The sequence below is a fragment of the Hypanus sabinus genome, chromosome 1, assembly GCF_030144855.1.
Source record: "Hypanus sabinus isolate sHypSab1 chromosome 1, sHypSab1.hap1, whole genome shotgun sequence".
In the NCBI taxonomy this organism is placed as follows: Eukaryota; Metazoa; Chordata; class Chondrichthyes; order Myliobatiformes; family Dasyatidae; genus Hypanus; species Hypanus sabinus.
This window is the reverse complement of record NC_082706.1, coordinates 113530409-113674587: the sequence shown is the minus strand read 5'-3', so window position 1 is coordinate 113674587 and position 144179 is coordinate 113530409. Positions and strand designations below refer to the sequence as shown.

The window sequence follows — 144179 nt, the reverse complement described above, 5'->3', positions numbered from 1 at the left end:
TCTAAAAAAACAAAAACTAATGGAGAAAAATAGCTTCCTTTTATTTAGGACACTATGCCGATTAGTGGGGACAGAAGACTGTTGCTGAAGTTTCTAACTAGCATCTGTTGCATGCACTTTTGTGACTGTTGGGTATTACACCTTGCTTAGACTGAACAGTATTTAAATAGCACCTGTTATGATTATGTTGTCACCACGGTTCGGAAATGGCCCTAGTGCACAGTGAGAAACACTGAAGCAGGTCAATAGATCATAGACTTTGATATGAACAGTGTTAAAAGGAAAATAAAACAATAAACGCTAGGCCAAACAGGGCCGTTAACTAAAACTCTCAAAGGAAAACAAAGCTACACTGCAGCTGCAAAGAATATCCAAACATTAAATGAATTCCACTAGTCTTCAGAGCTGGTTGATTTCAAAGTCCAATAACTCAGGGACAGCCAAATACAAAACAGCAGCAAAGCATTGCTATGCTCTGTCCAAGTCTTGACAAGCACTACGATGACAAGAATGGAGTTAAATACTGTAACGATTAAATAATAATTACCTGACACGTGCAAATTCACAAGCGCAATTGCCGTATCTACAGCGCTGCCGAACACGTGGTTGTGACATATGTATGTTCGAAAAGCAGTAATTATTGTCACTGATCCTGACTGCAGTTTACATACCACCAAAAGCCAATGTTAATCTCGCATTCAAGGTATTGAATGCTGTCATCGTCAAACAAGAAACAGCCCACCCCAATGTATTTCAAATCATAGTTAGGGACTTCAGTCAGACTTGTTCGAAGAAATCTCTGCCCAGTTATCATCACCATATAACCTGTAGCACCAGGGCACCTAACACACTCGATCACTGCTATACTGCAATTAGTGATGTCTAGAACGTATTTTGGGAAATCTGATAACTTGGTTGACCTCCTCCTCCCTGCATACAGGCAGAGGGCAAAGAGCAAAACTCCAGACATAAAGACAACAAACAGGTCATCGGGGAAGGCAGAAGGTCACCTACGGGATTGCATCGAGTTGGTAGACTGGGCTGAACTCAGAGGATCTGCATGAATATAATGCGGTTGTCATGGACTTTATAAAACAGTTGTGGGTGACTGTGTCCCCACAAAATCTTCCCCAAGCAGAAGTCCTGAATGAACCTAGTATCTGCAATCTGCTGAGGGCCAGATCAGTGGCATTCAGGTCTGGAATCTAAGTAAGATACAAGAGATCCATGTATATATGATCTTTGGAAAGACATTGCATGTGTAAAGTGGCAATTCCAGACCAAACGTGAGTCACTGGGGGTGTTCGACATCAATGGCAAAGCTTTACAAAGTGAAACCAAGTGACGTATTCTAGATGACAACAAGGATTCGCTCCCAGATGAACTCAATGTTTTATATGTTCACTTTGAATTTCAAAACATGGAGGAACCTTCACAATCTCCCACAGCCCCTGATGAGCCTGTGATCTCAGTGTCTGAGGCCAACATGAGAACACCCTTCAGGAGGGTGAAGCCACAGAAAGCATCCAGACCAGAGAGGGTACCTGGTTGAGTGCTGAAGACCCATGTTGATCAACTGGCCGGCATGTTCACTGAGATCTTTAACCACTTGCCTGGCAATCTGAGATGCCCACCTACTTCAAGCAGCTTTCAATTATACTGGTGCCTTAGAAGAACATGGTAACCTACCTCAATGACTGTCATCTAATAGCACTTACATCCCCTGTAATGAAGTGTTTTGAGAGGTTGCTGATGAAACATATCAACTCCTGCCTGAGAAACATCTTGGATCCACTCCGTTTTGCCTACCATCACAATAGGTCAACTGCAAATGCCACTTCATTGGCCCTTCACTCAACCCTGGAACATCAGGACAGAAAGGATGCAGACATCAGGATGCTCTTTATCAACAACAGCTCGGCATTCAACAATATCATCCCCTCAAAGCTGATCAATAAACTCCAAGACCTTAGCCTCAATATCCCCCTGTGCAATCGGATCCTCGATTTCCTCACTTGTAGACTCAGTTTGGATTGGCAACATCTCCTCCACAATCTCCATCAGCACAGGTGTGTGCTGAGCCCCTGCTCTACTCATTTTATATAAATGACTATGAGGTTAACCACAGCTCCAACATTTAAGTTTGTTGACGACATCATGGTTGTTGGTCGAGGCAAAGCTTGTGATGAATCAGCGTATCGGAGGGAGATTGAAAATCAAATGCTGAGTGGTGCCACAACAACAATTTCTCACTCAATGGCTGCAAGACCAAGGAGATTATTATTGAATTCAGGAGGAAGAAACTGGAGATCCTTGAGTTAGTCCTCATCGGGGGATCAGAGGTGAAGAGGGTCAGTAACTTTAAATACCTTGGTGTATTCATTTCAGAGGATCTGTCCTGGGCCCAGCATGTAAATGTAATTAAAGAAAGCATAGCAGTCCCTTTATTTCCTTAGGAGGTTGCAAATATTTGGCATGACATGTAAAACTTTGACAAACTTCTATAGATGTGTGCTGGACAGTATATTGACTGTTTGTATCACACCCAGGTACAAAAAAACCCATTCCTTTGAATGGAAAATCCTCCAGAAAGTAGTGGATATGCCCCAGTGCATCACAGGTAAAGCCCTCCCCATCACTGAGCACACCTGCTCAGATTGCCGTCACAGGAAAGCAGCGTCCATCATCATAGACCATTACTGCTGTAATGTGAACTAAGTCAACAGAGGGATGCAGCTTTAGTATATGTAGCCTTTTATTCGACAAAATGAGACACCCTTTGAAGGAAAGGGCCTGTTCAGCGCAATATTACGTGACATTTTATATGCAAAGATCAAAGGACAATTCTATATTTACAATGTATCTACATTGCTTCCTTTGAAATTATATAACTTTCACATCTCCTTTGCACCCATATTCCGATACCCCAAATGAATGTGAATCAGCAGTGTCTGATTTTTCAATTGCATGCTGTCCACAACTCTAGGAACCTATTGTCCAACTCTACATTTTAAAGTTAATCTACAATCCACATTCAGGTCTAAAGATTGGTTGCTAAAGTTAATAAGCATGGAGAGGTGAGACTGCCTTTTTATCACTGGTGAAATCACTCTGATACAGAGAGGGGAGACTGCCTTTATCTCACTGGGAGATCACTCAGATACAGAGGGGAAGACTGTTTATAATTGCTGGGGGTTCAATCTGCCTGGAGAGAAAAATTGCCCTTTTATTACTGGGGGATCACTGCATGGAGAGGGGAAACTGTTCTTTTACTGTTGGTGAGATCGCTCTGTTACAGAGAGCGGGAATATTGTCAGGTTTTCTGTGTTTTGGATGTGAACTTGGACTGTGGACTTTCCTCAGTCATTTTTTTGTCTTCTGTATTTTTCACCAGACATTTCTCATTTTTTCTTGTGTATGGGGAAAGGTAACTTGGTGGTCGATGTTACTGCTGGATTTTTATGGGGTTTTTTTGTGCAGGGAGGGAGGATTTGGGGGTTGATGATCAAGTTGTCTTTCTTTTATTCTTGGTATTGTGGCTATCTGGAGAAGAAGAATTACAGAGTTGTATACTTTGATAATAAATGGACCTTTTTCCAATATACCCTGAGTCCAAAATGTGCCTTAATGGTCCCCCATCTTGGCTCTCCTGGACAAAAATAAGTTTGTTCCAGGAAAGGCCAAACCTAAAGTCAGATCAAATAGGGTAGCAAAGTCACTCTATACTTCAGAGCACCTTCCTCAATTACTCTATGTACATCTACTCTATCATCCCCTTTACATGAATCATCCCTTGTAATAATTATCAGTGAGGCACAAATAATCTTTATTTGCCAACAAGTACCTTCATTGTCTCAACTAAAACAAACGTGTGAGTTTGCAAGCTAACCACCTGTGTGCACAGCTACTAGAATTCCCTGACTCTCCATGAATAGACAATGAAGTGAGTCTATGCTAGCCGGGCATTCCTCATGGTCCCCATCTCCATGTGTTCATGGGGATGGATGATCCGCGATGGTTGGTCTTCGGTTGCTGGAGAGTTATCAGAGCTCCTGACCCTTATAGTGTTCCTCATTAGTTGAACTGGTGAATCTCCAACCTGACCCGCCCGTGTCACCTTCTTACTGGTTCTAGTCCGGGGCTACAGACAACATTGTTTCATGGGTCTGCCCCCCAGGCTTGGGTATTTGTGTCTTTCAAGTCTGACTGGTCCAAACCAGACAGAGTCTAATGAGATTACAAATTGCTTCTTTGGTAGGTCTGGCACTTCTTGTCTGAGAATGGTCTCAGCTCATTACTGGAAGCTGTTTGTGTCCACGTTCAATTGTTCTGATTAGATTATCTCAGAGCAAGAATCATTTCAAAGTCCATGACAAAGGGGAGGGAGAACAAAGACAAATGGATTGTCTGCTTCCCCTGTACTTGATTCATTCAAGTCCAGTAATTTGTAGACTGTCGTTCCTACTGGCCAACATCTTCCTCCTCTTGATCTGAAGATATGTATCTGAGGATCATTATCCTCCTCTCATTCAGTTGACTGCCCATAGGGTTGCCATGGAACCCCAGTACATGTGCAAAACCTACATTCGATAAATAATACTAAGGTTAACATACTAACTTCTCCACTTTATACTGACAGTCATCTTTGCTATTTCATGAAAGCATTATTCTCTTTTTTCCATTATTTCAGCCTTGCGCCTTCTCAATTGATATACCCTAAGCAATACAATTATCAGGGTACATATAGCAGTATGTGATGTTATTGTCACCCATGGATGTACTTGAACATTTGTTCCCCAGTTCCAAAACTTACTTCAAAAGCCTGGGTCACTCAATATTTCACTTGCCTTACCCGTTTTAATTTTTTAGTGTGTTTAGTCCATTGGCCATTGATTACCTCCCTTTCCTCCTCTCCAACACATGTCCAGTCTGCAGTAAAGTGAGGAATTTTGTGGCTAGTCAGTAACAACATAGTCTCACACATCTCCATCAGTGCATTGGATCTTGAATTTCTTCATTACTATGTCTCCTGTTGGCTGAGGCAAAATTTGTTCTCCAATTGCCAGATGTAAAGTTGCATTTCAAATCTCTTTTATTCCCTTTCAAGGTTCTTTTGAAGACCTTGAAATGGAGTTACACGCTGACTTTGCGGGAATGGGACCCGGTCTCAGGGCCTCACCTCCGGCTGCTTTTTGATAAGCTAAGGATGTGATCTGGCAGACTAGTGTGCCTTCAGGGTGCCGGCCGGATCTTTGTGGCTCTGGAGACGGGCTGATTTGAGGCCATGCTGCCTCCTGATGTGTCGTAGGAGCACACGGAAGATAGAAAGCAGCGAGCTGACTGCTGGCTGTGTGCCCAGGGATCCAAGTTGTTTGGGCACAGAGCTTAGAAAAAGCAACACAACTGACATTTAACACCATAGATCAGTGAGCTGTTTTGTTATGTCCCCCCACTGACTGTGAAACGGGGTCACCTCTTCTTCCCTTATTAGGGAGAGAGAGAGCCTGTGGTATGTCAAACACTGGGTGAATGAATAGTCTTTGGGGTACTGCAAGACTGTGTCTTTATTAATGTTTTGCTGCACACTTGAGTGCTCAGTGGGGGGCACCAATGCTTTTTTTGCTGGTGGGGGAGGGAGTGGGTTATTGCTTTGCTGCTGCTTGTGTGTGGAAGAGGGAGCTGGGGGGGGGGGCTTTGGGGTTCTAACATTTAACTGTCATTCATTCTTTGGGGCACTCCTCTGTTTTCATGGATGTTTGCAAAGAAAAAGAATTTCAGGATGTAGATTGTATGCATTTCTCTGACATTAAATGTACCCATTGAAACTATTGAAACTATTGAAACATGCCCAATGGCAACATTATGACTTTCCAGAGGGTGCTGTTTCCATCCCTTGATATAAATTTTGGCCACTGTCATTAAATATATCACATAATAATGTGCATATTGTAAGAAGAACTAATTATTCACTGGCAAAATAGACAACAAAAAATTTTCACAAGTACTGAAACTACAATGTGTAAGCTCCTGCTTTGTCATTTCTTCTGGACAAGACCGGTGGTCTTCGCCTTGATGGCATCATGATAAATCTATCCCTTTCCCAAGACCATTCAAAACAACAACATGCCTTGGTGGGTTACTTAAGGATATCAATAGACAATAGATAATAGATGCAGAAGTAGACCATTCGGCCCCTCGAGTCTGCACCGCCATTCTGAGATCATGGCTGATCATTCACTATCAATACCCAGTCCCTGCCTTGTCCCCATATCCCTTGATTCCCCTATCCAACAGATATCTATCTAGCTCCTTCTTGAAAGCATCCAGAGAATTGGCCTCCACCGTCTTCCGAGACAGTGCATTCCACACCTCCACAACTCTCTGGGAGAAGAAGCTCTTCCTCAACTCTGTTTTAAATAACTGACCTCTTATTCTCAATCCATGCCCTCTGGTACTGGACTCTCCCAACATCTGGAACATATTTCCTGCCTCAATCCTATCAAATCCTTTAATTATCTTAAACATTTCAATCAGATCCCCTCTCAATCTCCTCAATTCCAGTGTGTACGAGCCCAATCTCTCCAATCTCTCTGCATAAGACAGCCCTGCCATCCCAGGAATCAACCTAGTGAATCTACGCTGCACTTCCTCAATTGCCAGAATGTCCTTCCTTAAACCTGGAGACCAAAACTGTACATAATATTCCAGGTGTGGTCTCACCAGGGCCCTGTACAAATGCAAAAGGACATCCTTGCTCTTGTATTCAATTCCCCTTGTAACAAAGGCCAACATTCCATTTGCGCTCTTCACTGCCTGTTGCACTTGCTCATTCATCTTCATTGACTGGTGAACTAGGACTCCTAGGTCTCTTTGCATTTCTCCCTTACCTAACTCTACACCGTTCAGACAATACTCTGCCCTCTTGTTCCTGCTTCCAAAGTGGATAACTTCACATTTATTCACATTGAATGACATCTGCCAAGTATCTGCCCACTCACCCAGCCTATCCAAGTCTCCCTGTATTCTCCTAATGTCCTCTTCGCATGTCACACTGCCACCCAGTTTAGTATTGTCAGCAAACTTGCTGATATAGTTTTCAATGCCCTCATCTAAATCATTGACATAAATCGTAAAGAGCTGTGATCCCAATACAGAGCCCTGTGGTACCCCACTAGTCACCTCCAGCCAGTCCAAGAAACACCCATTCACTGCTACCCTTTGCTTTCTATCTGCCAACCAGTTTTCTATCCATGTTGAAACCCTGCCCCCAATGCCATAAGCTCTGATTTTACTCACCAATCTCCTATGTGGCACCTTATCGAATGCCTTCTGAAAATCTAGGTATACAACATCCACTGGCTTACCCTCGTCTAACATCCTTGTTACACCATCAATGTATTCTCATGATATTACCAACACTGTGAACCCTTTTCAAAGGGTAGTTTGAATTATTTCCATGTTGGGGAATGTGAGATACTCAACCAACATAAAATCCTCCTTTACCATCATCACAGGTACCCAGTACTCATGGTTATTGTAAGGCTTCTAATATGACACAATGATGCCCTTTCTCCGACCCATTCTTTTAGCTGCTCATCTGTTTACCCAATTTGTGCATCAAGTTTTAATAAATTAGTGCCAATCCTAGTAAGCAACCAACTAACGTATGCAGCACAGATCTCAGATTTATGCACTTCCTTAGATACAAGGTCTATGTGGTCAATAATCAGATTTGTTGTATCTTGGAGGGGCCTCAGAAAATTTAACTGCTTCCAGTTACTGGGGATGCATCTCAACAATCGGATTAATCTGTACCTGATTTTGATAATTTTCTCCAGTAATATCCCATATTTTCTGCTGGAGACACTGTATTTGGTTTTCTGATTCTACTATATCTAGTGTGTTAACCGTTGCTACCCCTAATACATAACCTGCTCCCATTAATTCCAACAGTCTTTTTTTCCTATTTTTGACTTACTTAAGCTCACTCCTGCTTAATTGTCTCCCTAGAAGGATAGTAAATAATTGTTCATTGTAGGTGAGCACCATTTGGGCACTGATATTTCAGGTAGATTAAAATTTACCTGCACATGCTGGGACCCTGGTACCAAAGTGACAAATCCTCCTGTATCTTCTAACACTAATCCAACCCTGTATATATTGCACAGGGTCTCACTACATTTAGGCTCCAGTGTAGTTTCCATCACTGGATGGTGTGGGATTGTGGTTTTTCTAAAAGTTTTGAAAACTTGGAAAGGACCTCGGCCTTAACAAAGACTCTTCTCCATGTTCTTTAGTCCCTTCCCCATTCTACTCACCCCATGTACTATATTCTCCTTGGACAGTTTCTAATGATGGAAACAACCTTCAACAAATGCTTGTGGTGGCCATCCCAGACAATATACCTCTTATGTAGATCACTGCCCCACTAATATTTATGAGTGTGATCCCACAGAACTGTAATCTTAACATGGCCATCATTACCTAAAGGCTGCTCAATAATTGGACCTAAAGACTGACTTATGATTATCCCCTCTGGAATACTGTATAATGTCACCGCTAGAATTTTATTGCATAGGAACTACCTTTGTACCTTCTGGAATACCTAGGGTTTTTCATGCATGTCAAGCCATCTATCCCAGTATAATACAGTTTTAAGTTCTCTTTTCTCCTTTGTTAGTCCACGTTACCTATGTCTGTTGTGATTTGTTTTTATTTACTAAGTGTTCTCCAAGCAATAACTTCACTGTTGACACATTTGTCCACTGTAATGGCTCTGAAGCAAGACTGACCATGGCACCAGTCATGAATAAACCATTGCAACAAACTACATTACTCTCTTCATGTTGAATTAAACCTGTAACACATAAGAGTAATCACTGCTCTTATTTCCAGTTTAAACCTTAACTTATTTTAAGTCCATATGTTCTATTTGTTTTTCTAGACCATCCAATCTGGACTTCCAATTGTCTTCAGACTCAAGGCATCTATTTTTCCTCACCCAATTTTGTTCAGGATGGGAGAGACAAGCACTGGCATATTTTCCTTTTCTTTTGATTTTTTTTTTGCCAAAATTCCCCTGGTTCTCAGGATGAGGGAACTGAAAATCACCCACTTGCTAGGACCTGGTGCCATTTTTTTTGGAACAGTTGTTCCATTCTCAAGTCTCCCAAATCAGGGCTATCCTGTCCATCAATTGTTATGTACTGATAGTGTCAACATTCCTGTTTCTCCCCCACCAATTTTAGCTGCTTGATATGGTACCATCCTCTTTAATCTGGACAAGTCAGTACTTTATCCACTGAAGGACCTGCTTTGTCTATAATTTCCTAGGGCTCTGCAAACATTGGATTTAAAAATGAGGTGTTCTAATCATCACTCTATGTCCTGGGCTTAATTCTATGGGACTGACTTTGGAGTCAAAGTAGGCTTTACTATGTTGCTTCTTCTTTCCTATTTGGTGAGCTGCTGCACAATTGACCTCTTTCACTGTCTCTTATTAATTGTTGTTCCCACTTTGTTGACACAACCCCATTGATTTTTTTCTGACAAATCAAATCCTTACAACTCCTCCAATCTTCTCATGTTCCTTCTGGTCCTGAGTTTATAAGGGTGTAACATTGAAAGTGCTACTGTATTCCTTATTATCATCAGAGCATGAGGCCAAACTACCTGCCATGTTGTTCTATATTGCTGCACCATTTTTGCAATATATTTTTTAGTGTTCGATTCATCTTTCCACAACTCTACTAGACGGGAGTCTGTAGGGTATATGAAATCTCTGATTGATCCCTAAAAGTGCCATGATATCTTGCATTATCTGGGCTGTGTGTAATGGCTACCTACAAGACTCTAAGAGAGTTTGTTCCAGGCATTTGACTAACAGTCTTTAAAATACAGCTTCATCATTCGCATGCCTGTAGCCTTTTTCCCCACTGGCCGATTGCAGTTTGCTCACATTCTTTATCTTCACCTCTTCATTCTCTGCAAGCTTAAAGTCTGCAGTGGCTCAGTGGTAACTCCCTTTCCAGAGACACCGTCAAGGTAAATTATCAGGCTTACAGTCCCTCTCACTGATGCACAGGAGGGGTTGCAGTGGTCTCTATTTGAATGACTGCAAGGATCTCTTCCCGGTGGCACCCCATTCCAGACCATCCAGTCGATTGCTGGCCCAACCGCTGAAGGACACGATTCATTTGTATTCACTCCACATTGAGGCTGGGGTGACAGCTTTCAGATGCCCTGTACAATTGCTTCTCTTTCTCAGCCTGTCACGCCACCAGAGTTGTGGAACCTGATCTCTCTGCTGTAACTCAGATCCCTTCCTATCTGTTTTCCCCAATATTGTTTCTATTCTGATCTATACAACTAGTCTGACTTCAGCAAGCAGCCTTCATTCCAGAGTACCACTACCATGAGAGTTTAACATGCTATTCACGGTTTGCTGTCTCACTCTCTCGGTGTTCTCTGCCTGTGTGTTTGCTGTGGCCTGCTTCCATCAGCTGTGCTCAGAACTGATACAGCCAGCTGCTGTTCTTCACTTGGGTTTTCTGCAATGTTACTGTTCCCGGGTACACTTGATCTCCTGCTCTGTCTGTGACGGCGTCAAGAGGGTGGGTCATGGTTTAACCTGAATCCAGTGTTTCCACTGGCTGCCTCACCGGGACTGCACACCAACACAGGCGCCATTCATCCGGAGCACCACCTGAGGTTCTTTCCACTGGTGGGTGAACCTGTCCTTTCAACCAGCTCCCTCACCAGGACTTGGGAGGAATATCTCCTCTCCCTCTGGCTCTCTCTGATCTACAGTATGTCTCACTTGATCCCTCAATGTGCTCTCTGTTTACACTGATCCTCCACAACTTCACGTACAGTAATCTTACTAAATTGGCAGTTGCAGTTCCTTCCTGTGCACCTGTAATTTCTTTTGCTTCTTGTTCTTCCGCTGCTCTCCTCACACCGACGTCTGCCCGCTCCTTCCCTTTCTGCTCCTTACTATCCCCTTTCTGGTGAGTCTTTACTTTGATCACTGCTACACCCTCAGGCAGCTGCACTACTTCTAACAGCTCCCGACTGTGCTTGGACCCTCCCCTTGGACCCCCAGACATGATACCCACACATTGTCCCATCTCTCCTCCCTGCTCGGGGCTGCAGTCTCCCTGTGGGCCACGTTAGCTGCTTTGCAGATCACACATGCTCACGTGTTCACTATATTGTCCATGTTATTTCTCCTTTTCTTGAGTCGATGGTAGCACCTGCCCCACTCAGTGTGTCAGTCTCCAGGATAGTACATTCATTGTTTGGGCACACCCAAAAACCTCCAGGAAGCTGCAATCCCTCAATCTCAAGTAACTGGTGTTGACTTCTGTTCTCCCTCATTGTTTCACCTCTTCCACAGGTAATATAAATTGCTTCTCCAGTTATGGGCAAGGGTAGATCAGTTATGGATACTGAAGACTCTATCTCCACTAATGTTTACTGCAATATTTCCCACTCCCTAATAAACCTATTGTGTACATCAATGGATGACTACCAATAGTAATAGAGGATGGAATAAGCCGTTTGTCTGACCTCACTGACTCCATGATTTGGTCAGCAGCCAAACTGATCGAGGTCAAGCAACGTCAGGTCGAGAACCCAGATAACCCGAGCCAGCGCTTGACTTTGATTATGATCATCCATAAGAATTTCACCCCTGGTAAAAGTGAAGTGCACTGCCATGGATTCTGCCTGCTTTGATGAGTGATTTTCACTTTTCCCACTTTTTTTCTGGGCATTGTCTCCAACCAAGGCCTGAGAAGCTGTGCCTCTATCAAATCTCCTTTACCTTCTCATATCTATTCCAGCATTTTTGCTGCATACCTGAGCTGCTGGCACAAAAAGCAAGTTCTCTGTGACGTCACAGCAGTTACATTCACTAAAGCCATGTTATCACTTCTCTTCTCCCTCCTCTGGTCTATCTTACTGGCCCATGACACTAATCCAGAGTAGGTCATTCCCATCACTATCCCCAAATCTAAAACTTCCTGGTGGGCTGAGGTCAGGCCTTCCTTTGGCATTTTCAGGAAGATTGGGCCATCCCTCCCTGGATTATCCAACCCTGAATACTCCTCATACCCTTGATATTTACATTCTGCATAATCTATGGCAGATTCATCAGCTCTGTAAACTACTGACATTATCATTCCCGAGTTACTCTCAACTCCCCCCAGTCACTGCTTCACTTCCTCCTAAAAGAAGTGATATCTTGCTTCATTGTTGGAATTCCTGGTAGTTGCCCAGGTACCATCCTGCAACCTCAGGCACTTCACTTTTACCAACACATGAATAACTTCAGGATGCACCTGGTGAATTTCAATCATTTCCTTGATCTTGCGCCAGAGTTCTGCATTTCTGCAGGCAACTCCGAGGAAATGCTTTGCTTCTTCCCGGGGTGAAGGTTTTATGGATAATCATAATCAAAGTCAAGCGCTGGCTCGGGTCATCAGGGTTCTCGACCTGACGTTGCTTGAACTTGACTGGTGCCATCCAAACTGATCTATCTGGGTAAAATCTCTCCCTGAAATATCTCCATATTAATTCCCACATTACACAAAATATGAATGACAGGTACAAATTAAACTGCACCCTTCAAATCACTGAGAATGTTCTTTGTAATCTGCCACTTACATGTGCTTGAATTCATAATGTCTGTTCTATTCCTTTGCATCTAACTGTTACACCAAGGTTATAGATGTATTATTAAAACACGCACACTCTTGCAAATGTGTCTGCTAAAATACAATTTCTGGTGCAGGTAAATACACTGGTATCCCAAGCCATCAGTAACCACCCTTCATAACTGGTGGTCCCATCTCATCAAACTAACACACAAAAGTTTAGACTGGCATAAACACACACACACACACACACACACTACTTTTATATCTATCAGTTTAGCTCTACACAGTCTCTCTGATACCTTGTGATCCCACAGCCACCGACTTGAACAGGTCTGAGTGTGAATACTAATTTTAAAAATACTCACTCACTTAAACTGATGAAATCTCTGGCCCACTATAGGCCACACAAAGGTATCCTGGACAAGCCCCCAAATATTTTAATGTGAACAACATCACCAAAAAGATGCAGCTCTGGTAGATATAGTCTTTTATTTGACAAAATGAGACACTCTCTGAAGGAAAAGGCCTGTTCGGCCCAATATTACATGACATTATACATGCTAAAGATCAAAGGACAACTCTATATTTACAATCAACCTACAACACTTCCTTTGAATTACATATAATTTTTACACCTTCTTCTTCGCACCCACACTCCAGACTCCCAAAATTAATGTTATTCAGGATTGTCTGGTTTTCCAATTACTTGCTGTCCATGTTCTAGGAACTTATTGTCAAAGGCTGCATATTAAACTTAATCTATGACTTATGTTCAGATCGAAAGATTGTTAGTTGCTTAAGTTAATATTTTGCTCTATACCCTAAAACCAGAATATGTCCTAACACCTATGACCCAGACTATGCTCTCTTCTCACTGATGCCACTAGGAAAGTGGTACAGGAGCCTCAGGACCCACACTATCAAATTCAGGAACAATTATTACCCCTCAACCATCAGCTCTTGAACTGGGGGGGGGGGGGTTTAATAACTTCACTTGCCCCATAACTAACTGTTCCTATAATCTATGGACTCACTTTCTAGGACTGTTCATCTCAGATTCTCATTATTCATTGCTCGCTTATTTATCTATTTATCTATCTATCTATCTATCTATCTATTTATTTATTGTTTTTTCTCTTACATATTTGCACAGTTGTCCTTTCTGTACTGGCTGCTTCTTCATCCTTTCGAATGTTGTCTTTCATTGCTTCTATTGTGTATTCCCAAAAGAAAATGAACCTTGAGGTTGTATATGTACTTTGATAATAAATTTACTTTGAACTTTGATAGTTGGCAAGAAATAAGCAGTAACACAATGCAGAACTATTTTGTTCACTGCAGTTTCAAGCATTCAGGCTTGGAGATGTCAGAAACGCTGGGAGTGAAAATGAAACAATTTCACTACTTCAACAAGTTAGAAACTACGAAGAATTTGTTGGTATCAATGATCATCTTGATGCACCATCAATAACTCTCGGAGACGTGAGTCAAGGTAGGCTTTTATCAGCTGGAAGAAAGCACCGTCAGCAGCATCAGCAGCAAGAGACCACCACACAACATCCTGGAGACTGAGGGAGGAGCAATGCCTCCAATCCCCTTTATACAGGGGTCTGTGGGAGGAGCCACAGGAGCAGTTCGTGGGGGGGGGGGGGGGGAGTGTCCAGACAGGTATATGTAGATCACCACACGTCTTGAATGTTACAATGAAAATGAAAATTTGAAGGATGCATTTTTTGAAAGCAGTCCATTAACTGTACTAAGTGTCTAAAATGTTCTTTTACAGTCAATCAAAGAATGCAGCAGCAGAATAGTCAATAACTATTAGTAACTAATAGTTGTATGGTCCTGTCATGTTTTAATTTGTTCTGTATTTCATTTGAGTATACATTGTTACTCAGTTAAATGGTATTTGTGTTTTCTTTCATACATTTTAAACTATTTCCATAAGTGATTGCCTCAATTCAGTGAAATGGAGCAATCGCTCATTTGGGCCTAAATGTACTGATCCCAATGTGTTCCAATTAATCTGAATCCACAGTTTTCCAATTCTTTATCCAAAAGTATCTTCAAGGTAGTGGCTCTCCACCAGGACTGAATGGGAATTTGAGAATGGCATAACTGTTAGTCCTGGAAGTGACACCCACAAGCCACTAAAAAATAAGAATAAATGGATACAAGCTACAGGTACATGTTGTGGTTGGCTTGTCTGCTCTACTTTAGTGCTATTTACTTTTCAGGATTCCTTCAAAAATGGTCACTTGCTACTGGGAAGAAGTAGGATCTATTTTGCAGAAGGAAAGTGGTTTGTTTATTTCATCATTTAAACATTGGAGAATTCAGTGATTTAAAAGTGTTTTGTCAGAAAGCATCAGAATATTCTGAGGGAGAGAAAATCCAGTAGTTAGTTTGGGGATTGCCAGGTTGACAAGTTAATATTGGCAAATTCCATCATAAACTGGTGCTTTTTATGTTCTATATTGAAGGCAATGTAGAAGAATATAAAGACTAATCCAAAATACAAAATAAAATTTAGAACCTCTTGTAAAATATTGTGGATTAAGTGTGTACAAACCAGTAAACCAGCTGTGGTTGAGTAGGCAGCACCAATGCTTCTGTGCCTGAATATTCTCAGTTTAAGTGCCACTGGAAAAATGTAGTATGACACACTGATGCAGTGCTGAAAGTGTTGCCTTTTGTTATGTGAAACAGAGGTTCCAAGCATCCTCTTGATGGGGGTGGATGTAGTCCCATCGATTGAAGGGGAAAAAAGAATCTTGTTGTTTTGGCCCAGCCAACAATTCTCTCCCAATCTCCAAAAACAGTTTATCTGATCTCTACTACATTGCTGCAATGGGAACTTACTGTTTGCAAAATAGCTGCGAAATTACTTTAAAACGATCAACACTCCAAAGAACTTTATCAGTTATAAAGGATTTTGTCAAGTCCTTAAGGTCTTTTTATGTTGTCTGAGGTTGTTCTCACATGAAGCCACAGGGACTGGGAGATGTGGGAGACAGGATCACAAAAGAACAGTAATTCTCAAGATCTCAACTAAAAATGTCAATAATTCCTTCTTAACCGACCTCTTCCCCCACACGCAAAATATGATTGAAATGTGAGTTCTTCCAGCAGCTTGTTTGTTGTTCCAAGTTCCAGAATCTGCAGTTTTGCGTCTCAACTATGTAAAGCTACAGGTTAAAGAGTACTATTGTTCCTGTAAAACTAACTTTGTTACAGTATATAAAAATGTCAGTTTATAAAACCTGTGCTATCCAAACAGTGCATGTTAGTGTTTATAATTCCAGACTATCAAAATCCTAATGACCTTGCACAGATCCTACTTTTTAAAGTATGCATATCTACAATATTGGAAATTAACCCAATGGCTGAATGAACAGATTTTCCTCATTTGTTTTAAACCTCAGATTTAATTTTAGAATTACGTTTCTTTGTTCTAGATCCCTCCTTCAATAGAAAGTATATAAATCTATTACATTTACAACTTTGCACACATCTAGCAAATCAGCCATAATTATCCTGTTTTAATGCTCTACCCTCTCTATACTCACCACTTTGTGGCTAGACACAGCTTAAATGCCATCTACAAGTTTGCTGATGACCCCATTGTGGTTGGCAGAATCTCAGATGGGAATGAGGTGGCATTATAGAGGCGAGATATATTGGCTGTTTGATTGTTGTTACGCCGACAGCTTCGTACTTAACACCACCAAGACAAAGCAATTGATAGTAGATTTTAGGAAGGGGAAGTTGGGAGAACATGCACCTGCCTCACTGAGGGTTCAACAATGGAAAGGGTGAACAGCTTCAAGTTTCCGGGCATCTTGAGGGTCTATCATGGGCCCAGCATGTGGACGCAAGGTAAAGGCATGCCAGTGGCTCTACTTCGCCATAAGTTTGAGGTGATTTGGTACATCACCAAACATTTACAAATTTCTACAGATGCACCGGTGAGAGCATTCTGACTGGCTACATCACCTGATATGTAGGCTCCATTGTGTGGGATTGAAAGAGACATCAAAGGGTTGTACACTCAGTCAGTTCTAACACAAGCACAACCCTCCCCACCATCAAGGATTTATCCAAGAAGCCGTGTCTCAAGAAGGCAGCATCTGTCATTACCTGGGCATGCCCTCTTCTCATTATTACCAATTGGGGATGAGGTACAGGAGCCTGAAAACCCACACTCAACCTTTTAAGAACAGCTTCTTCTTTTCTGTCATTAGATTTCTGAAAGGTTCATGAGCACTCTGTCATATTTCCAAATACTGATGCAGAAAATCTTGAGGATCATACATAAATTGCTGGAGGAATTTAGTAGGTCATTCAATATCTATGGAGGGGAATAAACAGTTAATGTTTCAGGCCAGCAGCCTTCATCAGGACTGGACAGGAAGATGGAAGAAGCCCAAATAAGGTGGGGGAGGAAAAGGAGAACAAGCTGATACCAGGTGAGAGGGAAGGAGAGTGGGTGAGTTTCACTTAACACCTGCCAGTATGTCCTTCTCTTCCCCACACCTATTATTCTGGCTTCTTTACCCTTTCTCTTCAGTCTGGATGAAGGGTCTCAGCCCAAAATGTCAAACGTTTACTGCCCTTCATAGATGCTGCAGGACCTGTTGAATTCCTGTGGGTTGGGTTAAGAAACCACAAGGGTAAAAGAACCCTGATGGCAGTTATATACAGGCCTCCCAACAATGCCTGGGAGGTGGACCACAGATTACAACAGAAAATAGAAAAGGCGTGTCAAAAGGGCAAAGTCATGGAGATTTTAACATGCAGGTCGATTGGGAAAATTAGGGGCTAATAGATCTCAGGAGAGTGAGTTTGTTGAATGTCAGAGAGATGGCTTTTTAGAGCAGTTTGTTGTTGAGCTTACTTGGGGATCAGCTGTACTGGATTGGGTGTTATGTATGAACCAGAGGCTTTCAGGAAGCTTGAGGTAAAAGGACCCTTAGGAACCAGTGATCACAATATGATTGAAGTCAACTTGAAATTTGATAGGGAGAAAATAAAGTCTGACGTAGCAGTATTTCAGGTGGAGTAAGGGAAATTACAGTGGTATGAGAGAGTTGCTGGCCAAAGTAAATGGTAAGTTGCTGACAGGCATGTCAGCAAAGCAGAAATGGCATGCCTTTCTGAGGAAAATGAGGAAGGTGCAGGACATTTTTCTCCAAAAATGAAGAAATAAATGGCAAAATAGTACAACTGTGGCTGACAAGGGAAGTCAAAACCAATGTAAAAACAAGAGAGGGTATACAACAAAGCGAAAGTTAGTGGGAAGATAGAGATGGGAAGTTTTTAAAAACCTACAGAGAGCAACTAAAAGAATCATTAGAAGGGAAAAGATGAAATATGAAAGCAAGCCAGCAAATAGTATCAAAGTGGATAGAAAGCTTTTTCAAGTATGTAAAAATAAGAGATGAGAGTGGATATAGGACCACTAGAAAATGAGGCAGGAGAAACAATAATGGGGGACAAAACGAGTATTTTGCATCAGTCTTCACTGTGAAAGACACTAACAGTGTGCTTGATGTTGTTGTGTGTAAAGGAAGAGAAGTGGGTGCAGTGACTATTACAAGGGAGAAGGTGCTCAAAAAGCTGAAAGACCTAAGTCACTCCGACCAGATGAACTGTACCCTAGGATTCTGAAAGATGTAGTGTTAGAGATTGTGGCAGCATTAGAAATGATCTTTTAAAAATTATTGGGCTCTGACATGGTCCCAGAGGACTGGAAAATTGCAAATGTTACTCCACTCTTTAAGAAAGGAGGAAGGCAGCAGAAAGGAAATTATAGACCAGTTAGCCTGGCATCAGTGGTTGGGAAGATGTTAGTCAATTGTTAAGGATGAAGTGATGGAGTACTTGGTGACACAGGACAAGATTGGACAAAGTCAGCATGGTTTCCTTAAGGGAAAATCCTCCCTGACAAACCTATTGGAATTCTTTGAGATTAAAAATAGGATAGATAAAGGGGATGTTACATATTTAGACTTTCAGAGGGCCTTTGACAAGGTGCCACACATGACACTGCTTGCCAAGTTAAGAGCCGATGGTATTACAATACAGTTACTTACATGGTTAGAGCAAAGGCTGAGTTGGAAGAAGGCAGCGAGCGGGAATAAAAGGATCCTTTTCTGGTTGACTGCTGGTGACAGGGGTCAATGTTGGGACCACTTCTTTTTATGCTATATATCAATGATTTAGATGATGAAATAGATGGCTTTGTTGCCTAGTTTACAGAGGATATGAAGATTGGTGGAGAGGCAGGTAGTGTTGAGGAAACAGGATGCTGAAGGATTTAAGACAGATTAAGAGAATGGTCAAGAAAGTGGCAAATGAAATATGTTGGAAAATGCAGAGTCATGCACTTTGGTAGTAGAACTAAATGTATGGACTATTTTCTAAACGGGGAGAAAATCCAGAAATCTGAGATGCAAAGGGACCTTTGGGAGTCCTCGTGCAAAACACCCTAAAGGTTAACTTGCAGTTTGAGTCAGTGGTGAGGAAGGCAAATACAATGTTAACATTCATTTCAAGAGGTCTAGAATACTAGAGCAGGGATGTGATGCTGAGACCTCAGCTTGTGTATAGTTTTGGGCTCCTCATCTTAGAGATATGCTGGCATTGAAGAGGGTATAGAGGAGGTTCACAAGGATGATTCTAGGAATGAAAGGGTTTGTCATACAAGGAAAGTTTGATGTCTCTGGGTTGGTACTCACTGGAATTTAAAAGGATGGGGTGGGGGGGGATCTCATTGAAACCTTTCAAATGTTGAAAGGCCTAGAGAGTAGATGTGGAAAGGATGTTTCCCATGGTGGGAAAGAATCTAGAAGAGGGGACAGCCTCAGGATAGAAGGCGTCCATTCAAAACAGATGTGGAAAAAATTTCTTTAGCTAGAGGGTGGTGAATTTGTGGAATTTGTTGCCACATGCAGCTATGGAGGCCAGATCACTGAGTGTATTTAAGGCAGAGATTGATAGGTTCTTGATTGGAAATGGCATCAAAGGTTACGGGGAGAAGGCTGGGAAATGGGGTTGAGGAGGAGAAAAGGATCAGCCATGATTGAATGGCAGAGCAGACACCATGGGCCAAATGGCCTAATTCTGCTCCCATGTCTTATGGACCTGTTAAACAGGACCTTTATCCATCCAGATTGTGGAGAATACCCAAAATACTCTGCATGAGTGAGTGCTGGAAACAGTCAGTGACAGCATTTAAGTGTCTAGCAAGCACTTACAATATCAGCATAGAAGGCTATGGGCCAAGTGCTGGAAGGTGCATATGGTTGGCCACTAATCAGCATAGCTGTGGCAAGCAAAAATGGCTGTGCTCCATGACACTATGCAAAGGCATGCTCCCTGTAAAAGGGGTAGGGGGTAGAACCAATATCCTCCAAGACTACAGCTTTACTTGAATACAAATCCACTTCAGCACCAATCTATTGACATACTTCATGCTTCAATCATCTTGTTTTATAGTACTTTAATTTTGTTTTGAGCTATGCCATTGTTTGAAATGCAGCTGATTATTGTGGAATATCCTGGCCAAGATTTCTCCTGCTGTGATGTGAGGCATTTTAATTTAGCAGTTTTCTGGCAAGAGTGTTTTGGTTTGGGCTAATGAGAAGGAGCTATAATGTCCAACTTTGGCTGACACAACATTCCGATCAGGCTCATGGGATGTAGAGCAGTTTCTGGAGAGTTGGGTGGGGAGAGATTTCTGAAGGACGGTGGTCTGGTTTTAGAGTCATTTTGGTGGGAGCTGCAGCATGGGAGATAAGGGAATATGCCACAGAATGCCATAGGAAGTAGAATCCCTGTTGCGAGAAGTGCTTTGTACAGATTAATGGCCCCAAGGAGGAGGGGCAAATACTCCCAAGCTAGTTGTTCAAGATGGCCTTCAAGGGAAACTTGCATTGGTGTTTTCACGCAGACCGTGGGTCCAGTGTGTGGGTAAAGTGATACACCCCCAACTACTCCAGAAATAAGCTCCAATGATTTTTGTGCACATTGGACTGGTTTAACTGTAATGGGCCCTCTCAGTTTTATTTTCTGTTTTCCTGTAACTGTAAAGTCGGTAAATATACTTCTATAATTTTATGCTAGTGTAAGATCGGTCATTTCTGGGCCACCGATCACTGTATGTGGGCAGTATTAACACAGTATTCACTCATAATAAGGTTCCTGATTGGTTGAACCTCAAATCGTACCGACCCTAAACATATATAGCTTTTTAAAGGCAGCTTTCTCACCGCTGAGTATGTAGCTGTCAGCTAACAAGCCATATTGGTGTAAGAACCCCATTGAGAGGGTTACAGTTGTATATGATATTCCCCTGCAACGGCAGTGGTTGCATATTTTACATGTAACAGCTCAAGAATTTTGAATGCGACTGAGATATTAAGATGATGAGAATGAATTTATTTGTTCAGAAGGAAATCATTCCCTGTGTATACTCAAGAATGTGTTCCACAAAGACAAATGTAATTTTCATTTGGCTTATATACTCATTACCTCTAATCTTACTTCTTTCCACATTTCCTACCAAACGTGCACAATGCAAACTTATCAAAAAATTGTATTATATATAAACTTAACGAATACAAAATTAACAGAAACATTCACCGAAGTGTTTGAGTACAAATCTTTATAATGCAACATTTCTTTTAACTCCCTGAGGTACAGAGCAATTGCTTTGAGTTGAGAATTGTTTTAGAATTCAAAATCCTCCTCAGTCATATCAATAGCCCAGGCAAATTTCTCTCTCTGTGTCTTATTGTAGATCTTTTCAATGGGAATGTTCCATTTCTTGCACCTTCAAAAAACAGAAAATGGATTGGTAACCAAATTGTACAATTTTATGCTGGGAACTACTCAACTGCAATTTCATGAATCAGCAGGATACTAAAGATTACGTTGACCAAATCAGAAAAGATGAAACACAGTTTTTAGAAAGCATTATAGAGAGCAAAATAATAAAGGCTATTTGAAATTTGTAACTGCTATAAATTGAACAGTATCTGGAAAAACAAAAATTGAAGTCTTGAAGGGAAAAACTATTTGTGCCACCCAGTTAGCCCTTCAATATCTGAATTTGTTGGATGTGAATGAAGCAACATTGATATTCAAAAACTTCTTCTGCAGTAAACAGTCACTTAATATGCAACTCCCATGCTTTATTAATACTTTTTTCATAGAATGGATTATTCAGTAGATCAAATTCCATTCTTTCCCATTTCTCACTGCAATGGCTAAAACAATTTTGCATTTCAACATTAAAAAAAAAGTATTATTCTTGCTCACCAAGCCACTGTGATTCTAGGATCAAGATAGTTCAGTTTGGATGTGCCCAATGCAATCTGCTTGTTCTCCTCTCTGTCTGTTGCTTGAACCTCCAATTTTTTCAATTGTTCTTCTAACTTTTGGACAAGTTTCTTCTTCTTTTCAACCACACTACACAGAGAAGCTTCAAGTTAATTCATTTAGAAAAGCATTTCAAGAAGTTTATTTTTCCCCATTCTCACCCTTCCTGCATCCAACCAACCAAGACAACTGAACTTCAGTCAGTTGTCAAAATTTCACCGGTCTTTCCACTCTTTCCCTCTCAACCTCTTCCTCCATATTCTAGGTGCTTCTTTCTTCCTTACCAAATAATGCATTATTAACATGTCAATGCCTGAATATTATCAGAGCAATTGGCTACAGAGTGCAACATAATTCTGTCAGGTTCACTGTAGATTTTTCACAAGACGATAATGGTCTACAAACTGAAACAATATGATGGGAAAAGAAGGATAAGGTTAAAGCTAAAACTAGCTGTTTCATGGTATTACCAAGAAATACTGCTACAGCAGGAGGGTATCAGAAACCTGGATATCCTTCTTGGAATACCTGGCATGGCTAAAATTAATGCTAGCTAGGGAAGAATATTAAAGGTTATGCAACCATAGTTGACAGATTCAGAATAGCCATGAACCAATTGAATGGCAATTCAGTTGAGAGCTGAATGGCCTCTGCCTGTTCCTGGCCTATCAATGCAGGAGTCAGTTTGATATGAGCATCCTGTTAACATCAGAGTAAGCTGGGAGGAAAATCCTTTGAAACAAGAGTGCATTAATGCTGTAAAAGTGATTTCCTATCAGCTCAACAGAGAGAAAAAAAACATTTATACACATTTCATTGCTTCCTATTGAATAATTAATTTTAGTAAAAGATTGTTCAATGATTTTTCAGACTTACTGTTTAGATTTTTCATCTTTTTTCATTTTGCAATCCACCTTGGCATTTTTCAGATCTTTCTTAGCTGCATCAAGTTGCTCCATTTTTGCTTCAATCTGCCAACAGAAAAATGTGAATTTTAAATCACACCTGATTTATTCCTACCAAATTTACTGATTCCCAATCAAGTGATAAACCACAAAATTGTCACCCTTACTAATGAGATAAACCGTGGCATCCAATGTTAAAAAAGTAATCAATAAAATAACGATTAGATGGGTGATGAAGATAATATTTTCATCTGAGTAAGTGTGTGAAGGCAGAAAAAAAAAGACCATGTAAAGGTAATCAATAGGACTATGGAATGAAGAGGGAAGCTCCCATTTTTGTTAACATGGACACGATGAGTCAAATGAAATCCTTCTGTGTCATAAATTTCTGATTCTATAGCAGGCCCTCAAGTTACTTATCTGTGAGGTGAGTAAACCACCCCACTTCACTAACAAGACCTCAGTTAACGTTTAAAAATGAAGGGTTCTTTGAGTAGCAATAGAATTTATCTGACTGACTGAGTCGCCTGACACGGAGATGAACTGTCCCAGCAATCATGGTTGAAGCTGGAAAGGTTTCTATTGCAGCTTCACATCACAAGGCAAGTTTTATCTAGATAAACAGCACATCCTTCAGATCTCATTAAGCACTACACTGTGCAATGCACCTGAAAATATTTAATAGACAAAACTTAACCTTTTAATTTAACCCAACTTTGGTATTAGTTGAACTCATGTTTAACTTCCTTTCATAATTTGAAGTTAACATACATTTCTGAAATTAAGTTATACCTATAATGAAGTTAAAAGGCATTAATATTTTAAAATTTTCTTTCTTCTCTAATTGCAATGTCTGCAAATGCTGATCCTTGAAGTGGATAGATGACAACTTAATATTTTTCAGTGGGACAGGATATGCAGGGAAACTGAAAACTTGGGGAAATAATGAACAGGACAAATCAAACAAATCAATTTTTTTGAAGAGCCTTGATGGAATCATATTGACCATACACATATAGGATTGGTGATTACTGTAGGATTGATGGAGGCCAACTTAATTCAGTCTCAGGACGTGAATATTCTAAGAAAAGTTGGCAATTAATGCTTATCCCTCAGAAAGGTACCCTGACTGCCAGAACCCATCTGGTAAAGGCACTCTCATTACACTTTTAGGTTAGGGAGCAGGTGGATTTTAATCCCAGGATAATAGGAATGGTAATGTACTTCCAAGATACAATGGGGTGTGATGAAGGAAAATAATTTTAACTGAATTAATTTGAAACAATTCACTTTAATTAACAGAAGATCTGTCTCCACTTCTAAAATGATGGAGAATGTAAATAACAAACATGATGACAGAGCTTTTACAAATGGTAACTGAAAACACTGATGACATTTAAAATGTGACCCCAGTTAAGTTTATGTTAGCAAATTAAAAACATCCAGACAAGTTGTTAATTAGAAATCTTTCCTTGTAGTAAAAAGTCTGAATAGAACTTATAAAACAAAAAGAATGTTGGGAAATGTAGTGAAATTCTGTGGAAAATTGCTAGCTTACGATAATGGAATTTTCAGACAAGTTATCAGGAAAAGCTGGCAAGTCACATGGTGCCTATAGTTCTGTAGCGCAATATAAAATACTTCCAAAATAGACAAGTTGCCCACTAAAAAGGAATAGGTTCACTTGTGTAAAATGCTTGGTTGCATTCTTCTTAAAAAGCATTACACTGACTAATTGCTAGTCCAATCTACAACCCTAGCTCTGTAAATGCACATTTCAGTTTTATTTTCTGTTTTGGTTCTCAGGACATTGTACCTTGGCCTGCATGTTTTTCATGGTTTTCTCGAAGGTTTTCGGGGGTGCCCTCTGGTGGTTGCACAGAACGGCCACTGCTCTGTTAGCTCTGTTATAGGACAGGATTTTTTCTGCAACACTGTCTTCGGCTATAAAGAAAAATGTAAACAAACCAGGTCACTGAAAAAAATTGCATTACAGTGAATTCTACAAACTATTTCAGCTGCACAAGGATCCAGAAAACCCTTCAACACCAACTTTCAGTCACAAATGACAAATCATAGGAACAGTTATTCACGTAAACCTCTTATTGGCTAATTTATGTTAAACCCCATTAGATTCTTTATTCTTGACTTCTTGAATTCAACAATAATGCGATTTCTGACCTGAAAGCTTCGATTGCCCAGTGTTCATTATCAATTAGACTGTTCCAGATATGCATTCACTTTATGCAATTATGGGCTTCCTGATACAAATCTCAAATAATCTTATTTTAGGATTGACCCTCACAGCTACGTTGTTCTGGAGTGACCCACTTCAAAGTTTTTCTGTATCTGCACTACTTAAATTTTTAACATGCTAACTTGCTTCTGTACTCAAGTTTGCTCAGGAGCCTTCTTGGAAATGATATGACAATTGCTTGGGGCTAAACATGGTAACAGCTTTGTGGGCAGCAAACAAAACGGCTAATTATTTTATTAAACAAACATTTTCTGGACTACGATCACTGGAATCCACAGCTTTTGGGAGGTAGCTTTTGAAATGCAGGTATAACCAGGTGTTTTTGTTGGCAAACTGGTATGGCCGTGGCAGCCTTTGCTGGAGCAGACTTGACCAGATTGAAGCGGTGGAGCCTGGGTTCCAAGAGCAGACAGCAAACCGATGTTTAGCTGATTTAAGCACCAAGCCAGATAAAAAAGGTCAAGGTGTCATGGCCAAAGGATAAGGAGAAGCTGGTGTTCAGCTCTACTCTGAGGCTTTTCAGCGGTGAACTGACTCTGCAGCTGTGGCGGGCAGCCATCAGCACTCAACTGGCTCCATGGCTGCGGACTCATTTTCGGGTACACTGCTGTTCATGTTTAGTTATTTGTTGGGTTTTTTTTTTAAAGAGTTTGCACTTGTTCAGTTTTTTCACACATTGGCTGATGGTTTTTTACGTGGATTCTCTTGTGTTTCTTTGTTTTGTGGCTGCCTGCAAGACGACAAATCTCAAGGTTTTATATCGTATATACACACTTTGATAATAAATGTACTTTGAGCTATAAACTTTGAACTTTTGAATTGGGTTGAGTGAGTGTTCCTGCTCAAGGTACTTGCATTTCAATACCATTACTATAAGTATTTAAGGGAGTTTGGATTTCTTCTGTGGATGCTGAAGAACCTATTTCAATGCAATGCACAAATCAGAACTGCACCCATTTGTTTTTAGAATCAGGTTTCCAGTCTAATTAGATAAAATTTTGAACACTTTGGAGACCAAGAAACAGTTCAGAATCCCAAAGTATCCCTTGTCACACTCAATACAAAATAGTTGCAGACAAGCACCCACTGCCATAAAGCAAACATGCGCAAAGAGAATAGAAACATTTGTAATAGTAAACTGGGATCTTTATATCAGTTGAAGTCATGTTGAATATCTAAAGTGTAAAATAAATTTGATCAAAGAAAGAAAAAAATATAGGTGTTAAAAATCCAGCTAAAAACCTGAGTGGGTTTTAATTGCCAGCTAGTTTCTAAAACAAAACATTATTTTATTTAACTTAACCAGGAATTTCTTCTTTAAAAAACCTAAAAAATAGTAAAAATCAAAGGAACTAAGATACTGGAAAAATGAAATAAAATCTGAAAGTGCTGGAAACATTCAGCAGCACAAAAAGAAAATAAATGTTAAATGCTTCAGGTTAAAGAAAGGCTAACCTGAAACTCCAACTCTTTACAGATGCTACCAGAGCTACTAAATAAGAGCAACGTTTTCTGATGTCTAAACAATTAGTGCACCTATTTTTTTTGGTGAAAATCGAAACTGCAGACGTGGAAAATAACAAATAAAATCAAACTGCAGCTGTGATTTCCTCTTAATCGAGATACTGCCTGAATCTGCTGACTGCTTTGAACACTTTGTGCCTGACTCCATTTCTCATTAAAGGATTTACTCAATATTAAGTCATCGTATCTGCATATTTTGAACACATTTTGTATTTTTTATTCAATGAGAGAATAGCCACTTACGGTTTGTTAGTTCTGCCAATTGTTCTTGCAGTGTAATGGAGGCATTGCATGTCCGAAACACTTTGGCTGTGAGTCCCTCCATTAACTCTTGAAGATGCTTGTTCAAGTCTGAGGTCTATAGTAAAATAATAAAACAAATGTTTGTTTACATGCTCAGCTCCAGAGAAATACATTGCTTTCACTACAGTGAACAAAAGTTAGCAGAATTCAATACATACATTGATGTATTAAAACAGGTTTTCAGTAACAAGAACCTGAATTTAGATAAATCTGTACCAACAAGAACCACAAGAGAAACATACATTCAATCTGTCAAACAAGTCATCTGAAGGATCCTTATTGTCCATGAATAACTTTAGATTCTTGAACACCTATGGAAAGAATAAGTGATAGTTTACTCAAAATTAGTGTGTACTGCACAGAAATGTACAAATATAGGAACACCAAATAAAGAATCGGCATTTATATATAGTCTGTTTCATGGTGCAAGGTAATCTCAAACCACATTACCAGCAAATTGAGTCCTTCTGCTTTGTAGTTATTATTGTAATGGTGGGAATGTAGCAGCCAAATTGTGTAAAGTCCCTCAAATAACAAAAAAAAACAAATAATTTGTTTTGGTAAAAATTAATTGAAGATGAAATTGCACCAAGATTGTGGAGAGAACTTATTTGCCTTTCTTCAAATAATTCTCTGCATCCAAGGATACAGATGGAAGCTTAATTTAAAGCTTCATAAGTACTTCCCTATAGTACTCCTAAAGTATCAGCCTGGATAATATATTTAAATTCTTAGACTGGGCTTGAACCCACAATTAATTGGGACAAAAACAATATTCAATGATATCGTGAAGCTTGAGTAAATAAGCAAAGACAATGTTCATCATAATTCCGGATCAAAAAAAAGCACAGGTCTCAATTATAATCAACACTGAAAATACAAACGATAGACTAATGTATCACTAGGGTTTCAATAATATTCAATATTATTCAAATGGAATATTTTTATCCCATTTGAACTACACAAAAGTAGCCAAAGTTTGTTTTTGTTTGGGGTAACTTGAGGTTCACTGAGGTGTTGAGGAAGCCAATCAGTGTAATGACTCAGAAGTAATGAACTATAGAGACCTCAAAGACTGAAGATTTCAGCAGCGTAATAAAATTAACAAACCAAAAAGATCTGTGACACCAAAACATGACTTACTCAGTATGCAAGTAATGAACAATGGTCCATGCCTTCCAGGGTTTTGCCACGAGCTTTATTGACAGGGGACAGTGATGTACAATCAGGGTAGGTTGGCAGAAGTCCTTTGCCTTGTGGAAGTTGAATGTAAAATATATCTTGTATGCGTTAAGAAAGTGAGCTAACAATGGCATGATTTTGGACTCCAAATGCACGTGAACACAAACATTATCTGCATTTTGTGACTCAACTGCCTTGGTTCTGGAATATAGCCACTGTTAGTTATAATCTCCTTCTCCGAAAATAAGCTCTTGTCTGAAGCACTTATTGAAGATGGTGAGCAACACGGTTGAGAAATAGGGTTGGATATAATAGTTTATGCACTCATCCTTAACCAAACAATTAAACCGGGGTTCCTATCCTTTTTATATGACATGGAAAAATACCATTAAGTAAGGAGTCTGTGGACCCCAGGTCAGGAACTGATGGAATGTAGGTCTCAGCTATCGCGACTTCACAGCTTTTGCAATTTTAGTTTCGACATTCTATGATCACATCTTGCTCTAGTCCAAGGCAATTAATTTACAATTTGCTCTGGTAATAAGGCTAGATAATCTAGAGTTTTGCCTAAATGGCCTTTGAGATGATGCAGTACTAGGGATAAAACTTACAGAATCCTACAAGTATCAAATTGAGTTCACACTGGAGTAAATTGATGCAGTTGGCTAAAGCAGGGAGTAAGTAAGTAAGAACTTTTGCCTTGCAAAATCTGAGTTTTAACATACAAGGATTATTTTTCCATTCAATTATTCAATAAATTCTTTTAATTTATTATGAAAATATAAAATAGCTAGTTTGATACCAATAATTTGGTCATTCAGTATTAGGACAGAAAGTTGCAATGTAGAATGTGCTTTCAATTGTACCCAACAACAGGTTCACAACCTCAGCCATGTTACTCAGCATGGGTTCAGGATTTAAGCAGGTATATTAGCAAATTGCACAGATCAGAAAGGTTTTGTGTTTGAACCGTGGTTCAACTCAGATAATCATAAATACATAAATTAACAACTAGCACAGGCACCTTCACATTTTTGGACATCCTTAAAGGCTTCCTAATATTGAGATTTCCAGTAACATTACTGAGAATTCCTATGTGAAATTTAGCTAGTGTTTCACATTAGCCAAATAATTCCCAGACTGGTGTACCTAGTAGATATGCTAGGGCCCAGGTTTGATCCTCTGCTCCAGTGCTTTCTGTGTGGAGTCTGTAAGTTCTCCAGGGGTCCACATAGGACTTGGGAGGAAAGCACCTCACCTAGAGGAAACTAAAGATGAAGGATCTCGGCCTGAAACATCAACTGTTTACTCTTTTCCACAGATGCTGCCTGGCCTGCTAAGTTCTTCCAGCACTGTGCTTGTGTTCCTAAAGATGTGGCAGCTAGCAGGTTAATTGGTTGCTGTAAATCAGCAGTTATGTGTTGCTGAGTGGCAGAGTCTAGGGTCCGTGACTTTCTGATGCTCACAATGTCAGTCAAAACAAATTATGTCATTGGTAAAGAAACAGATTAATTTCATTCAAGATTCTCATTTTCAGTAACAGTAACAACTGGAAAATGACAACAGTTTCTCTCTCACATCAAGGCTATTTTAGCAACATTATTGCTGCTTTCTATTAAGCTCGATATAGATCACTATATCTGCACAATTTGCTGCTTTCACAAATGAATTTGTAGAAATGTTTGAAGAGTTCTTTTTCATTCTAAGCAGTGATTACTGAAATAACTGAATTACCAACATTAAAGCAGGCTAAGATGTTAGAGGTGTTTTGTCGTGTCTTTGCATTTCTGACTAGATGGAGTTGAAGACTATACCTTTTTCTCCACTGCTACCTTATTGTAGTATCGGATCGAGTCTTTTCCCAGGAAGTCAAATTCTACCACACATTGCTGTCCATCACAGTTATCATGCAAATTAATATGTTCAACACGGAGTGAGCAGCAACCAACTGTATCAGCAGTCTCCCCTTCTTCCTTCTCATTCCCAGCTCTCAAAGCCAACTGCAAAAGCACAGAAAAAATGTGCTAATTAAAGCCCAATTAAAAAAATACATACGTACTAGTCAATTGAACATCAGTTCTTATTACATTATTCTAATCACAAGAATGTGACAGTTTCCATAATGACTTGGCCAAAAATGTCTTCAGTTTTCATAAGAAGGGTCACATGCAAGACTTACGAGGGCCAAACAGCTTGTTTCAGAGTTTTGCTTATATAATGCTTGGGACCCATTTGAAGTTTTAAGCCAATAATTTGTAGATACCAAAGGAATCACCATAAATGCTTGATTTGCTGAGTTCCTCCAGCATTTTACATTGGAAACAATAACCAATACAGGAAAAGGGTCAAGGACATAATGATAGAGTTTGAGGTGCAAGGAAACAGATTAAAGTAGTGGGCCTTGATGGATGGATTACTAGCATGTAACACTGGATGTTAAGTATAGAAACAGGAAAATAATGCAGGATGCCTGCAGAAATGATGTACGTTGAAGTATTTCTGGACATTACAACATGGTCTTCAGCAGGAAGAATTTCCATAAGCCTAGCTGGTTCAAGCCTAATCAAATGAATCCTATGTCCTTACATGAAGAATGATTTAAACTAATTTGTCAGAGGAAGGTGGTCAGCAGCAAGTGCACACATGGAAAATAAAATTAAAAAAAACACTGAGACCAAAGCAGGAAAAATAAAATTGTGAATTTCCATAGCAAATATCAAGATGTTCCAATGCACTTTACAGTAAATGAAACACTTTGTGAAGCATGACGAAACAATTTATGGGGAAAAGTTGGCAACTAACATGCATACAGCATGAACCTACATAATGGAACAGTAATGGCAACATCATCATCTTTTAAAGCTTGCATCTTAAAGTTCAGGAATACCTCCTGTACCAATAGGATCTTCACCTGAAAATGCAAATGTAGTCTGAGTTTAAACTTATTGCTGTCATAGGTACATATACAGACAGTATACAGTAAATGCCATGAAAATTCAGCCTTTGTCTTGCAAATTAGTCTTGGTTAAAAATAAAGTAAGGTGTGAAGTTTCTTAGTATTAACTGAAAGGCAGCACCTCTGTCAAAAGTGTACCCTCTTAGAACCATATTAGAGGCTTGCTTTGGATCTTTTGCATGATTCTCTGGATCCACAACCTCCTAAATCAGAAAGACAAGAACATAGAGGGAAATGTAAAGTTATCCAGAATGCTGTACTGTGCATGAATTAATTAAAAAACAAGATTGAGAAGCAGCAAGCACAAGTTGCCAAATTGGGTTATGCTACAGTGACCAACAGAGATCAGGCTTACATACAAGCAGGAATACAAAATAAATGAAACACGTACAAAATGCTGGAGAAACTCAGCAGATCAGGCAGCATCTATGGAAATCAATAAACAGTCGACATTTTGGGCTGAGATCCTTCATGAAGATTGGAAAGGAAAGGGGAATAAAAAGGTGGGGAAAAGGGAAAGACGACAAGCTAGAAAGTCATAGATGAAGCCAGGTGGGTGGGGGTGGGGGAGGGGGAATGAAGTAAGAAGCTGAGTGGAAAAGGTAAAGTCTGGAAGAAGAAATCTGATGGGAGAGGAGAGTGGACTATGGGAGGAAGAAGAAAGGACATGAGGAGGAGGTGAGAGGTAGGTGAGGACAAGAGATAAGGGAATTGGGGAATAGAAGAGGGGAAGGGGAGGGAAAAAATTGCCAGAACGAGAAATCGATATTTATGCTATCAGGTTGGAGGCTACCTAGACAGAATATGAGATGTTACTCCTTCACCCTACGAGTGAGGCCATGAATCGACATATTGGAATGGAAATGGGGATAGGAATTAAAATGTTTGGTCATGAGGAAATTCTGCTTTATTACAGATGGGGCAGAGGTGCTCAACAGAGCAGATTCACAGGTGAATTGTTGCAGCAGCTATAAGGACTGATGAGGGAGAAGGTGAATAGGCAGGTGTGGCACTTATTCCACTTGCAAAGATAGGTGCCAGGAGGGAGATTAGTGGAGAGGGATGAATGAGCAAGAGAATCATGGAAGGAGCGATCCTGCAGATCGCGGAGACCTGGGGTGGGTGGCATGTGGGTGGAGGAGGTAAAGGATACCCTTGATGCTAGGGCTCCATTGAGGATGCCGGATGTTGTAGAGAATGATGGGTTGGACACAGAGGCTCAGGGGGTGGTGGGTGAGGACAAGAGCAACTCTATCCCTGTTAAGGTGGCAGGAAGATGGGGTGACCACAGATGTCCAGGAAATGTAGGAGATGTGGGTGTAGGCAGTTCAATGGTGGAGCAAGGCAAATCCTGTTCTTTGAAGGAGGACATCTGCTATGTCCTGGAAAGAAAAGCCTCATCCCAGGAACAGATGCAGCAGAGATAAAGGAACTGAGAAAAAGGAATAGCATTTTTACAGAAAACTTGGAGAGGTATAGTCAAGATAGCTGTGTGACTCTGTAGGTTTACAAAAAGATACTGGTAAATGGTTCATCTCTTGAGATGGAAACAGCATGAGAAAAGGGATACAGTACTTTTATTTTGTCTGAAATTAACACACAGAAAGTAGCTATTGGATTACTAGGTGTTTAGTATACACAAATGGTAAGAGGGACCTGGTGGAAGATCAATTGAAAAACTACAGAGAACGATAAATTGTTAGAATAGTAAGAATTTTAATTAATCTCATGGAGTCAAGTAGGAAAAAAATGTAAGGAAATTCTGATTGGTCACATTTTATTCGAAAACTTTCTGAATCAACAGGCTGCAATTTGTGGGAGTAATGACATGAACTTCAGGTTTTCTAGTGATGATTCAGTTATGTGTATTTCCCAAGTTTATATATGCAGTTAGTCATAGAAAAAAATAGCTCAAAATGAGGCCCTCATCTGTTCTCTGCTGAACCTTTTAAAATGTCTACTTCCTACGACCTGCTCTCCATACCCCTAATAATGCTTCAGATGATGGAAACGGTGGCTTTGTTGCCAAGTTTGCAGATTATAATGAAGACCGGTGAAAGAGCAGGTAGTGTTGAGGAAACAGGAAGGCTGCAGAAGGATGGGGTATATTTGGAGAACGGGCAAGAAAGTGGTAAATGAAATACAATGTTGGAAAATGCATGGTCAGGTACTTTGGTAGAAGAAATAAATGTGCGGCCTATTTTCCAAAAAATGGAAGAAAATCCAAAAATTTGATACGCAAAGGGATTGGGAGTCCTCGTGCGGAACACCCTGAAGGTTACTTTGCAGGTTGAGTCAGTGCTGAGGAAGGCAAATGCAATGTGAGCATTCATTTTAAGGGGTCTAGTATATATGTGCGGGGATGTGATGCTGAGGCTTTATAAGGCACTGGTGTGGCCTTACTTTGAGGTATTGTGAACACTTTTGAGCTCCTTATCTAAAAGATGTGCTGGCATTGGAGAGGATTCAGAGATAGTTCACAAGGATGATTCCTGGAATGAAAAGGTTATATGAGGATTGTTTAACAGCTCTGGGCCTCTGCTCTATGGAATTTAGAAGGATGATGGGGATCTCATTGAAACTTTTCAAATGTTGAAAGGCCTACACAGAGTTAAAGTGGAAAGGTTTCCTATGGTGGAGGAGTTTAGGACAGGAGGGCACAGCCTCAGGAAAGAGGGGCATCAATTTAAAACAGATGTGGAGAAATTACTAGAGCCAAGTGTTGAATTTGTGGAATTTATTATCACACGCAGCTGTGAAGGCCAGGTCACTGGGTCTATTTAAGGCAGGTTCTTGATCGGCCACGTCAAAGGTAACTGGGAGAAGGCTGAGGAAGGGAAAGAAGGATTAGCCATGATTGAAAGATGGAGCAGACTCAATGGATCAAATGGCCTAATTCTGCTCCTATGTCTGAAGGTCTAACATTCATGTACCTATCCAAAATCCTCCAAGCTCACATGCACCACTTGCACTGGCAGCTTGTTCCACACTCTCATGACCCTCTGAGTGAAGTAGTTTCTCCTCATGTTCCCATTAAACTTTTCACCTTTCCTATTTAATCCATGACATCTAGTTGTGGTCCCACCCGACCTCAGTGGAAAAAGCCTGTGTGGATTTACGCTATCCACACCCTTCATAATATTGAATTTTCTATGTTCCAAGAAATAAAGTCCTATCCTATTCAATCTTTTCCTCACAATTCAGATCCCCCAGTCCTGGAAATATCCTTGTAAATTTTCCCTGTACTTTTTCAACCTTATTTATTTCTTTTCTGTAGGTAGGTGTCCAAAACTGCACACAATACTCCAAATTAGATCTCAATGTCTTATACAACTTCAACATAATATCTTATCTCCTGTACTCAATACTTTGATTTATGAAGACCAATGTGCGAAAAGCTTTATGACTATTTACCTGTGATGCCACTTTCAATCAATTATGACTCTGTATTCCCAGGTCTTAGTTCTGCCACACTCCTCGGTGCCGTACCATTCACTGTGTAAGACCTAGCCTGGTTGGTCCTCTCAAAGTACAAAGCCTCACTTATCTGCATTAAATTCCATCTGCCATTTTTTCAGCTGGTCCAGATTCAACAGCAAACTCTGACAGTCTACCTTGCTGTTTACTACATCCCCAATTTTGGTGTCATTTGCAAATTTGCTGATCCAGTTGACCACATCATCTAGATCATTGATATAGATTTCAAACACCAGACCCAGCACTGATTCCTGAGGCACTTCACTAGTCACAGACCTCCAGTCAGAGAGGCAGCCTTCTACTACTACTCTCTGGCTTCTCCTGCAAGCCCAAGTGACTGAACCTTCTTGACCAACCTTCCATGCAGGACCATGTCAAATGCCTTGCTAAAGTTCACTTGGAGACCATTTACTGCCTTGCCTTCATCAACGTTCTTGGTAACTTCCTCAAAAAGCTCTACATGATTAGTTGGACACGGCCTACCATGCACAAAGCCATGCTGACCATCTCTAAGCAGTCCATGTCTATCCAAATACTTATATTACCGATCCCTTAGAATACCTTTCCCACTACTGATGTACAATCCAACCTCGCACCCGGGTTAGGTGGATGGGCATTAAAACTCTTCCGCACCTACTCCTCTCCAAATCGCTCAGTCCATCTCCGGCAGCAATACCACCAACTCCATCTGTGATCACAGCACGGCTCATCTGTGAGCCAGCGTCACCCCTACCCGCGATAATTCACGCCATTTTTCTTTAGAAAAGATGTTATATGTCTTTAGTTGAATTTTTTGCCTTCTGAACTACTGTAAGCTGTCTTAAACCGGAAGTTGTAAATACCCCTGCAACTTCTGCACTTGCTTCCCCCAGAGCCCGAGGGAACACACTGTCACACCCTGCGGGCTTATCTACTCTAATTTGCCTCAACACAGTAAATATCTCCTATGTAATCTGTACAGAGTCCATGAAGTCGATGCTGCTTTGCCTCACTTCTAGAGACTATGCCCATTTCCTGAAAAATACAGATGCAAAATTTAATATCTACCCCATTTATTTTGGCTCCACACTTGGATTACCAGTCTGATCTTCCAGAGGATCAATTTTGTCCCTTGCAATCCTTTTGCTCTTAACCCATCTATAGAATCCCTTTGGGTTCTCTTTCATCGTCTACTAGGGCAACATCATGCCTTTTTTTAGCCCCCGATTTCTTTTTTTAAATTGTTTTTTGCACTTTAGACTCCATAACCTCATTTGTTCCTCCCATTTATGCACCTCATGCCCCAATACCAATTGAAAACCAAGGCTCCCTAAAGCAAAAACCAAGGCATCTGCAGATTTCCTCGTGTTTGCTCTCTAAAATTGTTACCTTTACCTTTTATTCTGACAGGCCCATACAAAATTTCACTTTGAAGACCTCCCACTTACTAAGTAGGCCTTTGCCTGAAAACAGCCTGTCCAATCCACACTTGCCAGATCTTTTCTGATACTATCAATGTTGGTCTTTCTCCAATTTAGAATCTCAACCCAAGGACCTAACCTAATTTTTTCATATTTACTTTGAAACTAATGGCATAATGATCACTAGATGTAAAGTGTTCCCCTACACAAACTTTGTCACCTTCCCTCTCTCATTCCCTAACTGTAGATCCAGTATAGCATACTCTTTTGTTAGGACCTCTAGGTACTGATTAAGGAAAATTTCCTGAACACATTTGACAAACATTATCCCATCTAGTCCTTTTACAGAATGGGAGTCCCAGTCGATATGGAAAGTTAAAAATCACCTACTATAAGAACCTTGTTTCCTGCAACAGTCTGATCTTTCTAGAAATTTGTTTTTTTCTAAATTCTGCAGACTTCGGTGGTCTGTAATACAGCCCCATTAATGTGATCATCTTTATTCCTCAGTTCCCCCCATAATGCCTCACTAGATGAGTCCTCCAGTCTGTCCTGACTGAGCAATGCACTGACATATTCCCTGACTAGTAACATCACCCCTCCTCCTTTAATCTCTCCCACTCTGTCACGTCTAGAACAATGGAACCTCAAAATACTGAGCTGTCAGTCTTGCCCCTCCTTCAACCAAGACTTACTAATGGCTACAGCATCATAATTCCATGTATTGATCCACAACTGAGCTCACCTGCCTTTCCTAAGATACTTCTTGCATTGAAATACAGGCAGCTCAGGGTATTAGTTGCATCATGCTCAACCTTTTGATTCCTGACTTTGTCTGAAGTCTTAACAACATTTGACTCCACAACCACTCCACTATCTGCTCTGCCACTCTGGTTCCCATCCCCATGCAACTTGTTTATCAAAACCCATCTCCCCAACCCCATGCAGCACAAGCAAACCTTTCCCACCAGGGTATTTGTCCCTTTCCAGTTCAGGTGCAAACTGCCCCTTCCGTATAGGTTCCCACCTTCCCTGGAACAAAGCACAATGACCTAAAATTCTGATGATTTCACTCCTACACCAACACCTTAGTGACAAATTAAATTGTATAATTCCTGTTTCTGATGTCACTAGCACGTGGTATGAGTATCAATCCTGAGATCACAACCCTGGAGGTCCTGCCCTTTAACTTAATTCCCAACTTCCTGAACTCACTTTGCAGAACCTAGTCACTCTTCCTTCCTACGTCATTAGGACCTACATGGACTGCAACCTCTGGCTGTTCTCCCTCCCACCCCAGAATGCTGAGGATTCAATCTGAGATGCTCTGAACACCGGCACCCAGGAGGCAGCATACCATTCAGGAATTTTGTTCTCATCCATAGAACCTCCTTTCTCTTTCCCAAACTAACAAATCCCCTATCACCACAACTCAGCTCTTCGTCTCCCTACCCTTCTGAGTCACAGAGCCAGACACAGTGGCAAAGACCTGATGACTCTGATTTTCCTCTGCTAGGTTATCTTGCCCAACAGTATCCAAAATGGTATACTTGTTGATGGGAATGGCTCACAGTGGTACTCTACACTGGCAGTTTAACCACTTTCCGCTTCCTGTCACGCTGTTTCCTGTGTCTTGTAACTACCTCTCTATACATCCTGTCCATCACCCTCTCAGCCTCCAGAACAATCCAGAGTTCATGGAGCTTCAGCTCCAACTCATTAACATAGAGTTAATGCAAATGGATGCATTTTTTGTGGGTTTGGTCATTAGAGACACTAGAGGTCTCCAAGCCTTCCCACATCCCTCAAGAAGAGCATTCAACCATCCTGCCTGACATCTCTTCTGTTCTAACTGAGCAAATACAAAGGAGGAAGAACAAGAACCAAACAGTAGGAAAAACCTACCTACAGCTTTTTTGCCATCTCTCACTCAAGCCTCTCCATGCTGAAGCCTCAGAGCCTCAGCCTCAAAATTCCCACCAACATGTCCACTCCTCTTGCCCCTGCCTTAATTTAAATAATTCTTGCCAATCAATCCGAATTGCTGAATGGCCACTGCTCAAAACACCAAACTGCCGTGAGCTGATAATTTACGTAATCAATTGGCAAATCCGTGTGCTGTGTCTTCTCACACTTCCCAACTCCGATTGGCTGCTTGCTCAAGATACCAAAGTGCCGCGAGTTGATGCCTTATGCAGTGAATTGGCAAACCCAAGAGAGCTACGTCTTCTCATGCTTCAGATCTCTGAATGGACGCTGCTCAAAGCTTCTCATCCCTTTGAATGGATTTCTTGAATGAAATATAGTGAAACCACTAAACTGATGTGCATTTCTGCCACTTATGAACTAACCTTGTCAGCTTTGCTGGACAAAGAACAAGCTAAAAACCATCTTCAAAAAAATAAATTCCAGATACGCAAATCCTCTACTCTTTAAAAAGTTATGAAAATAAATAACATTGGTCCTCAGGTCCTAAAAGAGGGAAAGGCTGATATCAATATATCAATGTATGATAGTATCTGGATAAGGTAGATTGTGTGTGACCAGATGCATAAAGTTCTACCCTGTGCCTTGTTTGGCGCATCAGGCAGCAACCTTTCTGTTCCTTTAGCATTTGTCTGTTTTACGACACTGAACTGCCAGTTCGATGCTCAACCCAGCATGGATTGAAAGTGCACAAAGAGCCAGTTGGATTTGAACCTGGAACCTCTTGTTTCAAAGTCCCGAAACAATTATACCACTGGCACAGATGTGACAAAGTGCTTAAGGGACAAGTTACATCTAACATATGGGACTCTTAAGAAAGTAAGAGTTTAGGGCCAGCTTGTTCTGGAAAGATGAAATGAACCTTGGATAAGGGATATTGAAAGCTTGATCAGAAGGGCGAAAATAGCTTATGGCATGCAGAAACTGGAACCAAGCAAGTCTTTCAGGAATACTGAGGATGTAAGGAGGAGTTAAAGGAATTAGGAGGCAAAATGCAAACAATGAAATATCCTTGAGGAAAATTCAGAACTCAAAACACTTTATAAGTATATTAAGGGCAAGAACTATCCAACAGTAGTAATTTAACAATTGTGCCACTTGGTCCATTATACCTGCTCCATCATTTCATCATGGCTGATCCAATTTTCTTCTCAGCCCCAATCTCCTGCTTTCTCCCCACATCCCTTCATGCCCTGACAAATCAAGAATCTATCAACCTCTGTCTTTAATATGCATAAAGACTTGGCTTCCCCAGCTGTCTGTGGCAAAGAATTCCATAGATTCAACACTCTCTGGCTGAAGAAAATCCTCATCTCCATTCTAAAGGGACACCACTCTATTCTCAGGCTGTATTCTCTGGGAAAGATCCTTTCCACATTCACTCTACCAAGGCCTTTCACCATTCATTACATTTCAATGAGGTCACCCCTCATTCTCCTGAATTCTAGTGAATAAAGGTCCAGAGCCATCGAATACGCTTCATATGACAAGCCATTCAATCCTAGAATCAGTTTCATGAAACTCCTTTGAACTATCTTAAGTTTCTGTACATCCTTTCTAAGGTAAGGGGTGCCAAACGTGGCCACAATACTCCAAGTGAGGCCTCACCAGTGCTTTTTAAAGTTTCAATATTACATCCTTGCTTTTATATTCTAATCCTCTTGAACTGAATGCTAACATTGTATTTGCCTTCCTTACCAGACTCAACCTGCAAATTAACCTTTAGGGAACCCTGCATAAGGATTCCTAAGTCCCTTTGCACCTCAGTTTTTTGCATTTTCATTGCTTAGAGATCAGTAATTAGTGTATGAAACTATGGGATGTGAAATCCTACATGAATAAACCTTATTGATATTCACCAAGGACATGATGAAAGCAAGTTAGAGACAGGCATGTTGATAGTCAATGTTAAGGTGAACAGTAAAGCCTTTGATAAGATTTCACATGGTAGGCTGCTATGGAAAGAGACTGCATGGAATCCAGGGAGAGCTAGCTTACTGGATGCAGAATTGGCTTTATGGTAGAAAATGATGCGTACAGAATGATGGTGTAAAGTCAGAGCAACCATGAGCTGAAGGAACTCAGGACTGATGCAGGTTTTAACCTGAAACATCAACTTTTTTCCTCTCACAGATGCTGCATGATAGACTGAGCTCCTCCAGATTGTTGTTTCTTAATCCAGACTCCAGTAACTGTTGTCTCTCATGTCTTCACAGTGGAAGGCTGTTTTTCAGACTGGAGTCCCATGGTCCTAGTGATGTTCCCCAAGGTTCGGTGCTAGGTCCAAATCTATTTTTACAATTTTTGTTAAGTATACAGGAAGGTACTTTTGGTAATCATGTCCTCTCCCTCTACATGCCGAACTTTCTATAGGTTCCTAAAAGACAAATACTTTTTTCCCTGGCTATGCCTGCAACTGAATTATTCACATAACCATATAACAATTACAGCACAGAAACAGGCCATCTCGGACCTTCTAGTCCGTGCCAACGCTTGCACTCACCTAGTCCCACTGGCCCACACTCAGCCCATAACCCTCCTTTCCTTTCCTATCCATATACCTATCCAATTTTAATTTAAATGACAATACTGAACCTGCCTCTACGGGAAGCTAATTCCACACAGCTACCACTCTCTGAGTAAAGAAATTCCCCCTCGTGTTACCCTTAAACTTTTGCCCCCTAACTCTCAAATCATGTCCTCGTTTGAATCTCCCTTACTATCAATGGAAAAAGCCTATCCACGTCAACTCAATCTATCCCCTCATTATTTTAAATGGTCTGTGGAAATGTTAAAAAGGGAAAATGTCATGCATTGTTAATTTAACTTCAATGTGCTAAACAGAAATATAAATTACTATACTTTGTCAATAAAATAAAGTGCCACTGCTCTCTGTCGTGATTTCATTTCCCTTGATTTCCAATCTACACGATATTGACTTCGGATTGCATTAATTCTGCCCTTCAGGCACCGGGCAATTTCATATTTCTGCAGATCCTTTTCACCCTGTAGATTTCAATAGAAAACAATACAATGTCATTTGTGCTTATCAGTTATTTACTAGAGATAATACCTTTTCAACTGAGATCAAGATCCAGAGGCTTTCAGCATCTCAATAGCTAATGTGGAACTCAATACAGGTTTCCCCCTCTTTTTTGCTATTACAAAAGACCTACATTAGTAACCTGTTTTCACATTACAAACTGGATTTTCACTTTTACAAAAAATTTTCTCATAAATTAATGGTTCTTTGCTTTACATCATTTTGGCTTAAGAAAAGTTTCATAGGAATGCTCTACCTTTGTAAAGGGGTGTGGGGTGGGAACACCTGCATTCCATAAATTCTTGGTTCAACCTCATGTTTGTTTTGGGCTAATCTCAAAATTCTATAATCAGTCATTTTGCACTAAAAGCATGAAGGAACTGATAAAGGATCTTCAGGCTTGGGTTTGATGTCTCGGAGGGACCAGAAGTGGACTAGCTGAATTTCCATAGAAGGGGAGTATAATACAAAACTCACCTTTGAGCAAGTCAATCAGTCTCGTCCAGAGAAATTACTTGAATGAGACAGCTACTATCAACTATTCTTTCAACCTTTCAAACACTCAAAGCTGGTGTCAAGAAGAGCTATGAAATTGAAGGAGAAAAAAATGTGTGGGAGCAGAAAGGTGTTGGGGGAAATCAGCTTTCCTGATGACTCTGAAATACGCTCTATACAAAGGTTAGAGACACAGAGCATTGAGACAACCTCTTCTGCCCAACTAGTCAACCTCAATCAAGATGCTTTTCTAAGCCAGTCTCATTTGCCTGTGTTTGGGCTGTTTACTTCCAAACCCCTTCCTGCCTATGCAACTTGTCCAGGTGTCTTTAACATGTTGTTAGTGTACCTGCTTCTACCACTCCCTCTGGCAGCTCATTCTATATACTGACCATCTGCTGAGTGTAAAAATTGCCCCTCAGGTACCTATTACATCTCATTCTACTAACCATAAACTTATGTCCTCTAATTCTTGACTTTTCAAACCTGAGGACAAAAAGTACTGTCCAGGGTTGTCATTATTGAATACCGGACATAAAGATCATTTTGTCCAGGAGCTAGGCAACACTTGACACATTATATTCTTACAGCAGCAGAAATGAATGTCAGCATTTCTATTGCTGATACAGTTCAATCCACTTTCACAACATGTCTAACAAATTCATTGAAGTGCTAGCAATTTTCTTTTCCCCCCAAAGAAATTGTCTGATAGGTAAAATAGTGCTTAATGACTACAGGATTCTTTAAAGGTCTTAATTGATTGTTCATAATACATTATATCAAGTCAATTCCAGTCAAGTTTATTGTTAAATGCACAATGGAAAACTTGCATGCAGCAGCATTACTGGCACGTAATCTACAGATAACACCAAACAAATTATATAAGACAGTGAAGAGAGGAGAAAATTGTATAAAAGCAGCATCTTGACCCAAAAAACCAAAGGCACGTTCAGAGACCGGTCCACTGTTGTGTTAGAGTTGGTCCACAGTGCTCCACTGGTTTGTGCAGGGCAGTTCAAGAAATTGATGGTTTCTCAGCCTGGTGATATGGGACTTCAGGCTTCCATATGCATTGACTGATGCTAGCTACAGGAAGAGGGCCTAATGCCAATGGTAGGATCCTTGATGATTAATGCCACTTTTTTGAGGCAGCACCTCCTGCAGATGCTGTAACAGCTAACCCTGACTAACCCATCCATATCTCTAAATACTCATTTTTATACAAAGGATCAATAAAAGGTCATTAGGTGTAAGAATCCCAAATCAATATTTAAGACAATCTAATCGGATGGAGGTCGAGTCAAGGCATTTACAGGAGGTGCAGTCTCAAGAAGGAAGCAACTAACTTAATTCACCTTATAGTCACGTAATCTTGGATAAGCTTGAGTTTTAATAAAAGAAAGACAATTGGTTACTATAAACGTTGGCAAGTCTATTCCATAAAAGTTAATGTTATTCACTTATGACCAAGTTGTAGAAGGCATCAGGACAGAGCTGGTGGGTGCAGTTGTGGTGCAGTAGGGTCTAGAGTCTTGGTAGAGGGAGCACAAGTATGGGGAGAATGCAGGACATAATCAACTTTAGGGACTACAAAAGTTTTCCTACAAAATTGTACTTAGGGGCAGTGGGGTCTCAGCAAAATACTCTTCAGTATTGTCACGTTGTTTAGTGGGTTTGGTAGACAAATGGAACTATACTGGGTAGGATATCAGAAGAGTTTGGGAGTGGGGGATCTGAAATTCAACACTACTGTTGAATATGCATTTTGACTTGCATATTCTTAATGGACACTTTTAAAGGCTAGTTTATACTGTCAATGTTACTGTTTGTTACAAAAGCCTAAATTCTGTACCAAATCATTCCTGGGAAAGAGCAAATCTGGGGTTGAGAAGGAACAAGTTAAAATAAAGGATAGTGAAATAAATTTTGTAAAGGAATTGCCAAGAAATACACACCTTTAGTTTGGAACTTGGATTGAGCATGATATATTTATTAAGATTCTGGACATTTTCCACCCATGACGCCAACCAAGTTACTTTATTATCGAAACGCACTTCCTTCCAATGATGACCTCGTGGAGGTGTTGGGATCTTTGAATCACTGGATAAAATGTTTAATTTAGAAAAATAAAATTAACAAACAGGTAATATGTCTTAACAAAATAGATTACTCCAAATCAAAAACAGATCATAAATGATGAAATTGTGGTAGGAAAGCCTTAATTTAATGACTTAATCACTTCAAAGTGAATATCCACTGCAAAATTTAGCCTCACTTCCTTCAGAACGACAAGTAATTTAACTATACTTTCCTTTAAAACAATAGTATACTAAAGTGCTAATTCAAAAATACTAACTGAAATGCCGTATCAGACTTTATTTCCCTACTGGAAAACAGGTAGGGAAATTAATCATTACAGATCTGCATCTTTGCTTTTCCAACTGCCTACAAAGTACTTTGTGGTCTTTAACTGATTAAGGAGGGTACTTAAAGTTCAGGACCTCATACAGGGCAGAGAAATCATGGCCTACTTGACACCAATGATGCCTGCTATCAGTTACGCTTCAGAGACCTGGAAAGTCTGTAGAAGGCAGTTAGAAAGACATTGAAAAAATGCTGTCTGCAAAATCCCCCAAATTCCACATTTGGATAATAAAATCAATAACAGTTTTCACTATTAGGCCTCATACCTAGTACATTAAAATTAGTCCACTGATTGATTATTTGGAAACCGGAAACTAGTTCAATGGTGTTGTTTTGTCACACTCCTTTCAACTCATCTGGACACTGGTTCCTGCACTTCCTTCCCACATTGCTTGTTCATCAGAAAATTTATCATAATTCAGTGTGGCATTCAAAATAAATTAAATTATTGGAATTCTGTGTTGGGTAGCAATAAGGAATACCATCCAATAGTCCAGAACACCTGTTGGTTTGGCATCACAGTCCTGAGCGAGTTGGACAACAAAGGTGCATACATACATCAGGATGTTCTTTGTCAGCTACAGCACAGCATCATCAATAAGCTTTAAGATACCTCATTTGCAAGTGGATCCTCTGGTTCCTCACCCCAGTCAGTTCAGATTGGCAACAGCATCTCTCCACGATCTCCATCAGCACATGTGCATCACAACGCTTGTGATTAGCCCCTGCTCTGCTCACTATTCACTTATGACTGCGTGGCTAAGCTCAGCTCCAAACCATATTCAAGTTTACCGATACGTCACAGTCATAGGCTGAATCAAAGGGTGGTGATGCATTAACATACAAGAGGGAGATTGAAAATCTGGCTGAGTGGTGCCATAACAAAATCTTATTCAATGTCAGCAAGACCAAGGAGCTGATTATTGAATGTGGGAGAAGAAAACCAGAGGTCCATGAGCCAGTTCTCATTGGAGGATCAGAGGTAGAAAGGGACAGAAACTTTGAATTCCTTGGCATTATTATTTCAGAGGACCTGACCTAGGCCCAGCATAAAAACCATTACAAAGAAAACATATCAGCACCTCTGCTTCCTTAGGAGTCTGTAGAGATTCATAACGATTTTGATAAACTTCTATAGATATGTAATGGAGAGTTTATCAACTGGCTGCATTACAATCTGGTATGGAAACACCAATGCCCTTGAACAGCAAATCCCACAATAAGTAGTGGATATAGCCTAGTCCACTACAGGTAAAACCCTCCCAGCCACTGAGCACATCGAAATGAAATACTGTTGCCGGAAAGCAGCATCTATCATCAGGGACCCCCATTTCCAAGGATATGCTTCCTGCTTGTTGCTGCCAGCAGAAAGGTGGTACAGGAGCCCCAGGACTCACCACCAGGTTCAGCAACTTCAATGGTGATATTTGTCACACTCCCATTCAACTCATTAGAGTCCTGTTTCCACCCTTCAACTATTAGTCTCTTAAACCAAAGCAGGTAACTTCACTCGCCCAATCATTGAAATGCTCCCACAATCAACGGACTCACTTTCAAGGACTCTTCATCTCAGTTCTTGACATTATTTATCTATTACTTCTCTCTTTTTGTATTTGCAGTTTGTTGTCTTCTGCACGCTGGTTGAATGCTCAAATTGAGTGGTCTTCCATTGATTCTATTATGGTTATTATTCGTCGACTTATTGAGTGTGCCACAAGAAAATAAATCTCAGGGTTGTATGTGGTGACATACATGCACTTTGATAATTTTACTTCGAAATTATTATCTAAGTACATGGAGGCCCTAGCTGCACTCAGTTGGCTACACTGGTTAGACCATGTTGTCTACTTGCTCATTACTTGTATACTTGTAACTAACTATTCTGAGCTATCATGGGGAAGGATCATCAAGCAGGCACAGGAAAAATATTCAAGGATGTGCTCAAAAGAAGAAACTTGACATTCGCATCAACTTTTTGGTATTTCCTCACACAAATGGAGAAGGAATATCAGGAAGGTATGAAGAATGTTGAGGCAATGCACCAGAAACACAACTGCAATAGAAACATTTCACTGTTGGTCAGGAAGAATCACAATCTTCAAATCAGTAAAATTGAATGAATGAGCTAAGGAGTGTGGAAGTTTGTAAACTAAATGTATCTGTTCTTGCCATGCTTTCAAAGGAATTGAGGCAGCCACTTGAATGACTGTTCTTGCAGTCACCATTTTGTGAACGGATTCCTGAACAGTATTGGCTTGATTAAAGCAACTAGAAGTGGCCACAATGAGTTTCCGGTTAATAATTTGCTAAACTTGAGATCGTTTCCAAATAAGAAACCGTTCAGTTATGTACTGTGGAAGGACCACTATGTGACCCGAAGTACCTTGAGCATAGTGTTTGGCTGACCTGGCTAACTTGCTTTGAAATGGTTTGATTCAGAAAACAAAGTTATCTGGGGATGAGCATAATATTGCTTGTGGTCATGGGTTAGACACAGTAAAAAGCTGGCACAGGTCAGTCAGGCAAACCTGAGCCAATGAAATGAAAACACATCAGTATGATCTGATAGGAAAGAGGATGGAGGATTTTGGGAGTAGAATCAGTGAAAACTGGAGACCAACCATTGGGAGGGAAAATGGATGACCCCATGTTGGAAATGTGGAGATTATGTCAGGATCAAGCTTTTCCCCCAGGTTGTTAGACTTCTTAACGCTCTGTTGCCACTTAGCACAATGTACACTGTCTGAATGCCCTGCCACCTCCCCAACTTCCAACTCAGAAACACTCTATTCACACACTGATCACTTTTCATCTTCTTTTGCTGCAGTTTCACGTATTTATACCACCAACTGTTTTATTCCAATAGTGTGAGTAACATTATATTGTCTTACATAAACAGGCACTTCACACTTTATGTCAACATGTCAATCTTCAGGCTATGCCACAAAGAGACTTGTGCTATCTTGTGCCTGTACTGGATTGTAACTATGCGTTGTACGTACTGTGTTTTGCACCTTGGCCCCAGAGGAACAGAATAGACTCCTACTCCCCAGTATTACCTCTTCTATTCTTTGATTATTCAGGGTCAGAGAAACCTGGTGTGTGTGCATACAGATATAACAACAAGCACATAAATAATACAAAACTAGTTAGGTGAACCAATGAAGGTAGATTCTCTCTGTGCCTAACTGATCATTATTCTTGAAGATCGTTACCAGGAACATCGCAATACCTGCCTTTATCTGCAGTTCTCACACGGCCTCAGTAGCCACAAAACCAAAATGGAAACAAGCCATTCCTGATAAACACTGAATACCTAAAAAAGTAACCGAATCCAAAGCAATCTGTTTATCACCCAATCCAAATTTTCTTTGCAACACAAAAGAATGTAAACACAATTTTCTTCATTTAAGGTGCACTAGAATGTTTCCCTTTGTAAACATATTGTTAAACCACAAAGAATATGTGCTCATAAGGAAAAGTGCTTGGACTCATGGCTGAAAAAAGCAAGGTAGAAAGATGAAAAAAAAGAAAGGTATAAATTATATGGTAGCTTCTCTATCAAAAAAAATCTTATTTTTGGATTTATCATGTAATCCATTTACCTACTACAATTGATGATGACATCTTCAGGCATGATCCTTCTCTTCAGTTTTCCCATCTTCGGATGATCACCACGGCCACGAAAAAGCCCTGGTGGCTCGATTTTGAAGTTTGCGATTCTTTCCCGATGCCCATCCATTATACAGTAACCGTACTCCTCGATGATTGCATCTTGCTCCATCTTTAATTTCTGCAAGGAACAGCTGAATTTTCACCCGATAACTCATTGGTTTTCACTTATTTTATTAACTTCTTGTGCTGTTCCCATAAAAAGTTATCCACCCATTATATCTGGATACTATAAGAAAATGGCTGACATTTAAATTATTTTATCATTATAATTATTTTTTTTTTATTTTAATAATTATCTTACCACTAATATTTATCACGTTATCACATAATTAGTTTATTGCTAGCTTTAGTGATTGTTGTATTTATGTGGCCATAACCTTTAGTTTTACAGTTTAGCAAAACTTTCTTAGATTTGAAGATGACCACTATACATCTGCCCAAAGTGAATGTATCTGTGATTTGTGCCCATCACCTTTAATGAAATACCCTGCCTAAGAACTTTCTGAACACATTTACTCTAATTACCACTCAGCTTAGCATTGCTTATATATACAGATTGGAATTCAGATATTATACAAAAAATATTTTTCCAGATTTATATATAAAGGAACTAACATTGACTACTTCAGATCTGATATTATGGTAATGAGAAAGGGATGATTAAAAATCTGTTTCTTAGAGGGTCTTTGTGGATCAGTAATTACAACAGGAGTTAAAAAAAAACTGGAAATGATTTAGTTTTATCCAAAACTATCAGAATGAAGAAAACTATGAAGGGATATTTATCTAATGATACAGTATGTAGAAAGCCTTTCTGTCTTTCAAGCTACACCAACACAGCAATCACACAATCTCAATTAATGCTAACCTGATCATGGGGACAATTAACCTACACTGTACGTCTTTGGACTGTGGGAGGAAACTGGAGCACCTAGTGAAAACCCACACATTCCGTGGTGAAGGTGTACAGGGACTCCTTACAGAACGGTGCCAGAATTGAACTCTGCACTCTGGAAAGCCCCAAGCTGTAATAGTGTCGTGCTGTTACGCTACAGTGGTGCCCAAAATATATTAGAGGTATCAGCAAACAAAGCCAAAAATATCCTGCAGGAAAAGTGGCTCAGTCGTCGCCATCAAAATAAGTTAATTATAGTACTTTTTTTTTTACAAGGGAAAAGACAGCCTTTCCATAATAAAAAACTTGAACCATAAGCTTTGATTTTTCAGAATTCTGTGGACATTTTTCAAGGCATTGACAAATAAAACAATGAGATTATGGTAGCAGGAAACAAATGTCGACTAGGCAATAAATGTTCTAGATGTGAAACAAGGAAAGGAATAGCTAAAGTTAATAGGGGTTCTTTACCAGCCAAGGCAGCAGAAATTATATTGGCCAATAAAAGATACAAGCAGTAACCACAGAGAGATCTACAAGTATAGAATGAATGACCAAATAAATTAGTGCTAGTAATACAAACTAAACAAGAATTATTAGACAAAATTAGACTGCACAGTACTGGTGAGGAGTCTTAAGCCATGTTAGCATTCAGTTCGCGAGGACTAGAATATAAAAGCAAGGATGTAATACAGAGCCTTTGTAAGACATCGTCAGGCCACTTTTGGAGTATTGCGAGCAGCTCTGGGCCCTAAATCTAAGAAAGGATATGCTTGTATTGAAGAGGATCCAGAGGAAGCTTACAGGAATGAACAGGACATTTAATGGCGCAAGGCCTGTATTTACTGGAGTTTAGAAGAACAAGTTGAAACCTATTGCATATTGAAAGACCTAAATACAGCTGATGTGAAGATGTTTCCATTAATGGGAGAGTCTAGGACAAGAGGGTATAGCCTCAGAATAGATGGGCATACATTTAGAAGAGAGATGAGGAGGAACTTTTTCCAGAGGGTGCTGAATCTGTCAACTGTGGAATATACTTACAGCAGAGGTTCTTGAATAGTAAGGGTGTCAAAGGATATAGGGGGAAGGCAGGAGAATGGCATTGAGGGAGATAATAAATTAGCCGTGATCGAACGGCAGAGCAGACTTGATGAGCCAAATGGCTTAATTCTGCTCTTATGTCTCATATCAACATCAACTGTGTAATGATTAATGGATAGAATAAACAGGTCCTTGTTCATGATTGTCTGGAAATTAACATATTTGTACAGTAACAAATTAGGAAGGCAATTAACCCTTATTATAAAAGGATTCAAGTATAACTGATGAAAAAAACCTGCAGGTGCTGGAAATCTGAAAAATAAACAGAAAATATTATAAATATTAAGTAGATTAGGCAACATCTGTAGAAAGAGAAATGAGAGTTTATGTTTCAGGACTAAGAAACTCAGTAAACTCTGTTCTTTCCACAAAAGAAATGCTTTGCTCCAGTTATATAGATTGATGATTATACAGGATCTGGAATATTATGCACTGGTCTGGTCTCCTTACTTACTTGTGATGAAAGACATGCAAATTGACTGATGGGAGTAGTCAGGATTCATCATAAGACCAATTAATCAGATTAGGTTCAAATTCTCTCAGGTTAGAAGCATCTATTGTCTCATTGCAATGTACAAAATCTTAAAGAAGATGTGGAATATGTTTTCCTTTGCTAGGGTGAGTAGAACTGAAGATTTAATCTCAAAATAAAGAGCTGGTCATTCTTCCAGCGATGAGAAATTCCTTCACCTTGAGATTTGTGAAACTCTGGAATTTTCCGCTCTGTGGAGGCCTAGTCACTGAGTCTATCCAAAGAATACTGATAATATATTAAAGGAGTCAAGAGATGGGATTAGTGAAGCAAAATGCACTGACACAGAAGCCCAGCCATAATCTTAAATACAGTAGAGAAAGCACAGGGAGCCAAATAACACAAGGAAAAAGGTAGGCTACTTGGCCTCTCATGCTTGACTTTCCATTCAAGATTAAATAAAGTCCATATTCTCTTTACATCCTTAATAATTGATCTACTCCAAATGTGGTTCAGCTAATAATGATTTGGAGCAGGTTAAATACTTTGGATAGTCAAACTCTTCAAGGGCTTCCAGCCAGGTACAGATATTGATTATAACCAATGTTTGGATGACAAGTTCAGCCATCTTCACGCTGTTTGGGGGCGGGGGGGGGGGGGGGTTGAGAGAAGAGAGAAGATAGATGTCCTAAAAGAGGAAAACCACAATGGTCATGTCTCTGGCACCGAGTCTGGCTCTGCAGCTCCAAGAAGGGGTTGAGGGAGGAGAGAAGAGGCGAGCTGTAGTAATAGAAATCACATTGGTTAGGCACACAGAAAGGAGGTTCCGTGGACAAGAACAAGATTCCTGGATAGTATGTTGCTTCTTGACTACCAGGGTCAGGGACATCTCAGATCACGCCCACAGTATTCTTAAGTTGGGGGCAGTGGGGTTCATGTTTGTACCAATGACGTGGCTAGGATGGGTAATAAGGTCCTGCAAAGAGAGCTCAGGGAGTAAGGCAACACACACAAAGTGCTGGAGCATCTATAGAAAAGAGCACAGTCAATGTTTTGGGCTGAAATCCTTCTGCAGGACTCCACTACCTGTTCTGGCACTCTGGTTTCTGTCCCCCTGCAACTCCTCCCATCCCTCCCCCAACCTGTGCAGCACCAGCAAACCTTCCTGTTAGGATACCCCCCCCCCCCCCCCAGTGCAAACTGTCCACTCTGTATAGTTGCCACCTTCCCTGGAAGAGCCCAATAATCCAAAAATCTGGAGCCCTCCCTCCTGCATCACCTCCTTAGTCACATGTTAAAACTATATGACCTTCCCATTTCTAGCCTCACTAGAACGGGGCATGGGTAGCAATCATGAGATCACAACTCTGGAGGCCCAGTCCTTTCACTTTGTCCCTGTGGAGAAGGATATTGTTAAGCCTAAGTACAAGGTCAGGAATCAAAAGGTCAAGCATGGTGGAACTCAAGTTCTGAGCTACATATATTTCAATGCAAGGAATATTGTAGGAATATTGAGCTTAGGACATAGATCAGCAAATGGAATTATGACACTGTAGCCATTAGTGAGGGGCAGGACAGGCAACTCTCAACGTTCCAGAGTTCTATTGCTTTAGACATGATAGAGCGGGAGAGAATAAAGGGCGAGGGGCGGCATTAATAGACAGGGAAAATGTCACTTCAGTGCTCAGTCAGGGCAGATTGGAGAGCTCATTAGTTTCAAGGTAATTATGGACAGAAACAATCTAATTCTTGGGCTGAGATTCTAAATTGGTATAATAAAGGATATGGCAAGTTTGGATTGGGATCAGTTGTTTTCTAGTAAATGCATACTTGGTAAGTGGGAGGCCTTCTAAAGTGAAATTTTGAGAGTACACAGTTTGTATGTTCCTGTCAGAATCCTGTCAGGCAAGGATTAACAGGCTTAAGGAACCTTGGTTTGAGAGATGTTTAAGAAAGAGGAGGTGCACTGCAGGTAGGAACAAATGAGGTAGTTGGAGTATAAGAAATTGAAGAGAATACTTCAGGAAGTCAGCAGGACTGAAAGAAGACGTGAGGTTGCTCTAGCAGACAAGGTGAAGGAGAATCCCAAGGGTCTCACAGATACATTAAGAGCAAAAGGATAACAAGGGGCAGAATTGCTCCCCTGGAAGATCAGAGTGGAAATGTATTCATAGAGTTAAAAGAGATGGGAGAGATCTTACATGGATTTTTTGCATCTATATTTAGTCAGGGCACAGACACAGTCTATAGATGCGTGCAATGCAGCAGCGAGGTCATGGCTCCTGTACAGATTACAGAGGAGGCGTTTGCTGTCCTGTTCCAGTTGATGGGACTTAGCACATTAATGGTTCAGCACAGACTAGATGAGCCAAAGACTGTTTCTTGGCTGTAGTGTTCCATGTTTCTATAATTCCAGATATTCATTACCCTCCAGGAAAGGAAATTTTAATGCAAATCAGTTTAAATGACTGATTCTTTATCTTGTAATATGACATCCCCACAAGCATCTTATCATCTATCCTTTCAAGTCCCCTAAGGAATCATTTATGTTTGAATAAACTCATCCCTCATTCTTCCAAAGTGAGTTGGATAAAAGTGTAGAAGACCTTTAACTTGAGAACAAATCTCCTAAACTGATGATTGAGAAATGGGAGTTCTTTTATTTGGCAAACAGCACACGTAATTTACCAGCTTTAAGTTTTTCCACAATCATTTTAGAGCACCATAGGCTCTAGCTGGGTTTTTTTTTTATTATGTTTTTTTTTCCTCTCCCTTTTTGAGCAAGCAGAATATTTATTTATTACCTTCTAACCTTGTACAATAAGTTTCATTTAAAGTCAAAGGTTTGAATTTAACTGAGACTGTATAGACTTTGTAGGTTCACTAAAATGGCTTTCCAGGGATGCCACTAATAGAATTATGCTGTACCTCATCATAAATTATCTTAGTGATTGGATAATTGAAGTAATTTTCTACTTGACAAACACGCTTCTACCTGTTTTTCTTCCTTGAGCAATCCTTTTCTGGCCTCTGCTTTTTCAGTAAAGTATCGATGGATTTCTGTGAAATCACATTTATTTAGGTCTCTGATTATCATCCTCTCTGAGCTGCTCATTTCCTGTAACCAAAAGCAAATCCAAAAGTAAATGAGATACAATTAGAAGAGGATCCACCGCTCAGATCAGGTCAAACATGTAGTTACATTGCTTTCAGACTTGTTATGCCAAAACCTTAGTATCTAGGCTCAAGTTGTTTTGTGTTAAATAAAGTCATGGAGTAGTGGCATTGCACATCACTTGCAATGACTTGTATTTGAAATTCAGTGACTAATTCACAGCAAATTCAGCAACTAAATAACATACAACTTCAAAAAGAGATTTCAAATGGGACATGAGCACATGAGAAAAAAGGATAGTATCAGGTCTGCCGTAATGACGATGCCTGAGGCATCATGGTTAAATAATTATGTGGCTATCAGCCACATAATCTACAAGCAACCCCTCCCCCCCCACGAAAATCAAATTAAAAGGACACACACCTGCCGCCAGTCCTCAAAAAAGTTTTGTCTGAAAATTGCCTTTGTGGTGTACTCGTGATCCAGCATCTTCGCAAAGAAGGAGGCCATTTCTTCTGCTGTAGGAGTCAGCTTCATTTGATTGCCTTTTAAAATTATTTACAAAACAAGCTATCAAAATTAGAGAGGCAAATAACAGCTATTGCAAACTGAAGAGGTGAAATCACATTTAAACTGGAATAAAATTAAGGAAATATCTGACTACCTTGTAATTTTATTTTGCAGAACTAGAAACTAATACAGAATCTAAAATTGATAAGCAAATAACTGCAGATGCTGGAAAGTGAAATGCAAACAAAATGTAAAGGACACAGCAAATCAGGCAGCAACTGTGGAGAGACAAGACCATCTTTTCAGATCAATAACCCTATGTTTATTCTGAAACATGACAATTTTCCCTTTCTGACCTGCTGAGTATTTCTAGTACTTCAGTTCTTTTAAAATTTTTGTTGCAGATCTGATGCCCAATCACCTAACTATTCACAAACTGCCTGCCTTTTCTTCTCAGATACTGAAGTTATGCCCATGCACAATGTGCAAATTAACTCAAATGAGTACAAATTACAAAAATGAGAAAAGCCTCCTTCAGATAGTGGAATCTGGTCCATGTAAATAAAGCAAAGGTACAAGTGCAATAAGGGAGATATCATCTATCTGCTGAGATGGATACATACTATCTAGTGGAAATCTTTGAAAAGAATACATTTCTTGTGTCTGTACTGCTGATGATCTTTTTTTAAACTGAAGTATGACAGTCAATCATTCATTTTATCCTGAATACCACCTCAAAAAAAAAGACAAACAGAGAACATGAAAATACGAAATCTTTAAATAAAAAAGGGGATACAGCTAGATATTTCCAATGAGAAAGTAAGACAATGGAAGGAGAACCAATAGTTCCACAGGAAATGGCAGATTTTGGTCAACCTTTTATACTATTCAACCTTCCATTCCTGAAAGGCTAGTGTGGTATTCAGTCCTGACCTCAGATGATGACTATTCATTTACACATTTGCTGCGACAGCAATGTTTTTTTTGCCAGGTGTTCTGGCTTCCATTTGCATCTTAAAAGTGTACTGGTAAGTTAATGGCAAAGTTACAAAAAGATCAAGTGGTAGTAGACAGGCATCACCGTGAATAACTCTCCATTAACACTCGGATTCCCATACTCCCTGGCGAGAAGCAACTGTGCCACTCTCACTGGTTAATTCACTGAAGCTTTGAGTCTTGTGGTTCAAATCCCAAAGCTGGGAATGTTGGCCTAAAGGGGGCGGAGGTCACATCATTCACATGTCCCAGTTCCTGAATCCAAAACAGACATTCTGATTTCAATAGATTGAGGGAAAGATTCAAGCACATGCTCAATGAACTGCACTGTCCACTTACACCTATCTGATTAACTAACCTGCAGGATCATAGAATATGGAAGGCAAAAAAAATCAGAGCACTCAAAGGAAACCCAATCACAGGGACAACACTGAAAGCATCAGGTGATCAAATATTTCTTTGAGACACATTTTGCATCATGCAAAATAACCACACTGCATACAAACTATTTGAATTATAACCACTTGCAATCTGAATTTGCAAATATGTCAATTTCATCATTTCCCTAATCTAAGTACTTGAGAAAATTTGAGAATTTTCATTTTTATACTCCACAAGCATAGAGAAAAGCAGCTTCCTCACAAATGATTTCATTTGACACTCTGGAATCATTGAGCAATACATGACAGATATGCAGAACCTTCTGCCAAGTCCATACCAAACACAGTTCCAAGGGTTGATCACCTTCAAACTTCTGGTATCATGATGACTTGCTCAGGCACAGCAGCCTCTCTGGGTCCAAACAAAGGTGCCCAGTTCATCCTTTACTTCTTTAATATCACAAGTGTCAAGTATTGCAGGTCTACCCCACCAATGAGTTGCTTGATAGCAGTGGAGCTAGACTTGTTACGTGCCGTGCTGTCTGTTGCCTGCTATAGGAAGGTGTCCGAGGCAGTGCGCGGTCTAACAAAGCATTGCAAATTATTGTTCCGGATGTATTTCTTGTGATTGCTAGATCCTGTTGGGCAATGATAGTGTAGAAATACAGGAAATTCAGTTCATTGGTTCTTTGATGAGACTGGCAGCGTGGGAACTGGGCAGCCTTGGCCATTACGCTCACCATGCCCTCATGCAGCAAGGTTGCCTGTAGTAGCCATCCAGGGGAGGTTGAGAGCAGAGGCCCAGTGGAGTCTAAATTCATGTATATGGTTGAATGACAACTAAACTTGAACTTGGTGCTCACCCAGTTAGCTCCAATTTCCTGCATTTGGCCCATATCCCTCTAAGCCACACCCTCCATATACATATCTGTGTTTTTTAGATGATACTATTGAACCTGCCTTAACCAGTTCCTGACAGTTCATTCTTGATGTTCACCACCAACCCTCTGCATGAAAAAGTTACCCCTCAGATCCCATTTAACTTTCTCCTCTCACCTTAAATTGTCATCACTGTTCTATTTAATGACAAATTCTAGAATATTATTATGAACCAACCCAGACTACTGGTGCATTAAGAACTGGCAGCACAATACTACTCACCATTATAATAGAAATTGACACCTGAGGGAAGGTTCTCATATTCAGGTGCAAATAATGGACCTTTATGTTCCAGAAACATCCATTTTACACCATCTCCATAGATTTCCTCTTCCCACCTGATGATAAAATTCCACAGGGAGCAGGTTAGATCAGACCATTTTACTCCCCAATAACTAATGTTTAAGTTAAGGAAAAGATCATCAACCAATTAGTATTTCTCAATGCACCCATAAGGAACAATTCCCTTTTGCTTAAATAATTATGATGTGAAGGATCCAGGTACATTACTTACTTTATCCTTTTCAAATGCTGGACCATGATACAACTCCTATCCCCAGCCCTTCCAGAGTTTCAAAATGTGCTATATTACAATTTATGAGGCAAGATTTAGACCACTTGAACCAATGAAGGCACTCTTCCTCCCACCCCTCCCCCAATTGTGAAATATAGTCGGCCCTCCTTATCCGCGGGGGATTGGTTCCGAGACCCCCCACGGATACCAAAAAACGCGGATGCTCAAGTCCCTTATTTAACCTGGCTCCATGCGGCGCTCTTTAGGACCCAGCAGAACCCCGGACTTTATTTAACATGTCTCCGTGCGGTGGAATTAGGACCCGGCGCCGCAGCTCTGAATCCGCAACATTTCTGTTCAGGAAAATAATCACGATCACAATTGAAAATAAGGTGGAAGCAATAAAGTGATCAGAAAGAGGTGAAACGCCACTGGTCATTGGAAAAGCGTTAGGCTACAGTTGGTCAGCGATCGGAACAATTTTAATGGAGCATGTGAAAGGCCCTGCCCTGATGAAAGCTACAATTATTACTAAGCAACGCAGTGGTTTAATTATTGAAATATGCATGTTTCTTAAGTGTTTTATATGCATAGAAAGGTAAAATATGTACTATATACTAAGAAAAATGTTTGACTAACTGACGCTAAATAATACCGGATGTACCTGTTCCGACTTCAAATCTGACTTAAGGATGGACTCAGGAAAGGAACTCGTTCATAACCCGGGGAATGTCTATACTTTTAAGTCATTTCTAGATCACTTATAATACCTAATACAATGTAAATGGTATGTAAATTGTTGTTATACTGTATTGTTTAGAGAATAATGACAAGAAAAAAGTCCATACATGCTCAAACAACAAGTGCTGGAGAGAGAACTTCTGGGTTTTCCCAGTCCGCAGTTGGTTGAATCCGCGGATAAGGAAGGCTGACTGTACTGTACTTGCTGGAGATTACAGCCTTTAGCCTTTTTATTGTTCATTTATCCTGTTTGTTGATTCAGTGCAATTCTGTTGCTGCAATAACCAGTTAAGGAGATACTCTCTGGACAAGTGTTGGCCCCTGTGATTATACCGGAATGCATCTTTGTTACATAAGTCAGTTCTTGATCTTAGAATGATTGTCATTTAAGAAAACTTGCAGTTCAGATACATTATTTGATTATCAGCTAGCTTGAATGTGAAAACTAGGCTAAAATATTGTCTATAAATGTGTGCAAATGCTATGCTCACTGGATACGTTCAGAGTTGAATGAAATGTATTCTACTACCATTGAGGAAGATAAAAATAACACTTAGAAATTGGATTTCACAAGTCCTTGATTATGAAGAAAACTGGGGAAAAAAGGTAGGGACTTGCAGAATCCACATAACTTCCGAACTCCTTGGTGCAACTGAAACACCTATGCACAGAAGACTGGACATACACAGTGACATAAAGAACCGAATATTTGTTTGGGAAGCACTTTCATAATTGTCATTTGTGTAATCTATGCTGTCCTTGGGAAATTCATGCAAAAGTAAGCCTTTAAAATGCTTGGTGCTTGAATCAGCATGATTTAAGAACTTGCACCACCAGGTCAAGTAGGTTCTCTGAAACAAACTCCAGGTTTGTCCATTAAATTAATTTACTGTAATTTCTCAGCTGACCACACCTGCTGCAATTCCAGTAGTAAATACAATACGGTCCCGTAATTATTCATCCCACATGACATTCATTCACCAGGACTGAAAACAAAAGCTTTCCGGAGTAAAGCAAAATAATATAGCACAGGAAAAGCTGCTCAGCCCAAAGTGTTATGCTGCCTAATTAAACTAAATCCTTCTGCATATAGACCACATCCCTCCTTTTGCTGCAGGAGCCTCTTAAATGCCCCATTATGTCTGACTCCACTATAACCCTTGATAGCACATCCAGGAATCCACTAATCTATGCTAACAGTTCTCTTTTGAACTTTCCCCCCATTCATTTTGGGCTGAGCAATGTAACTGTGTGCAAGTATTTTAACCCAGGAAAAATTATATTGGCTGTCTATCTAGGTCTCTCAATTTTACAACTTCCATCAAGTCTCCCCTCAGCTTCTGCCATTCCAGAAAAAATACAAGTTTGTCTAACCTCTCCTTTTAAGCACCTGCCCACTAAGCAGCATTCTGGAAAACCTCTTCTGCACCTCTCCAAATCCACCACATCCTTCTCATATTATGAGGGGATCACAATTGAATGCGATACCTTTGGTGCAGGTAAATCAGTTTTATAAACCTGCAACACAACTTCCTGACTCTTGAACTCATTGCCTCAATTAATACAGCCATGCATGCCATACACGTGAGATTCTCCAAATGCAGAAAATCTTGAGCAACAGGCACAAACTGCTGGTTGAACTGAAGTCAGGAAGCATGCAGGGGAATAAACAGTCTAAATTTCAGGCTGAGACCCTTCATCAGGTCTTGAAAGGAAAGGGGGCAGAAGCCAGAATAAGGTGTGTGGGAGTGGGGGGGTGGAGAAGTTAAATGCTGGCAGCAGATGAGAGGGAGGTGCATGGCTGGGGGAGGGGATGAAGTGAGAAACAGGGATGGCATAGGTGGAAAAGGTAAAGGGCTAAAGAAGAAACTGACCCTACCTATAAAAAGTATTCACCTCCCCCTTCCCCCAGAAGTTTTCATGATTTATTGCTTTACAACATTGAATCACAGTGGATTTAATTTGGCTTTTTTTGACACTGATCAACAGAAAAAGACCTTTTTATGTCAAAGTGAAAACAGATCTCTACAAAATGATCTAAATTAATTACAAAAATAAAGTTAATATAAATACAAATTAATTGCAAAAGTATTCACCCCTTCAGGTCAGTATTTGGCAGCACCTTTGGCAGCAATTACAGTCTTGAGTCTATACGGATAGGTCTCTATCAGTTTTGCACATCTGGATACAGCAAGATTTCCCCATTCTTTACAAAACTGCTCAAGCTCTGTCAGATTGTATGAGGATTGTGAGTGAACAGCCCTTTTCAAGTTCAGCCACAAATTCTCAATTGGATTAATATCTCGGATTCTGACCTGGCCACTGTTTTTAAGCCATTCCTGTGTAGCTTTGGCTTTAAACTTGGGGTCATTGTCATGCTGAGAGAGAAAAAAATCTCTCAGGTCGTTGTTCTCTTGCAGAATACTTCAGGTTTTCCTCCAGGATTTCCCTGTGTTTTGCTGCATTCCTTTAACCATCTACCTTCACAAGCCTTCCAGGGCCTATAGCAGCGAAGCATTGCCACAGCATGATTTAGCCACCACCATGCTTCACAACAGGGTTGATGTGTTTTTGATGATGTGCAGTGTTTAGTCTGATGGCTTAAAAAGCTCAATTTTTGTTTCATCAGATCACAGAACCTTCTTCCAGCTGACTTCCAAGTCTCCCACGTACCTTTTGGCAAACTCTAGCTGAGATTTCATGCGAGCGTTTTTCCACCCCCCCAACAGTGGCTTCCTCTTTGCCCTCTCCTATAAAGCTGTGACTAGTAAAGCACCCAGGCAACAATTATATGCAGTCTCTCCCAATTTAGCCATTAAAGCTTGTAACCCCTCCAGAGTTGTCATAGGTCTCTTGGTGGCCTCCCTCACTAGTCCCCTTCTTGCAAGGTCACCCAGTTTTTGAGGATAGCCTGCTCTAGGCCGATTTACAACTGTGTTACATTCTTTCCATTTTTTGATGATTGATTTAACTGTACTGCAAGGGGTATTCAGTGACTTGCAAATGTTCTTGTATCCATTCCCTGACTTGTGCTCGTCAATAACCTTCTCATGGAGCTACCTGGAGCCTTATTTTCATGGGATACTTTCTGCCAGGATACAGACTCTCCAGCAATTGGACCTTCCAGATACAGGTGTACTATTTTACTACAATCATCTGGACTGCACAAAGCTCTCTGACAACCATCTCTCAATTTAACTAATTATACGACTTCTAAAACCAACTGCTGCACCAGTGATGATTTGGTGTGTCATGCTGATGGGGTGGTGGGTGAATACTTATGCAGTTATTTTGTGTTTTGTATTTGTTACTAATTTAGATCACTTTGTAGAGATCTGTTTTCACTTTGAAACAAAAGGGTTTATTTTTCTGTTGATCAGTATAAAAAAAACAATTAAATTTCCTGTGATTCAATGCTGTAAAACAATAAAGCATGAAAACTTCCGGGGGGTGGGGGGGGGTGAATACTTTTCACAGGAAGTGTAATTTCTTTACAGACGGTGAACCATGGAAGGAAGGGAAGGAGAAACAGAGGGAGGTAAATACACAAAATGCTGGAGAAACTCAGCAGGTTGGATAGTATCCAAGGCAAGGAATAAAAAGTTAATGTTCCAGGCCAAGAGGGAGGTAATGAATAGGGTGAGAGGGTAATCACAATGGGGAATGGAAAAATGGGGGGGGGGGGAAGGAAGAAAGGTAGCATCCTAAAAACCTCTTCTGCATCCTCTCCAAAGCCCCCATATAGCTAGAATGTGATACGCTTTCTTTACGACCTTATCAAATCATGTAGACGTTTTCAGGGAACTACAGACTTCAACCTTACTTACATACATACTATACATCACCACTGTCAAATGTCCTGTTATTAACTGCACTGTTTCTCTTTACAGTGACTAGCATAAAATAAATTAGAAATGCTTTAACCAATAAATATTGATAGACAGCTTGGTTTTTGAAAAAAAATCCACTACTAATCAATTTGCTGCAGAATGGAAAGCTGCAACTTACCTCTTCAATGCAATGTGTAAATTCCGAGCAAGAGCAATTGAGCTCCTTAAAGTGCTCCAAGATAAGCAAGCATGCCTAATGTCGAAGTTAATAAAGGCAACTTTTGTCAGAGAGCTCACAGCTCTGAACATAACACTGGCTGAGGGTTGATATCCTTATGCTTAGACTGCCTCCAAAGCACTATTGATAAAATACTTGTCATTTTCTGTTTTGAACTTTCAACTAAGAAACACTTCCTGTGGCTCTACTAATTTAGTTCCCCGCACCACACAAAAAATGTGTGCATTAAAACTGATCCTGCAGACAAAAACTACCTTCACCTTCAGTTCCTATTAAGATTTGTTATCTGAGCAAACAGACAGGGAGATTAGAACATGAGAGATAAGGAACAGCTTCAGTTACTGTTGGTAGCTTCAATATTTTGAATCATTTTGGAATATTTCTTTGCAAAATATCATACATTTTTAGATGCTTCCATTAAAGTGTGAATTTCAAATATTGTATATTATTGCTACAGAATTTCCATGCCACTAAACCTTCCAAAATTACTGATGCAATAAAGCCTGAATTGACAGTTAATACCTGCCTCAATCATAGCACCTTTACTTCAGAAACATGAAGATGCACGGTCAAGATTCTATGCCGATTACCTAAAATTATTTTGTGTGGTTATACATTTCTACTTCCATTGTCATTAAATATGAGGCACAGCTTTGAAGTTTCACAAGCGATATCACATATGTCACCATATACAACACATTCATTTTCTTGCAGGCTTACTCAATAACTCCAAAAACCATAATAAAATCAATGAAAGACCACACCAACCTGAGTGTTCAACCCTTGAGCAAAAGACAAACTGTGCAAATACAAAAAGAAACAGTAAATAAACAAGCAATCAATTCTGAGAACATGAGAGGAAAAGTCCTTGAAAGTGAGTCCATAGGTTGTTGGAACATTTCAGTGAGGGAGAAAGTGAAGTTAAGTGACATTATCCCCTCTGGTTCAAGAATCCAATGGTTGAAGGTTAATAACCATCCCTGAATCTGGTTGTGCAAGTCTTGAGGCTCCTGTACCTGCTTCCTGATGGCAGCAACAAGAAGGCAGCATGACCTGGGTGGTGGGGGTCCTGGATAATGGATGCTGCTTTCCTGTGAAAATGTTACATGAGGATTTGCTCTATGGTGGGGAGGGGTTTACTCGTGATGGACTGGACCTTATCTACTACTTTTTTAAAGATTTGCTGATCAAGGGCATTGGTGTTTCCATATCGGGCAATGACACAACCAGTCAATAAACTCTTTCAGCACACATTTTTGAAGTTTATCAAAAGTTTTAAATGCCATGTTAAATCTTTACAAGCTTCTAAGGAAGAGGCACTGCCACTTCATAATGCCACTTGTGTGCTGGCCCAGCATAAGTCCTCTGAAATAACAAGGCATTTAAAGCTGCTGACTCTCTGCACCTCTGATGAGGACTGGCTCACAGACCTCTGGTCTTTCCTGAAATCAATGATCAGCTCCTTGGTCTTGCTGACATTGAGTGAGGGGTTTTTGTTGTGGCACCACTCAGCACAAAGGAGGGAGACTGAAAATCTGGCTGAGTCATCACGACCTTTGATTCGGCTTGCGCCATCAGCAAACTTGAATATGGCATTAGCACACAGTCACAAGTATAAAGCAAGTAGAGCAGGGGCTAAGCAGACAGCCTTGTGGTGCACCGGTGCTGATGGACTGTGGAGATCTGTTGCCAATCCAAATCCATTGGGATCTGCAAATGAGGAAATCAAAGAACCAATTGCACAGGGAGGTAACGAGCCCAAGGTCTTTCAGCTTATTGATTAGTTTTGAGGGGATAATGGTATTAAATGCCGAGTTGTAGTCCATGCACCTTTGCTGTCCAGATGTTCCAGGGTTGAGCCAATGAGATGGCATCTGCTGTGGACCTGTTGTGCCAGTAGGCAAACTGAAGTAGATCCAATGAACTTCTCAGGCAGGATGATATGTTTTAACCATCAACCTCTCAAAACATTTAATCACAGCTGATGCAAATACTATTAGACGATGGTCATTGAGCTGATTACCACATTTTTCTTAGGGACTGGAAAAAGTGAAGCCTGCTTGAAGCAGGTGGGTACATCAGAATGCCAAAGCAAGAGGTTAAGGAGCTCAGTGAACACTCCAGCCAGTTGATCAGCACAGGTCTTTCGTACTTGGCTAGATACTTCTGACCAGATGCTTCTTGTGTGTTTACCCCACTGAAGGCTGCTAGCACGTCAGCCTCAGACTGAAATCACAGGATCATTGGGGTTTGTAGGAGTTTGTGATGGTTTCTCTATGTTTTGATTGTCAAAAGGAGCATAGAAGGCATTAAGCTGATTTGCAAGTGAAGCCCTACTGTTGTCTACATTACTTTATACAAGGTGGTAGCATTCAAGCCCTGCCACAACTATCGAGCTTCTTTTGTTAATTTAAGTTTAGTCCAGAATTGCCACTTCAACCATTTCCAGAAATTATACCTGGACCTCTGTAAATTTCTGGCCCTCAGCAGAGTACAGATTTTGTAGCTCATCCAAGGCTTTGGTTGGGGTAGACTCTGAATAATTTTGTGGGGAAACATTTGTCTAGAACTGTTTTTAAAGTCTGCAGCAACTGTGGTGTATTCATTCAGATCCGTAGATAAATGCTTGAGTACGATCCACTCCACTGACTCAAAGCAATCCCTTAGCCGCTCCTCTGCACCTCTTTGTTGCCCTAATCTCTTTAGCCGCTGCCTGTGTGCAGGTAGGAGGAGAACAGCCGAGTGATCAGATTCATCGAAATGTGTTCTGGCATGCAAAGGTAAACATTCCTTATCTTAGTTTAACAGTTGTCTCGTGTCTCTGGCTTCAAGCCACGTAGAGGTATTGATTATAACTGACGTTATGATGCCAAACTCCAACAGCTTCTTCAGGGATGATGCCTGGGCATGTCTAGTCTGGCAGTACATGTACACCCCTGTATTCAGTCCCCCAATTGGTTAGTCCTCATCCAATCAGTTTTCTGCTCTCCCAGCTTGTTTACAATCGAATTTCAGTTCTTACTTAGAGCGAGACTTTGTCCTTGTTAAAATTCTTTTCCTCTAGTTTCATTTCAATGGTTTCATTTACCAGGTGGTCCCAAAGGCCATTGGCACGGCACAGTAGTTTTGCACCATTGAAGTCAATCCTATGGCCATTCCAAATGCAGTATTCTGCTACTGCTGATTTCTCCAGGTAACCCAAATGGATACACCTTCGTGCTCCTTGATGCGATCTCCACTGTGTGTCCCATCTGGCCAATATACGCTGCTCCACATTCAAAGGGAATCCTGTAAACTCCAGCTGACCTGAGCCCCAGGTCATCATTGACCCACATACTTGAGCTTCCTTACAGATTTGTGGATGGTATTGTTACGAATGTGCTACAACTCTGAGGGGCCGAAGGGTACAAAGTAGCCCCCTCCTTCTTGAGAATCGCAAGATCGCTATTACTTCGGGTCTGGGACCCAGGAAATGAGAGAGAGACATCCAGAATACACAGGGTTTGGAATGTGCCCTGGCCTCAGCAAGACGGAACCATTGATAACGGCTATTGTCTCTGGGAGACAGAATTGTGTATTGAGTACTGTACTATTCATTGAAGCCCTCAGGAGATGACCAGAGTGGGCTGGTTGAGGGATTGCATCATCCTAACCTGATTGACATCTGAGACCTCGTGACAGCGTTCAATAGCAACAGCCGGTGGGGGGCTCGTGTGCGTCCTTTTCCCTTGCCTGGGAATTGGCGGCTTTAGCTAAAGGACCGGCCACACCAACGGAACTCTTGAAGGATCGAAATCATAAAGGTTGGAAAACCCGTAGCGGTACCTGTTCCCATTCTATTCCTATCTCTCCTTCTCTCTCTCTCCAACAAAGTGCAACACAGCGACAACCAAAAGGCTGCAGCCCGAATGAACTGAGTGACTTTTATATTTCCATCGGACAATACATTATCCCCTAGACAACAATAGAGCTATTTCTTCTTATTATTATTTTTGTGTATTTTTACTAATAAATACTGTTAAAAATAGTACCACCAGACTTCAACGGACCTCTCTATCTTTGCTGGTAAGTGACCCAGTTACGGGGTTTGTAACAGTATTAATCCGGTATTCCTTAAAGATGCCTGTTGTCCCTATGTTTCCACGATTTCTGGAAGGATCACCAGGATTATAATCAATACTTGTACAGTGCTTGGAGTCCAAGAAGAGTTTATTCATCATATACTAGATCCTCGTTCCAATGGTCTACTGTGGTGTGATCTCTGGTGTTACAGACTATATGTTAATGGTAAGTGGGCAGGTATTTCTTCAAATAAGCCTGGTTGAAGTCCTCAACTGATGAGAAATGCGTTGGGATGGACAGTTTCTTGTTTGGAGACTGCATCATGCAGTACCTTAAGTGCTTGATTATAGTTGGCTGCTCACGGTATGTAAACACCAGTGAGGATCACAGATATGAACACCCTTGGTAAACAAAAATGACTGCATCTGATCATTAGGTGTTCAAGGCCGGGAGAATATGATTTTGGCAGAACTGCCACATCGAAGCACCACCAAGAATTTATCATGAAACACATACCTCCACCATTTTCCCTTTCCGAATCATCAATTCGGTTCAGCCTGTGAATCAAAAAGCCTTCAGGTCCAATCACCATATCTGGCATGCCTAGAATAAGCCATGTTTCCATTAAACATAGAAAGCACCAATCTGTCATTTCCCTGGAATAAGGCAACCTTGCCCTCAATTCAACAACTGCACATTTGATAACAAGGTGTTGGGTCATTCCGCAGTTTCCTGGCTTGGAGACCCCCTCCTGCCTTGCTTCTGACCGTGGCAATGAACCTTTGTCCACTTAAAAGTTGTGTACCTATTTGCTTGAGTGTCAAATCCAGTGGATTTGACAGAAAATCATGAAATCTGTAGTTTGAGAGTTAGAGAGTTAGACCAGCGGGAAGAATTTAAAAGGAGGTCATTTTTTTCTTCAGCAGTTTGATCGAGGCACAACTGTGCAGGTGTGTGGACGTCAGTGAGTTAGACCAGTGGGAAGAATATAAAAAGTCAACTTTATAGAGCGAGTGTTGGAGTAAAGGGAGTCAGAGTAGGAGGGCTTTGCCTCAATGTGGCTTTGATGATAACTAGTCGAGGCAAGTTACTTGTGAAGAATAGGAATAGGAAGCATGTCTGTGAATCCGGGTGTACTGGGTGTCAGATGTGGGATGTCCAGGAGACTCACAGCCTCCCGGATGGCCACATCTACGTCAGGTGCGTCAAGCTTCAGTTCCTTAGGGACTGTGTTAGGGAACTGGAGATGCAGCTCAATGACCTTCATCTGGTCAGGGAAAGTGAGGAGGTGATAGAGAGGAGCTATAGGCAGGTAGTCACACCGGGGCCTCAGGCTAACAGTCTAGAGAGGGAATGACAAGAGTCAGAAACTAGAGAGTACTTCTGTGGCTGTCCCACTTAACAATAAGTGCTCCTGTTTGAGTACTGTTGGATGGGAGGAGGAGAACAGCCTACCTGGGAGAAGCGGCAGAGACCATGCCTCTGGCATAGAGTCTGGCCCTGTGACTCAGAAGGGTAGGGTAGGGAAGAGGAAGGCAGTAGTGATAGGGGACTCTACAGTTAGGGAGTCAGACAGGCAATTCTGCGGATGCAGGAATGAAATTCGGATGGTAGTTTGCCTCCCAGGTGCCAGGGTCTGGGATGTTTCGGATCACGTCCAAGATATCCTTAAGTGGGAGGGAGAACAGCCAGAGGTCATGGTATATATTAGTACCAACAACATAGGCAGGAAAAGGGAGGAGAGCCTGAAAGAAGACTACAGAGAGTTAGGAAAGAAGTTGAGAAGCAGGACCTCAAAAGGTAGTAATCTCAGGATTACTGCCTGTGCCATGCAACAGTGAGTATAGGAATAGAGTGAGGTGGAAGACAAATGTGTAGTTGAGGGATTGGAGCAGGGGGCAGGGGTTCAGATTTCTGGATCATTGGGATCTCTTCTGGGGCAGACATGATCTGTACAAAAAGGACAGGTTGCACTTGAATCTGAGGGGGACCAATATCATGGCAGGGAGATTTGCCAAGGGTACTGGGGAGAGTTTAAAATTGAATTGCTGGGGCGTGGGAACCAAACTGAAGAGACCGAGAAAGGGGTGGTTGGCTCACAAATCAAGAAACTTGGGAGTCAGTGCGAGAGGGAGGATAGGCAGGTGATAGAGAAGGGACGTGCTCAGATTGATGGTCTGAGATGTTTCGATTTTAATGCAAGGAGTATCATGAACAAAGTGGATGAGCTAAGAGCATGGATCAGTACTTGGAGCCATGATGTTGCAGCCATTACAGAGACTTGGATGGCCCAGGGCGCAGGAATGGCTACTTAGAGTGCCAGGCTTTAGATGCTGCAGAAAGGACAGGGAAGGAGGCAAGAATTGAATTGGCAATGCTGATCAAAGAGAGTGTCATGGCTACAGAAAAGGAGGAAGTCATGGAGGGATTGCCTACCGAGTCTCTGTGGGTCGAGATTGGGAACAGGAAGAGGTCAGTAACTCTACTGGGTGTTTTATACAGGCTACCCAATAGTAACAGGAGCAGATAGGGAGACAGAGTCCGGAGAGATGCAATAACAGGGTTGTGGTGGTAGGAGAGTTTAATTTCCCCAGTATTTATTGGCATCTCCCTTGAGCAAGGGGTTTAGATGGGGTGGAGGTTTCCTGACAGAATATGTAGATAAGCGTACAAGAGGAGAGGCTGTACTTGATCTGGTTTTGGGAAATGAACCTGGTCAGGTGTCGGGTCTCTCAGTGGGACAGCATTTTGGAGAGAGAATTGCGATCACCATCTTCTTTACCATAGCACTGGAGAGGGATAGGAACAGACAAGTTAGGAAAATATTTAATTGGAGTAAGGGGAAATATGAAGCTATCAGGCAGGAACTTGGAAGCATAAGTTGGGAACAGGTGTTCTCAGGGTAATGTACAGCAGAAATGTGGCAAATGTTCAGGGGGTGTTTGTGTGGTGGTCTGCAGAGGTACAGTCCAACGAGACAGGGAAAGGATGTTAGGTACAGGAACCATGATGTACAAAGGCTGCTGAAAACCTAGTCAAGAAGAAAATAAAAGCTTGTGAAAGTTTCAAAAAACTAAATAATGATAGAGATCTAGAAAATTATAAGGCTAACAGGAAGGAGCTTAAGAATAAAATTAGGAGAGCTAGAGGGGCCATGAGAAGGCCTTGGTGAACAGGATTAAGGAAAACCCCAAGGCATTCTACAAGTACGTGAAGAGTGGAAAAGTGTGTATGGAATCGGGGGATAGCAGAGGTAGTTAATGAATACTCTGCTTCAGTATTCACTATGGAAAAGGACGTTGGTGACTGTAGGGATGACTTACAGCGGACTGAAAAGCATCAAGTTGGATAAGTCATCAGGACTGGATGTGATATACCCCAGGCTACTGTGGGAGGCAAGGGAGGAGATTGGTGAGCCTCTGGCGATTATCTTTGCATCATCAATAGGGATGGGAGAGGTTCTGGAGGATTGGAGGATTGTACATGTTGTTCTCTTGTTCAAGAAAGGGAGTAGAGATGGCCCAGTAAATTATAGACAGCGAGTCTTACTTCAGTGGTTGGTAAATATGATGGAGAAGATCCTGAGAGGCATAATATGATTAGGAATAGTCAGCATGGCTTTGTCAAAGGCAGATTGTGCCTTACGAACCAGATTGAATTTTTTTGAGCATGTGACTAAACGCATTGATGAAGGTAGAGCAGTAGATGAAGTGTATATGGATTTCAGCAAAGCATTTGATAAGGTACCCCATGTAAGGCTTATTGAGAATGTAAGGAGGCATGGAATCCAAGGGGACAGAGCTTTGTGGATCCAGAACTGCCTTGCTCACAGAAGGCAAAAAATGGTTATAGATGGGTCATATTCTGTATGGAGGTTGGTGACCAGTGGTGTGCCGCAAGGGTCTGTTCTGGGACCCCTGCTCTTCGCGATTTTTATAAATGACCTGGATGAGGAAGTGGAGGGATGGGTTAGCAAATTTGCAGATGACACAGAAATTGGGTATGTTGTGGATAGTGCGGAGGGCTGTCAGAGGTTACAACGGGACATTGATAGGATGCAAAACTAGGCTGAGAAGTGGCAGATGGAGTTCAACCCAGATAAGTGTGAGGTAGTTAATTTTGGTGTGTCAAATATGATGGCAGAATATAGTATTAATTGCAAGGCTCTTGGCAGTGTGAAGGATCAGAGGGATTTTAGGGTCTGTGTCCATAGGACACTCAAAGCTGCTGTGCAGGTTGACTAAGAGGTTAAGAAGGCATAAGGTGCATTGGCCTTCATCAACTGTGGGACTGGGTTCAAGAGAGGAAAGGTAATGCTACAGCTTTACAGGACCCTGGTCGGACCCCATACTGTGCTCAGTTTTGGTCACTTCACTACAGGAATGATGTGGAAACTATAGAAAGGGTGCAGAGGAGATTTACAAGGATGTTGCCTGGATTGGGGAGAACACCTTATGAGAACAGGTTGAGTGAACTCTGCCTTTTCTACTTGGAGCGACGGAGGATGAGAGGTGACCTGATAGAGGTGTATATGATGATGAGAGGCATTGATCATGTGGATAGTCAGAGGCTTTTTCCAAGGGCTGAATTGGCTAGCACAGGAGGGCACAGCCTTAAGGTGTATGGAAGTAGGTCCAGAGGGGATGTCGGGGTAAGGTTTCTTTCCCCACGCAGAGAGCAGCGAGTGTGTGGAATGGGCTGCCGACAACTGTGGTGGAGGCAGATACAATAGGGTCTTTTATGAGACTCCTGGATTGGTACATGGAACTTAGAATAATAGAGGGCTATGGGAAACTCTAGGTAATTCTAAAGTACGTACATGTTCAGCACAGCAATGTGGGCCAAAGGGCCTGTATTGTGCTGTCGGTTTTGTACGTTTCCATGTTTCTACATGCTGCACATTGCAGTGAAAGTAATTCAAAAGAGGTATATTAAGAAGTATTGTACATTGGCTCAGAACATTACCCTGGTTCACTGGTGCCATCTTGCCTATTAAAAATAGGCAGCTTTTGTACAAATTAAAATGCTACAATGGCACCCAGAATGACAATTTGTTATGATGGTATTGATCCTCTCCTTCAATCTTTCATAAATACTTGCGTTCCTGCAATTTATTAAGAAACATTTGTATGTGTTGCAAATTGTACGTGGAGAAACTAGTGACATCCCCTGCCCTCTGCTAGCACTTTTACAATAATAGATCACTCATGGAGAGGCTGCCTGCAAAGGCTGACATTGGGCATGGTGTGAAGAGTGATGTCATTGGGGCTATGTCATTGTCCTCATGGCAATGCAAGCCATTTCTGGAAATGGTAGTACCTAATTCATATATTGACAGATCACCAAAATCCTAAAATCTCTCATTATCTTCTGATTACAAGTTGGAAGCTGCCATATCATTCCATTGTTAGGTCAATTTAAATGCCAGCTCAGATAGACTGAAAAGACAGGGTGGTGGTAAGGATTTCACCCATTCTTCGTGATGGTCTTCTTCATGACACTGAGGCTATGAAGACTGCCCTGGCTGTTGTACTCCATGCTTGCTAATATGATGAACTGATAAATGAAGCTTTAGGCCTAATCCAGGCTGCTCTGGGGTTCAACACGTACAAACAAGCTGGATGAACTCAGGAGGTCAGGCAGCATCTGTTGAAACGAGCAATCAACATTTTGAGCTGAGACACTTCATCAGGGCTGAAGAAGGAGGGGGGAGGGGCCCTATAAAGAAAGTGGGGGGAGGGTTGAAGGTGCCAGGTGAAAAACCAATCAGAGAAAAGATCAAGGGGTGGGGGAGGGGAAGCAGGGAAGGGATAGGCAGGAGAGGTGAAGAAGGAATGTAAGGGGAAAGCACTATGGGTAGAAGAAGAAGGCAGAATCATGAGAGGTGATAGGCAGCTAGAAGAGGAGGCAGAGTGGAAATGGGATGGGGGAAGGGAGAGGGAGGGAATTACCGGAAATTGGAGAGTTCAATGTTCATACCAAAGGGCTGGAGACTACCCAGACGGTATATGAGGTGTTGCTCCTCCATCCTGAGTTTGGCCTCATCATGGCAGTAGAGGAGGCCATGTATGGACATATCCAATTGGGAATGTGAAGCAGACAAAGGGTCTTGGCCTGAAACGTTGACTGCTCGTTTCAACGGATGCTGCCCAACCTGCTGAGTTCATCCAACTTGCTTGTACGTGTTGATTTGACCACAGCATCTGCAGCGTACTTTGTCTTTGCTCTGGGGTTCAGATTTGAGGATTTAATTTTGGTTTGGAATGCGTTGTTCACTTCAATTCTTTGCACAATTTTTTTTTCTTTCTCTTGCGCATTGAGTGTTAGTCTTTTATTTTTACTTTTTTAATTCCTTTTTTCTTTAATTGGATTCTTTCAGGTTTCTTGCTTTGTGGCTACCTGTGAAAATTTCAAGGTTATCCAATTTATACATTCTTTGATATTAGACCATAAGTCCAATGACATTGAGTCTGCTCTGCCATTCAATCATGGCTCCTCAACCCAGAACCCGCCTTCTCCCCGTAACCTTTGATGCCATGTCCAATCAAGAACCTATCAATCTCTGCCTTAAATACACCCAATGACCTGGCCTCCACAGCTGCATGTGGCAACTAATTCCACACATTCACCACTTTTGGCTGAAGAAATTTCTCTGCCCTCTTGTCCTAGACTCTCCCATCATGGGAAAGATCCTATCCACGACTTCTCTGTCTAGGCCCTTCAACATTCAAAAGGTTTTAATGAAATCCCCACCCTCAGCTCATCCTTCTGAATTCTAGCAAGTACAGACCCATAGTCATCAAATGTTCCTTGTACGATAACCCTTGCATTCCTGGAATCACCCTTGTGAACCTCCTCTGGACTCTCCCCAATTCCAGCGCATTTTTTCTAAGATGAGGAGTCCAAAACTGTTCACAATACTCAAGCTGAGGCCTCACCAGTGCCTTATAAAGCCTCAGCATCACATCCTCACTCTTGTATTCTAGAACTCTTGAAATGAATGCGAACATGGCATTTGCCTTCCTCACCACCAACTCAACCTGCAGGTTAACCTTCAGTGTGTTCTGCACAAGGACTCCCAAGTCCCTTTGCATCTCATATTCCTGGATTTTCTCCGTTTAGAAAATAATCTGTATATTTATTTCTCGTACCAAAGTGCAAGACCATGCATTTTCAAACATTATATTTCATTTGCCACTTTCTTGCCCATTCTCCTAATCTGTTTAAGTCCTTCTGCATCCTACCTGTTCCCTGAACACTACCTGCCCCTCCACCAATCTTTGTATCATCTGCAAACTTGGTAAGCCAATGTTCTAACCATGTTAGCAACCTTCCTCTAATACCATGTGTTGTTAACTTGGTAAGCAGCCACATGTGAGGCACCTTGTCAAAAGCCTTCTGATAGTCCAAATATACAACATCCACTGCAACCCCTTTATCCATCCTACCTGTAATCTCCTCAAAGAATTTTAACAGGCTCATCAGGCAGGATTTTACCTGAAGGAAACCATGCTGACTTTGTACTATCTTGTCCTGTGAAACCAAATACTCTTTCACCTCATCCTTAACAATTAACTCTAACATTTTCCCAACCACTGAGGGCAGGTTAACTGGTATACAATCTCTTTTCTGCTGCCTTCCTTCGTTGTTAAAGAGTGGAGTAACATTTGCAATTTTCCAGTCCTCTGGGACCATGCCAGAGTCCTATTATTTTTGAAAGAACATTTCTTATGCCACCACAATCTCTGATGTTATCTCTTTCAGAACCCTAGGGTGCAGTTCCTCCAGTCTAGTGGACTTATGTATCTTCAGTCTTTCAGCTTTTAGATCACCTTCTCTCTTGTAACAGTAACTGTACCCACTTCTCTTCCTTCTCACACTGCAACAGCAGGCATACTGCTAGTGTCTTCCACAATGAAGACTGATGCAAAATACTCATTTAGTTCATTGGCCATCTCCTTGCCCCCATTATTTCTCCTGCCTCAGTTTCTAGCGGTCCTATATCAACTCTCTTTTCTCTTATTTTTAAGCATACTGTATTTGAAAAAACTTTTATTATCTAGTTTGATATCTAGCTTGCCTCAAATTACATCTCTTCTCGTCTAATGATTCTTTTAGTTGTTCTCTGTAGGTTTTTAAAAACTTCCAAATCCTCCATCTTCACACTAATTTTTTGTTTTGTTGTATGCCCTTTCTTTTGCCTTTACAATAGCTTTGACTTCCCTTGTCAGCCACAGTTGTACGATTTTACCATTTGAATATTTCTTCATTTTTGGAATACACATGTCCTGCATCTTGCTCATTTTTCTCAGAAATGCATGCCATTGCTGCTCTGCTAAAATCTCTGCCAGCAACTCCTTCCAGTTTAGCTCCTTCCTTCTCTGCCAACTCCTCTCTCATACCACTGTAATTTCCCTTACTCCACTGAAACACTGCTCCATCAGACTTTACATTCTCTGCATCTAATTTCAAGTTGAACTCAATCATATTGAGCTCAATACTGTGCTCAATTCTGGTCGCCTCACTATAAGAAGGACATGGAAACCATAGAAAGGGTGCAGAGGAGATTTTCAAGGATGTTGCCTGGATTGGGGAGCATGCCTTATGAGAACAGGTTGAGTGAACTCGGCCTTTTCTCCTTGGAGCAACGGGGGATGAGAAGTGACTTGATAGAGGTGTACAAGATAATGAGAGGTATTGATCATGTAGATAGTGAGAGGCTTTACCCCAGGGCTGAAATGGCTAACACGAGAGGGTATAGTTTTAAGGTGCTTGGAAGTAGGTACAGAGGAAATGTCAGGGGTAAGTTTTTTTTTATACGCCAAGTAGTGAGTGCATGGAATGGGCTGCTTGCGGCAGCAGTGGAGGCGGAAATGATAGGGTCTTTTAAGAGACTTCTGGATGGCTACATAAAGTTTAGAAGAATAGAGGGCTATGGGTAAAGCCTAAATAGTTCTAAGGTAGGGACATGTTCGGCACAGCTTTGTGGGCTGAAAGGCCTGTATCGCGCTGTATGTTTTCTATGTTTCTATATTCTGATCACTGGTTTCCAAGGGTTATTTTACCTAAAGCTCCCTAATCGTCTCCAGTTCACACATAACACCCAATCCAGTATAGCTGATCCCCTAATAGGCTCAATGACAAATCGCTCTAAAAAGCCATCTCTTGGGCATTCAACCAACTCTCTCTCTTGAGATCCATTACCAACCTGATTTTCCTAATTGACCTTCATGCTAAAATCTCCCATGACTACCATAACATTGCCCTTTTGACTCACCTTTTCTATTTCCTGTTGTAACCTGTGGTCCACCTCCCAGCCATTGCTGGGATGTCAGTATGTAACTGCCATCGGGGTCCTTTGAGCCTTGCAGTTTCTTAAGTCAACTGACAAGGATTCAACATCCTCCAATCCTGTCACATCTTTCTCCTGATTTGATGCCATTCTTTACCAGTAGTGCCACACCAACCCTTCTGCCTACCTTCCTATCCCTCTGATATAATGTGTAACTTTGGATATTCAGCTCCCAACTACAACCATCCTTCAGCCACAATTAAGTGATGGCCACAACATCATACCTGACAATCTATAACATTGCAACAAGATCATCCACTTTATTTCTTATACTACGTGCATTTAGATACAGCACCTTGTAGTACCATATATTAAATGCACCTTTAATCATCACTGCTTGTCTGCACATCAATCCCAAAAGGTGACAAAAGAAAATTTAGGAATCAGATGCTTGTTAATAATGCAGCCAAAAAGACAGCCAAAACAATCACTGCTCCTCAGTACATCCAACAGCAGCCTTAAAACCTAGTTTGCCACATGCAATTCACTGCATGTGGAGTGCTCAAAGACAGCTGGGATTTCATGCACAGAAACAGGGAGGCCAGATGCTTATATTAAGCTGCTGGCAAATCATCACTGTCAGACCCCATTAGTGCACTTATTACTAGGAATGCACCCTGAACGCTAAGCACACAGTTCCTGCGTACTGTTGTACAGTATAATGATAATCCTGAACTTCAATCTCACCATTTCCACTTCTCTGCATCTTTCTTTTTCTCTTCCTTCACTTTCAATTGTTTCTTGTTTTTTTCAACCTTCTTCAGTTGTTTCTTCTTTTTCAGCATGATGTTATTCTTCCCATTCTTGGTTTGCTTTACAGGTCTTTTTCCATTTGCCTTGTTTGATAAATGTTTTGAAATTTAAACAGAACAATGAGCAGTCAGATTTGTTTCGAAACAAAGTTAATTCTGTCTACTTTAATGTTTTCTTTATATAGTGTATATTTCTTGGTTGCTAAAGAAATGTAGTAAAGATTGTGCCAAACTTATTCAGTTGAGATAACCAGTTGCTTGATAATACACTCACCCCTCATGCTACTGAGCAGATAATTAATTTAGATAGTTTTCATTTTTAGTTATTCATATTCACTTTAAGTAATATTCTGGTGAACAATACTTTACGACTGGAAGACAGTAATATTTTAACTTAAACAAGGGCTCCCAACCTGAGGCGTACTGACCCCTCTGTTAATAGTAGGGATCCAAGGTATAAAGGTTGTGAAACACTGAATTAAAGGCTTAAGAGAAAAACTGCAAAATAAAATTTACCATTAAATCTTCATCACTAAACATAGGCTGACAAGAGGTTACCTTCTCACCTATTCCAACTCAACAAGCAAATTTAAATTCTATGGCCATTAGTGCACTTACTACTAGGAATGCACCCTGAATACTCGGTAGCACATTAACTTTTTAAACTGAGAAGATTCAAGTACTGCAACTGCTTAGACATATCCAAAATTTCACCTGGTTAAAATCTTGGGATGTGCAGCATATCTCTGCCTTAAAAAGTTAATGCTGGAGGAATTAGTATTTGATCACAAGTTATGCAAATATCATGGAATTTCTCACTGTAAGTAATATCTGTTTCTTCCTTCTCAGTATATTGTTGACATCAGCAAAATAGGTGTCTTAACTTCATCTTTCCTGTGTAATAATTTCAAAAGGATAATCATATTGCAGGATGCATTAAGTTAGTTGGATTCTATTTACTAATCTGGCAACTCTTCCAAATACTGACAAAGAATCCCAAGGTTTTCTTGAAATCAATACTCAAATGCAATATGTAGAAAATGTACAGTACTTTCAATTCCAGTATATGATAGTTACATTAAGCTGCCTACTTCTCCAAAGTCTAAGCAAATGGCAAGAGTGCACGAGATCCTGTATGGTAAAGAACTGAAGAGACTCTCTCATAAGCTACACAAGGAAATCGGCCACATGCAGACTTTTTTAAAATATTCAAATAAGCTAAATCCAGTCTACTTGCCACATTTCTACATCAAGGGGCTTGGGGCCTGAAATGTTTCAGATTTTATTTGAACTTTGTAATATGAGATAGCTTGGGATTGCAATCATTTCCAACCTTTGGTTCAAAACAGATATGTACTTAATAGTAAAAATGATTACATTGTAGCGGTGTGCTACATGCAGCGCTAAAATTACGACACGGAGTCGGTAACTGCAGTCGAAGGAAAAACTTTATTCGAAATCTTCAGCCTCACTTTTAAGCCTCCCTCAACCTGCCCCCCGTGGCGCAGAGGCTCCAAAGCTCTGTGCTTGCAAACCCCCGTAGGCTATCTAATTGTGAGCCGGTTTGGATGTGCCAGGAAATGGGTCGCCACAACATACCATTAATATAATAAAAATATAATATGTTCAGGGTCACAAAATTAGAAGCAGCATCAGGAGAATACCATAATCAGGGGAACAACAAACAATAGAAGGCAACACACTCTAAACGCTGGAGGAACTCAGCAGGCCAGGCAGCATCTATGGAAAAGAGTACAGTTGACATTTCGGGCAAAGACCCTTCAAGCAGGACTGAAGAACAAGTCCTGGCAGGCTTTCAATTTCCACCAATGATGTTGTGTTTGGATTAAAAGGTACACTATATTTGTATTTTCCTTTTTTTCAGTTTTATGTAAGGTAAAAAGCACAAATAGCATTGTAGACTTCAAACTGTAGCATTGTAACAGGATTGTGGTGGTGGGATTTTAATTTTCCAAATATCGACTGGCATCTCCCTAGAGCAAGGGGTTTAGATGGGATGGAGTTTGTTAGGTGTATTCAGGAAGGTTTCTTGACACAGTCTCTTGACAAGAGGAGAGGCTGTACTTGATCTGGTATTGGGAAATGAACCTGGTCAGGTGTCAGATCTCTCAGTGGAAGAGCATTTTGGAGATTGTGATCACAATTCTGTCTCCTTTACCATAGCATTGGAGAGGGATAGGAAAAGATAAGTTAGGAAAGCATTTAATTGGAGTAAGGGAAAATATGAAGCTATCAGGCAGGAACTTGGAAGAGTAAATTGGGAACAGATGTTCTCAGGGAAATATACAGAAGAAATGTAGCAAATGTTCAGAGGATACTTGCATGGAGTTCTGCATAGGTACATTGCAGAGAAACAGGGAAAGGATGGTAGGGTACAGGAACTGTGGTGTACAAAGGTTGTTGAAAACTAGTCGAGAAGAAGAGCCTATGAAAGGTTCAAAAAGATAGGTATGATAGAGAGCTAGAAGATAAGGCTCGCAGGAAGGAGCTCATGAAATGAATTAAGAGAGCCAGAAGGGGCCATGAGAAGGCCTTGGCAGGCAGGATTAAAGAAAACCCCAAGGCATTAGACAAGTATGCGAAGAGCAAGAGGATAAGATAGGAGAGAATAGGATCAATCAAGTGTGACAGTAGAAGAGTGTGTATGGAACCGGAGGAGATAGCAGGGGTACTTAAAGAATACTTCACTACAGAAAAGGAATTGATGATTGTCAGGATGACTTGCAGCATACTGAAAAGCTTGAGCATGTAGATATTAAGAAAGAGGATTTGCTGGAGCTTTTGTTAAGCATCAAGTTGGATAAGTCATCGGGACCGGACGAGATGTACCCCAGGCTACTGTGGGAGGCAAGGGAGGAGATTGCTGAGCCTCTGGCAGTGATCTTTGCATCATCAATGGGGACAGGAGAGGTTCCAGAGGATTGGAGGGTTGCAGGTGTTGTTCCTTTATTCAAGAAAGGGAGTAGATATAGCATAGGAAATTACAGACCAGTGATGGAGAAGATCTTGAGAGGCAGGATTTATGACCATTTGGAGAGGCATAATATGATTAGGAATAGTCAGCATGGCTTTGTCAAAGGCAGGTTATGCCTTAGGAGCCTGAGTGAATTTTTTGAGGATGTGACTAAACACATTGATGAAGGTAGAGCAGCAGATGTAGTGTATATGGATTTCAGCAAAGCATTTGATAAGGTACCCCATGCAAGGCTTATTGAGAAAGTAAGGAGGCATGGGATCCAAGGGGACAATGCTTTGTGGATCCAGCACTGGCTTGCCCACAGAAGGCAAAGAGTGGTTGTAGACGGGTCGTATTCTGCATGGAGGTCGGTGACCAATGGTGTGCCTCAGGGATCTGTTCTGGGATCCCTATTCTTTGTGACTTTTATGAATGACTTGGATGAGGAAATGGAGTAATGGGTTGGTAATTTGCTGATGATACAAAGGTCAGAGGTGTTGTGGATAGTGTGGAGGGCTGTCAGAGATTACAGTGGGATATTGATAGGATGCAAAACTGGGTTGAGAAGTGGCAGATGGAATTCAACCCAGATTAAGTGTGAGGTGGTTCATTTTGGTAGGTCAAATATGATGGCAGAATATAGTATTAATGGCAAGACTCTTGGCAGTGTGGAGGATCAGAGGGATCTTGGGGTCCGAGTCCATAGAACACTCAAAGCTGCTGTGCAGGTTGACTCTGTGATTAAGAAAGCATATGGTGCATCAGCCTTCATCAATTGTGGGATTGAGTTTAGTAGCCAAGAGGTAATGTTGCAGCTATATAGGACCCTGGTCAGACCCCACCTTCAGTACTGTGCTCAGTTCTGGTCGCCTCACTACAGGAAGGATGTGGAAACCATAGAAAGGGTGCAGAGGAGATATACCAGGATGTTGACTGAATTGGGGAGCATGCCTTCTGAGAACAGATCGAGGGAACTCAGCCTTTTCTCTTTGGAGTGGTGGAAGATGAGAGGTGACCTGATAGAGGTGTATATGATTATGAGAGGCATTGATCATGTGGATAGTCTGAGACTCTTTCCTAGGGCTTAAATAGCTAGCATGAGAGGGCACAGTTTTAAGGTGCTTGGAAGCAGGTACAGAGGAGATATCAGGGTAATTTTTGTTGTTTTTTTTTTAAACACAGAGAGTGGTGAGTGCGTGAGATGTGCTGCTGGCGATGTTGGTGGAGGAGAATATGATAGGGTCTTAAGAGACTCCTGGATAGCTACACGGAGCTGAGAAAAATAGCTATAGGTACCCCTAGGTAATTTCTAAGGTAAGGACATGTTCAGCACAGCTTTGTGGGCCAAATGGCCTGTATTGTGCTGTAGGTTTTCTATGTTTCTATGTAGACTTGCTCTGGTGTTAGATTTTCCATCAGTGAGAATCTTTGCAATCTCTGCTGTTTTATGGTCAGCCAGAAGCTTTATCTTTAAAACTTAAAATCTTTATAAGCTTATTGCTGTGCCTTTTCTTAAATTTCTGCAACCAGCCCGCTGAATATTCACAATTACCTTCATTTTTCTGTTCATCATGATAGACTTTTGCTTGTTTCACTCATATACCCACGGATCCATTCTTGCAATGCACCATTGAGTTTTTAAATTTTTTTTGTTTTTGCAGTGTTTTTCTATTTTTCATTAACTTTTGTTCATTACATATGTGAGGTCACTCTTCAGAACTGTGAGATGTGCAGAGACCTCCACATCACCTGGGAACCTTCCTAGGGTCAGGTGTAATTTTCCATTTGTGACATTATGTCAGCTCTCAAGAAAATTTCGATTTCAAAGGGTTTCTGGTTTTGGAGGGGTACTCAACATGTATATCATTAATTGCAAAACTAAATTTCTGCAACCCATTAGTAGAAGTATTAGCTACTAGATCTGATTGGCCTCCAATCTGGAAAGGAATTGTGGTGCTAAATAGATTGGGAGGAATTGAAGGTGCTAAGTAAAAACTTTCAAGGAAGACATCAATCTCCAAACCTGCATGTTCTGTGAGATTGTTATTAATGGGAAATGGTCATAACTGATGAGCTTGACCAATTCTTCACTCACCATTTAAACCCTCAACCAGTACTCACCAATTTCTGACTGAAATCCAAGGTTATTCAAAAATCTGATGCAACCACAAACCAGAAAATTTTCCTTTTACTTTCTTTAATGTGCTCCTATCTGCATCACTCTGCAGATACAGTAAGAGGAGACAGGTGGCCAGCAGAAAGGGCAGCCAGGGAGTGCACAAGATCCCAAGTGAAATTGGGAGACGGGTGTAGGGACACTTAAGAAGGAACTTAAAAAAAAGGAGACTTAGAACAGAAGTGAGATCACAAGAGATCACTGAAGTGTTTTGTTAAGTAAATTTTAGTTACTAATTTTTCCCCTGACCTGTTCTTGGAACAGTGTTTAGTTGGCAGTTTTCAAACAGTGACTCCCAGGATTCCGATTCAGTGATGGTAATATTGTTGACAATTAAGATTTTCATTCTGGAGATGGTCATTGCTGACCACTTGTATGGCTAGGAGCAGAAATGTTATTTGGCACTTTTCAGCTCATGCCTATAATTTGAGGTCTTCTTGTAAACAACCATGCATGGAGGAGCTATGAATACAACTGAATGTTAGGTAGTTACAATTTTATGATGATGTAGCTGGAAGTGAATGATTCAAAGCTACCACCTTGAGAAATCCCTGTTTAACAATATCCAAGGGCTGAGTGATCTAGATAAATATCTTTGAGTAAGATATGATTGTAGTCACTGGAACACTCTCCCCTTGATTCCAATAGTCAGTTTTACCAGTCCTCCATCTTAACATTCAGTCATAGGCTGCCTTAATGTAGAAAAGTCAAATTACTTTCATCTCCAGAATTTAGTTGTTTAGTCTCTTTAGACTAAGGCTAAAATAAGGTCCTGAGCCAAATAACTCAGACAAAAATCAAAACTAAATCTTGACAAGTATGCTCCAGATCAGTGGTTCCCAGTGTGGGCAATATCATCCACCTCAGGGCAGTGGGACCTTGAGGGGAAAAATAAAGATAGAGGAGATGTTGGGAAGTGCTTGGTAGCACGGGAGGATACTTGGGAACTGCTCACTGCTTGAGATGAACTTTGTCAATAATATTTACCATTATTTTTCTGAGAACTGAGCATATCCAACAATTTTCCCACACTGTCAGGAAGTTACCATTCTTCCAAATGCACAGCTAGCTTCAGAGTACAAATCTTGTTTCACTGCCTTTACTGTAGGCCTCATAGGTAACCGACTGAAATAGTTGACAACAGCTTCTGTGATGGCAGGAACTTCCAAAGGTCACAGAAATGGACCTGCCTAGTACTTTACAGCTCAAAATGACTATTTTTAGGATTGGCATGTGAATTATAGTTAAGGATGGAAATATTCTTGGAACCAGCTCCTTCTGTTAGCTGTTTAATTCTCTGCCATCATTCATAAGTCAATGCAGCAGGACTACAACACTGAGGCAATCTTTCATTGCTGGAATAACTTGGGCGTCCATTGCATTTTGTGACCAATGACACCATCTCATTAAAGAATAAAAATTGCAAGGGCAGTAGACATCATCTACTTTAAGATTGGTTTAGTTCATTAATTATAGCAGCAAAATCAGTTAAAAATATAAAAATATACCTGAGGAATTTCATCCTCCTCAGCTTCCTCAGTTTTTAACCACTTGGACTTCTTCCTCTTCCTAAAAATAGTAAGAAAATGATCAATGATTTGTTTGTTAAAACAGATAATTGTTGAGCTATAAGCAGAAAAATACTTCTCTGCTCACATCAACTGAACTATCTGATCTCAGCTCCAAGGTGGAATTTCTGGGGTGGTGGTGAGAATAACAATAGAATCCAATGTTGAGCTGCTATAATCACCATCTAATAATGGGCTTCATTTTGTGAATAAATACAGGAGACAACTTAATTGCAATGCCCACATTCAAGGAGAATTGTGATAATCATTCTTCGACCTCATGCAATCAGTTATACAGCACAGAAACTAGCTCGACAGTCCAAATGTCCCATGCCAATGAAGATGCCCCACCCAAACTTGTCCCATTTGCTACTGTTTTGTCTATAACCTAATCTTTTCCAATCCTGGTACCTCTCAAACTGTTTTTTTAAAAATTGTTATTGTAAATGCCTCAACCACTTCATGGCTTATAACTTAGTACTTCATTGTACTGATGGTAGCCTCAAAAGATGAAAACTTTTATTCCTTCACCAATTTTTGAAAAATACCCAGGTAACTGTTCATGATCTCAAAAACAGAAATTCTCTTGTGTGATTCAAAGTTTAACACACTGCATCATAAAAGAATATTAATGTAAAATGGGTATACATCAGGGAGATTTTGACAACCACAATATACCATTAACCCAATTTGTCCATTCTATGTGGGGAGGGGGAGTGATTAACTATCACACAGATCTCTTTATATGGTTGTGCCCATGCAAATTTATGAATAAACCATCAGCTTTGTTGCTAAGAATGACATACCTTGACATTTGAATAGATCAGCTATTGCAGAGATCACTTTACTCAGCACTGTTCCCTACAATGCAATTCTGTGATATTGTCAATGGAAATAGAATCCACATTGTCACAAGTGTGACAACACATAACATCACAAAGCAGCAATGACGAAGTCAACACACACCATAAAAAAGATTCAGGACTACTCTTTGAAGATTTTTAGCATCTCACTTTTATGGTAGTGGGTTGTCATCCAGTAAGAATTAAAAATGATTTATTTTGTGAAAATGACACCAAGACCCTGAAGGTTCTCAGCCCAAATCATCGACTGTACTTTTCCCCCTCCCGTAGATGCTGCCTACCCTGCTGAGTTCCTTCAGCATTGTTTGTGTAGCCAAGATCTTCTGCCAGTTATCACATTGTGGCTACTCCACAAGAAGAATTCATGCAGAGACATCTTCCAGTATTCATAATCGGAGTGACAAGAAGTCCTGAAGGGCTACCAGAAATTAGATAATTAATGGTTAACATTTAAACAGAAAGTAGTTTACACAGAATGAAGGGTGAATTTGATAGGAGGTGGGGTTGGGGGAGGTATGGTATCACAGTGAATGAACAGCAGCTGTTCAGAAAAGACTGGTAGTTAGCAGAAAAATTGATGGTATAGTAAGAACAAAGGGAGGCTAGAGTTTGACAGATAGGTAGATTACAAGTCTACAATTATAGTTTGAATAAGACTTCAGACAATAGTCATGGCTGTTAAAACTCGAGATGAAATTAAGATCATACAGAAAATATTGAGACTGAACTTTCTGTTGCAAGTTCAGTTCATATTGCAATGATGTAGTAATGTACTTTAAAAGGTGAGAAACTGATATGCTATACATGAACAATCGAGCAGTGAAATTGATACCATCTTTTGGTCACTGGTGAACAAGTGCACATTTTCTTTTTGCCTTAAGTTGGTGTAATATCAGTACGTAAATTGCAATGAGCATCAGAATATTTAGACAGTAAAATCCAGCTCAACTTCAAGATGCTGAATGCTGCAACATTTTTAATGCAGTGATTTTTTTTTTAAAGGATGAAATCTGTTGTTCACTAAACTGAAACTATATCCTTCACTTTAGAAGTGCCACATAATTATAAATCCTCTTTCTACATTATTACACGTTGGCTGTTGTTCCTGCCTGGAGCCAACTATTGCTAGTTTTCCTTGAGCATTTCTAGCCTTTTACCATCTTTCTTTTCATTAACCCAAAACCAAACTGTTAAAGAGGAAACTTCAAAGAATTGTGGTGTGGGCTATGAAGCATAGATATCTTCACCATAAGCTTAGAGTTGAGAATGATGAAGACAAAAAACACAGACGGAGGCAAAGGAAATAGAGTTGAATTTCATTCATTGAATGTGATTAGCATGGCCAGCATCATTGTCCATAACCATAGTTCCTTGAGAAAGTGGTTTTTACTTGCCTTTTTGAACTTGTCATATACCAGAAGTACATATTCTAGTAACTAAATATAAACGGAGCTCAAATTTCCTCTATGCTGTGGTGATAACTGAACTCTTGAGTATGAAGAATCTGAATTATTGATTATATTCAAATTACTGGATTGCCCATTTACTAAACAACTACTGAACATAGGAGACAAGGGTTGGAAGAATGTAGTGTTTGCAAGATAACAGACTGAAGGTGATTACAAAGATAATGAAGAGCAAAACTACTCAGGGTCTTCATAGAGAAATGAGAATTTTAAAATTAAGGAGTTACTGTTGAATTACACCAATAAATGTTAAAATGAGGGAAGAAAAGGATTTTAAAGCTATCCATATGTATACAGAGAAATCCCTCTGAAGGTAGTTTAAAAAACACTTCAAGAGATCTGTATTATACTCAAAATATCAACATTAAAGTGAAATTCACACAATTGAAGGGAATCTTGTGTTATCAGTCTGAAATTGTTTACAAGGTATGAAATGTAACAGTAAACATCTCATTCTTTGGAGAGAGCTTTCTCCAGGGATCTGCACTGAAGCCTAGATATTTGGCTTTTCATTTTTGTGTAATGAAATGTCTGTCCTTTATGCAAGAACTTTTAATCTTTTAAATAACCAACTATTGGGTTCAATTTGATGCACTTGAAACAAAATTAAATACATTCTACCTTAATTTGCAATGCAGATATACAGTGAGAACCCCACCACCACCCCCACCCCACCCCACCCCCGGCCCGCATATGTACATATAACAAAAGGAATTCTAGACACTTTTTGCATGCTTAGATCAGTCTAAATACAGGAGGGAGTGACTTAAAGGAAACATCAGCTAATATCCAATGATCATCTAGTCATTGGTTAGAGGAAATGTTTGAAAATCATACACTTAACCAAGACACTTACTGCTCCGAATTGATATCACAGCGGATCCTTTTCTTAGTACTTTCAACAGGAAATGAGTCTTCATTCATATCTTGATTCTCAACCAGCCTATAAGTTATAAGATTTCTAAATTGTTAGGACAATCATTTCAATTTTTTCTGCTCTCATCTTTCCAGAATTCACCAAAGCAGAGTTTTGAAAAAAAAAACAACAGTAGGAGAATGCTATTTGGGCCCTTAAGCTTTTTGACAATCGCAATGAAAGCTAAGCTGTTTTGCTTTTTCCCCCAAACCTGTTCTCCAGTTTGCTATATCTCTGGATGACTCAAGAGTTGAAAGAGAAAACTTAAACAGAATTGTTTGCATTAATTTCCTTTACCACAGCATTGGAGAGGAATAGGAACAGACAAGATAGGAAAGTGTTTAATTGGAGTAAGGGGAAATATGAGGCTATCAGGCAAGAACTTGGAAGCATATATTGGAACAGATGTTCTCAGGGAAAAGTATGGAAGAAACTGGCAAATATTCAGGGGATATTTGCGTAGAGTTCTGCATAGGTACATTCCAATGAGACAGGGGAAAGGATGGTAGTGTACAGGAACCATCGTGTATAAAGGCTCTGGTAAATCGAGTCAAGAAGAAAAGCTTAGGAAACGTTCAAAAAAACTAGATAATGATAGAGATCTAGAAGATTATAAGGCTAGCAGGAAGGAGCTTAAGAAAGAAATTAGGAGAGCCCGAAGAGGCCATGAGTAGACCTTGGCAGACACAGGATTAAGGAAAACCCCAAGGCATTTTACAAGTACGTGAACAGCAAGAGGATAAGATGTGAAGGAATAGGACCAATCAAGTGTGATAGTGGAGAAGTGTGTATGGAAACGGAGGATATAGCAGAGATACTTAATGGGTACTTTGCTTCAGTATTCACTATGGAAAAGGATCTTAGCATTTGTAGGGGTGACTTACAAAGGACTGAAAAGCTTAAGCACATAGATATTAAGAAAGAGGATGTGCTGGAGCTTTTGGAAAGCATCAAGTTGGATAAGTCACCGGGACCGGACGGGATATACCCCAGACTACTGTGGGAGGTGAGGGAGGAGATTGCTGAGCTTCTCGCAATGATCTTTGCATCATAACTGGGGACAGGAGAGGTTCCGGAGGATTAGATGTTGTTTCCTTATTCAAGGAAGGGAGTAATGATAGCCCAGGAAATTATAGACCAGTGAGTCTTACTTCAGTGTTGGTAAGTTGATGGGAAAGATCCAGATAGGCAGGATTTATTATGAACATTTTCTCCACTGCTCCAAGGATGTAAGGCCAAGTTCACTCAACCTATTCTCATTAGGCATTCTCCCAAATCCAGTCAACATCCTTGTAAATCTCCTCTACACCCTTTCTATAGTTTCCATACTCTTCCTATAGTGAGGTGACCAGAACTGAGCACAGTACTCCAAGTGGGGTCTGACCAGGGTCCTATATAGCTGTAACATTTTACCTCTCAGCTCTTAAACTCAATCCCACAGTTGATGAAGGCCATGGCACCATACGCCTTCTTAACTACACAGTCAACTTGTGCAGCATCTTTGACTGTCCTATGGACTTGGACCCTAAGATCCCTCTGATCCTCCACACTGCCAAGAGTCTTACCATTAATATTATATTCTGCCATCATATTTGACCTACCAAAAAGAACCATCTTACACTTATCTGGGTTGAACTCCATCTGCCACTTCTCAGCCCAGTTTTGTATCCTATCAATGTCCTGTAATAACCTCTGATAGACCTCCACACTAAACACAACACCTCCAACCTTTGTATCATCTGCAAATTTACTAACCCATCCTCTTCCAGGTTATTTATAAAAATCACAAGGGGGTCCCAGAACAGATCCCTGAGACACACCACTGGTCACCGATCTCCATGCAGAATATGACCCATCTACAACCACCCTTTTCCTTCTGTCTGCAAGCCAATTCCAGATCCACAAAAGCAAGATCTCCTTGGATCCCATGCCTCCTTACTTTCTCAATAAGTCTTGCAGGGGGTACCTTATCAAATGCCTTGCTGAAATCCATATACACTACATCTACTGTTCTTTATTCATCAATGTGTTTAGTCACATCCTCAAAAAATTCAATCAGGCTCATAAGGCACGACCTGCCTTTGACAAAGCCATGTGCACTATTCCTAATCATATTATGCCTTTCCAAATGTTCATAAACCCTGCCTCTCAGGATCTTTCCCATCAGTGGTTGGTAAGTTGAAGTAAGACTCACTGGTCTATAATTTCCTGGGCTATCTTTACTCCCTTTCTTGAATAAGGGAACAACATCTGCAACCCTCCTATCCCCTGGAACCTCTCCTGTCCCCAATTATGATGCAAAGATCATTGCCAGAAGTTCAGCAATCTCCTCCCTTGCCTCCCACAGTAGCCCGGGGTATATCCTGTCCAGTCTTGGTGACTTATCCAACTTGATGCTTTCCAAAAGCTCCAGCACATCCTCTTTCTTAATGTCTATAAGCTTTTAAATCTGCTGTAAATCATCCCTACAATCGCTAAGATCCTTTTCCACAGTGAATACTGAAGCAAAGTATTCATTAGGTACCTGTGCCATCTCTTCTGCTATGTTCTATAATAGACAGAATGTAATGTCCTATCTATTATATTCTATGCCCTGACCTATGGAGGTAGGCATACAAAATACCTTAAACTTACTGTCTAACCATGTTGCCACTTTCAGGGAATTATGGATCTGAAACTCAAAGTATCTCTGTTCATCAACATTCCCCAATACCCTGCTATTTACTGATTATACTCTACCCATTACCTGACTTCCCAAAATGTTTCTGCATAGCAAAAGATGGGATTAAATTCCATCTGCCAATGCCCTAACCCGACTTTCCATCTGATCTGTATTGTGCTGCAGCCTTAGTCAATCTTCACTGCTATCAACACCAACAACTTTTGCGTTGTCTGTATGCTTCCTGATTGTAATTCCTACAGTTACATCCAAATCATTGATATACATCATGAACAACAAGAGTCCTAGCAAAGATCCCTGCAGTACTCCACTGGTCAGAGTCTTCCAAACATAAAAGCACCCTTCCACCACTACCTTGTACCTCATAACATGAAGTTAGTACATTGTATATCTAGAAAACAACACTATTTAATCTTGCACACCATCCTATCAACCATGCACATGCTATGACAGCCAGCATCTGAAACAATTTTTGGCCTTTGAAGTCTGATGATCAGATGTAATTTTCCAGCTATTATTCTAATAAAAAGTTTTGAGAACAAATATGCAGCATTTTAGAGAATTCATGGAAGTAGATTATTTATGTTAATTTCAATTATTCCATTTCCAACAGAAACAATAGATTTTAATCCCGCAAAACATACAGTCTAATAAACAACCATCATGCAATCTTCACCACCATCCCAAAACTTTTATGAAAACTAAATTCTAAGTTGAAACTCACTTTGTGGAAGGATCCTCAACATGGTCAGGTTCCTTTTTTATCTTGCTTTCTTGAATTCCGCCATTGTCTTCAGAGTTCTGCAGCTCTGACTGTACTTTCAAATTAAGCCTTTATGAAAAGAGCAAACCATTGTTTATTGAACATATCAAAGTTCTACCCTAGCACCACTATTTTGCAAAGCAAACCTTGAAATATATTACTTAACAGCAATACAGAGTAGCACTGGCCAATGGGACAAAGCTTAGGTAGCTAAACATATAGAAGATGGTGCAGAAGAATCCCAACTTCTTTTTTACATAAAGCATATTGGATTCTGTACAAAACTAGCCTCACAATGATACATAAACTCAAGTAAATCAAGCAGCAGATTAGAGGACTACAGTTTTTAATGACTAGAATGCAGCATTGTAAAAGAAATGTAAATGTTGCTGTAACAATGCTAAGAGGTAAAGTGACTGAATTGATTAAATACAATTGTTTCAGAGAGGATGATACTAAATATTTGGACAGAGAACTCTAAACTAGTCATTGCAATCAATATCAATAATGTTGACAGTGTCTTAAATATATGTTAGGGGAAATTAATACAGAGGGAAAAGTGCATTTTTAAAAAACTTCAATTGGGTTTTGTCAGTAGACTTGTTTTGCTTTTGTGGACTTGTTTTTCCTCTTTTGCTTCAACCAGTGTTGGTCAAATACAAAACATTTACATTGACACTCATTTCCCTTGTTTCCAAGCAGAGATAGGATTGAGGAAAGCAGAATCAGTCTCCACAAGACCATAAGACATAGGTACAGAATTCAAGCCACACACACAAAATGCTGGTAGAACGCAGCAGGCCAGGCAGCATTTATAGGGAGAAGTGCAGTCGACGTTTCGGGCTGAGACCCTTCGTCAGGTCCTCGTGTTTGCATAGAACAGAATTATCTCACTCAGCCCATCGAGTCTGCTTCACCATTCAATCCATCATGGCTGATTTATTATCCCCATAACATTTTATTCCCCTATTAAAGGGCAATGAATTCCACAGATTCACCACCCTCAGACTAAAGAAATTTCTCCTAATCTGTATCAAGAATGGACATCCCTCTGTTCTGAGACTGTGCCCTCCGGTCCTAAGCTCACCCACTACAGGGAATATCCTCTCCACATGCTAGACCTTTCAATAGGCTTCAATGAGATTCTTTGCCCCCCCCCCCCCATTTCTTCTAAACTCCAGCAAGTACAAGCCCAGCCCAGAGCCATCAATTGCTCTTCTTATGCTAACTCTTTCATTCCCGGAAACATTCAATGAACCTTGTCTAGACACTCTTCAATACCAGCATGACCACTCAATACTCCAAGTGCAGTCTGACCAATGCCTTACAAGACCTCAGCATCACATCCTTGCTCTTATATTCCAGTGCTCTTGAAATGAATGCTAACATTGCATTTGCCTTCCTTACCCCAACCAAATTTTCAAGTTAACCTTTAGGGAATCTTGCACAAGGACTAAGTGCCTTTGCACTCATTGGGTGAATGAGTACAATTTGACTCTTGAAAAAAAAATCAGTCAGCAAAAAGACAAGAATATTTCAGAATCAGATTTATTATCACCAGCATGTGACATGAAATTTGTTAACTTAGCAGCAGTTCAATGCAACATATAATATAGAAAAATATTAAATAATAAGTAAATCAATTACAGTATATGTATATTGAATAGATTAAAAAATCATGCAAAAAACAGAAATACTTGTATATAAAACAAAGTGAGGTAGTGTCCAAGGTCTCAAAGTCCATTTAGGAATCGGATAGCAGAGGGGAAGAAACTGTTCCTGAATCACAGAGTGTGTGCCTTCAGGCTTCTGTACCTCCTACCTGATGGTAACAGTGAGAAAAGGGCATGCCCCAGGTGCTCGATGTCCTTAGTAATGGACGCTGCCTTTCTGAGACACCGCTCCCTAACGCTGTCCTGGGTACTTTGTAGGCTAGTACCCAAGACAGAGCTGACCAGATTTACAACCCTCTGCAGCTTCTTTTGATCCTGTGCAGTAGCCCCTCCATACCAGACAGTGATGTAGCCTGTCAGAATGCTCTCCACATAACATCTATAGAAGCTTTTGAGTGTATTTGTCGACATGCCAAATCTCATCAAACTCCTAATAAAGTAAAGCCACTGTCTTGCCTTCTTTGTAACTGCATCAATATGTTGGGACCAGGTTTGATCTTGACACCCAGGAACTTGAAACTGCTCACTCTCTCCATTTCTGATCCCTCTATGAGGATTGGTATGTGTTCCTTCATCTTACCCTTCCTGAAGTCCACAATCAGCTCTTTCACCTTACTGATGTTGAGTGCCAAGTTGTTGCTGCAGCACCACTCCACTAGTTGGCATATCTCACTCCTGTACACCCTCTCGTCACCACCTGAGATTCTACCAACAATGGTTGTATCGTCAGCAAATTTATAGATGGTATTTGAGCTATGCCTAGCCACACAGTCATGTGTATATAGAAAGTAGAGCAGTGCTTTACTAAGCACACACCTGATGTGCAGCAGTGTTGATCGTAGGTGAGAAGGATATGTCATTACCAATCCGCACAGACTGGTCTTCCGGTTAGGAAGCAGAGGATCTGATTTCAGAGGGAAATAAAGGCCCAGCTTCTGTAACTTCTCAATTAGGATTGTGGGAATGATGGTATTAAATGCTGAGCTATAGTCGACGAACAGCATCCTGATGTAGGTGTTTGTGTTGTCCAGGTGGTCCAAAGTTGTGTGGAGAGCCATTGAGATTGCATCTGCTGTTGACCTATTGTGGCAGAAAGCAAATTGCAGTGGGTCCAGATCCTTACTGAGGCAGGAGTTCAACTGAGGTAGTCAAAATCTTGAGGGGAAAATGTGAGCTTATGTTCTGATGTCTTTTTTTTTACAGTGGAAAAATGTGAAGGGATTTCACACATGCTATTAAACTTTTTTTTTTAAGATTTTAGAAACACACCAGAGTAACGGGCCCTTTCAGCCCAACATGCCCGCAGCATCCAATTACATCCATATGACTAATTAATCTACTAACCCATACATGTGTTAGGAAACACTCATCGTCATGAGGGGCGTGTACAAACTCAGACAGCAGCAGAATTGAACCTGGGTCACTGGTACTGTAATAGTATTATGCTAACCACTACGCTATTATATTTGATTAGCGAGAAGGCAACAATATATTGAACTTCAGCACCAGTGCCATGTGTCACAGGATGGACAGACAAGAGCGACTCCTTCATTTCACTTGCATCTCTATGGAGACTAAGTTATTTCTCAGTGGGTTGTGGAAAAAAAATCCAGTAGATGCTTCTGATGAAATCTAATTTTCTGGGAATATGAAATTTCCACAAAATCATTAAATGAAGAAATCTCATAGCCTTTAAAATTCAAGGAGAATATTAAATTTATTTAGCTTCCATGAATGGCAACTTATGGATACCCACCACCAATCATCAGTAAGAAAATCAAGATTACAAAAGATCAAATATGTCTTAACCTACTCCTCCAAATGCTGATCTTCTGTCTCTGGAGTTTGTTTGCTTGTTAGCTTTTCAGTTATTTTTTCAGTTATGTCCTTACGATTTCTGCTTGCCTCCACTTCATTATCGGGTTTACTGTTCAAGAAAAAAAAACTTAAGTGTCAGATCACCAAATATGAAGTGTGTAAATTTTTTGCAACATCTGGCAAACTGCCAAATGATAAAATCTCCATGCACAAGACCAATGATTTAAAATTTGCACCACTGACAATCATACAGCAGACTAATTACAAGGAGAACCATTATAGATGGATAATATGGCATTCTACTATTTTCAGTAGAAACAAACACTAAATACTAATACAAGTGCCTTAATGGGCTTGGTAAATCTGAGGTATGGATCAGTTGTTAAAATTAATACTGTTCATTCATATTAGAAACTGGATGATAGCGTTTGCACTATGCAAAATTATGAATTTTTAAAATTAAAACTCAGATTATGGCCAAAAAGGACAAAGTTATGAAATGAAACAGAGTAGTTAGCCTACTGAATGCAAGAGATTTGGAAAAAGAGCAAGAGAAGATACTTTAGACTTAGCTTGAGGTTGTAAAATTCCCTTCCAGGGCTAGTGCCCGAGGCAGTGATTGTCCACATTCAACATTATATTAGTGGAAAAGGAGACAAGATAACTGTAGGAGCCATTCATTTATTTTCTATCTGCATTGTATTTTGTGTTGTGCATTTATTAGTTTTATTATGGTAGTCATAAGGGTGGAAGTGTAGTAAAAGCAAATAGTTTAGTTACAAATTCATGCTTCGTCAGTCTAAGATCAGAGAAAGAGACTTCTTGTTGACTGCTTAATTCCACTTAAGTACACTTAATTTCGCTTAATATCGCTAGTTTAATTTCATTAGTTTTATTGCTTCAAGATTGTTTGTTTTGCTCGTTACTTAAACGGATTGAATAATTTCTTTGACTTTGAGCATTATTATTGGGTTGGATCAGTAGGCGCTTCATACAGGATAGCTCCCCGTGCTTGGTTTCTACAACAGTGTTGGTTTGTTTGAGTAGCTGCTACAGTAACATCAGTAATGTGGTAAGTGTGATTAGAGTCAGAGCCTACAGCACCAAAACATATAATAGGTGTCAAGCAGTTAAGCTGGCTATTCCCATCGATCCACACATGAACCATAGCTCTCTATACCTGTCCCATCCATTTACTTGTGCAAACTTCTCTCTAATATTACTTTAGAACATTCATCCACCACTTCCATTACCAACTTGATCCACAGATCCACCACCATTCGATTGAAGAACCCCTCTAACTCAGTTTAAAAAGCCTTACCTATAACAGTCAATTTTTTGCATCCCTATCAAATCTCCCCTCATTCTACTGCATTCCTAATCTAGTCAACCTTTCCCCAGAAATCATCCTCAAGTCCTGGCATCATCCTTGTAAATTTTTTCTGGACTCTTTCAATCTCATTGATATCTTTCTCGTAGGTAGAAGTCAGAAATGCACAATACTCCAATTTTGACCTCACCAGTATCTTATACAATTCCACAAACCATTCCAACTCCTGTACTCAATACTTTAAGTTTCACCTACCATTTTATAGCCCATTTTTCCAGCTGACTCAGAACCCATAAACTTTGGTAGACTTGCTCGCTGTCTATATGAGCACATTCTTGCTTGCATCTGCAAGTCTGCTTATTCAGTTTACCTCATTTTCATGCAAATCATTAATATTGATGGCAAACTATGGACCCTGCACCAATCTCTGCAGCATATTATGGAGTCCTGTGCAGAGAGGCAACCACTCTGGCTTCTCCTGCTAAGCTTAGTCGAATTTACAACTAGTAAACGCCAAGTTACTGAACTTCTTGACCATGCAGAACTTTCCCCAAAGGCCTTGCTGAAGTCCATATAGACAACGTCCACTGCCTTTTCTTCATCAACTTTCCTGATAACCGCCTCAAAATATCAAAGGTTGGTTAGACATGACCCATCATATATAAAGCCATGTTGACGATCCAAATACTGATACATCTTGTGTCTTAAAATACCTTCCAATATTTTACCCACTGGCGACATCAGGCTCACTGGACTATAATTTCTTAACAGAATCAGTATTATCACCAGCATGTGTTGTGAAATTTGTTAACTTAGCAGCAGTTCAATGCAATACATCAAATAGAAGAAAAAAGTAAAAATAAATAAATCAATTAGAGTGTATGTATATTGAATAGATTAAAAATCATGCAAAAACAAATATATACTAAAACAAATGAAATAGTGTTCATGGGTTCAATATCCATTTAGTAAACAGATGGTAGAGGGGAAGAAGCTGTTCCTGAATCACTGAGTGTGTGCCTTCAGGCTTCTGTATCTTCTACCTGATGGTAACAGTGAGAAAAGGGCATGCCCTGGGTGCTGGAGGTCTTTAATAATGGAAGCTGCCTTTCTGAGACACTGCTCCCTAAAGATGTCCTGGGTACTTAGTAGGCTAGTTATCAAGATGGAGCCGACTGAATTTATGACCCTCTGCAGCTTCTTTCAGTCCTGTGCCTTAGCCCTCCCATACCAGACAGTGATGCAGCCTGTTAGACTGCTCTCCACGATACATCTATAGAAGCTTTTGAGAGTTTTGTTGACATACCAAATCTCTTCAAACTCCAAACAAAGTATAGTTGCTGTCTTGACTTCTTTATAGCGGCATCAATATGTTGGGATCAGGTTAGGTCCTTAGAGATCTTGACATCCAGGAACTTGAAACTGCTCACTCTCTCCACTTCTGAGAACTCTATCAGAACTCCTTAACAATGGAACATTATCAGCTAACCTCCAGTCATCCACCACCCGAGCCATTGCTTAGGATGTTTTAAGTACCTCTGCCAGAGCCCTACAATTTCTACGCTATCCTCCTTCAAGGTCTGTGGGGACACCTGGTCACGCCCTGGGGACTTATCACCCTAATTTGCTTCATGACAGTAAGCATCTTCTCTTCCACAACCAAGATACATTTTATGACATCTCAAGCACCACACACAAAGTGCTGGTCGAATGCAGCAGGCCAGGCAGCATCTATAGGAAGAAGTACAGTCGACGTTTCGGGCTGAGACCCTTCGTCAGGCCGAAACGTCGACTGTATTTCTTCCTATAGATGCTACTGGGCCTGCTGCGTTCCACCAGCATTTTGTGTGTGTTGCTTGAATTTCTAGCATCTGCAGATTTCCTTGTGTTTGTGTTTTATGTCTCAATTTTATAGACCATGAATCTGTACCAAGTAAATAATCATCTAAATCTTTGGGCTCCATGCATAATGGTCACGCTAAACTTCATGTGGACCAATTTTAAACCCTAAGATATAGGGGCAGAACTTGGCCCATCAAGTCTGCTCCGCCACTCAAGTCTGATCCAATTCTTCCAGTCATTCCCAGTCCCCTGCCCTTTCCCCATACCCTTTGATATTCTGGCTAATCAAGAACCTATCCATCTCTGCCTTAAATATACCCAGTGACTTGGCCTCCACAGCTACTTGCAGCAACAAATTTCACAGATTTACCACCCTATGACTAAAGTAATTTCTCTGCATCTCTGTTTAAATGGACGTCCTTCAAACCTGAAGTCATGTCCTCTTGTCCTAGACTCCTCTACCATGGGAAATAAATTTACCATATCTAATCTGTTTAGGCCTTTTACCATTCAGAATGTTTCTATAAGATCCCCCCTCATTTTTCTGAACTCCAGGGAATACAGCCCAAGAGCTGCCAGGTGTTCCTCATATGGTAACCCTTTAATTCCTGGAATTATTCTCATGAATCTTCTCTGATCCCTCTCCAATGACAGTATATCCTTTCTAAAATAAGGAACCTAAAACTGTACACAATACTCCAAGGGCAAGGGTGGTCTCACAAGGCCCTTATACAGCTTCAAAATCACATCCCTGCTCTCATATTCTATACCTCCAACATTGCAGTCGCCTTCTTCACTACTGACTCAACCTGGAGGTTAACCTTTAGTGTATCCTGCACAAGGACTCAAGTTACTTTGCATCTCTGCATTTTGAATTTTCTCCCCATCTAAATAAGTCTGCCCATTTATTTCTTCCACCAAAGTGCATGGCCATACACTTGCCAACATTGTATTTCATTTGCCGCTTCTTTGCCCATTCCCCTAAACTATTTAAGTCTCTCTGCAGGTTCTGTTTCCTCAACACTACCTGCTCCTCCACCTAACTTTGTATCATCGGCAAATTTAGCCACAAATCTGTGAATCCCAAAGTCCAAATCATTAACATACATTGTAAAAACAACAGTGGTTCGAATAATGACCCCTGTGGAACTCCACTGGTAACTGGCAGCTAGCCAGCTTATTTGGAATATATCGGTCTTGCACTTCCTTCATTTTACACAGAAAATCCAGCCATTGCTGCTCTGCTGTCCTTCCTGCTAGTGTCCCTTTACAGTCAACTTTGGCCAGTTCCCTTCTCATGCCATTGCAATTTCCTTCATTCCACCAAACATTGAATGTTACTTAACCTTAACTACTATTATATTTAACCTTTCTCATCCTCTAATTCCTGAACCACTTAGCCATTTTGACTTGGGTATTTGAGAATAGAGACCTGTGAAATCCTTAAGTCTTAACATAGAAAATGTATAGCAGAGATAATCACATTAAATCAAAAGGCACATACCTGTTAAAACCATTTTCTTTCTGGTCTTGTGGCTTATTGGAAACATTTTTTCCCTGCAAAAATACACAATGCTGAATGCACATACATAGTTAACAATGAAACATCAGAACTATTCACACAGTGAAACAGTTCTGCACCATTCCTCATCAGTCATTGACTGAACATAATTCTAACCAAAATAGCAATCCTGCTCTTTTATTTGCTTCCAGCTTACATTCTGCTCAATGACAGTGCCAAAACTTAAAACAGTTCAACGAGACAGGATGATACTGTAATAATATAAAATGCTAAAGTGTAATTACAAATTCAGTCACCATCCCATTCCTGTTCTTTTCCTGTGCCATTTTTATTTTTCCATAAGTGTTTTTTCTGGATGTTCCCAAGGGCTATTTCCATCATTCTAACAGGCCACAAGTACCAAATCATAAACCATTAAATTTTGCTCACCTCAGCACCCGACCACACCATGTCTTTTGGCCATTATTTTAAATATGGATTCCCTGGCTGCTGAACCATCTATAGTTACAAACCACGTTTCATTTTCTATCTAAACGTGAACTAAACTTCTACGAATACCTTCCCTCAGTTGCCAGCTTCTCAACTCAAATCGTGTAGCCAAGTTCCATCCTCTTCCAAACCATTCTAGTAAATCTTTTCTGTAACCCAATACTTCCACAACATTCCTTAAATGTGCTGACCAGATTAGACGCACACCATCTCACTTGATGTTTTATCAGCAATGTGTGGATGGTGGGCGTGCCTGCTGCAGACAGCACTTCAGTGTCAGGAATTCTGTCTTGCCAATTGATTTTCATGATCAACTATAGGCATGACAAGTGGAAGTAGTTCAGTGTAGGCGCACGTCTCACGTACGCATTCCATGCTGCACACGTGTAAAGGAGGGTGAGTACAATGACAGTGTGCTAGACTTCCAACTCGGTCTTCAGAGTAATTCCACTTCGCCACCTTAACAGTTGCACTTAGTCTCCCAAAACTGATTCTACAGCTGACTTTGTTGTCAATGGGAACTGTTCTTGAGAGAGTGCTGCCAAGATATGTGAACTTGTCGACTGCCTGGAGCTGTTGGCCATTCAGAGATAGATGGCTCCATGGAAGTTTAATTGGGGCTCCTGAGAGCTTGACTTCCCTCTTTTTGCTGCTGATGGTGAGACCAAAGTTGCCACATGCAGTGGAAAATTTGTCAGTGAAGTCCTGTAACAGACTCAGAGCTTGCATTGAGCTTGCAGTCATCAGTGAATAAGACACCTCTCAGCGCAGTCTCTTTGAACTTAGTAACAGCTTGAAGCCTGTGCAGGTTGAACAGCTTGCCATCCATCCTGTATTTGATGTGGATCAAGTCAACGCCAAATTACAAACAAGTGTCTGCCGAAAGGCAACTCACAGATCAAATACACAATTTCCACAGCAATCACCCAGGTGTCCACAAGCAAAGCTGTGTCAGGACATTATTCAAATTGGGCACTACACATTGCAGCACAGCATTATGATGGAAGAGTGAATAAGAACATCTCTACAAAGTTTTCAACAACAATGGATACTTAAGGAATTTTGTTTGGCGCTGTTTGTCCAACCAAGCTGGTCATCCTACCTTACATCAAGAATGTATCAGAAATGACCAACAGATTTCTGACCATTTGACATCTGTGACGGTGGTGTCTGAAAAGAGGATGTTGTCCAAGTTGCATGCCATCTTGGACAATGACTCCCATCCACTCCATAATGTACTGGTTAGGCACAGGAGTACATAGAGACTCATTCCACTGAGATGGAACACTGAGCATCATAGGAAGTCATTCCTACCTGTGGCCATCAAACTTTACAACTCCTCCCTTGGAGTGTCAGACACCCTGGGCCAATAGGCTGGTCCTGGACTTATTTCCACTTGGAATAATTTACTTCTTATTATTTAATTATGTATGGTTTTATATTGCTATATTTCCACACTATTCTTGGTTGGCGTGGCTGTAATGAAAACCAATTTCCCTCAGGATCAATGAAGTATGTCTGTCTGTCACAGTAGCACAGAACAGCCACACTTCACCAATGTTAATCAAGAATAAAAAGACCCCCTACTTACAACGCACAGAATGAACACTGTCGATTTTGCTATAAAAAATACTGCACACCAGCCACAGCCCTGCAGACCTTCGTGCCATGTTGCCTTCATCTTATGAGAGACAGCACACCACACGATCAAGTTTCTCTATGCCTGCTCATGCTGTTTCTATGCCTGTTGCAAAAACCTACACACAGTATAGAAGCTTCCTTCACTGTGCTATCACAGCCTTCCAGATGCTGTGTTTGGAAACATCTGTGATGATGGGGTCCAAGCCTTCAAGAGTTGAGTGCACAAACACCTACCATCTCTGGGAGTGAAGTCACATGCTTCTTCATAAGCGATCATGAAAGGGACCAGGATGGCAATGCTTGGCTGTGGTAGGTAGGGTTAATACCCGACCTTCAAGAGCACTTGTGAGTTATGTTCTGGCTGAACTTAGTTCTTAAACTGCTGGAGAACAGGTGGAAAGATCAGGTGCTGTTTTCTCCCGGTAGGGATTAGTTTTTAATTCTAGGTGCTCCTGCCATGTTTTGTCACCCTGTAACCTTATCCTTCAATCTCTTTGAATTATGGAGGACAGCATGTGTATAAATGTCTCTCTCCAGCAGACTTCATCATGATCATCATGACTCCAGTATTTCTGTTTTTTTAATGTTTCTTAATTGTACAATGATTTTTTTGTGTTCTATCGCTGAGCAGCAGTGAACCATCTGATTGGCCTATCAGCATTCTCTTTGGTAACAAGTTGACTTGATCAGCATTTCTGATCTGGCTATTGTTCACAATTGCACTCAGTAATAAAAAAAATACAAAATTCAATGCACTATCTGTGACAAGCATTATATTGGAAAGTCTGGCAGGAAGCTATCAACAAGCTATCATGAACATCAACTGGCTGTCAACTGTCATGATCACATTTCCCTTATATCTATACATTGTGAGAGCGAAGAACATCAATTCGACTGGACCAATGTCACTAATCTAAGGCTAAGTCCGTCAACGACAAGCTGAGAATTCTTAAGGCCAATTTATACTTCTGCGTTGAACCTACGCCGCGACAACTGTGATTGGTCCGCTTGGCAGCACTGCACTTCCTCCTGTGCATTTCTGGTTGTTCGAACCAAATCATCAAATCTACCTGCCGACATCAGAAAATATTTGAAATGCATTTCCTTGTCCATGTCTCTCAGTGGCCGGACAAGCACAGAAAATACACCCTCCTTCTGCCTCAAACCGTTCAATGGTTGTACACACCATCGCCTCCGATGTCTTCTCTCTTTTCTGTGTTGCAGTAATTTCAATAAAAGTAACTCTTGTTCAGCTTTTATTAGCTCCAACTGCAACATGATGTGCTCATTAGTTGCCATTGTTTGAAGTACACAAAGGAACTCCACACAGTGGTATAGAAACCCTACCGCCAACTAGCATTTTGGCGGTGAATTGCAAAGTGACGCAGACACACCATCGCATAAGTAGAAATGCTCACAACAGTGTAGGCCACTTGCGTAGGCTATGGCGTACAGCTTATGCAGAAGTAAAAATCAGCCTTTAGAAGCTTTGTTCTTTAAGCAGAATTCTATCAACAAGCATGTCGATATGAACCCAGTTTATATCCCACTTCAGCGTCAAGTCATCAGTCCAGAGCCAAGAGCCAATTCATACCTGATTACACTTGTTAATCAATGAGGATAACATTAATCCTACGTAACAGTCGACTAACACAGCCCGGACAACAATTATCACCTAATCAGATTTTACCGAACCAATTGCAGATTACATAATCAGTAACAGTGATGCAGGTGGATGCTTCCCTGGTGTCATGGATTATTGATTACCTGACTGACAGACCACAGTACGTGCATTTGCAATACTGCGTGTCAGACAGAGTGGTCAGCAGCACTGGGGCTCCACAGGGGATTGTCCTGTCTCCCTTTCTCTTCACCATCTACACCTCAGACTTCAACTATTGCACAGAGTCTTGCCATCTTCAGAAGTTTTCTGATGACTCTGCCATAGTTGGATGCATCAGCAAGGGAAATGAGGCTGACTACAGGGGTACAGTCGGAAACTTTGTCACATAGTGTGAGCAGAATCATCTGCAGCTTAATGTGAAAAAGACTAAGGAGCTGGTGATGGATCTGAGGACGGCTAAGGCACCGGTGACCCATTTCCATCCAAGGGGTCAGTGTGGACATGGTGGAGGATTACAAATACCTGGGGTTACGAATTGACAATAAACTGGACTGGTCAAAGAACACTGAGGTCAGAACCATCTCTACTTCCTGAGGAGACTGAGGTCCTTTAACATCTGCCAGATGATGCTGAGGATGTTCTACGAGTCTGTGGTGGCCAGTGATATCATGTTTGCTGTTGTGTGTTGGGGCAGCAAGCTGAGGGTAGCAGACACCAACAGAATCAACAAACTCTTTTGTAAGGCCAGTGATGTCATGGGGGTGGATCTGGACTCTCTGACGGTGGTGTCTGAAAAGAGGATGCTGTCCAAGTTGCATGCCATCTTGGACAATGTCTCCCATCCACTCCATAATGTACTGGTTAGACACAGGAGTACATTCAGCCAGAGACTCATTCCACCGAGATGCAACACTGAGTGTCATAGGAAGTCATTCCTGCCTGAGGCCATCAAACTTTACAACTCCTCCCTCGGAGTGTCAGACACCCTGAGCCAATAGGCTGGTCCTGGACTTATTTCCACTTGGAATAATTTACTTCTTATTATTTAATTATGTATGGTTTTATATTGCTATATTTCCACACTATTCTTGGTTGGCGTGGCTGTAATGAAACCCAATTTCCCTCGGGATCAATAAAGTATGTCTGTCTATCTGTCAATAGAAATCACACACACACAAATCACAGGACACATAAAAGACGAACAATGTAAATCACCAACATTTCATTCGAAGTTGCACTGACGACGTAACGAAACGTCAGCAAGATAACAACCCAGCATGGCGAGCTACTCATCAGTATCCTGCTTTATGTTGTTGGTTGGTCTGCCCTCAGGTTTGATCTTTTCCCTTCTTATAGCTCTTTTTTTTTTTAAAAGTTGCCTTTTGTTGGATTTTAAAAACTTCCCACTCACTTTTGCTACCTTGTATGCCCTGTCCTTGGCTGTTATGCAGTCCTCATGGGAGAAAATTGGTTAAAGAGAGGAGTAAAGAGGAAGAAACCCAAGTAGCCAAGACTGAAGTGGAGAGATTAAGGAAACAGAGCTGTGCTTGAAAGGCAGCTCTAACTGTGGCACATAAACAGGTATGTGAAAAGAAAAGTAAGACTGGAGATCATAATAAGTGATTGAAGCAGATACAAAAGTTGCACGGCTAACTTACTGCACAGAAAGGAACAATATGTGCTTTTGGATTCTGAGAGGGGGGAGAAGGATGAATATAGTAATATATGTATTGGAATGATCTATTAGGTAATGATTAGCTATATAAGACCTTGGTCAGACCCCACTTGGAGTACTGTGTTCAGTTCTGGTCACCTCACTCCAGGGATACTATATATGTGGATACTATAAAGAGAATGCAGATGAGATTTACAAGGATGTTGCCTGGATTGGAGGGTGTACCTTATGAGAACAGGTTGAGTAAACTTGGCCTTTTCTCCTTGGAACGTCGAAGAATGAGAGGTGACCTGATAGAGGTGTATAAGATGAGGAGCATTGATTATGTGGAGAGCCAGAGGCTTTTTCCAGAGCTGAAATGGCTAACACGAAGGGGCATAGTTTTAAGGTGCTTGGAAATAGGTACTGATGGGATGTCAGGGGCAAATTTTTCCCACAGAGAGTGGAGGGTACGTGGAATGCACTGCCAGTGCAGTGGTGGAAGCAGATACAATAGGGTCTTTTAAGAGCCAGTTAGATAGGTATATGGAGTTTAGAAAAAGATGGCAATGCATTAGGGGAAATTCTAGGTAGTGTCTAGAGTAGGTTACATGGTTGGCACAACATTGTGGGCCGAAAGGCCTGCAATGTGCTAGAAATTTCTATGTTCTATTCTCTCTCGGTTCATGGTATCAAAGACCTTGGCAAGATCAACAAAGGTACTCTAGAGATGTCTGTTCTGCTCCAGGCATTTTTCTTGCAGCAAAGATCATGTCCATTGTTCCTCCACCTTTCCTGATGCCACACTAACTTTCCAGGAGATGATCTCATTCCTGATGAGCATTTAACCTGTCTAGATTTTCTTACTTACTGCGAATAAAGAGACGCCCCTGGTTGTCACATACTTGGAGGTCTTCCTTACTCTTGTACAGGTGTACAATGGATGCATCTTTCATTTCTTGAAGAATCTGACCATTCTCCCAGAAGGACTGGAAAACCTCTGTCAGTTTACTGGTAACGAGTGAACTACCTGTTTTGTAGACCTCTGCTGGTATAGCGTCTGCTCCAAAAGCCTTGCCACTTAACAACTACTTAACAGCTGTCCTATTGTTTTCTTGACTTCCTCTTCTTGGGGAAGAGAGTCCATCTCATGGTTGATGTCTACTTGATTGAGACAATCAATTGCTTCCTCGTTTATGGTGGATGGTCTGTTCAGCAGAGATTCAAAATGCTCTGCTGATCTGTCCAGAATCTTGGCCTTCTCAGCGAAGAGGGTGGTGCGATCTGTGCGTAGAAGGGGCAAGATCCCAGAAGGCTGAGGGCCATACAGTGTTTGATGGCAAAGACTCTCTTCAAGTCATGTTCTTTGGCATGGCCCTGAATCTTGATAGCCTTTTTATGGAGCCAAGAGTCTTGTACCTTTCTGAGTTTTGCTTCAACTATTCTGTGTGTATTGGCAAATGGTGTCTTTTTAGAGATGCAAGAAGGATCATTCTGATAGGTTCTGTGCAGCCTGTGTTTTTCCTGTAGCAGAGCTTTTATCTCCTCATCATTCTCATCAGACCAGTCTTGGTTCTTCCTTGTATGGCCAAGAACCTTAAAGGAGGCAGAGTGAACACAATCTCTGAAAGTAGCACAATCTCCAAGATGAACATTGGCAAGCTGTGACTGGAGGCTTGTAACCAGGCAGTCTGCACTAGTATCCGATTTCAGCTTGCTGATGTTGAGCTCCTTGGTAAACTTCCTTGCCTGTGGCTGTTTAAGTTTGGAAACAATTAGACCAGCAGTCTACGCCACACATGCTTTGGCCACTCTGACATTGCGTCTGTCATATCTTCTGGTGATGCAGTTTATTAGGTGCCAGGGCTGGAGAACCTCCGCAGGTCAGGCACCATCTATGGAAAATGGGCAGTTGATGTTTTTGTCTGGATAAACGGTCTTGAACCAGAATGGCAGATGTCCATTTCCCTCCATAGATACTGCTTAGCTTGCTGAGAGGTTCCATTCTATGTGCTATTTCAGATTCCAGCATCTGTACTGTCTTGCATATGCATGGTGGAAACTAAGAGTACAACTTGATATTATTTACTTACCAGCATAATTTACTAGAAAATTTGTTTCGCTTTTGCATTTATCAACAGTTTCCCCTGAACACTTGACTAGGGCAATCACTTCATAATTTTCACAAGTCTTGAGTCCCATATTAAGAAAACAGAAAAATGTTCACTTTAACCTGGGAATAAAGTCACTGTAGTATATACAAGGGTTGTCTTTATTGACCAGTATTTTCCATGTTTATTAAAATCAAAGTATGTGAGTGGTCTGCCGAAACCAACAAAGCCACGGGCAACCATCGGAGCAGGGTGTGCTCAATCTACACTCATTCTGTTTTACATTTCAGCTTAAGCCTGATTCCCAGTATCTGTACAGGCCATCATCTGATGAAAGTGCAGCTTGTAAAAGTGATAAAAAGACTCAAACATTTACGTATATTGCTTAATCTGGATAAGGTTTGCTCTCCTGCCGTAAAATACACAAGAACATCTCTTCTCCTGAACAGCAGCTGCTTCTAGGGATATGAATGTGTCCAAAGCTGGAGACATTTCAAAGAGTTTTGTCATTAATTAAAGCTGGTGCTCTGACAGATGAATTTATATTAATAAGAATGGACATTGGGAGTCATATATTAATAAACTCTCTTCACCTTGTGAACATCAGAGAGAGCCATCACAGGTGATTAATCCCCAAATAAAGAGATTAAGGGATGGGAGTGAAGGAAATAAATTCTTAAAAAAAAATCTATGGTCACTGACTGGAATAGATTTGAAGGAGAGATAACCTTCCCCAGATTTTGTTTAGCATTACCCTTTTTGTGTGCTTTTTGTCCTTATCTTTTTGTTTCTTGACACAGAGTTCTTTGAGCTGTTCATCCATATCCAAGAGCATATCTTCAAAGGATTCCTGGCATGAAGATCTGTGCAAAATAAAAAGTCCAAAAATAAAAGTCATAGAAGTAACAATAAGTGTGCTGAAATGTGAAATGTACCTTTACTTTAAATAGGCGACTGCACCTTAAAGGAAAACTATTAAAAATAAAAACATTAAACAGAAATACTGGACAGGTCAGATAGCATTAGTGGATCAAGAAACATTTCAGATTGATGTCCTCTCATTAGAAATCCCAATCAATTTATCGGTTAGATGTATGGAGTAGCTGATGCACCAACATGGTTTGTAGGGACTTCTAAAAATTCCAGGACTCTTTATACACAAAGTAAATTAAAAGTGATTAAAAACAATTAAGAGGTTTGGATCTAAAGTGATAGACACTACTGCTCAAAAGTCTTAGCCATATATATATATATATATAGTAAGGATGCCTAAGACTTTTGCACAGTACAGTATTTGTCAATATGGAATGAAGAGTGAGTTCGTAAATATGTCAAGAGCAAAAGTTGTTGGGAATAGTGAGGGTGCAGCACCGTGGAAGGAGCGTGGAACAGGTGTTAGAGGAAGAGTGCTGGGGCAGGGGGTGGTATGGGGGCAGACACCCAGCCCAAGCACCAGGTAAGGTAATATGATTCCAAACAATTGGTTTATTGATCATTGCAGAATGTCTCCCTGGTGCTTCCCACTCGCTCACTTCCCCCTTTCCCAACCATGACTCGCCTCTCCTGACCCCCTTCCCATTCAATGCACAATAGAGACCCGTATCAAAATCAGGTTTATCATTCACATATGTCATGAAATTTCTTCTTTTTGTGGTAACAGTACATAAAGTATGTAATAGACAAGATTACTATAGTTCTGTGCAAAAGTCTAAAGCACCTTAGCTATCCATGTGCCCAAGACTTTTGCACAGTACTGTAGATATAGATAGCTTTAGTGAATAGGCAACAATCTAGTGTTATGAATGAGGAGCAACTCTGATGGGCAGAAGTGTACAGAATCACCAATGCCCCCTCCCCTCCTTTTTGAAGAATCGCAAATCGCTACTATTCCGATGCTGTTATCAAGGGAGACGAGAGAGACACAGGATAACAGTAAAGACAGTTGTTATTGACAATGCAAGGATACACAAAAGTGGAATGTCTCCTCCTAACAAAAGCGGAACGAAACCATTGATTACTGCTATTGTCTCTTGGAGAAGGAATTGTGTATTGAGTACTGTTCTATTCATTGAAACCCCTCAGGGGGCAACCAGAGTGGTCTGGTTGAGGGATTGCATCATCCCAACCTGATTGACACCTGAGACCCCGTGAGTGGGGATAATAGTAGGGTCTAGGGAAACACCCCTCAGACCAGGAGAGACGCTACAATATCGGTGGAGGCTTGTGTGTGTGTCCACCCTTGCCTGGTTGACGAGTCCTCCATGGAACGGTCTAGCTAAAGGACAGAGGGGTCATATGTGAATGGCCACAACAACAACGCATCGACGGATCAAGATCGTAAAAAGGAAAGTTGGCAAGTTAATAGCTGTTACTGCTTTCTCTCTCTCTCTCTAACAATTGCAACTCTGCGACCCACAACTACTGCAGCCTCATGAACTGAACTTAACTTTATATTTCCATCTGACAATTCATTATCCCCTAGACAACGATAGAGCTTCTTATTGATTATTATTATACCCGCACTTTTAGGTTTAGTATTGATGACGTTCATTATCTGTATATTTCCATTGATATTTTTGTGTATTTTAACTAATAAATACTGTTAAAAATAGTATCATCAGACTTCAACGGATACTCCTATCTTTGCTGGTAAGATACCCAGTTACGGGGTTCATAACACTAGGAAAAGGGTAGACCACAAGTAGAAAAATGCTGATTTGGCCATAATGATGGAAAAAGAACCATCTAAGTGGTCAGACAACCTCTTAGGACCAAAATATTTTGCAGTACCCTAGAGATGGTCTCAAGTGCATTGATTAATTGAAATACAACTTCCCTGTTTTAATAGTCCATGGCCAAAAAAAGAATACGGGTTAAACTCTGATCTCATCACAAAGCTTGGATGTGGGGAGGTGAAGAGAATAGGATGCCTTCAGAAGAGGGTATGGTAGGCTACTAGGTAAATTTTCTACATGGTTATGCTCTTCCTCTCATGGGATTGCTGAGAAAACTCTTGGTAATAGTTTGTTGCTGGCCATATCTAGGATGAGTATGTATTCACTACTAGATACTTCCCCATTCTGAAGAAAGACATGACCAAGGAATGTCTCCAATGTTTTCCTTATCAGTCACTTGTGAGGACCAAGTATTACAATTTTTCAATTTATACAGAAACGACTCACTCACGATTCTGTTGTGCTAAAGACTGATGAAATGTGTAAAGTTGACCAGAGGTTTAGTCTGATGAGCCATGGTGATTTACAGCTGGACAGCTAATACACCTTTTATAAATGAACAAGAGTATGAAAACATCCAAAATAATAAGAGGGCTGGAGAAACAAATTTTTCAGGTTTTACAGAGATCACTTTTCTCCCCTACAAAAGGTGAAGAAAAGATAAAGTTTCTTTAAAAAAAAACCTAAGATTTCTGGAGTAACAAATGCAAAAACACTGTTATAAGGCAATTCAATGCAAATCACTGATTAGTCTATAGTTGGCATACACTCAGTGACAGACCACTTTATTACGACGGGAATGGAACTAATGTGATCTTCTACTGCTGTAACCCACCCATGTCAACCTGTGACGTGTGTTTGAGGTGGTCTTCTGTACACCACTGATGTAACACGTTGTTATATGAGTTTCCGTCACTTTCCTGTCAGTTTGAACCAGTTTGGCCATTCTCTGCTGACCTCTCTCATTGACAAGGTGCTTTTGCTTACAAAATTGCTGCCCACTGGATATTTCTAGCTTTTCACACCATTCTCTATAAACTGGAGACTGTTGTATATGAAAATCCCAGGAGATCAGCAGTTTCTGAGAGACTCAAACCACCTACTTGGCACCATCACTCCACAATCCAAGTCACTTAGATCACATTTCTCTCCCATTTTGTTATTTAGTCTGAACAACAACTGAACTTCTTAACCATGTTTGTATGCTTTTATACAGTGACTGGCTGCCACATGATTGATCGATTAGATATTTGTATTAACAAGCAGGTGTATAGGCGCATCTGATAAAGTAGCCCTTGAGTGCACATGCACGCATTGGAAGAATATTGTAAAAGTTTACTAGGACAATACTAAGATCATATTTTTCAGCAGAAGGAGAAGAGAGATCAGAAACTTGTTTGAAGAAAAGATGAATTAAAAAGAATTATGAAGAATTTTGAATAGTTAAGGAAAATACATTTTCAATTAACTGATCAGTGAAGTTAGTAGCACAAATGCAAGACATTAAAGAAAAAAGGCTAAGCGTATTTATCCGTAATAACAAAGGCAGAATGTTCTTTCAGAACTAGCGACAGAAAGGGATTCTTATGTTTGGCACCTAACTAACAATAGACAAATATTCTAACTATTTTTGAAAATTGAGCAAGGGTTGATTCATTTGAATGAGTGTCTCAGAACAGGCATAACATACAACAAAAACCCTGAAAATACATGAATATTACACATGAATTTTTTTTCTTTACCTCTTTAACATATTTCCTTTAATCTTCTTTTCTGTTTTGTTATAGACCTCCTGTGGAAAAAAAATGATTTTATACAATGATTGAGACATCATTATTCAATGCAGGGAAGTGGATTATCTGGACCAGAAGTTGTGTTTTTGATTTACTTAACATGATACATCATACAGATAGCAGAGCACTTAAAGATGTTCTTTAATCACTTCCTCATCTTGATCTACCAGAGTTCCTGCTTCCAAAACCCATCTTTTCCAGAAATTCTTGAGTAAATAAACCAAATTGCATGGAACAAAACCGTATCATCCCCGACCAAACAATCCTAGTGTTTGTAAACATGTACACAGGTAGATAATGCAGCAAGGTACCAGGAGCTCTTTGATCATAGCCCATGACTACAAAAATGCTGAGTAATTGGAGGTTGAGAATAGCAGCCTGGGTCTTATAAGAATTGTGGTTCGGGAAAGCCCCAAGGATCAATAGCAGATAACTTGCTTAAAAGGGGGGTTTAATGCAACCGTATTAAATAATGTACTGTGACTATACCAACATTCTTCATTTCTCAATGTTGAGGCATGAAGAATGATGCCACATGCATGCCTGATGCAAAATTAACATCAACAGCAGCATAATGACTCATAACAGAATGACTTCTTGAATTCAAAAAAGATGACAACCAACCAGCAAATGATAGTAATCGTGTTTATCTCAGGATAAAGTAAATTTTCGATCGTAGAATATTGAACAAACTTTTAAGATTGGATTTCTAGACCAAGTTTTGATCTATAGAGTATGCTAAATTGACTAATCCCAGCCATTGAAGCATTTTATAAATTACTTTGGCATTCAAATAGAAATAGGAATGCTCACCTAGAATTAAGACAGGTCAATACTCTCCATCACTGGGTTATGTGAGCTAAATGCCAAGTGCAAAAAAAAAAGTAAGGACCATAGGCATAATATTTAGAGGAACTTACGCTTTGATCAATTTTTATTTCTTTGTTTATCTGCTTCTTTGGAATGTCTTCCTTGTGCATTCTGTTCAGGCTATTTTCTACCATGCTATTCTTGCGTTTCCTGCAAATAACATTTTTTAAAGAAAGAAGGAATGTTAGAAAGGATAATGCAAATTATGAATTAATCTTCTAAAGCAAATACTGCCACAGTATATGCATGTACAAAGTGAACGATTAGAAGGCTAGTGCTAGGTATCTTTGGCAGGATTACAAATATACAATTATGGAAGTGGAATATTAGTGAATTAATCACAACAGCATTAGGAACCACAGACTGGCTTCTGGGAAAGAAAAACAGCAAAAAGCTGAGCAATTAGTTACACAAAACAGGTGAAATCAGATGTAATTTTAATGTATTTTTGTCAGGAACGTAGCATTCATGGACAAATACAGAATATACTGCACATTCTTCATTGCTTCTTCAAAGGGTGGGTGATGGAGTTTTGAATATTATTTTTTAAAAAAAGGCAGAGGGACTAAGTACCTTACTGTGTTCTTATGTAGCTCTGCCAGCCTTCACATAGAAACATTATGTGCAGCAAGCATTCAATGAACCACTTTAGAATTAAGCACATTTATGCAATTAAAGAGAATCTGGAAGAAAACTATGCATTAAGATTATACACATTCAATGCTATTGGGGAAGAAAGGTGGTGAAGGCAAAAAACAGGACAACAGACTGTAAGAGAACATTACTATTACACATCTCATTAGATTATTACCTGCTCAATTCTTTCTCAGCATTGTTCAGGGCTGGTGGAATGTTTTTAAAAGTTTTACTTTTCTCTTCCTCATTGTCTGTTTTATTAAGTGCTTTGTCTTTATCCTTATTTGTTGACATTGCACCTTTCAAGCCTGTTTTAGGTATAAATAAAAATATTTGTCAAATTGAACTATTATAGATGAAAGGTAGGAAACTCTGCAAACATTTCAAAATTGACTTCACTGTTACCATATTGCGAAAATCAAATCTATTCCAACGTTAATACCAAAAAGTTAGCATTAGGGTATTTTTCCAAGTCCATACAAATGTTAAAATCAAACTAGACCAAGCCAAATGAAACAATCAGGAAAATGCAGGTCATAGCGAGGTGGATGGATGGTATGATGCAGCAGAATTAAAAAGGAAATTATAGCACACAGGGTATACACACCCATCTCCTGGCCGCAATGCATCCATGCTCTTGCATAGCTGGGCATAGCAGACAGAGGCAGCCTCACAGGGACACAGGTGTGGTAACAAAGTGACTGCAGCTGAGCAAATGAATCGTGAAGGTGGTCATGAGAAGACTCCTGATGAGGTGAACATCGCTCAAAAGATGCAAATGCTGAGGAAACTGTGATCAAACTTAATTCCAAGAAAAGAGACTTTTCTACGAATATATGGAGAATAATGAACAGAATGCTTAGTCAACTTCCACAGCACTCAGTTTATCTGGTAAAGGAGGATTAGGGCAGCACAGAAAGACAGGCATGATATGGTAATGTAGCAGTCAACACAATTGCTTTACAGCACCAACAATTGTGGTTCGAGTCCCACCACTGCCTGTAGGGAATTTGTAGTTCTTCTGTCCACATTGATTTCCTCCAGGTGTTGTAGTTTCCTCCAACATTCCAAAGATGTACAGTACTGGTTAAGGTTAGTGAGTTGTGGGCATGCTACTTTGGCAGCAGAAGTATCATGATAGTGCCCCCAGCACTATCTTTGGAATGTGATGGTTATTGATGCAAGGCAAAGCATTTCACCATATGTTTCGATATACACAAGTTCAAAGTAAATTTATTAGCAAAGTACATACATGCCACCATATACAATCTTGACATTAATTTTCTTGTGGGCACACTAGAATAATCATAATGGAATCAATGAAAGAGTGCACCAACTTGGGCAGTTAACTAGTGCACTAAATACAATAGCACATACAAAAGGAAAATAATAATAATAAATAAATATTGAGAAATTGAAACCAAGAGTCCTTGATAGTGAGTCTATAGGTTGTGAGTACATTTCAGTGACAGAGCAAGCAAAGTTGAGTGGTTCAAGAGCCTGGTGGTTACAGTTGAAGGGTAGCAACTGTTCTTGAACCTGGTGGTGCAAGTCCCGAGGCTCTGTACCTTCCTCCTGATGGCAGCAGCAAGAAGAGAGCACGGCCTGTGTGGTGGGAGCCCCTGATGATGGATGCTGATTTCCGGCAAGAACACTTCATGTGGAAGTGCTCAATAATGGGGAGAGCTTTCCACTGATGGACTGTGCCATGTCAACTACTTTTTGTAGGATTTTCCATTCAACGGCATTAGTGTCTCCATACTAGGTTGTGATGTAACCCACCAACATACTTTCTACCACACATCTATACAACTTTGTTAAAGTCTTAGATGTCATATCAAACCTTGACAAAGTCCTAAGGAAGTAGAGACATTACTGTGCTTTTTTCATAATTTCACTTACATGCTGGGCCCAAACACTGAGGAATTTAAAGTTGCTGATGCTCTTCACCTCTGAACCTCCAACAAGGACTGGGACTGGCTCACCTGAAGTCAATAATCTGCTCCTGGGTCTGCTGACATTAAGTAGGAAGTTGTTGTTTTGGCACCACTCAGGCAAATTTTCAACCTGCCTCCTATAAGCTGATTCATCACCACCTTTGGTTTGACCTATGACAGTGATGCCATCAGCAAACTTGCATATGGCATTGGAGTTGTGCTTAGCCACAGTCACAAGTGTAAAGCAAGTACAGCAAGGAGCCAAGCACACAGCCTTGTGGTGCACCTGTTCTGATGGAGACATAGGAGCAGAATTAGGCCATTCAGCCTATCGAGTCTGCTCTGCCATTCCATCATGGCTGATCCCGGTTCCCACTCAAAACTTTCCACCAGTCTTCTCGCCATTTCATCTGACGCCCTGACCGATAAGGAAATGATCAACTTCTGCCTTAAGTATGCATACGGACTTGGCCACCACTACAGTCAGTGGCAGGTTTAAATCATCTATTATCACAACATTGCTTGCAATTGTCTGCTGTCTCCCCACAAATTTGTTCCTCTAATTTCCACTGACTATTGGGAGGTCTATAATATAGTCCAATTAATGCAGTCAGTAATCCCTTATTAATTCAGCCATATTGCCCAAGTTATTCAAACCCAGCTTGACCACTGCAGTGGCAGTCTTCCTGATGAGTAAAGCCAACCCTACCCCTTTAGTACCATTTGTCAGACTCAAAATAGCCTTCAGAGTACAGTGGATGAAGGTTAATTGGGCCATCAGTTAATTGGGGCAGCTACTCATTTGGAAGCAACTCTTAAAGAACAAAAGCTAAATTGAGAAAATAGCTGGGATTCCCTTAGTTTATTTGGGACACAATGCCGCTTAACTGGAGCAGGAAACATTTGCCAAACATATTCTAACCAGTTTCAGTTGCATGAACTTGTGTGGTCATTAGACACTACACCATGTTTAGAGCGAACAGTTTTTAAATAGTGTCATTTGCGTATGTGTGTGTTCAAAAAGCAGTGATTTTTGTCACTGATAGTTGGCGAGAAATAAGCAGGCAACACACCTGAGAACTGTTTTGCTCACTACGTTTCAAGCATTCAGGCTTTGAGAAGCCAGAAATGGCTGACAATGAAAATGAAATAATTTCATTAATTCAACAAGTTAAAAATTACAAATTTGAAAATATTGACCATCATCTGGAATGTTACAATGAAAATTATTATTTGGAAGATGCAATCATCTAAGGCATTTATGAAGACAGTCCAGTATCTGTAACAGGTGCCTGCATGCACCGTAATCAGAAGAACACAACATACAAATTCCTCCACTGATAACCTCTTAGGAGCCGATACAGTTTTATAGTACTGTAGATGAATGGTGGTGTTCTAATTTGTTCTATATTTCATTTAAATACATAAATTATCAGTTGAGCAGTATTTTACCCTTTTTAAAAAAATACCTTTTTACTATTCCCATAAAACTTCGGTTAATTTGGACAGCTGCTTAATTGGCCTAAAATGTATTGCTCCCAATGTGTCCTAATTAACCAGAATCCACCCTACATTAAAGTTCAATTCAGGGAGATTTGACTGTATTTCTCCCAGAAGACAATATACAAGGTTCCCTCTGGAATGCCTGCTTGTTATCCTAAATAAAGACCTATTCCATCTATCAGCTTCTGTCTCCAGTGGCTTAATCACAGTCACAACAGTACCTTGGCTCTTTCTGGAGTAAGAGATTGCAGATGCTGCAATCTGGAGCAACATGATACCAGAGGAATTCAGTATGTTAAGCAGCATAGTGGGGGCAAAATGGACAGTTAACATTTTGGTTGAGACCCCACCCAAAATGTTGACTATCCATTCCCCTCACACCACCTCTTCCCCCACCCCCCAACTGATGCTGGCTGCAGGATTTTTCCATTACTAATCTGCTCATGCACCACCTAACTATCCATTTTATCTACATCCTGGTGTAGCCTTAAATAACCTTCCTTGCTATCTCCAGCATCAAGTTTTGTGTTATTCAAACTTATTAAATCATACACCTAGATTTTAAACATTAATGCATTTCACAAATAACAAAGATCCCAGCAGAATGTCACTAATTACTCTTATACTCCAAACATTCATCTGTTGCTATCCTTTGCTTCCTTTCCCCAAGCCAGTTTTGGATTCAATTATCTAACTTACCATGCATCCTATATACCTTTAACCTTCTTGACCCATCAACAATACCAGCTACAAAATTTCCAAGCTTCAATTAAAAATGTACTTCCAATTGTTGAATTTATAGCATCATATCATTACTCTACAAATCGTTACAAATAACGTTCTGATTACTGCATTCTTTTGGATTTTTTCCTGATCGGATACCCAAAGATGTTACATATGCAATTTCCTATTTCTGAAACATTTTCATAAAATAGCAAAGATTCAGTCAGCATATACAGCCGTCAAGTGCTGAACAAATAGTCTATTCAGCAGTGTTGGTTGTAAAACAGTTAGGAAGCACACCAGCACTATTGCCATTACACTGAAATTTAGCCATGGAAACCCAGCAAAATACTGAACACATAGTCACATTTTAATATATGGACATGAGATACTGAAAGCTTAATTTTCCTCCATCCTACTTAAGTGTTAGACTGAATGGCATAATTGAGTCTTCGGCTCAACACATTGAGGTAATCTAATATACCAAAGGCAACAATTAATCTGCACATTCAGATTTGTTAATTCACATAAAACATTTCTCTGAACTTGTACTTGGACAGCTCTGTGTTAGGATTTCTTCAAAATTTAAAATGTTCTTGTTTTTTTACTGAAATGCAGCTGAACAAATTTCCTATTTTTTGACATTTTCTTTCACTATCAACTCTTAGCATTAATATATTCTTCTGATAATGACTTTGACTATTATTGGAAAGTAAAGTTTTGTATTTGTTACCCCTATATTATGACCATCAAGTTATGTTGAATGCATAAATATGATTTTCAGACTCTTATATTCTTCTTGCTTTGCAGTCAAGAAGCAATCTTTCATAAATCTAAACTGAATGGTTATCTTTATTCCATCATTTCATTCTGAATCAAGTCCTGCAAGAAACACAGCATTCCGTATTATTACAACACTTGGTTTTAACACTCTTCCATTGACATCTGAGTTGATTATTAGCATAATTTTTTTTGAAAAGTAACATGCATTTTTTATTATCTCCCAGGTTTCTTGCATTAACCAGTTTATGTATTTCACCAGGACATCATTGCTCTATACCAGGGACAGCCAACCTATGGTGCATGTGCCAAAAAAGGCGCATTGCACCCCAGTGATAATAATAAGTAAGCCAGCTCATGCAAAAAGTATTAACAAAAAACCGATTTGTAGAAAAAAATCTATAACAGGAATTCAAGAAGCTTAGAGCTAGAAATGGGTTTTACTGAAAATAAATCTAAAACTTAGCAATTATTTTTAGTGATTTTATTATTTCATGCACATCTTTTGGCAAATGTTATCTTCTTTCACATTAATCTGTTCTCAATTTTAAAAATTGTTCAATAAGTCAAACTAGGAAAGAAGGACTTTTATTCTGCAGTCGTTCCATAACTGGTCAATACACATTTGATACTTGTTTGATCCTGAGGCGCCAGGTGTCTGCACCAGTGGTGCGTTGCAGGTTTTTGCCAGTCAGTTTACAATTGACACTCATGCGCTACGGAGTTGTGCTTTGTTCGTCTTTGGCGAACATTCGAAGTTTTGTACTTTATCAAAAATTAAGCCTTGTTTTTACATATAGTTACCCATCACAGTGCAAAAGAAAAGCAGAAAGTGATAGTAAGTGTGAATTCAATGAACAGTGGGAAAATTAGTTCTTATTTATAGTGGGTCTGTCAGGAAAACCATTGTGCATTGTTTGTGAAAACATTTTCTCACATAATAGAAGACATGATCTTAATAGACACTATAAAACACAACATCAGACTGAAACAGAAGGAAAACTGAAGCTAGTGCTTAGGTCTGGGTTACGGAAAGAATATGTGATTAAGAAAAAGGAAGAAATCAAAAGAAGACAGAATATATTTGTTAAAGGTCTCATTAAGGTAAATAATGTTCATCTTGTTTTTATAGTAAATAGATCATGTAAAATGCAAATTATGTCTATACTAACATTTTTACAAGAATTGAATGGGGGTACAAGAGTTGTATGGTGCATCTGAACTCGTGCGTGAAAAAATTGATGCAAAGAATGTAAAAGATTAACCACCCCTGCTCTATACTGTAACAAGATTGCAGTTTTGAGCTTTTAGTTGTAATTTTACTTCCTCTGAGGATCCAATATCTGTCTTATCCATTTGCTTCACAACAAAACATCAATCATTCCGTGACCCGCAAACTAACTCGCAATTCAATCCAATTTCTGATTGTGTTCAACCCTCTGCAACAGTGAAGCTCTCAGCATATTTCACAATATAATTACTTGATAGCATTCCCCATTTTAAAAAATAACCTAATTAGTTCAGAATAGTATTTTGATTGGCTTCTTTAAGCCCTTTTCTGCTCAGCTTTTGTTGTTTTGTAGTTGTTATAATCCTTAAGGTTTTATGTGGACTTAGATATCCCATAACAGAAGACCTTAACCAACTGCAAGTCATCCATTCAATCTCAAAAATCCATCTGCATTCATTCCTGTACCCTATTTTTCTGATTTATGAAACAAAATATCAATGCCAACCTTAGTTGCTATTTCTTAATACCTATCTGCATCATTAGCAAATTTTAGTTCAATAGATTAGTCTTGAGCAGACCTCAAACTGTATGCAAAGTCTTCATTGCACTGATGCATGACTTCCTAATTGGTTTATCTTTAAAAGAAAAATTATCTGTGCTATTCCCTTAAAGAAAATTATTGATATATTTTTCTATCCCTGTGTATTCATTTACCGCTGAAGCTTTGAACTGTCCTGAAGACTTTGGAACATCTAACAATAGTTTACTATTTCATGAATTTACACTGCTCTCAAGAAACTACTATCATTTTGTTTTTAATTCATTTCCCATAATTGCAAGACCAGCATTCATGGCCCATTTCTGTCTTTCCTTCTCTAATGCCTAAAAGTCCACAGCTTTAAGTTGTTGCAATCATTAAAAATAAATCCTTATCTCTAAGATTTATTGAAACCCTATAACAGTAAAACTATAACTCAATTTTTAAACTTCTCACCCTCTTCCAAATTCCTGCACGGTCTCAATCATTTCGCCCATTTCCCCTATTCTTTAGTCCTAATATTTTGTGATTCATATATTCATATATCTTTGAGATCAGCAACACCGTTGTCTTTTACTCTTTCACTTGGCGATGTATTAATGTCGCGATGAATTAAAAGAATGAACCGTGCACTGCCGTCAATCACGGGGCAAATATCTGAGAAAGATAGGGATAAAGTCAGCGGGACTCGACAACCTGCGGGAGCGTGCACTTGTCCGCCGGTTTCAATAAGTACTGATGTCCCTGGGAGAAGGTGGGTCGGGCACCTAGTTCCCCTCGGGCAACACTAAACACCGCGTGTTGTCACTCGGCGAGTCCTAGGCTCCGAAGAACAACTCTACTCACCCGTCGAGCAGGAAGCGGAATCGTAAGGTAAACTCTCTCCCTGCCGGGCAAATACAAACAAGCAAGATATAAAATGCGGGGCAAAAGTTCGAAAATAGCCGAGAGGGGTGAAATAATGCATAAGAACTTTTTCTTGCCATTTCTAAGGCCTCACCTCTGCTGGAGTCAGAGCTACAGCCCCGTTCATTATCTGCCTAACGGATTGCAAAGACGTTAATTCGATTTTCAACCGAAAGCAAACGGTTACCCTAGTCTCCCCCTTCTTATAACTTCAACAATGCCGACTGGCCGCAGTGCGCATGTTCCCATTTCACCCACCTCACTATTTGACCTTTCACCACCTGGAACAGTGGTCAGAGTTTGCAAAATTAAGTTTTATTAAAAAAGATTATTCCTTATGATTTTTACTTTTTTGCCATTTATTTAGAATTTGCTTAACCTCAAGCAATATGAAATAATGATACTAATATAAACAGAATATAAATAAAATTTGAGTTGTATCACTTCATTTCATTGTCACCTTGAATTAATTTTACATCTTCATGTAAATGAAATAAATGTGTAAAAAGTGACTTAATTTTTAACAATAGTGTGTTTTGAGAATAGGGGGAGATTGATGAATATAACACAACCAATTAATTCTTTGAGTCAAAATATGTGTTTCATAATATATTTTTAAAAATTTTGCCATACATAAGCCCAGATGAAATGAGAACCAGTGTCATAGCTGGGGGAGCCAGTGGGGATAAGCTCCCACAACTGATTAAATGCTCCCAGTGGCGTGCATCTCAAATAGCCTCTGACAACCAAGTCCAGCTCTTGGTCTTTGTTACATTTTGTAATGCCAAAATATAAAAACTAATTGGAAGGAAAACATGGAGCATCCAGAATGCGAATTTTGTTTAGTTTTTACTCTAACCAAGGCACGCACTTATCACGTGAAAACACTCCTCCCTGCTTAGCTATAAACTCCAACTCAATATAGAATGCACACAGCTCTGCTTGGCAGTGAGACTTGTGGATGTCGAACAATCTCAGTTTCTGGGGCTCCTGCAGTTTGCGGTTGTAGGAGTTGACTCTGAGACTACAGGAAGTGGATCCCTTTCTAAAGATTTTCTCAGCTTTTCTCTCCGGATCTACTTTGATCCCTTTCTTTTTCTTCCTCGCGTTCCTCCTCTATTTCACACCCTTCTTTCTCGCTATCTCTTCTCTCCTTTTGGTTTCAGCATCACAACATCCGCTGGTTTTGTATCTACATTGACTCCTTTCCTTATTGCTTTCCATTCATTCTGCTGGTGTTTGGTCTTTTCATCTACTTTTATAAGCAACTTTTTGTCTCCCATTTGATTGCGTGCAAAGTAGATTCTGGTTCTTTATGCTCACAGAAGTCAAATGCTAGCAACTTTCCTGAAGCTCATTGAACTCTCTTCCAGCTTAAACCCAAGCCACATTCCACAAATAATTGCCTGATTAACATATCAGGGGCTTCCTCATATACTTTACCTATAAAAACTGTTGTAGTCGGACCTGTGCTTTCATTACTTTCAGACATCCTCTGAGCAGCATGGTGCTTCCTTGGTTAAATTTGCTTTCCAACCAGAGGCACATAGGTTGGCACCAACACCTATTTGCCCTCTATTGGGCAATGGTTCATGGTGTACAGCATGGGACAGTGGTGGCATCTTCCAGTACCTTTCTTAATTAGTGCATCATTGAACTGACAATGTCCAGACAATTTCATCAATTCAGCCATGTACGCTGAAATGGACTCCCCTTCCTTATGATTCTGCTTATGAAACCTAAAGCATTCTGCAATCAGCAATGGTTTTGGTTCTAAATGTTCCTGCATTAATTTCATGATATCAGCTCATTTCATGATATAATGCTCACTTGTTGGCTTGGTTGGAGCAGGTAAACTTCAAAGCAAACTGTATGCCTTTAAATCCAATGCACTCAACAAAATTAACACTTGCTTCTAGTTGGCTAATTGATTTGCTTCAAAATACTACTCAACTTGCTCAGTGTACAAAATCTAGTTACTTGTCATGAAATCAAACATGTAAATCTTTCGAAGGTAGCCAGCCATTTCTACTCTTTTTTTTTATGATTATTATCACCTGGTAGTCACTGTTTATGAGCTCATTACTTCTGCCATTTTCCTGCCTTTTTAAAAAGCTTGAACATCTTTTCTTTTGCAAAGAAATCATGTTTGTCCAAAGAAAAAAAGCTGCACTTTCTTTCAACTGGACTGTCTCATTGCAATTTTTTTAAAAAACTCGAACGTCTCACTAAGCTTCAACGGGTAGATAGTAGACTTAGGTTCATTTTAATAAATATCTCATGACTACCACTTACGTTTTGTAACTCCAAAACATAAAAACTAATTGGAAGGAAAACATGGAAACTCCAGAATGAGAATCTTAGTTCATTTTTTTACTTTAAGCGATGCACCGACTTTCCTCGTGGAAGTATCATGATGAATGCCATTCACTTATTTTACACATAGCCTGTAATGAATTATTTAAGTAAACAAGAATGCTTCATCAAACAATACACAAATACTACTGAAATATTAAATACACAACAGCCTTCATATGCGACTTACTGTAGCTACTGACAGGAGAAGGGGCAAAGGCGGGTAACTGGCACCTTAAAACTTTGGACAGATGGGGCTCGTTAGCCATAGATGGCAGTTCATCTAGGAGAAGGAAAACTCTGATCTCAAACAACTACTGCCTTGTGGCTGTACCCACTCATGGGAAAAGCTTCAGGAGTAAACCCCAAGGAAAAATCTAGAGCTGGCATCTCTAAGGCAGAGTCTATGTTGAGTTCGATGCTGACTGGCATCTTCTGCGATGCTACTGGTGCCAAACTGTATGGGTGTCTGTTATTCCTTTGGATTCATCAGCATGGGGAGGGGGAGTCTGCGAATGAGCAACAGCTTGCTCTTCACATCATACTGCCCTGGTCGCATACTGGTTTGTATATCACATAGACAACTAGAGTGCAATATCCATGTTTGGCCCCAACAAACGGAGTGTCTCATGTAGATCATTTAACCCTTCAGGCTTGCTCTGCCATTTACTAAAACCTTGTCTGACCTGAGCTCAGCTCTGCGTATCTGCCTATCTGAAGCTCACCCTCTTATCAAATATCCATTTCTGGCTTTAAGAATATTAAGACTTTGAGGAAGAGAGTGTCAAAGACAAAAGAAATGTCCTTAAATAAAAATACCATGGTAAGTGCTATAGATAGACTCTTTAATGCCCTATATAATTGAACCAAACATCCCTAACTTTGTATTCATTACACTGATTACTTTTGTAATTATTTGCAATTTTTGCAAATCGTGCAGTAAGACAATCAATAAACAAACTTCTGCCTTTCAGAGCTCTGCACTCTCACCACTTAGATAAAGAGTTTTTTTTTCAGTCAAAGTAGAACATTTTACAAGTTACTAAAGAGAATGCAGTCATTGTTGATTTTTAGAGTACCTTTAAGAAAATCTCATGGACAAATGCTGTTGAAGCACAATGGGACCCATGGAAAAAAAGGAGGACGAGTTGTAGCACAGATGAGCAATTGACTTAAAGACAGAAAGCAGAGATATTTGGTGAACTGTTTTTCAGAATGGAAGATGGAAGCAGGCACACTCTGCAAGGGTCAAATCTTGAACCTCTTATTTGCATACATGTCAGACATGGATATTGGTGCGCAGGCTAAAATTTTGAAATCTGCATATGGAATTGCAGTCTCACATGGCTTAGATAACATGTGTTTCTTTACTTTTTGTGCCACAATGTACAATTCTACATTTTACCATAGTATACTCTATTTGGGCTGGCCGGCAGCTGGTAGTGTAGTGGCATCAGTACTGGACTTCATGCCTGAATGGCCCTGATTTCGAATCTGGCCAGGTCCCAACCTGGGTAGCAGCAGCATCTGCGTGGAAGAAAGGGCTGGCAATCTACTTCCATATCTTGCTATGAAAACCCTATGGAGAACCACACAGTCCATATGGTCGCCATGAGTCGATGGCCACTCAATGGCACTCAACAACATTAACAATAGTCCATTTACCAGATATTTATATATACACTCATTTGGCCTATCTACAACCCTTTGTAGCCTGCATTTGTCCTCTTTGGAATTTACTTTCTTACCTTTGTGTCCTTGGCAAATCTAGCAATGTCCATACATTCCATGCCATCATCCACATTAGTTAAATAAATTGTAAAAGATTGAGATCCAGCATGGATCCTTGTGGCATACCACTGGTTACCACTAGCCAATAAGAAAAGGACCCAGTTATACCTACAATTAGTGTCCTAATTAGCTTGAAAGTCTTAGCCCTAATGTTCCACCTACACTATAAGCTTTTATTTTTTACTATAACCTTTCCTGTGCATCTTCTCAAATGTCTTCCGGAGAGCTAAATGTTGTAAGTTCCCCTTTGTCCACAGCACATGTTACTTTTTTAAAGAAGTGCACTAAGTTGCTCAAACACAATTGCCTTTTCACAAAATCATGTTGACTGCGTGATTACCCTGGATTTTTAGACATACTGCACTATAACAGTAAATAATAGTTTCCAAAATGTTTCTTGTGATAAATGTTAAGCTAACTGGATTGTTGTTTCCTGCTTTATCTCTCTTCTCTCTTGAATAAATGAGTCACATTTGCTATTTACCAATCTAACAGAATGTCACCTAACCTTAGAGAATTTTGGAAAATTAACCTCTCTTCTTTAGTGTGAAGTCCACAAGAACCCAGGGACCTATCAGCTTGGAGTTCTGGCAGGATTGACGAAGTACCATTTCCCTGAAGATTGTAACTTGTTTAAGTTCTCCTGCCCCCCAACTGGCACTTCCAATCCAATTTTCCCCCCTTTCTTCTCTCTCCTTCCATTCCCCACTCTGGCTCCCCTCTTACCTCTTCTCTTGTCCTCACCTGCCTATCACTTTCCCCGCTGTCCCTCCTTCCCTTTCTCCCATGCTCTAACTCTCCTCTCCCATTGGATTCTTCAGCCCTTTACCTTTCCACCTATCACCTCCCAGTTTCTCATTTCATCCTCCCCCTCAATCCCACCTGCCTCCCCCCTCATCTGCCTTTACCTATCACTGTCTAGCATGTACTTCTTCCTCTCTCCCCACCTTCTTATCCTGGCTTTCTCCTCCTTACTTTCCAGCCCTGATGAGGTGTCATGGCCCGAAACATCAATTGTTTATTCTTTTTTGTAGATGCTGACCTATCCTGCTGAGTTCCTCCAGCATTTTTTACATGTTACTTCAGTCCTAATTGTACTGTTATCTGTTTGTAAATAAATACTATTATCAATATGACTTGTGAAAAATTAGACATTTGAAATAATAACATTTGCCTTTATAACTGTTTAATTATGGTAAAAGTCAACTGTCTAATACAGCCAAAACTATATAGTTTAAAATGTTAGAATTCACTGTCACTGAAACTACAAGTCTTATAATAATTTAGTAGCCATGATTGTTTAGTTTCTGCCTTATGCCATGACTCATATCATTATTTTTATAACATCTGTATATTTCTTTCATACCTATAATTTTTGGTGAATGAAGCCAGGCAACATAAATTATTTTGTAAACATGTAGCTAGTGTATTTTGATGTTGAGAAGTCCATGGGTAAAGTGCAGGTGACACCATTGTGTTTCCTGTTTCATTCGTTCCCTTGACTAACATGTTGTTAATCATGCTCTTAAATGAAATTAGGCTTGATATGAAGGCAAGTTCCCAAGGATGCACATCCCAGGTGTCACCTGCACTTTACCCATGGCTTACGAAGGTCAAGTCCTTTAATTGGTCACACATGCCTCAAACTCTTTGTATAGCTGGTAGTCTCTGTATGTTAGTACATCACACTTATAGATTCAGAATGCAGTCTGGGTGAGAGCATGGGTGAAGAACTGAAGTCAACAATAACTTTTGCCCTGATTCAGCATGAAGTAAGCTCACCTCACCAGGGCCATTACTTGAGTATCTAGAAAAGGCTTTATGTCAGAACGCCAACATTTAAGTAGGACATTAAACCTTTGTTTTTCTATTAGTTTATATACATATTATATAGATCTGTATATATGAGTAATTGAGGAACATTCCTCTCCACTGCCAGTTTATTTTGTCTATTGTCCTGAATTTATGGGCAGTCACCTGAGATCTTGGCTGTTGTGCTCTTCAGTCAACAGTCAATAGTTTCTTTTCCTAGAGAAAGAATAGCATGATGAATGGTCATATCACAGGCCATTTATTCTGTCAAGTCTGATCGAGGAATTGGTACTGCACTCCTGTTAGTCCTCTTTCCAGCTTTTGTTTTCCATACCTCTGTAAATTATTCTCTCTGAAGTGCACATTCAGTTCCACCTTCAACGTACTGACTGATTTTGTTTTCAAGGAACAATACAGCACAGTACAGGCCATTCGGCCCACAATGTTGTGCTGACCCTTAAACCCTGCCTCCCATATAACCCCTTCCCACCTTAAATTCCTCCATATATCTGTCTAGTAGTCTCTTTTGTTTTGAATTTCTGCTAATTATTCCTCTATGCTCATTTATTATCCCAGAAATGCCTCACTGTTCAACAGCATTCTCCGAGTGGCAAAATGGCTTTGAGTAGTCACAAACATATTTATGTACTTCCCTGAAAATTCCATATTCATTTACAAAAAGATTTTATCAATGAAGTATCCTTTAGGCTCTATTAGTTAGTTTTGAAATCATATTTGCACAAAGCTTCTATCCATCTGTAGAAAGTGCAAGAAAACAGTTTTTCTTGTGCAAGAAAAAAAAGTGCAAGAAAAAAATAAATGCACCTTGCCTTCCAAAAATTACATTGAAGCCCCAAGTGCTAATAGGGATTATTACCTAAAACATATGGTCTCTATTTTGCCAGTAGGTGGCAGTGAAAGATTATACTGTGGTTATCTATGTTACCTACAACTGTATTAATGAAAGTTTTGCTGCTATCGGAAAATAGTTGTAAGCTAATATTATCCAGGCTGTTTTTTATTTAATGCAGTGTGTTGGAGCTCTAGGGGGCACCAATGTTCCACCTTGATCTTCAATGTAGTAGATCACACTAAAAGTTGCTTGTGAGGAATGCAGCAACGTAGAACAAGCTGAAATTAAGCATCTTTGATAGGGATTGCTGATGAAAGATAAAAGATGCAGATAAATTAAATGATGAAAAAAATCAGCAAGAAAGAGAAACAGGATAAAACGACTGAGAGAATTTAGTAAAAACTGGAGTGCAGGAAAAGAGAGCTGGAATGAGAGAATGAGACTAAAATACAGGGAGGTAGAGATAAACAATTAGAGGTAGACAAACATACAGAAAGTGAAACACAGTGATATAGCAGCAAATTGTGAGATAGACCCACAGTATGATAGAAATGGTCTACCTGTACCAAATGAAGGAATGCATAGGTAAATAACTTAGCAGAGAAAAAGAATGAGACAGGCAGATAGATCCACAGACAGTTGAAGTCACAATAGCACAAGAAAGTGTCAGCGAGCTACATGGGATCACAGAGGAAAGTTCACTGTTGAAGATTGTAAGAGGAAGGGAACAATACCTTTTCCTTATGTTGGCAAACTGAATGTGTATGTTGAGTTCTAGATGGTTGTAGAGGCCTACATTTCCCATCCCTGCTTCATTGGTCCATCATACCTCGCCCCTCCCTCACCCCTCACCTATCATCTACTAACCCCTGTGTCATCCCACCCAGCCTATCCTCTTTATACCAGTTATGTTACCTCAACAGTCTAGTCTTCAAGCAGAATCTCGAACCAAAATGTCAAAAATTCTTTTTGCCCCCACAGATGCTGTTTGACTCATTGAGCTCCTCCCTCAACTTGAGTTTTGTTTTAGATTTCAGCATCCACGGTCTTCTGTACTTAGTTCCCTAATGCAAGGTCAATAAGAGGGAAAAGATGAACTATGAAAGGAAGCTAGCAAATAATAATGTCAAAGAGGATACTAAAAGCTTTTTCAAGTATATAAAGAGTAAAAGACGGGTGAGAGTAGACATAGAGCTGATAGAAAATGATGCTGGAGAAATTGTAATGTGAGATAAGGAGATAGTGGAGGAACTGAACAAGTATTTTGCATCAGTCTCCACTGAGGAAAACATCAGCAGTATACCAGACACTCAAGGGTGTCAGGGGAGAGAAGTGTGTGCAGTCACAATTATGACAGAGGAGTCCTCAGGAAGCTGAACAGTCTAAGGATAGAAAAATCTCCTAGACCAGATGGAATGCATCCTCATGTTCTGAAGGAAGTAGCTGTGGAGATTGTCGAGGCATTAGCAACGATCTTTCAAAAGTCGATAGATTCTGGCATGGTTCCAGAGGACTGGAAGATAGCAAATGTCACTCCACTATTTAAGAAGGGGGCAAGGAAGCAAAAAGGAAATTATAGACCTGTTAGCTTGACTTCGATGGTTGGGAAGCTGTTGGAGTCGATGGTCAAGGATGAGGTTACGGAGTACCTGGAGGCATATGACAAGATAGACCGAACTCAGCATGGTTTCCTTAAAGGAAAATCCTGCCTGACAAACCTATTGCAATTTTTTGAGGAAATTATAAGTAGGCTAGGCAAGGGAGGAGCAGTGGATTTTGTGTATTTGGATTTTCAGAAGGCCTTTGGCAAGGTGCCGCACATGAGGCTGCTAAACAAGATAAGAGCCCATGGAATTATGGGAAAGTTACATACATGAATAGAGCGTTGGCTGATCGGCAGGAAACAGAGAGTGGGAATAAAGGGATCCCATTCTGGTTGGCTGCCGGTTACCAGTGGTGTTCCACAGGGGTCCATGTTGGGGCCGCTTCTTTTTACATTGTATATCAACGATTTGGATTATGTAATAGATGGCTTTGTGGCTAAGTTTGCTGGTGATACAAAGACAGGTGGAGGGGCCGGTATTGCTGAGGAAACAGAGAATCTGCAGAGAGACTTGGATAGATTGGGAGAAAGGGCAAAGAAGTGGCAAATGAAATACAATATTGGAAAGTGTATGTTCATGTACATGGGTTGAAGAAATAAACGGGCAGACTATTATTTAAATGGAGAGAGAATTCAAAGTCCTTAGATGCAACAGGACTTGGGAGTCCTTGTGCAGGATACCCTCCAGGTTGAGTCAGTGGTGAAGAAGGTGAGTGCAATGCTGGCATTCGTTTCTAGAGGAATAGAGTGTAGGAGCAGGGATGTGATGTTGAGGCTCTATAAGGCACTGGTAAGACCTCACTTGAAGTACTGTGTGCAGTTTTGGGCTCCTTATTTAAGAAAGGATGTGCTGACATTGGAGAGGTTCACTGGAATGATTCCAGGAATGAGGGGGTTAACATATGAGGAATGTTTGCCCGCACTTGGTCTGTACTCCTTGGAGTTTAGAAGAATGAGGGGGGACCGCATAGAAACATTTTGAATGTTAAAAGGCATGGACAGAGTGGGTGTGGCAAAGTTGTTTCCCATGGTGGGGGAGTCTAGTACGAGAGGGCATGACTTAAGGATTGTAGGGCTCCCATTCGGAACAGAGATGCGAAGAAATTTTTTTAGCCAGACGGTGGTGAACCTGTGGAATTTGTTGCCACGGGTGGCAGTGGAGGCCAAGTCATTGGGTGCATTTAAGGCAGAGATTGATAGGTATCTGAGTAGCCAGGGCATCAAAATTTATGGTGAGAAGGCGGGGGAGTGGGACTAAATGGAAGATTGGATCAGCTCATGATAAAATGGTGAAGCAGACTCAATGGGCCGAATGGCTGACTTCTGCTCCTTTGTCTTATGTGCTAATACCCCACCAGCTGCCAGGATCATTGGGCTGGGTGCTATTCGTTTGTAGATTCTTAGACGGTGTTCTTCAATAAAGCAAGTAACCAGGGCAAAGTCTCTAATTAAACATCCTTCATTGAAAGTGAGCAGCACTCACCTATTACCTGTGGTGATACGAAAATATATCAAAATTAATGCTACATGGCACAAATAACTTTTACAACACATACATGCTCAATATATACTACAGATGTATGGTTTGAGATAATCCAAAGACAAACCTGCAATGATGGTAAAGTCAAATTGCAAGTGGGAGTGGACACTGCAATTGGTCAACAGTTTGTTTGTTGGGTGGGTAGGTTTGGGGAGATAATGGCAGATCAGAGGATATAGGAGTGGAGATATCAAACAGTTGAAGGGTAGGCATTGTTGTTTGTAAAATGGTGGGGGAGTCCGGCTGAAGGTTAGAACTTGGGGTGTAGTGGAATTCACAGTTCAGGGAGCTGAGTAAGTAAATTACTTAAAGGGGTGAGATGGGATTTCATTTCTAGTCTGCATGTATCCTTTAAGAAATAATGAATCAGATTTACAAGCTCAGTAAAGGCTCACTTTGGCATTACTGATCTTTGTCATTGAAAGAACCAAACACTTATCTAGGGAACTCCAAGAAGAGGTGTTGATTCTCACAAAGAAGCAAGAAAGATCTGAAAGGAAAATAGTCATCTCACAGTGCATTTATTATTTCTCTTTGAAAATGAATTGTATACCATACGAAAACATGATACTGCACAGTCTACTTTTTTGGCAGTCTTTCTGGAGTCTGGAAACTAAACCTGTGCAAAGCATTTTAACACTAGTTTCATTAAAGCCGCCTGCAATTGTTGCTAGATTTACTTACTGTTGTATCCCTATTTCCCATGAAATAATGCCAACATACAACTGGCTTTACCCGCATTTTTTTTCTAGAAATAGCAATCATTCAAAATGTACAGTTGCATAATATAGATGGTGCATTCCTGGAAATCTAAAAGAGTAGTACAGTAAAATGCTAGTGCAACAAGGAAGGCTGATGATCAGAGGTATGGGTGGCAGGATGGAGATATGTCTTTACCAAAGGATATGTCTCTGCTAAGCTCGGCAAGGGGTAGCACCTACCTATTCCACCCCCCCCCCCCCCCCACCCATGATCAGGGTCACATGAAGCCATGGGAGCAGGTGATGGATGTCCGTATGGGAAGCTTGGTTATGTGACTGCTGGCACCAGGCGGACAATCTCTGAAGAGTATTGATAATGGCTGCAGCCACTCATCTTGTAAGGACACTGCCCAGAAGAATGCAATGGCAAACCACTTCTGTAAAAAAAAATTGCCAAGAACAATCCTGTTCATGAGACTGCCATAGCCTACGTCATACAACACAGCACATAACGATGATCTTGATGACGATGATCAGAGAAACCTAGGAGTCCAAGTCCATGACAGGGTAGTGAAAATAGGCATACAACGTGTTTGCACAAAATGCTGGTGGAACACAGCAGGCCAGGCAGCATCTGCAGGGAGAAGCGCTGTCGACATTTCAGGCCGAGACCCTTCGTCAGGACTAACCGAAAGGAAAGATAGTAAGAGATTTGAAAGTAGTGGGGGGGAGGGGGAAATGCAAAATGGTCTTCTCCTATCATTCCTATCATTTTGTTTGAATTTCCAGCATCTGCAGATTTCCTCGTGTTTGCTCATACAACATGCTTGCCTTCATTTGTTGAGAAAAAGAAATATATGAAGTGAGGCATTATGTTGCAGCTTTGCAAAGCACTGATTTTAGGCTGCACTTGCAGAATTATGAGCAACACACACAATGTGCTGGTGGAGCTCAGCAGGTCAGGCAATATCTATGGTTGGGAATAAATGTCGACTGTTTATTCCCATCCACAGATGCTGCCTGATCTACTGAGCTCCTCCAGCACATTGTGTGTATTGCTCTAGATTTCCAACATCTGTAGTACCCTTGTGTTGAGTATTATGAGCAGTTCTTTTCACCACAGTGCAGGAAGGATGTGATTGCAATAGGTAGAACGCAGAAGAGATTTACCAGGATGTTGCTTAAGTTAGAGGACTTTAGTGATGGGGAATAGGATATTGGATAGGCTGGCTTGTTTTCTCTGGAGTGACCTGATAGAGGGATATAAGTTTCTGAGAATCATAGACAGAGCAGATAATCAAAATGGTAGAGGTATCAAAAATGAGGGTACAGCTTTAAGGAAGGAGTTTTTAAGAGGACCTGAATGGGTAGATATGTCTAAACTGTGCTTGAGTATCAAAAATGCTTAGATCATTAACTTTGAAAATACTTGTTCCTATTAAGTATGCAGTGTGCTGACACTTTTGAAAAGCATTTTTTCTAATGTGTTTCCAAAATACCCAATAGGTAAATATTGAACAGCTGACCCTGAGCTGTCAAGTAAACTGAGCTTTAATAAAGCAGTTCAATAAAGTGGCTTTGCATGATGGTTGCTATTGCCTAGAGCTCCACTGAAATTAATGCAGAAAATAGCTTTGCTAATTAGCACTAGATAACCCAAAAGAAGATTTTAGTACACTGATAATAACAAGCTAAGAAAAACGTGTAAATAAAACTCAAAGTGATATTTTGCACATGCTACTCTTACTGGATATGAATGGTTAAACAAGCTGTATGGAGCAATATACTACCATTTCTTTTTTTAACATTTAATAACTGCCAGCAATAGGCAATTTTACATCAGTGGAAGAGTCAGACTTCTTTAGTTTGCTTTATCATTCAAGATATTAATTGCTATTCTTCAACATAAACTCCAGTTTTCTGTGCTATGCACACACCTTTTGATTCCTTTAATACCCAAAATGTGGCCAGTCTCAGTCAAGTATATTGCTATCATTATATTGGAAACAATATAAAAAAATAATTTTTGTTAAAAAGTTTTGGGATGTTTTCTGTCCAGAGAACATTTGTATTAAAGGAAAAAAAAAGTTAAGAACTGTTACATCAGCTCTAAACTTCCATTGCTTTGGCCCAGAATTTCAGGGATATTTTCCAGTTACTTGGTCTGCATTGTGTTTAAAGCTTATTCAATGCTACTAGCAATATTCAGCAGTCTTTCCAAAAGCTAATGATAGGAATTTAGGAACTGAAGTAAACCACATTTCCTACTTGGGAAAGTAAGAGATTTGAAGAGGAATAAGCCATTTGGCTATTTAAAAATAATCACCATCAATTTAGAACATGGTTAATCTATAATTTTACTCTTTACATCCAGGAACTGGGTGCAAGTCAGTGAAAAGTTTGATTTTTCTTTGTCTCTAATGAGGTCTTCACACAATGGAACTTTCTAATTGTTGCTGCTCTATTAATAGCCACCTCATGTCTGGGATTAGTGTCAGGGTCGGAGTCATAGGCCTCCCAAATTGGCTTTACCTTTTAAGATGAACCAATAGGATCATAGAAACAGCCCTATTTAGCATGTTTGTACTCAAATATTTTATACTGTGCTGTGTTATGATGTGTGCTTCATCATTTCCACATTATAAATTCAAATTCTGGCCATGATAGTTGAAAAGGAATCAGAACAAAGAATAGTCATCATACAAATATAACTCTCCAACTATAAAATAAGTCAGCAGTGGTGTTGTAGAAGACCTTTTTATCAGGCCAACTATTCTCAATGACACAGATCAGTGCAGAAAATAAAAGTAAAATGGTGATAGTCGGCATTTAATGACCATTCTGCAATTCGCTGTTCTTGAGCTGACAGCAGAGATGGAGAATGATTTGTCAAAGAAATTATTGATCTTGGGACTCCTCCCCACTTCTATGAAAATGCTCAGGAACATGGTTCCTAAGTGCACTCTAAGATTCCTGTCCCTAATTGTTATTGTAAAATGTACCAGCACCTTGAGACTTACCGAGCAGTAGATCAATGCTAACGGATTTAGTCTATTCACTGCAATCCTTATGTCAATGGAAACAAGAAATCAATGAAGATCAGGCAACATCATTAAAAAATAAGAGTTGCCATCAGCACCCCCTTTAAATATCAGGCAAACAGCAATCGGCTTCAGCATTCTTTTGTTAGTTAATGTCCATTTCTGTTAAACTTTTTGATTATTTGTACTTGGGTGCTGAGCTAAGGACAGTTAACCCTAAACTGGGAGCTCCTACTCTTCTAACACTGTGTAATGTAATTTAATTAATGGAACAAATTTCATAGTGATTAAATTGAGAATGTGACAGCAAGGCTCAATAATAATATGAATAGCCCAAAAGCTTGCAGTACAGAGTCAAGAATGCTATAAAATGTACCAAGCTGAAACACAAGAATTTTGAGGTTAGGGAATAATTTGCTTATGTGCACATTAAATCAGTCCTGCTTTAAATCCACATTGTGTCTTAGCCTAAACTCAAAAGAGCACCGTTTTCTCTATTAGTACAACATTTACATTTTTTGTCTCATTCTGTGATCATTGTTCGTGTCCTTGCCACTGTTATTGTCCTGTTTCACACCTCATGATGTCATGATCTTTGTACAGCATACAGTATTCTTTCACTTTGTTTAAGCATGAGGACAGAGCTTAGGAAAATCTATGCTAATAGGTGATGCAGGTAGTATTTTTGTAACAAACAGTTAATTAAACTATTGACAACTAGTGGTCCTAGTTTTTTATGCTAATAATATATAATACCCCTTCATATTGCTACCTTCAATGTAAAAACAATATCTATTACAAAACTGAACTCATTATTAATTTCTTTGTGAAATTAATCAGATCTTAACATCTGATTGTTAAACTTTTCCTGCTCTTCATACTTCTCGTCCCTTGCTATTGTGGTTCAAAGAAAGCATTTCAGCAGATCCAGTTTTTGAATCAAATGAAGTTTAAGCTGCAGATAATTACCCTTTAATAAATATTATACATTTTGAATATAGAAATTAGATGATTTTAGTCAAGAGGGAACTAAACAAGAAGGCTGGATTTAGCACACCAAATTGCCATTCATTTTGTTTCTTTTCCCTGATCTAGAATAAAAACCTTGTCCACTTATGGTCAAATTTATAACATACACTCATGCGCTTAATTTCATTAATGGCATCACACACTCCTGTGTTTGTGGCCTCTTGCTCTACAATAACCATGAATACCTACCCCTTACTCCAACTACCTAGTCTTCCAATTCCTTTGACTCGTGTCCGTTGACCAAATTCTGTTGTCATCACCTTGCTATTACTTATCCTGCTTTCAGCTATTCAGCCATCAATGGTGACACTCAGCTTTTTGCATCAAAGAGAAATAGATGTGTTTTGTTATTTTCCAGATACACTGTAGTCAAATTGATTGGATTATGGATTAGAAAATGGATTTTAAAGGAATTAAATGTAAAACGTTATACATTCTGGCCTGGAACAGTCTGCCAGGGGAGGTGGTGGAAGAAGATACTACCGTAATGTATAGGAAGCATTTTGGATAGGTAAATGGACAAGGTATAGAGCGGACATGGACCTTATGTAGGTACATAGGATTCATTAGATTGGCATTAATTAGTCACCACTGATATCATGGTCGAAATGGCCTGATCCTGGGCTGTATGGTTCTATGTTCTGTATAACCAAAAGAACATCTATGAAGATAAATGTTCTACAATGCTGATAGGCTTGATGTGGATCACCACTGAGACTGGCTTGTCAAACTACTGCTCGGGCATTAATTGCATTCTACTGGTACTACTTGTTATGATTTTGATTTGGAATTATCATAAAGACATATTAAATTGATCATGTATTGTAAAACATAATGCCACATGCTTGAAGTGATGAACTAGGTAATTATGATGTGGAGTTGATATTGTTGTACTCACAAAGTTCCATATGAAATATAGTTAATAATGGGATTAAAATGTAAAACTCTACTGAAACAGGGACATTATGAAGCTGACTAAAATGCTACCACATTGAAATTACAAGGATTTTCTGATCTTTAATTTAAACTGGGCCTGTGAAACAAATTTATGCACAATTGGTTGGTAATGTGGAATAATTTACCTCAGAAGACCGTGCATATAAAATCGGGTATAATGATATAAGTATAGTCAGGATTGCAAGTTCCTATAACTCTTATTGTTACTATGCAATTATTTTTGAGTCCAAAACAAGTTGGTTGGCATTTCTAGTCATCACTTGATTCAGGCTCTGCTTGATTCATTAATACATAACACTAAAACTACTACTTAATGGAAAAACCATTCTTGCTTGACTTAAACTGATGTGAATACTTCTTTCTTTCTGCAGAACCAAGGAGATGGATGATACACATCTAAGCTCCTAGCTTGCCTCTTTATAGTTTGGTTCTGTGTGCTGATGTCATTCGACTTCTGTAGCAGAGGCTTTCAGTATGGGTCATCACCCACCACCTCCTTACAAGCCACCAACAATCTATCGTTGTCTTATTGCTAATCTTCCTCTGTATCCACAAAGAGTAATAGAAAAGACCACCAAAAATGTGAACAGAGATAAGAAAATCTGCACATCAACTAGTAGATATCTTCTTGTTGCAATTTGAATTTTCAAATATTTTGCAGAATAAGCTCAGACTCTAGCACATTTCTTCATCAAGATGTGTTGCTTTAAATTCAGTTGAACAAGGTTTTTTTTATTTTAACCTAAAACAAATTAAATGCATTTAAATTTACACTTTTACTCACTATGCTTTGGATAAAAGCTAACACTTCATTCCAGTTTTGAACCATTAGCTCATGTTTATCTCACTCGCATATCTTTTATATGTTAAAGTTATATGTGAAATTATAGGTAAGATGTCAACAAAATAGAGAGAGTACAGAGAAGAATTACTAGAATGTTTCCTGGGTTTCAGAGCCTAAGTTACAGGGGAAGGTTGAACAAGTTAGGTCTTTATTCTTCGGAGTGTAGAAGGTTGAGAGGGTACTTGATAGAGGTATTTAGTATTATGAGGGGGATAGATAGAGTTGACATGGATAGGCTTTTTCCATTGAGAGTAGGAGAGATTCAAACAAGAGGACATGTGTTCAGAGTTAGGGGGCAAAAGTTTAAGGGTAACACGAGGGGGAATTTCTTTACTCGGAGAGTGGTAGCTGTGTGGAATGATCTTCCAGCAGAAGTGGTAGAGGTAGGTTCAGTATTGTCATTTAAAGTAAAATTGGATAGGTATATGGACAGGAAGGGAATGGAGGATATGGGCTGAGTGCGGGTCAGTGGGACTAGGTGAGATTAAGCAGTCGGCATGGACTAGAAGGACCGAGATGGCCCATTTCAGTGCTGTAATTGTTATAAGGTTATATATATGCACTGTACATTGGGTAGAATAGAAGAATTCATTCTGGTCTGCTACTTTACAGTTTATAAATGGGGTACATACTGGAAAGGGAACAGTTCACTTTTAACGACATGTCTTGAGTCCATTTCATGGCCAGCCCACTGTATATTTGTGTATACAGTGGATAACAGACAAGATAAGAAAATGATTCTTGTGCTGCTTATTTATCTAAGCATATCCCACATCCATATCTCCAATGTGCGGTATACAGTATATTGGAAAAAAGGGAGCAATTCATCCTGCTCAGATACCTTATTCTTAACTTAGCTCCTATTGTATTGAAATGCAACAGCTGAAAAAGAAATTATGGCCTAAATTCACCCTGTTCTGAATGGAATCAAATCAATTTCTCCAAAAATTAGACTGGCAGCAATGATCACAAAGTTTGCTAATGCCTGTGACATAATTTGCAGGTCAGATGTACATGGAATGAATCAGAGCAAAACTGTAAATCCTGGAAATTGAAATAAAAACAAAAAGTATTGGCAGCTCACATAGCTAGAAGCATCAGTTTTATATGATTTATATTAATGATTTGGGGAGGGGGATTGAGGGCAGATGGAAGTGTGTAAGAAATGTAACTTTGCTGTTGACACAAAATTAGGTGGGAAGGCATGTTTGTATGTTATAAAATGATGTATTTGGAAGTTGAGTCCTTGGGCCTCAAGGTGGCAATTGAAGCTTAAAGTGAGAAGTTATATATTTTGGTAAGAGGATTCTGCACACAGATGCTTTCCGAAATGGAGAAAGAATATATATGAGTAAAGCATTGAGGGAACAAATTTTGTTGTGCATGAATTGCAAAATGTTAGCAAGCAGATATTTCAAGTGCTAAGGAAGACACATAATATATTGTTCTTTATTGCAAGAGGGTTGGAGTATAGATGTAGATAAGTATAATCAAAAGTATGTAGCGAGTAGTGATGAGGTCACCACTGGAGTCCTGTGCACGTCAATGGATAAAGTGACATTGGAGGCTGTCCAAAAGAAATTTACTATGTTAATTCTTAGCATGAAAGTACTGTTCTGTCATGACCAGCTAAACAAATTAGATCTTTATAAAGTGGAGTTTGGTTAATTGAGACAAATCGAGACCAGTACATTTTAACCCAATTAAGCAGTGTCCCAATTTGCCAAAGTTTCATAGAAATAGTTAAAAAAGTACCAAAAAGGCAACTACCATTTAACTGAGTAACAAATTATGTATTTAAATGAAGTACAGAATAAATTATAACACACCAATCCTACTACAGTACTATAAAACTGTGCATTAGCTCCTAATAGTTATCGACGAGGAATTCATCCACGTACATTACTGTGTATGGAGTGACCAGGGAGGGGTAGCACATCTGGTGAAAGGGTTTGTTGTGTCTAATCTGGGGCAGTTCACTCATCTTTGGTTCACCCCTCCCCCCCACCCCCACCGGACACTTAGCTCTCACCTGTGACTCCAATTAGCATGTGACAGTGACCACATCCCAGTACACCATTTTGGCAGATAGCTTGAACGAGGTGAGGGTAGCTGGCAAACCTCATACCCTGATGAAATAGGGATATGCCTGTCTTAGTGTACAAAGTCAGCTGCAGCAGACTGGGCAATGAAATCAACAATGAGATCAATGGCTAAGTAGGCGGTTCTACAGCGCTCCAAGGAGAGCAAAAGGCATGCTAAGGCACAGAAGTAAAGATCAAGATTAATTGTCATTCTGCCTTACATGAATAGCTGTGAATATGGCCAAACAAAACAGCTTTACCTTAGAGCTCAAGGACAGGAATGGCTACTTAGAGCATCAGGCTTTAGATGTTTCAGAAAGGACAGGGAGAGAGGCAAAAGAGATGGGGACATGGCACTGCTGATCAGAGATAGTGTCACGGCTGCAGAAAAGGAGGAAGTCATGAAGGGATTGTCTACGGAGTCTCTGTGGGTGGAAGTTAGGAACAAGAAGGGGTCAATAACTCTACTGGGTGTTTTTTATAGACCACTCAATAGTAACAGGGACATCGAGGAGCCGATAGGGAGACAGATTCTGGAAAGATGCAATAATAACAGGGTTATTGTGGTGGGAGATTTTTATTTCCCCAACATTGAGTGGCATCTCCCTAGAGCAAGGGATTTAGATGGGGTGGAGTTGGTTAGGTGTGTTCAAGAAGGTTTCCTGACACAATATGTTGATTAGCCTACAAGGGGAGAGGCTGTACTTGAGCTGGTATTGGGAAATGAACTTGGCCAGGTGTGCAGTATTTCAGTGGGAGAGCATTTTGGAGATAGTGATCACAGTTCTATCTCCTTTACCACAGCATTGGAGAGGGATAGGAACAGGCAAGTTAGCAAAATGTTTAATTGGAGTAAGGGAAACTATGAAGCTATCAGGCAGCAACTCGGAAATATAAATTAGGAACAGATGTTCTCAGGGAAATATATGGCAGAAATGTAGCAAATGTTCAGGGGATATTTGCGTGGAGTTCTGCATATATACGCTCCAAAGAGACAGGGAAAGATGGTAGGGTACAGGAACCATGGTGTCCAAATGCTGTTGAAAATCTAGTCAAGAAGAAAAGAAAAGCTTACAAAAGGTTAAAAAAAAACTAGGTAGTGATAGAGATCTAGAAGATTACAAGGCTAGCAGGAAGGAGCTTATGAATGAAATTAGGAAAACCAGAAGGGGCCATGAGAAGGCCTTAGAGGACAGGATTAATGAAAACCCAAAGATATTCTACAAGTATGTGAAGAGCAAGAAGATAAGGTGTGAGAGAATTGGACCAATCAAGTGTGACAATTGGAAAGTGTGTATGGAATCGGAGGAGATAGCAGAGGTACTTAATGAATACTTTCCTTCCGTATTCACTACGGAAAAGGACCTTGGCGATTGTAGGGATGACTTACAGCAGACTGAAAAGCTTGAGCATATAGACATTAAGAAAGGGGATGCGTTGGAGCTTTTGGAAAGTATCAAGTTGGGTAAGTCACTGGGACCAGATGAGATATACCCCAGGCTTCTGTGGGAGGTGAAGGAGGAGATTGCTGAGGCAATGATCTTTGCATTATCAATGGGGACGGGAGGGGTTCCAGAGGATTGGAGGGTTGCAGGTGTAGTTCCCTTATTCAAGAAAGGAAGTAGAGATAGCCCAGAAAATTATAGACCAGTGAGTCTTACTTTAGTAGTTGGTAGGTTGATGGAGAAGATCCTGTGAGGCAGGATTTATGAACATTTGGAGAGGCATAATATGATTAAGAATAGTCAGCACGGCTTTGTTAAAGGCAGGTCATGCCTTAGGAGCCTGACTGAATTTTTTGAGGATGTAATTAAACACATTGATGAAGGTAGAGCAATAGATGTAGTGTATATGGATTTCTCCAATACTGCATAGAATGAACATCAGAAAATCAGTCATGCTGCCCATATAAACAGATGCAAAAACAATAATATGGGAGTTTTTCTGTCTCTTGAAAGATTTCAAGTCTGATTATACTCATTGAGAATTATACATTTTACTCTGTAATCATATTTTATTGTTTAATTTTGGTTACTGCTTCTCATAGTTATATTCAGCAATGCAGAAGATGCCTAAGTGCTGCATCAGGCAGTCTCATTGTCAATTTTCCTAATGGAATGAATAATCAGTACAATGCTGAAGAGAAATTTAATCTATTGTAGATTTCATTCATGTGACTATGTCAACTCCATAAACATCTAAAAATGAAAAGAACTTCCATCCATGATTAATACATAAGTGGCATGGGACCACAGAAATACCACTGAGCACTAGTATGAGCATTGTCTGCACTCGGCAGTAATGAAAGCATTTGGATTATTGTAAGAACTTAATGGACTATTGAAAAAGGCACTTGAATTATCAAAGTATGCTGGGCTATGAACCAGTAAATGTGATTAATATACAGTATATAGGTACTTAATCATCTATATAGTCATCATGGTTGAATGACTGTTTTCAGTGCTGTATGAATTCTTAGTTCATTGGGGTGGCATAGTAGCATGGAGGTTAGTGCATCACTTTACAGCACCAGCAATCACAAATCAGGATTCAATACCGGCCAGTACCGGTAAGGAGTTGGTATGTTTTCCCCCTGACCACATGGGTTTCCACCAGGTGCCCTGTTTTCTGTTGTACAGTAAGGGTGCAGTGTGGACATGCCACTTTGGTGGGGGAAGACTGGCAACACTTGTGGGCACATTCTTCTCTGATTTGAGTTGATGATGCAAACAGCACAGTTCATTGTATGTTTTGATGTACATGTGACAAATAAAGCTAATCTCCCTTTAGCCACTTGGGGAATAAAGCTACCACTGTCACTGTTGCTGGTAGCACATCACTAGCTTTGATATAACTGCTAGTTTAAAAGAATGAGGGATGATCTGATTGCATCACATAGGTTCATAAAGGTGCTTGACAAGGTAGATGTTAAGATGTTCCCACTACTGGTAGAGTCACAAACAAGGTGATGTAGTTACAAGATAAGATGACTTAATTTTTTTTGGAAGCTAAGTCCCTGAAGGTATATAAAAGGGATGTAGATAACTTTTAGGGGAAGTTGGGGCCATGGGGAACTGTCATAGAAGAGGAGTTGAGGTCCAGAGCAAATCAGTTATGATATTGAATGGTGAGATCTAGTGTTATACACCTACTCCTATTTTCTTGTGTTCATGTGTTCCTTCACTGCTCCCTTTAAGATCATCGGAACTTGAGCACATCATCTAGAATGACACTCCACACTTAGACTATGCTTCATTTTCAGGGGTGCCATTGTCCAGTGTTTGATGGCAATATTTTGAATATACAGTTTTAAGCCACAGCTTGAAGCCAGTCATAGCTGGCTAATTAATCATTACCCTAATTATTTGAATGGGGCATAAAGTTGTAAGTTTCACCATTTTATATTTATTTTTCTTATTTCATATATAGTCACAGCAACACAGAAAAATACAGCAGAGAGACAGGTCCTTCAATCCATCTTGTCAAGCCCATTATCAGCTACCCATTTTATTTCAGTTAATTACCAGGTTAATGTATTTGAAATACATTCAATTTTAATATTTTTATTAATATAGAAAGATATTTAAAATATTTTTCTATCTGATATTCAGAAACATTTCAAAACAGTGTAACAGATCTACAAAAGCACAAGCTGTAGAAATGAGACGTCAGTTACTTGGGGAGTTGCACATCCGCAAATCTGGCCATGAGATCTGTTTGGAGGGATAGATGTAAGCAGCGGAGTGACCCAAACATGAAAAAAAAAGATCCCATCTTTCCTAATGATCACTCTGAGCAGCAGTCAAACTGAAATATAGTGCCAGAACCAGAATTACTGGTATGTGGATTAATCTTCAAAGAGTTCTTTCTACACACTCCAAAAATGGGCTCAAGATTGTCATCATTTTACCTGTTTAATCTACAGTGCCTATAAAAAGGATTCAGCCCCCTTGGAAGTTTCAATGTTTTATTGTTTTATAACATTGAGTGGTTTTAATTTGGCTTTTTTTTACACTGATCAACAGAAAAAGAACTCTTTTGTGTCAAACTCAAAATAGATCTAGAAAAAGTGATCTAAATTAATTACAGATATAAACCACAAAATAATTGACCCCCTTCAAGTCAGTAGTAGATGCATCTTTGGCAGCAATTGCAACTTTGAGTCTGTGTGGATAGGCCTCCATCAGCTTTGCACATCTGAACACTGCAAACTTTTCCCCCATTCGTCTTTACAAAACTGCTCAAGCTCCGTCAGTTTGCATGGGGATTGTGAGGAAGCAGCCTTTTTCAAATTCTCAATTGGATTGAGATCTGCACTCTGATTTGGCCACTCTAGGACATTAACTTTATTGTTTTTAAGACATTCCTGTGTAGCTTTGGCTTTACGCTTGGGGTCATTGTCTTGCTGGAAAACAAATCTTCTCCCAAATCGCAGTTCTCTTGCAGACTGCATCAGGTTTCCCTCCAGGATTTCCCTGTATTTCGCTGCAGTCATTTTAGCTTCTACCTTCACAAGCCTTCCAGGGCCTGCTGCTGTGAAGCATCCCCACAGCATGATGTAGCCACCACCATGCTTCACAGTGCGGATGGCGTGTTTTAGCTGATGTGATGTATGGTGTTTGGCTTACACTATAGTGTTCAGTCTGATGGCCAAAAAGCTAAATTTTGGTTTCATCAGACCATAGAACCTTCTTCCAGCTGACTTCCAAGTCTCCCACATGCCTTCTGGCAAACTCTAGCTGAGATTTCATGTGAGTTTTTTTTTCCAACAGTCTCCCATAACGCTGCAACTGGTGAGGCACCCAGGCAACAGTTGTTGCATATGCAGTCTCTACCATCTCAGACACTGAAGTTTGTAACTCCTCCAGAGCTGTTACAGGGCTCTTTATGGCCTCCCTCACTAGTTCCCTTCTTGCATGGTCACTCAGTTTTTGAGGGTAGCCTGCTTTAGGAGATTTATAACTGGTCTTTATTCTTTTCATTTCCATTTCTTGATAATTGACGTAACTTTACTCTAAGGGATATTCAGTGAGTTGTAAATGCCCTTGTATTCATTTCCTGATTTGTACTTTTCAATAACCTTTTCACAGAGTTGCTTGGAGTAATCTTTTGTTTTCATGGTAGTTTTTGCTGGGATACTGTCTCACCAGCAGCTAGACCTTCCAACTATGGCCGTATTTTTACTACAATCAATTGAAACACCTTGACTGCACACAGGTGATCTCCATTTAATTAAATATGTGACTTCTAAAACCAAGTGGCTGCACCAGTAATGATTAGGTGTGTCATATTAAAGGAGGTGAATACTCATGTGATCACTTATTTTGTATTTTATATTTGTAATTAATTTAGATCACTTTGTAGAGGTCTATTTTTACTTTGACACAAAAGAGTAATTTTTTGTTGATCAGTGTCAAAAAAGCCAAATTAAATCCATATTGATTCAATTTATAAAACATGAAAACTTCCAAGGGGGCTGAATACTTTCTATAGGCACTGTAAAGAAATTTAAATAATCAAATTTGGTTTTATTTGATAATGTTTTGCAATAGTTTTATTAATTAAACTTTTTTTTTAAGATTTCTGTTTCTCTGATAGTGTCATTTCAAATCTGAACCAGATCTTTGATAACACAAACTGTCAGGAAATGCTGATGCAGGCCTCCAAATTTGAAGATAAAAGGTTTATTGTACTATAGGTTAAGAGCATGGAATAAGAATTGAAAAACAAAGAACAGGAGATGCTTGAAATTTGAAATACAGTGGATTCCAGTTAATTGGGCCACATAGGGATCAGTATATTTTGGCCCAATAAAGTGGCTGTCGCATTTATCTGAAGCTTCATGGAAGTAGTTAAAAAGGTTCAAAAAGTCAAACGGAGTAACTAATTATATATTTTAATAAAGTACAGAAGAAATCAAAACATATCAATTGTACTACAGTACCTTAAAACTGAGATTTCATTTTGACTATAGTTATCAATTGAAGAATTCATTCACTGTATGCAATGAACATAATCAGCGCAGACACCTCATACAGATAATGGACTGCCTTTATACAATGCTATCAACAATTGCATCCTCCAAATCTTCATTTACGTTATAACATTCAAGATGATTGTCGTTACCTTCAAACTCCTTGCAGTTCCTAACTTGCTGAAGTAGTGAAATTGTTTCATTTTCACTCCTGGCTGTCTCTGGCATCTCCAAGCCTGATTGCTTGAATCCGCAGTGAGCAAACAGTTTGGAATTGTCTTGCTGCTTATTTCTTGCCAACAGCGGTCACAAAATTCACTGGTTTTGGAACACAAACACACGTAACTGATGTTATTTAAAAATTGTTCACTCTAAGCATGAGGTAATATCTAATGGCCACACAAGTGTGCATGATGGATGCTACATAGAATTTGTTTGGCAACAGTTTCCTGCCCCAATTAAGTGGCATAGTGTCCCAAATAAAAGCAGCGAATCCCACCAATTTTCACAGTTAGTTAGCTTTTGTTCTTTGTGTTGCTCTAAATTAGCAGTTGCCCAGATTAACTGATGGCACAATTAACTCAAATCCACTGTATTAACAAAAATGTTCAACTTCTCAGTGGGTCAGGAGGTATCTGTGGAGGAAGAAGTATAATTACTTACCTGGTTGATTACTTTTCAAAAAACACTTGAATTATTGGTGCATGATGGACTAACAAACTGTTCAGTTCTGATGAAAGTTCATCAGAAATTGAAATATTAACTGTTTCCTTCTCCACAGAAGCTGCTTTACCTGCTGAGTGTTTTCAGCAATTTTTTTTTTTTTGTTTTATTCAGGACATAGGTCTACAACTATTCAAAATGGCAAAGCAGCACCGACAGCCTTGCATCTGTACGTTGGAAGCCCGAATAAAGTTCAGACTAATGAAAAAAAAAGCACAAGTAATTCCCAAACTACCTATCTAACCATTCCAGCAAGCACTTCTGCATCCACTTGTGGCAGGGTCTGTCAATCTAACATTGTCCAGATTAGTCATCTCAGAACCCATGGAACTGGAGTCACTCTTACCGAGGAATGGCTTAGGAAGAAGATGCAACATAGGACCAATTAAATTGTTCTGCTTCACCCAGCAAAGATGGAGTTAAACAACCTCCTTCTTGATCATAATAATTATAGAAATACCCTTACAGGAAGGCAAAGAGGGTTTCAGACAGAACCACAGGAGGAGGAAAAATGGCATAAGAAGAAGAAATGGG

At 40.0% G+C, this 144179-nt stretch overlaps 2 protein-coding genes across 4 annotated transcripts; both read right to left on the bottom strand.

Moving 5' to 3' along the window:
* Positions 1-21078: 21078 nt before the first annotated feature.
* LOC132396777 (DNA topoisomerase 1-like) lies at positions 21079-61569 on the bottom strand. Of its 3 annotated transcripts, XM_059974661.1 has the most exons (15): positions 61348-61458; positions 57447-57660; positions 56307-56422; positions 53683-53804; positions 53140-53262; positions 47604-47791; positions 43530-43674; positions 40899-41042; positions 30032-30217; positions 27278-27346; positions 26976-27090; positions 24768-24895; positions 22923-23017; positions 21987-22136; positions 21079-21498 (listed from the first exon to the last, which is right to left on the bottom strand). In XM_059974661.1, exons 2-15 carry the CDS (start codon positions 57578-57580, stop codon positions 21396-21398), a joined length of 1818 nt encoding a protein of 605 aa, XP_059830644.1. In that variant the 5' UTR covers positions 57581-57660; positions 61348-61458; the 3' UTR covers positions 21079-21395. The 3 variants fall into 3 exon arrangements, with proteins under 3 accessions (XP_059830644.1, XP_059830655.1, XP_059830662.1); XM_059974672.1 differs by lacking the exon at positions 57447-57660 and having other exon boundaries at positions 21080-21498; positions 61348-61569; XM_059974679.1 differs by lacking the exons at positions 57447-57660; positions 61348-61458 and adding an exon at positions 56841-57395 and having other exon boundaries at positions 21082-21498.
* A 13935-nt stretch (positions 61570-75504) lies between these two features.
* Positions 75505-118531, bottom strand: LOC132403877 (TRAF3-interacting protein 1-like). The gene is made up of 12 exons (XM_059987695.1): positions 118433-118531; positions 118279-118318; positions 110896-111028; positions 110135-110234; positions 109164-109213; positions 105441-105549; positions 97150-97202; positions 92469-92582; positions 88944-89051; positions 85480-85566; positions 82235-82295; positions 75505-75657 (listed from the first exon to the last, which is right to left on the bottom strand). Exons 1-12 carry the CDS (start codon positions 118463-118465, stop codon positions 75505-75507), a joined length of 1041 nt encoding a protein of 346 aa, XP_059843678.1. The 5' UTR covers positions 118466-118531.
* Between the last annotated feature and the right edge of the window lie 25648 nt (positions 118532-144179).

Coding starts and splice junctions, on each gene's coding strand:
- LOC132396777 (XM_059974661.1), bottom strand. CDS start 57,580: ATGAACAATAAAAAGGCTAAAGGCTGTAATCTCCAGCAAGTACAGTAC. Junction 27,347..30,031: donor AGGTAGCAGTGGAGAAAAAG/GTATAGTCTTCA, acceptor TTCTTTCCATAG/GTGTTCAAGAATCTAAAGTT. Junction 21,499..21,986: donor CCTAGAATCACAGTGGCTTG/GTGAGCAAGAAT, acceptor TGTTTTTTGAAG/GTGCAAGAAATGGAACATTC.
- LOC132403877 (XM_059987695.1), bottom strand. CDS start 118,465: ATGAACGGGGCTGTAGCTCTGACTCCAGCAGAG. Junction 109,214..110,134: donor AAATAAAAATTGATCAAAGC/GTAAGTTCCTCT, acceptor TTTTTTCCACAG/GAGGTCTATAACAAAACAGA. Junction 92,583..97,149: donor AAAGAAAATGGTTTTAACAG/GTATGTGCCTTT, acceptor TTTCTTGAACAG/TAAACCCGATAATGAAGTGG.